The 133,753-nt window shown below is 44.7% G+C and overlaps 3 protein-coding genes across 3 annotated transcripts in view; all 3 read left to right on the top strand.

Annotated features, from left to right (window-relative positions):
- Positions 1–7,094, top strand: part of LOC122920760 (CD59 glycoprotein-like) — a 17,678-nt gene extending 10,584 nt beyond the window's left edge. The window contains exons 3-4 of the mRNA XM_044270476.1: positions 3,772–3,873; positions 6,319–7,094. Of these exons, the coding sequence (XP_044126411.1) occupies positions 3,772–3,873; positions 6,319–6,518 (302 nt within the window). The 3' untranslated portion in view covers positions 6,519–7,094. The remainder of the gene's footprint in view (positions 1–3,771; positions 3,874–6,318) is intronic.
- A 15,705-nt stretch (positions 7,095–22,799) lies between these two features.
- On the top strand, positions 22,800–38,524 carry LOC122920987 (guanylyl cyclase-activating protein 2-like). The gene is made up of 4 exons (XM_044270851.1): positions 22,800–22,994; positions 23,893–24,042; positions 33,034–33,142; positions 38,397–38,524. Exons 1-4 carry the CDS (start codon positions 22,800–22,802, stop codon positions 38,522–38,524), a joined length of 582 nt encoding a protein of 193 aa, XP_044126786.1.
- Positions 38,525–44,761: 6,237 nt separating this feature from the next.
- Positions 44,762–114,732, top strand: LOC122920785 (golgin subfamily B member 1-like). Its single transcript, XM_044270513.1, is given in 33 exon segments — positions 44,762–44,888; positions 52,122–52,181; positions 52,258–52,401; positions 53,426–53,572; positions 55,061–55,183; positions 57,161–57,325; positions 58,266–58,442; positions 59,429–59,551; positions 61,005–61,118; positions 63,681–63,990; positions 65,070–65,179; positions 65,350–65,467; positions 67,479–67,570; positions 68,504–68,654; positions 75,585–75,694; positions 77,349–77,469; positions 79,550–79,686; positions 79,926–79,967; positions 82,173–82,282; positions 82,405–82,573; positions 86,374–86,478; positions 88,956–89,023; positions 89,991–90,324; positions 90,326–99,958; positions 101,027–101,178; positions 102,836–102,974; positions 104,482–104,619; positions 104,621–104,635; positions 104,926–105,069; positions 106,188–106,285; positions 106,692–106,826; positions 113,514–113,625; positions 113,870–114,732. Coding segments are annotated over 32 exon segments (13,740 nt in total). The 5' UTR covers positions 44,762–44,888; positions 52,122–52,136; the 3' UTR covers positions 114,029–114,732.
- The last annotated feature ends 19,021 nt before the right edge of the window (positions 114,733–133,753 follow it).

Here is a 133,753-nt window from a genome sequence, read left to right on the forward strand (position 1 = left end):
TCACAGAAGTAAAGTCTTAGCAGCTTTTGGTAGCAGGTTACCTTACTAACTCCACTGCTCAGCCATGCTGTCACGGTTCCTTCATTGTCAGTGAATAGAAGAGCTGAGAGACTTGGTGCCCGTGGGGTTAACTGACAGTCTCTGGATGTTGTTGTTGTTTGGTAATGACCACACTTCCTTGCAGGTGCAGCTTGTGCTCATTACTTAATTCCCGATTTAGTTTGGTCTCACCCCTTATACCACGGGGTTGATATTCTCTGCTTGGATTTGGAAGAGTTGGTGTGTGGAGTATTCCTGTTTTCCTGCTCATACATTTTCTTTAAGATAAGTTGTACTGCTCTTTGTATTTGGTTGTTCCCTTGTGCTGGTTGTTACCCTGCCTCAGGGAGACGCTGGTTCATTCACCTGGGAAGGAACCAGTTGTTTCTTTCCCTGTCACTACCTTTAGGGCATTTCAGGGCTCCTAGGCTTTAGGTTACGGTGTATGTATTTTCCTACCTTCAGGGTCTATACATGCTGATAGGAGTCAGGGCCAGCTTTAGGGGTTTCCTAGGAGGTGACCGTTCCCCTCTCCCTAGCCTTGAGGCCTAGTTCTTTGTCTTTCCCCCTTCTGTTGTTGTTCTGGTGTCCCTCCCCTCCCCTTTATTCGTGACACATGCAGACTCTTGGTTCTGTAGCTCTCTGCTCTGTCATTCTCCTTCTCTAATTCTGTAGATCATGCAGAGATCACAAGACATCTCTCTCTCTCTCTCTCTCTCTCTCTCTCTCTCTCTCTCTCTCCTCTCTCTCTCTCTCTCTCTCTCTCTCTCTCTCTCTCTCTCTCTCTCTCTCTCTCTCTCTCTCTCTCTCTCTCTCTCTCTCCTCATCTATACTTGCTTAAAGGGGTATTCCCATCTCAGAAAATGGGGGTATATCGCTAGGATATGCCCCTATTGTCTGAGAGTTGTGGGTCCCATCTCTGGGACCCGCACCTACATCGAGAACGGATCCCTAAAGGTTGTGGAGGGCGCACTGCACATGGACCTATAGAAATGAATGGGAGCGGTGGCCGCGCAAGTGCGGTGGGATTCCATTAACTTCTATGGGGAAAGCGCTTGGCGGTGACCAGACCCTAGAAAACCCGGGGTCCTCCCGCCACCACCTTCCCCACTCTGTTCTCGGTGTAGGTGAGGATCCCGGAGGTGGGACCCGCACCTATCAGACAATGGGGGCACATCCTAGTGATATGCCCCCATAGTCTAAGATTGGAATACCCCTTTATGGGTAAGGGCTCATTCAGATAACCGTATCCGTTTTTGCGTTCTGCAAATTGCGGTTTCCCAAAACACAGATATTGCATTTTGCAGAATGGAACGACCAGCCCTATGATAGAAATTGCCTATTCCAATTGCGGACAAGAATAGGACTATCTTTTTTGCGGGGCCCAAGGAACAGAAGTACAGATGTAGACGGCACACGGTGCGCTGTCCGCAGCATTTGCGGCCCCATTGAAATGAATGGGTCCACATCCATTCCTCAAAATTGCGGAAAAGATGCAAACACAAATATATATGGTCATCTGAATGAGGCCTAAGGGTGGGGTCAGCCCGCAACTATCCTCCTACAAGGACTGAGCCAGGATTATTAACCCTGACCGTGCCATCTATACACGGATATGCTGGGCACAATACATTACATAACAGTATATTATTATTGTTGGATTAAAATGTGCCAAATTTATAAAAGGTGCACACCCAATAAATTTGGTCCTTCTTAAGTAAAATTCGTGTCTGCTATGAGCAGGCATAGATTTGCTCCACAGTTTGACACTTTTTAGCTTTCAACCAAATCTGTAAAACCAATGGAGATCCTATCATGTTCACGTTAACCCCGTCCACTCTTCCCGCCACTGGAGCATGTGACTTTTTTAATACCACAAAATGGGTGCAAATCTCTTGATAAATTTCCCCCTTATGTTCTTATATTTTTCCAGGTTTCAGACGTTAAAATGTCAGGCAAGCTCTAGATGTGCAAAAATTCCAGGTAGAGGCTATTGTGTCCTTCATCAAACTACAGTTATCTAACAGAACCAGGGTCGGACTGGGTTTTCTTGGGCCCACCAGAGGAAATTATTCTTGGGGCCCAACCCCCATGTCCTCCATAAAGTCTTGATTCTAAGAAATAGACCTAGTAGAAATGTATTGGCTTCAAGAGGGACATTTACTAAATATGGCGTAAAATGCGCCAAAAAGAATGGCGTTTTGATTTGCTCCAAATATGAACTGTTTTCTCCAGTATTTTCACCATAAAGAATGTATCACGCCAGAAATGAGTTATAAATAGGGATGAGCAAATCGACTTCGGATGGTACTCTGTAATACTGTACAGAGTACAGGCTCCGTACAGTATTAGAATGTATTGGCTCCGATGAGCCAAAGTCACGCGAGACTTTGTGTAATAACTTCGGGAATTATCACTGTAAAAAGCCTTGGTACCGAACTCTGGTTCGGTTCCTAGTGGTACTTTTTGAACCGAACCAGAGTTTGGTACCAAGGTTTTATACAGTAATAATTCCCGAAGTTATTACACGAAGTCTCTGGCGACTTTGGCTCATCGGAGCCAATACATTCTAATACTGTACGGAGCGGGAACTCTTTTTGCCCTAGTTATAAATGACAAAGCGGGCGGGGACATCAAATTGGCGCATGTTGCGCCTTATTTATCATCCATATCCTGTTTTGTGTAAAAGGTCGTATTTATGGTATAAAGATGCGACTTTTTGTCAAAAAGTCGCATTTATGAAAAGTAAAACCAACTTGCCATGTGATCGGGATGATACAAATGAACTGAGGAACAGTAAGTTGACATTCAACAAGTCTGAGACAAAAGTCGCAATTTACCACTGGAAATGTTTCAAAAGTCGCAAGTGTGGTCTGGGCAGGAGTGGCTGAAACGGCACATTTCAGTTTAAAAAAGTCGCGTTTTAGTGCTATTGGCGTTAAAATGTCACAAATCGAGAGAAATAGGTGAACAATCAAGTGGAAATTTTAGAACGTCACATTTTACAAGTGGCGTGCGCCTTTTGATATGAGGTGAAACAAATCACCAGTTTTTTGATTTGTAACGTTAGTAATTTTTGGGCGCAAGTTACGCCATTATTGATAAATGTCCCCCCAATTGTTTTCCCCTGGACCTTTGCGGCCACCATGGTATCAGAACTTATGCCCACTAGAGGGTCCTCTGGTACTCTGGTGAGCCAGTCCGACACATAACGACACAGTGATGGCCAGTTCGCCTGCGAACACATTCGGGATGCCATCTTAAATCACAAGTCCGGCGATGCACAGGTGAGTCCTTACCTGTGCCTGCGCCGCGAGCCGGTCTGAAACAAATGCGGTCACCGGGAGTAGGCAGCTCCGAGAACAGCCACCGGGGGCCTTCATCGGGCTGTTCTCGGAACTGCCTGCTCCCGGTGAACGCATTTGTTTTAGACCGGCTCGCGGCGCAGGCACAGGTAAGGACTCTCCTGTGCATCGCCGGACTTGTGATTTAAGATGGCAGCCTGAATGTGTTCGCGGGCGAACACGGCGAACTGGCCATCACTGCTAACGACAGTAGTAATTCAATGTTCATTTTAGGATGCCTGCCAACCACTCCTTCCAGCCTGGGTGACTACCATTTGAAGTCCTACAGCTGCATGCTATGAAGTGGTCACTGGATATGATGGCTGCCGTACACAGGGTAGCCATCTGCTGACGTTCTGATATGTATGTTTTCTGCTTCTTTATACAGGCCAGGCTATAGAATGCTACAAGTGCAATACCTTTAGTTTCTCACAATGTGCAACTAAGGAAATCTGCTCCGCACCTAATGACGCTTGTGCAAGGATCACAGGTATATATATATATTCACCGCTTCGTGCCTTGTCAATACTTTTGTAATATGCAGTTTTTTTTCTCATAGATTCATATGAGGCACTCCGGCAGTATGAGCCCATAGAGTTCTATGTGTGCCTATAAGCAGGGGTGCACCTAGCCTTTCTGCTGCCTGAGGCGAAAACTGAAATGGCGCCCCTCCGTCCCCGATGCCAATTTTTTACCCTAACCCCTTCCCTTCAGCCCATGGCCCTTCGGCTGTCCCCCTCTTGCCCCTACCTGGTGCTGCCTGAGGCGATCACCTCACCTGGCTTCATTGGTGGTGCGCCCCTGCTTATAAGGGATCTGTACAACATGAATCCCTTTCCGAATGCCACTTGTAAGAACTACCAAGTCTCATAAGTACCGCATCCTGACTAACTACTCACCTCAGCTCATACTTGGGGGTTCTCCAGAATTGGAAAAACATGGCAGCTTTTTTCCAAAAAACAGCACAGCACCACCCCTGTCCATGGATTGTGTGCGTGGTATTGCAGCTCAGTTTCATTGCAGAGAGTGAGACAGAGCGGCATCACCTCACACAACCTGTAGGCTGGAGTGATGCTGTTTTTGGAAGAAAGCAGACATGTTTTTCTAATTCTGGACAATCCCTTTAAGTGCCACCATAGAAAATATTGTGGGGCTAATGTCAGGATGTTATCTGTGGTTGTGCCTGGGAGAGAAGAGAACTGCAAACTGCAGGAATGAGAAAGGGTTGGTATGTGGGGGTCTGTATCAGTTTAGGCAGTCTAGTCTGGGGCTTGTATTAAAGGGGTTCTCCGGGAATTATTTAAAATGGCCCCCAACAACCTGTCCTAGAATATAAGCAGGACTGGTTGCCTATGCTTACAGAGCTGCCTGGGGCTGGACCTCACGACACACTACACATTGCAGAGCGTTCCTGTCAGGCTGCTCAGCCAAGATGTCATATCGCAGGCAGGATCACATCATTACCATCTATTGTAGAGCAGTGTAGTGAGGCCCCTGCCCCCTCCCAGGCAGCTTTGCAAGTGGTGGCAACCAGTCCTTCTCATATTCTAGGACTGGTTGCTGACGGCCATCTGGTGTGGGGTCTGTATGAGTTTGCACCGTTTGGTCTGGAGTCTGTTTTTGTCTTAGGTCTGTATTATTTAGGTGGCCTGATTTTGGGTCTGTGTTTAGGGCGTCTGGTTTGGGGTGTTTATTGCGTGGGTCTAGGTCTGTGTTTGGGGGTTTGATCTTGGGTCTGTGTTTAGGTGGTCTGATCTAGGGTATGTATTCAGGGGTTCTGGTCTAGGGTCTCTATCGAGGGAGTCTAGGCATTTGTTTAGGGTGGTTTGGTCTAGGCCTGTATTTTGGAGGTCTAGTCCAGGATCAGTGCTGAGGGGGTCTTGGTCTGTGCACAGAGGGTCTGGTGTCTGTATTAGTTAAGGTGGTCTGGTCTAGGACCATGGGGTTTAGGTCTGTGTTTAGGTGTCTGATTGTCTGTATTAGGCTACATTCACACGAACGTATTTTGTTTCCGTGTCCGTTCTGTGTTTTGTTTTTTTTGTGGATTTGATGCGGACCCATTCATTTCAATGGGTCCGCAAAAAAATGCGGACAGCACACAGTGTGCTGTCCGCATCCATATGTCCGTTCCGTAGCCCCGCAAAAAATATAGAGCATGTCCTATTGTATTTTTTGATACAGGGATAGGCATTGTTAAAAATGGATCCGCCAAAAAAACGGATGCAACATGGATGTTACACGGACGTCATCCGTATTTTTTGCGGACCGTGTGAATTTAGCCTTAGTTTAGGGCGGGGATCAGCAACCCTCTGCACTCCAGCTGTTGTGAAACGACAATTCCCAGCATGCTCCATTCATTTCTATGAGAGTTATGAGAAGAGCAGAGCAAGTGTGCATGCTGGGAGTAGCAGTTTCACAACACCTAGCGTTCCGGAGGTTGCCTACCCATGATATAGGGCTGGGATCAGCAACCTTCGGCACGCCAGCTGCTCTGAAACTACAACTCCCAGCATGTACACTTCCTTGGCTATTCTTGTAACTCCCATAGAAGTGAAAGGAGGATTCTGGGAGTTGTAGTTTCAGAACAGCTGGAGTGTCGAAGGTTGCTGATCCCTGGTTTAGGGGGTCTGGTCTAGAGTCTGTTGAGGGGTTCTAGGTCTTTGTTTGGGGATCTGGTGTGGGGGTATCTATTTAGAGGGTTTTAGGACACTCATTTGGTGATGTGCCCTATATAGGCAGGTGGGGCATATGGCGTAAAAATGGGCTCTGAGGATCTCCCTGAGATCACTTCTCAATGCTGTACACCAGCCGTTCTGGGGGAAGGAATGGATGCATATAAAATGACTTTTTAAAAGTGAGTGTATCCCCAGAGTGAATGTATGATGGCTCTAGTTCCCGTATCTCACATTAACAATAGTCCTTTCTCCTTTTCCAGTTCCAGACGGCACCAGCACATATAGCTGCAGAGTTTACGACAAGTGCACTCATGCCATCGTCAGCCAGGAAACCGGCCTTCAAAACTTTCAGTTAAAGTGTTGTCAATCGAGCCTGTGTAACAGCAGCTTCATGTCTCATCCCAGCACTGTCCTGGTTCTGAGCCTGGCTGCGGTGCTGCTGCTGATGATGTCATCATGATCTCACCACCGTATGGTGCTGCTGCTGATGATGTCATCATGATCTCACCACCGTATGGTGCTGCTGCTGATGATGTCATCATGATCTCACCACCGTATCGCTTCGCTCATCTCTTTAAATGTCTCAGATAACCAAACCGAGGCTTAAGTATAAATGGCATAAAATTTCCAGCTTTCTACCGATAGCTAATATTTTAAAAAAATGAGATCTGATTGGTTGCTATGGGCGCTACTGCAATATAGTTTTTTTTTTTTTTTTTTTAGACTGCAAAGGTATATCTTTTGAAATAAAGGTTAGTGTCAGCATTTACTTTTTGATATATTCACTTTGCAAATCACCTATATGACCTGTCTTCTCCCGACCCTAAGGGAGCATTCACACGACCGTGTTGGTTTTGCGGTCCGCAAATCACGGATCTGTGTGTTCAGTATGTCTTCAGTTATGGCCCAGTTCACACGAACTTTTTTTTTTTTTGCGAGTGTACGGGCCGTTTTTTTTTTGTTCCGTATATGGAACCGTTCATTTCAATGGTTCTGCAAAAAAACCGAAATTTACTCCGTATGCATTCCGTTTCCGTATTTCCGTTTCGTTGAAAGATAGAACATGCCCGCAAATCACGTTCCGGGGCTTCATTCAAGTCAATGGGTCCGCAAAGAAAACGGAACACATACGGAAATGCATGCGTATGTCTTCCGTATCCATTCCGTTTTTTTCTGAACCATCTATTGAAAATGTTATGCCCAGCCTAATTTTTTTTCTATGTAATTACTGTATACTGTACATGGCATACGGAAAAACGGAACGGAAAAATGGAAAGGAAACAAACACAACGGAACTCAAAAACGGAACAACGGATCCGTGAAAAACGGACCGCAAAAAACTATAAAAGCCATACTTTCGTGTGAACTAGGCCTAAGTCCGAATAATACGGACGTGGTGCTTCCGTGTGTCATCCGTTTTTCACGGTCCGCAAAAAACTGAAATGGGGTTTCCTAGAATGCATACGGATGCATTTCCGTGTGCTATCCGTTTTTTACGGACCCAATGACTTTCTATGGGGCCACAGACCGCAATTTGCGGCCAAGTATAGGACATGTTCTAAAATAAAAGGAACGGACACACGGAACGGACAGCACACGGATGACGATGAAAGGCATTCCGCAACGGACGCAGAACAGACACGGAAGAAAAACACGGTCGTGTGAATGCTTTGCTCCCTAAGTCACAGCCCGTATTATAGTGCAGAGCTGCATCCCTACTTCTGCAGGCTCCGGAGCTGAAATCTCAGAGCATTACTTTATTTCAATGACATTAGATGGAGGGGCAATTTCCCAGTGCGATAGCAACAATTAATCTAACTCAATGTGACTGTGACGCCTACGGCAGGCATCGGTATGGTTCGCTGAGCCACGACCTAACCGAACTGTGAGCAGTCAAATAAAGATGTGGCTGAAAGGCATAGAAAAAGCTACAAAAAATTTGGAAATAATTACTAACAACCAATCAGATCCTTGCTTTCCTTGATGCAAGCGCTTTTCTATTGCTTCGTTTTATTTGGGTGCTATTTTGGGCTTGACGTATGCGTTTCAATATTAAGAAATTATTCACTGCAAACTAAACCGCTAAAACAAAGAGCATTGTTATTTCTGTTTTAGCACTTCTGTTTGCAGTAAATGGTTATTTTGGGCTTGGCAGAATAATAACCTATCAAAGTATTTGGTTGGAACTACGTGTTCATTTTGTTTATTAAAATGTTTAACTTTCTAGAAATATGGGCTTAGTGTCGACATCCTTGTTGTCATGAAACTATATTCATAAATAGTAGTATGGGAGTATTAGGCTTCAAATAGGCAGCCATAGAACCTGGACCCCCACAGGTCAAGTGAACTGATCTTAGATCGCCGTTGATCCCTGTCGTGATGTACGTTTGGTTAATTTAAATGCAGAGGGGTTGGGGTTTGGGTCTTGCAGCTTTAGTACGCTTTTTGCCCCATATATCCGTTTTAGATTTTAGCATTTTGTTACCCCGGTTCTGAACATCACTGCATCCTGGCAGGATGTCTACATACAGAACTTCCTGCTGGGTTTTCTAACCAATCTCTGCTCTGTAATGTTTTTTAGAGTTTGCTCTCCTGCCACACTGTTCCCTCTGCAGTAATCACAATCCCTTCACCTTCTCTGCCGACACCTTTGCCGACTAGCTGTTTGAAGAGACCGCGGTGCGCCACTGATCCCCGTGCGCCGATGAAAACATCTGGTGTCGGAGGGGGGGGGAGAGCAGCCAATGGCAGGCGGGGACAGGGACGAGCATCACGGGTGACCATGGGTGACCCGTGATGCTCGTCCCTGTCCCCGCCTGCCATTGGCTGCTCCCCCCCCCCCCCCCCTCCGACACCAGATGTTTTCATCGGCGCACGGGGAGAAGCAGCAGCGGCGGAGCGGGATAAGTATATTCCCTTTTGAGGGGCCGTTTATAGTATTGGATAACCCCTTTAAGAGCAGCAGGGCACACGTAGTACTTTATATTTCTAATATAGGCATAGGGGCCATGGCTGCAGTGGAGGGTTTTGCACATATACATGCTGTTCCTATTCTTTATTCTTATCCTAATTCTAGTGCCCTGTATTCGTATTCCCAGTGGGGGGGGGGTCGTCCATAGAAAGTGAGGCTTTACGTCATAGACCCTTTAATTAATCCTTCCTGTGAATTGATTGTTGCTGGGTTACTCCTTATGACGGAGCTGTAGGCAAACCGTGCTACGTATGGATATCTCCATAATAAAGCACCGATGGAGCATGCCTTGATTCATATGCACTTAGCTCAATGTGACTCTTGGTAAATATGGAGTTACGGTATGTGTCCATAGATTCCCATGGATGCCATATTTTGGTTTTATAATACTATTGTGCGCATGAGACCAAGTTCTGCGGGCTCTATCCTCCTCCTGTGTTCTCCTGGTGTGCACCATGTGTCCGAAGTTTGTAATGTGTCTCGGTTAGTTTGGATACTGTAAATTACACTGAAGATGAATTAATAAAGGCCAATTGTCTTGAAATAAACCAATTGTGTTAATGTATTTGATTATAAGACAGGTTCACAAAGAGTAACATTGGGGAAGGATGAGGATGAAAAGGTAGCATCGCATCCGGGCCCCAATGTAGCTGACTGTAACAAAGACCAGCACATGGACTCCAGAGGATTTAACCCTTTCGCTACCAGCTCCATACATGTACGGTGGTGGAGCGATGTGTAAACATGACGCCCACTCGCATGTGCAGTGGGCGCCATGGCCAGAGGGTCTCTGCTGTTTCTAACAGCAGAGACCTGCTGCTAAAAACTGCGACCGGCAATAATGTTGATCGAGGTCATTAAAGCCTTTAGATCAGGGATGCCCAAACTGCGGCCCTCCAGCTGTTCCAAAACTACAACTCCCAGCATGTCTGGACAGCCTACAGCTATTAGGGCATGCTGGGAGTTGTAGTTTTGCAACAGCTGAAGGGCCGCAGGTTGAGCATCCCTGCTTTAGATGCTGTGATCAAGTATGATCACTGCATCTAAACAGTGAAAAACCCAGAAGCGTGCGCTTCCAGGTTATTACCGGCATCCCCCTGCGACCAATGGGGATGCCAGCAATTGACTCTAATACGCTAGGTCTCTCTGAAAAGACCCAGCGTATTAGAGCTCCGATTATGTTGGCAAGCAATTCACATATTACCATGAGTCTGTATGGAGTGTGGTAATATTGAATAAAAAAAAAGAGTGAATGTTAAAAAAAAAAAGAGTTAAATATATATAAAAAAACATAAGTTACATTGCCCCCCCTTTCCTAAGAATAAAAAAATGGCCTATTCAGCATTTTTTCATCGCTTCTCTTTTACCCTGGAATCTGCCTTTGATGCAGCAAGAAAATCACTTCTTTGGTGAATACGTCTGCGGAGAGTCCAATGAGTCAAGTCCAGTGGTTATTGCAGAGACCAAGCTTGGAGTCTGGTTTTGATGCAGCAGTAAACTCACTTCTTCTGTGAATACATCTGACTGCAGGAAGTTTGGTGGGTGAGTGCAGAGACCAAGGCCGGAATCTGCCTCTTATTGAAGTGCAGGTCATCTGATCCTGACATGGTGGCCACCATGTCATTGACTGTTGATAAAGTCATCACCTCCAGCTATATCCCATATTCATTGTTGGGTTGGAACACAGGGAGACCATTGCTCTGGAACAGAGATCTGCAGATACAAAAAATATAACTGTTTATGACTGAACGTAGAGCAGTGGAATATTATATGTAAACAATTTAAAGGGAACCTGTCATGTGGATATTTGATTATAATCTAACTAATTATATACAATCATTAACTACTAAAAAGTACCTTAGGTGTATTCACTTACTGGTGTAACAGATGGTTACCTCATAATATACACACAAAGATGCCGCATGCTAATGAGCTGATTTGAGTCCAGCGTGATGTCAGTGAGTCCAGCGTTTTTATAATTCAGAGCTATAGCCACTCCCCTGCCCACCTGCTGCTGATTCATATGGAAAAAACTGTCAATCAGCAGCAGGTAGGCGGGAAGAGTCAGGAGCTCATGAATATTCAGGACTCATCATTATCAGCTGGAGCTTTTCAATACAAGTTGTTGGCAGATTGACTGGGTCAATTAAAGAAAGTGACCCAGCCTTTTGCTAAGAGAATCAGTCACTTATTTATGTTGCCCTTAGTTAGGACACCATAAAACTGGTGACAGGTTCCCTTTAATGATGGTCACTACTGGGCATTATATTCCTCTTAACTATATTACACTTTGATCCATAATACTGACACCGACATTTGTTATAGCTATCGATTTAGGGATTAAATGAAAATACCTTTAAATCATGTGCTGATTCATTTTCATATAACTCTATAGGACTGGGAGCTCACTTTTCATACATAGCTCCAAATCCCTGTTTTCTTTCATGCTGCCATAGTTAAAATTCCAGGATATTATTACTACATGATGAATGTGATCTACATATTACGGTCAATGACAGCTCCCCCTAGTGGAGGCTGCAGGTAGTCACATTTTATAATACTTGTAGAAAGGCGAGCAGGAGGCTGGATTATTAACTATTCAATGCCATCACTCCTGTGTCCCCAGAACATAGCTGCTATCACCACGAGTGCATTACACATTACATAGAAACATAGAAACATAGAATGTGTCGGCAGATAAGAACCATTTGGCCCATCTAGTCTGCCCAATATATCTGAATCCTATGAATAGCCCCGGCCCTATCTTATATGAAGGATAGCCTTATGCCTATCCCATGCATGCTTAAACTCCTTCACTGTATTTGCAGCTACCACTTCTGCAGGAAGGCTATTCCATGCATCCACTACCCTCTCAGTAAAGTAATACTTCCTTATATTACTTTTAAACCTTTGCCCCTCTAATTTAAAACTGTGTCCTCTTGTGGTAGTTTTTCTTCTTTTAAATATGCTCTCCTCCTTTACCGAGTTGATTCCCTTTATGTATTTAAAAGTTTCTATCATATCCCCTCGGTCTCTTCTTTCTTCCAAGCTAGACCCCAGTAAGTAATATCTTACCTTATTTAGGTGCAGCACTTTTTGGTGCTGAGGACCAATATTTCCTTGCAAGGGTCACTGGTGAAGATGGTTTATTCTGCACCTAATTTTGTCTCGGACCATCATTATACCAATAAAGATTTAGGGTCGTCTCATGGACACGGTCCCTGTCATTCCTTGGAAACAACTGCCTGATAATCAGATTTCTAGGACTGAGTTAAGATAAGAAATTAGGATACCCCTCTGATTATCGCTGGGTTCACACCTGAGCGTTTTACAGCGCGTTCCTACGCGCTGTAAAACGCACAACAGGCAAGAACCAATGATTCCCTATGGGAATGGTTCACACCTGGGCGTTTTACAGCGCGTACGATCGCGCTGTAAAATGCCCGACGCTCAAACAAGTACAGGAGCTTTTTTTGGCGTGTTTGACGCGCGTTTGGGCCATAGACTCTTTGGACAACACTGCTGTCAATCACCCAAACGCGCGTCAAACGCGCGTTTACTATTACAAAAAACGCGCATAAAAACGCGCGACAAAATCGCGCATAAAAACGCGCGTTTGCGAAACGCTTAGCTGTGAACCCAGCGTATAGGTAGAACTAGAAACACAGAAAAGCTATGGGGCCCAGAGGCTAAAGGGACAATGTTTGTGTTGTACCAAGTACTTATTACGCATACATATATTATCACACGAAAAGCCATTTTATTTTACTAGAAATATATAACTGCAAAAATTCAATGGTTACTTACCAGTGCCAACAAGTCTGTGGGCTTTGAACCAGTAAAGTACCGTCGGTCAGTGATGGTAATTTTGAGTTGGGTAGAGGCTGCAGCTTTAGTAACGTAGAGCATCCAGGTCTGTTTCAGTAATGTCAGGCCGATCTCTTGGTCCCTCACAGACTCGGCATGTCTTGAAAGACATGAATCCACTAATTCACCTTTTTGGGAATGCCTGTGATCCTGCAGGCGGTATATTAGATGGTCTCTCATCACGTTGTGCTGGAAGATCGCTGTGGGTTCACCGCCATCTGTCAGAAAAAAAAAGGCAAATGCTATGACAAATGCCCCACAGTCATAGGTGTTTCTCTGCTGGTTGGCACTGGAGCGACAGGCAAACATGGCGCCCGCTCGCACGACAGGGGGCGTCATGGCTGGCAGGAGACCTGGGGCTAACTACAGTAATTACCGGCAGTAATGCTGATCGCGGTAATTAAAGCCTTTAGATGTCGTGATCAAGTGAGATCACGACATCTAAATGCGGAAAAACCCGGTACCAGCAACCCCTGCGGCCAATGCATGATTGTTCAAAATAAAAAAAGCATTTTATATGCTCCATATATGAGCTTTAAAATCATTACAAAAAATATAAAAGTTTAAATCACCCCCATTTCCGAATAATAAAAAAATAAATACCTAAATAACAAAATATATAAACATCATCATAGGTTAATGACGGCGAATGGCACAATGGAAAAAAGGGTCAAAATGGCCCATTTGCCATTTTTTTCATTGCTTCTCTTACCCCAAAAAATGTAATAAAATGTGATCAAAAAGTCACACACACTCCAAAATGGTATCAATAAAATCTATGGATTGTCTCGCAAAAAAGTGGATATAACTATAAAAAGTTTTTTTTTTTAAGTTTAACCCCTTAGGGACACAGCCTTTTTACACCTTAGGACCAGGCCATTTTTTGCAAATCTGACCAGTGTCACTTTAAGTGATGATAACTTTAAAACGCTTTGACTTATCCAGGCCATTCTGAGATTGTTTTTTCGTCACATATTGTACTTCATGACACTGGTAAAAAAAAAGTTAAAAAAAAAAATTTTTTTGCATAAAAAAATGTCAAATTTACCAAAAATTGGGAAAAATTAGCCAATTTCAAAGTTTCAGTTTCTCTACTTCTGTAATACATAGTAATACCCCTAAAAATTGTGATGACTTTACATTCCCCATATGTCTACTTCATGTTTGAATTATTTTGGGAATGATATTTTATTTTTTGGGGATGTTACAAGGCTTAGAAATTTAGAAGCAAATCTTGAAATTTTTCTGAAATTTACAAAAACCCAATTTTTAGGGACCACTACAGCTCTGAAGTCACTTTGCGAGGCTTACATAATAGAAACCACCCAAAAATGACCCCATTCTATAAACTACACCCCTCAAGGTATTCAAAACTGATTTTACAAACTTTGTTAACCCTTTAGGTGTTGCACAAGAGTTATTGGCAAATGGGGATGAAATTTGAGAATTTCATTTTTTTGCCTAATTTTCCATTTTAACCCATTTTTTCCACTAACAAAGCAAGGGTTAACAGCCAAACAAGACTGTATCTTTATTGCCCTGACTCTGCCGTTTACAGAAACACCCCATATGTGGCCGTAAACTACTGTACGGCCACACAGCGGGGCGTAGAGTGAAAGGTGCGCCGTTTGGTTTTTGGAAGGCATGTTTTGCTGGACTGGTTTTTTGACACCATGTCCCATTTGAAGCCCCCCTGATGCACCCCTAGAGTAGAAACTCCATAAAAGTTACCCCATCTAAGAAACTACACCCCTCAAGGTATACAAAACTGATTTTACTAACTTTGTTAACCCTTTAGGTGTTGCACAAGATTTAATGGAAAATAGAGATACAATTTCAAAATTTAACTTTTTTGACAGATTTTCCATTTTAATATTTTTTTTCCAGTTACAAAGCAAGGGTTAACAGCCAAACAAAACTCATTATTTATGGCCCTGATTCTGTAGTTTACAGAAACACCCCATATGTGGTCGTAAACCGCTGTACGGTCACACGGCAGGGCGCAGAAGGAAAGGAATGCCATACGGTTTTTGGAAGGCAGATTTTGCTGGACTGGTTTTTTTGACACCATGTCCCATTTGAAGCCCCCTTGATGCACCCCTAGAGTAGAAACTCCAAAAAAGTGACCCCATTTTAGAAACTACGGGATAGGGTGGCAGTTTTGTTTGTACAAGTTTAGGGTACATATGATTTTTGGTTGCTCTATATTACACTTTTTGTGAGGCAAGGTAACAAGAAATTGCTTTTTTGGCACCGTTTTTTTTTTTGTTATTTACACCATTCATCTGACAGGTTAGATCATGTGGTAATTTTATAGAGCAGGTTGTCACGGACGCGGTGATACCCAATATGTATACCATTTTTTTTATTTATGTACGTTTTACACAATAATTTCATTTTTAAAACAAAAAAAATGTTTTAGTGTCTCCATAGTCTAAGAGCCATAGTTTTTTCAATTTTTGGGCGATTATCTTAAGTAGGGTCTCATTTTTTGTGGGATGAGATGACTGTTTGATTGGCACTATTTTGGGGTGCACATGACTTTTTGATTGCTTGCTATTACACTTTTTGTGACGGAAGATGACAAAAAATGGCATTTTTTACACCGTTTTTATTTTTATTTTTTTACGGTGGTCATCTGAGGGGTTAGGTCATGTGATATTTTTATAGAGCCGGTCAATACGGACGCGGCGATACCTAATATGTATACTTTTTTTTTATTTATGTAAGTTTTACACAATGATTTCATTTTTGAAACAAAAGAAATCATGTTTTAGTGTTTCCATAGTCTAAGAGCCATAACTTTTTCAGTTTTTGGGCGATTATCTTGGGTAGGGTATGATTTTTGCGGGATGAGATAACGGTTTGATTGTTACAATTTTGGCATAGATGCGACTTTTTTGATCACTTTTATTACCTTTTTTGGGAAGTAAGGTGGGCAAAATTCCAATTTCATCATAGTTTTTAATTTTTTATTTTTATGGCGTTCATCGTTCGGGTAAAGTAACATTACCGTTTTATAGATCAGGTCGTTACGGACGCGGCGATACCAAACGTGTAGGGAATTTTATTTTTTTCATTTTTAATCAGTGATAAATGTGTTTTTTGATTTTTACTTTATTTTCACTTTTTTCACTTTTTTTTTTGACCCAGACCCACTTGGTTCTTGAAGATCCAGTGGGTCTGATGTCTGCATAATACAGTACAGTACAATATATATTGTACTGTACTGTATTTTACTTACACTTTGTCTAAACAGATCTATGCTTTCAGCACAGATCTGTTCAGAACCATGGACAGCAGGAATGCCATACGGTTTTTGGAAGGCAGATTTTGCTGGACTGGTTTTTTTGACACCATGTCCCATTTGAAGCCCCCTTGATGCACCCCTAGAGTAGAAACTCCAAAAAAGTGACCCCATTTTAGAAACTACGGGATAGGGTGGCAGTTTTGTTGGTACAAGTTTAGGGTACATATGATTTTTGGTTGCTCTATATTACACTTTTTGTGAGGCAAGGTAACAAGAAATTGCTTTTTTGGCACCGTTTTTTTTTTTTTGTTATTTACACCATTCATCTGACAGGTTAGATCATGTGGTAATTTTATAGAGCAGGTTGTCACGGACGCGGTGATACCCAATATGTATACAATTTTTTTTATTTATGTACGTTTTACACAATAATTTCATTTTTAAAACAAAAAAAATGTTTTAGTGTCTCCATAGTCTAAGAGCCATAGTTTTTTCAATTTTTGGGCGATTATCTTAAGTAGGGTCTAATTTTTTGTGGGATGAGATGACGGTTTGATTGGCACTATTTTGGGGTGCACATGACTTTTTGATTGCTTGCTATTACACTTTTTGTGACGGAAGATGACAAAAAATTGCATTTTTTACACCGTTTTTATTTTTATTTTTTTACGATGGTCATCTGAGGGGTTAGGTCATGTGATATTTTTATAGAGCCGGTCAATACGGACGCGGCGATACCTAATATGTATACTTTTTTTTTATTTCTGTAAGTTTTACACAATGATTTCATTTTTGAAACAAAAGAAATCATGTTTTAGTGTTTCCATAGTCTAAGAGCCATAACTTTTTCAGTTTTTGGGCGATTATCTTGGGTAGGGTATGATTTTTGCGGGATGAGATAACGGTTTGATTGTTACAATTTTGGCATAGATGCGACTTTTTTGATCACTTTTATTACCTTTTTTGGGAAGTAAGGTGGGCAAAATTCCAATTTCATCATAGTTTTTAATTTTTTATTTTTATGGCGTTCATCGTTCGGGTAAAGTAACATTACCGTTTTATAGATCAGGTCGTTACGGACGCGGCGATACCAAACATGTGTAGGGAATTTTATTTTTTTCATTTTTAATCAGTGATAAATGTGTTTTTTGATTTTTACTTTATTTTCACTTTTTTCACTTTTTTTTTTTGACCCAGACCCACTTGGTTCTTGAAGATCCAGTGGGTCTGATGTCTGCATAATACAGTACAGTACAATATATATTGTACTGTACTGTATTTTACTTACACTTTGTCTGAACAGATCTATGCTTTCAGCACAGATCTGTTCAGAACCATGGACAGCAGGACGCCTGAGAAGGCGTCCTGTTGCCATGGGAACCTTCCCCGTCTGCTCAGTAGTGTTCAGAACTGCGCAGACGGGGAAGGGTAAGGACGGGGCTTGGGGGGCTGCCTGGAAGCTCTCTCCCTCTCCATTCAGGGGACTGCAAAGGCACAGCAGCCCCCCGATGGGAGAGGGAGGGAGCTCCCTGAGCTGTTAACCTTTTCCATACAGCGGTCCGTACGGAGTACGGACCGCTGTATGGAAAGGGTTAAACGGCTGACATCGCATCACCGATGTCAGCCGTTTATACCAGGGTGCCAGCAATGTGCTGGCACCCTGGTATACCCACTAGACGCCAACGATTACGCAATGGGAGGCGGGCGGGGGATCGCGATCCCGCCTACCGCACCGCCCGCCTCCCGCACCGCCCGCAACCCTCCCCCTGCACCTCCCACCGTGCTCAAATAACTCAGGGGTGCAGGGGGGAGGGATACTGGACAAAATTTTGAATCCTAAAGTTTCTGATCCCCGCGGTCAGGGACCGCGGGGATCATAAACTGCAGGAATCGCAGCAAACCGCAGGTCTGAATTGACCTGCGGTTTGCCGCGATCGCTGACATGGGGGGGTCACGGGACCCCCCCGCGCATTTAGCCTAGGTGCCTGCTCAATGATTTGAGCAGGCACCGGGTTCTGATCACTGCCAGCCGCACGGCAGTGATCGAAAATGCACAGGGCGTACATGTACGCCCTGTGTCCTTAAGTACCAGGGCACAAGGGCGTACCTGTACGCCCTGTGTCCTTAAGGGGTTAAATGTACTTTTACACTATTTAGACATACAAAACCTATACATATGGGGTACCGTTGTAATTGTACAGACCTAGAGAATAAAGGGCATGGGTCAGTTTTGCCAGAAATAAAACGCTGTGCAAACAAAACCGGTAAAACGGTGGAGGAATTGCATTTTATTTTCTTATTCCACCCCATTTGGATTAATTTTTTTTACTGCTTCCACTACATTGTATGCCATAATTAATGGTGGCATTGGAATGTACAACTTGTCCCGCAAAAAATAAGCCCTCATACAGCTATGTGAACGGAAATATAAAAAAGTTATGGCTCAAGGAAGATGGGGAAGAAAAATGAAAACGCAAAAACTAAAAAACCTCCGGTATCCTAAGGGCTACCTGTTACTTGTCCCCCATGCAGTCTGCATCTGTCCAAATAAAGCCCCTTTAAATGACTGTCAATCAGCACTTGTCATGGCCTCACATTGAGCCACGAAAAACCACCCTTATTTTTGTGTCTAGAAAATGTATTTAACGTTACAAAATGTCCTGTGAAAATCCGTACCCCTGTGCTCCTTAATAAGGCCCAGCTTCCAAAACTTCTCACCAAAGACATTCCCCCCCCCCCCCCCACACTCCTTGTCCAGCCAGGATAACAGGTGACAGAAATTCTTCAAGCCATAAATGATTAACTTTAGTTAACTTTTTGTAGAAAGTGTAATGTAAATCTTGTAGACTTTGTTCTTTGCAGTGTACTGTATATCACAAGTGTCATAACATGGTGAAGACACAAGTATCTCAAGGGGCTTCTACTGGATCCAGTTGCCTTACTTTTTCATGCTAATGCTGCCGTTGGGGGAAAGTTTAGAGTCCTCCATACACATTAGATGGTTGGCCTTGTCTTACTGAAATCGGTGGAATGTTATTTAGATATGTGTGTCCAGCTTCTCAATCATATTAGCACTTGGGCTGGCTCTTTACTTGCTTTCAGATGGTATCATGTTTTCTGGCTTTTCCAACCCCCAGACAGGCACTGACCTGCCAACACTTCAATAACATCAGCATTGTCCAAGTCTTAATGTCATGCAATAGAACCCATGCCCATGTCACTGGATAATTAGGTGTGAAAGTCTCGACCATATGAAATTTTGGCTTGTCCCAGAAGGTAGTCATTCTTCAAGATATCACTAAGTATAAGCCTTCATTTCATCACCGCTATGGTTCAGGACAACGCTCCATCAGACTCCTAGTGGCACATTGACTTGTTAAGACCTGTACAGTTACCGCATAAGTCGATGTGAACGCAGCCGCTGCTGAATGCTAAGATGAAATGTGATGTACGGTAATTAGAAGAAAACATGCCACTCCTTGTGTTTCAGAAACACCCACCTCGGGATGCATCAAGCGGGCCCACCCAACAAGTCAATTATGAAGAATTTCAGGACTAGTGTAGCCATCGACTAAAAGTAATGATCTTAATCTTTTGTGCTAAAGCAAAGCAACTTGAAACTTTTAGGCCCAAATGGAAAATTTGCAACAAAGCCCCCATCTAACATGTGTAATTTATAATACTGATGTCTTCTTATGAGGATTCTTTGGGCCCCCCCTAGGCACCACGGCTGGCTGCTATTGCCTATGCAGCTGTTTGCAATCCTATATTTTCTTCTATGGATTACAAAACAGTTCAGCCATTAGTGTAAGATAGAGCTCCACAGAAATCCTGAAATTTCACAGCCACTCATGTTGTAGTAGACCCCTTGCCCAGTGCACTGATTTCAATGGATGCAGGTGGGCCTCTGGGGCAGAGAGAGTCCTTTAGTCTTCCTAGCAGGTGCCTGTTTCCCTGTATTCTACAAACGTTCCATAATAAGGCATTTTATAATGGGTTGTCCAACTCAGATATCCCATTTCAAGGGATTGTCTCATCAGAGACAACCCCTTTTATACTGACGCTTCCAACCTCATCAATGGCTGATATTGTCAGTCTGTTTCTGGCCAGGCATTTCCACTGTTTGTGAATGGCTGTCTAGGTAATACATAGAGAGCTCAAGTCCACCAGAACGAGCTCTAGCTCCTGAAAGAGGGTCTTGAGTGGTCGAACCCCTCTCTATGATGTCCACCAGCCGTATGCCACTTGCATCCAACTTATTCTAAATATATACTTCCATTAAAATTTGAAGCCAACATGTATACATAAACCATGGCTACAATCTGTTCTTTGGAATTCTAGATTCATCAGAGTAATGGGCTAAGCTTATCAAATGCTGCCAAGTAGGTGAAGAAGATTAGCGATCCAAGGTTAATGAGCTGATTCTATCAAAGTAGTGTGTGTGTGACTTGTTCTCATAACAACTTAGGATGGATCATCATTCTGTAATTGGTGGGGGTCCAACTCCAAGGAAACCCTCTAACAAGCAAAATGAAGGGGCCATAGATCTTGCTGGTGCACCTTTGCCCCTTTGACTCAGTCCCAATCACATACAGTAGATGGCCCAAGACACTGAGGTCCATTCAAAATGGAAATACAAACCATCTTCTAAAATGTCACATAAAAAGGAGTCAGTAGGCCACATCTGAGGAGTCTGAGCTAGGTGCACGCGGACCCTTTTGGCACCACTCAATTACTGAAATTCTCCAAAAGGCCATTCAATAGCATTTATCATTACCCTATTATGTCACAGATTTACAGTTAATTGAAGCTCTCAGTGATGCCTAAGAGCTTCAGTCATTATTTATAGCACCTTTGTTCTTGAAATATGTGGTGGCCCAAGCTCGGAATCCAATGTCTTACAGCTATGACATGCCTGAAGGTCACTGGCTGGATTTCCCCTTTTAAAGGGCATCAGTCAGAAGATTAGTACCTATAAAACAGGCGGACCTGTTGCATGTGCACTTGGCAGCTGAAGGCAGGGACGTCGCTAAAGTGGAAACAGTGAAAGTGTCTGCAATGGCGCCTGAACTCAGAAGGGGCTCACCCCTGAACAGTATTATACAGTGACAGTATACGGTATATATAGTATCTACTTGTAGGAAATGGACAGAACAGCTGTTAGGCCTGGTCTGAGAGAGTGATCTTGACTAGCTACAGGAGTTGGGGGATGCACAAGACGAGAGGGTTACGAAGAAGTTGCTTGAGGGCCCCATTCAAAAATTTGCAGTGGGGCCCACTCATTTCTAGTTCCGCCACTGGATGAAGGCATCTGTGTTGGTCCCATGTTCATATGTGCCCGCATTGCTGAGACACATGATGTTTTAATATATGCAAATGAGCCTCTAGGAGCAACGGGGGCGTTACCATTACACCTAGAGGCTCCGCTCTCTCTGCAACGGCCGCGCCCTCTACACTTTGATTTACAGGGTTAGGCAGTGAAAATGTCAACACATTTACACTGTCTGGCTGTTAATAAAAGTCCAGAGCGTATTTTGCTTGACGACATGCATCACTGGATAATCATATGTTTTCAAAGTATCTCGACAAGCCATATACATTTCTAAGAAACTTCATTCCCCGACCACTTGAATCAGTTATTTACATTTCTAGAAGAACATATTTTTTCGAAGAGAAATCCATTTGTTATCTTATGGACGTCCCAACAGACTGAGAGGCTCATTGCAAAGCACTGGAATCCCAGTTCCCTCAAAACCACAGAATCTACCTCTCCAGAGGCCTCTACCTCTACATGACTGCCACAGTGAGTATTCAATAAATTATCCATATTTGTGGCATCATAATGTCAATACTTGAAAGACAACTCCACCAAATATATAAGCAAATCATCTATTGCAGTCGTGGCCAACCTACTGTATTATATGGGCTTCAGATGCCACCCTTGTCTCCAACCAATGGCCACACATTACATTCAATATCTTCTGTGGGATCGGTTCACCCAGGCTCGGCTTCACTCCCTACACTAACCAATGAACCTTGGGCATCCATGATCCTATATCACCTATATCTGGTTGTCCTTCTTTGGATCACTTTTAGTAGACACTAACTACCATATACTGGGAACACCTTCCAAGAGCTGACATTTTGGAGATGCTCCTATCCAGTTGTCTCTTGAGTCGCTCAGATCCTTACACTATTTCCGACTTCCAACCGAACAACCTGAAGAACTGACTCGCTTTCTGCCTAATACATCCCACCCTGTGACTGATACCGTTATATGATATAATCAATTATTTCTGTCCTGACAGATGTCTTTTTTACAAATGCCTTTTAAAGCCCATAAGCTTCCATCTTCATTCTGCCATCGGTAATAATAAAGTATCTGTAATCTCCTTGAGTTAAAAACATACTTACTACAAGGCAGTTGCTTTTTTTGGTCCTCGGATCACACAGGAAGATGAAGGGATTATTGGTAGGTAATGGAATGAAGCAGCCAATGTGCACATTAAACAGGATTTTCTCAGTTTGATTCAGACAATATAAGTGTAATGTACTTGGAGCCGTTGGCTTATTATAAAAGAATCCCAGCGGAGACCATGGCTGCCGGGAACAGCTGACCAACGGGGAAAAATTACTATTAGGAAATTCAAATAATGGGACAAAATCAGAGCAGCGCAAAGGATGAAATTGATGTAGTGGACCTGCAAGAAATGTATAAGAAATATGTCAGGGAGTGTCCTAGTGGGGCTTTGTATCTCCACGAGTTTAAACAATTTTTTGGCGTTTCGGCAAACAATGAAGCCTCACAGTTTGTGGATCGCATGTTCACTTCTTTTGATCGAAATGGGGTAAGTAAGCTGATAATTTCATGTGCGATGTGATTTTCTGTACACATTATTTGCCCCCCCTGATGGAATTCCTAAGTACAACTCTTGGATAAGTCATGAATATCAGATCGGTGGGGGTCCATCACTCCCACGATCAGCTGTTCTCAGCAGCCACCCGTGCCAGAAAAAAGCACAGTAGACAAAGCCGTAAGCCGAAGGCTCCATTCACTGTTTAGCGGTTGTGCCTGGTTTCCCTGGAATGGGAGCAGAGCTGCAGTAACCCGGCACGGCCACTACATAGTAGATGGAGCTGTGTAGTTCTGTTGCAGGAGCTACTAAAAACCGCTGGTTGGTGGGACCCCTGCCGATCAGATATACTGTAGATCCAAAGGATAGACCATCAGTCCTGGAAAACTCATCTATCTATAAAAACAGTGTCTGGAAAGGTACTGGAGAGGGTGTACATCTCGCCTAGTCTCTAGGTAAGATAAAGGAATTTGAGAAGGCTGGGTTGCCTCAGTGAATTGCAGTTTGCTGAGGACTTTTGTAAATTTGTTTACAGGGCTGGATTTTTAATGGAATGGCAGGTAGGATTGGTAGTGGGACCTGCTGTTCTCTCCCCACTCCAGTACACCACTTTCTCCTAGCCCATGACAGGCCAGGTGCAGCTGCTGGGACTCACTAGAAGTCAGAGCCTGAGAAGCTGGAAAAGCTGCAGTGCTGTCTGTCTATCTATCAATCTAATATTAGATTATAATATTTAATTCATAAAATAATTGTGGAAGTACTGACCTAGCAGAGGTCCACTCTATATATTATGAGTTATGAATGTAAGGCTTTCTGCTACACTGGCTATAAAGGAAATTCTAAGCTGTCCCCCTTGGTGAGATGTTCTATTACACATCCTCTTAATTTCCAGGACAACACAATAGACTTTCTGGAATATGTAGCCGCCCTGAATCTCGCTCTTCGTGGGAAACTGGAACATAAACTGAAGTGGTCGTTTAAAATATATGATAAGGACGGCAATGGCTGTGTGGATAAACAGGAGCTAAAGGAGATTATACAGGTAGGGAAGAAAATATCAACCTCCAAGTCAACTCCATGAATCCAGAAAGTCAAAAAAGTGACCTGAGCCACAGCTGAGAATAATTAAAGGGCATTTTTCATGATATAATTATAGGAAATATTCATGGGTTATGTTATAAAAGTCTGATTGTGGGGATTTGAATGCTGAGAATAGAAGACGGCCTGCGCCCTCTACACTTTGATTTACAGGGTTAGGCAGTGAAAATGTCAACACATTTACACTGTCTGGCTGTTAATAAAAGTTCAGAGCGTATTTTGCTTGACGACATGCATCACTGGATAATCATATGTTTTCAAAGTATCTCGACAAGCCATATACATTTCTAAGAAACTTCATTCCCCGACCACTTGAATCAGTTATTTACATTTCTAGAAGAACATATTTTTTCGAAGAGAAATCCATTTGTTATCTTATGGACGTCCCAACAGACTGAGAGGCTCATTGCAAAGCACTGGAATCCCAGTTCCCTCAAAACCACAGAATCTACCTCTCCAGAGGCCTCTACCTCTACATGACTGCCACAGTGAGTATTCAATAAATTATCCATATTTGTGGCATCATATATTATGAGTTATGAATGTAAGGCTTTCTGCTACACTGGCTATAAAGGAAATTCTAAGCTGTCCCCCTTGGTGAGATGTTCTATTACACATCCTCTTAATTTCCAGGACAACACAATAGACTTTCTGGAATATGTAGCCGCCCTGAATCTCGCTCTTCGTGGGAAACTGGAACATAAACTGAAGTGGTCGTTTAAAATATATGATAAGGACGGCAATGGCTGTGTGGATAAACAGGAGCTAAAGGAGATTATTTTTCATGATATAATTATAGGAAATATTCATGGGTTATGTTATAAAAGTCTGATTGTGGGGATTTGAATGCTGAGAATAGAAGACGGAGGGGGGCATCTACTATATCTGAGGGTGGACTGGCCATAGACCCTACAGGGATCTTCTGTCAGTTTGGACCCGGCTACAATATAGAGACACTTTTTCTATGGCCACTTTATGGTTCAATCTCTTTTTATTAAACAAGTTTCGAAATACATTTGACAGAGTGATATAAGTATGAAAACATTATGTCTCAACCAGTAAAGCTTGGCATAATGCAGTATCATAGGCATATGTAGCTGCTTAATATGATGAAATACCAAGAGCAGGTATAGTAGAGACAGTAATGTAACCTGAGTAGAAACATAAGCGTACGGCACTATTATTTGTTGTAAAGTGCAAAAGGTAGGTCATATAAACAATAATGCAAGTTATGTGAAGACAGACAAAAAACAGGGGAGGTATAGACATACTTACGGACTTACAAGGGAGACCGGACAGGTACACAAGGTTAGGATGGGTAAGAGTATATACCTTATTAAAGATACTGACCATCTAGATGACCTGTGAAGGAAGGCCATTGATCAGACAATCCGAAAAAATCAAGGACTTGCGGCACTGAATCCAAGGAGCCCAAGCCTGTGTGAAGGCAGATACTAGGTCATGATCTTCTGCTCGGAGTTCCTCCATGCAAACAAGGATATCGAGTGCAGATACCCAAGATAATCTCTGAAGACTTTCAGTTGATCTCCATCTACGGGGTATTATTTGTCTCATGGCCAAAACAAAGAGTGCTCCTCTCTTAATCTGTTGTATCCGGCCAGAAAAAACAGATAACAGGGCTACTGTAGGTGAGGGATGTATAGAAGACCAGTAAAGAGAATTATATAGGGTGAATACCTCTTGCCATAGAGGAGCCACCCCCGGGCAATCCCACCAGACGTGTAGCATTGTACCAACTGCCGCCGAACAACGCCAACGGGTGTCAGGCACCGAAGGATAAAACTGGTGGAGCTTCACCGGTGTCCTATACCACCGAGTCAGTATCTTGTAGTTAAGTTCCTGCAATCTACACGACACTGATGACTTAGGAGCAAATAATAGAGATCCACTCCAGTGCTCCACTGTAAGAGTGGCGCCCATTTCTTCCTCCCAAGTGGTAACAAACCTAGGGGTTGTTGGCGGGGCATTATTTGCCCCATCTCCAATCTCCCCAGTGTTTAGTAGATTATAAATAAGTGAGATCGCGTGTCCAGGCGCAAAATCCGCAAAACACAGTTTTTCGAAGCTTGATAGGGGGATGCATAACTGCGATGCAAGTGCCAGGAAGTTAATAAAGTTGCTATGTTGGAAATATAGAAACCAACATCCAGGGGAATGAGGTAGAAGATGCGATAAGTCATTGAGGGGGCGTAGGCCATTACTGTTGTGAAGGTCTATAACCCTTGTTAAATTCCCAGTTAGGGGTTGAAAGGTTAGGAGAGATTTGAGGCCCGGAGGTAAAGCTGGGTGGTCTGTCAGGACTGTGAGAGGACCTGGCGTTGTGATGCGAACTTGCCCCAAGTTTTTTGCCAGAGAAAGTATGAGTGGAGAAGGTTAAGGGTGAAGCATTTGGGTCTGTAAAGAGGATGAGATCCAAAAAATACCTGTGTGGCGCTGTTTCATGTTCTATCTCCACTCTATGGCCACTTTAAGTTTCCAGTCCGCCCCTAACTATATCCAGATTCCTTAATAAGGGAATGTGTGGGAAGGTGTGAATAGGACAGACAGCAAACAAAATGGGTTAGCCCACCATCCACAGGATAAGTGATAAATGTATAATCAGGGGTGACTGCGAGGACCACCACTATTTACAAGAACAGGGATTCTGATGCCCCCATTTAAATGGAGAAGTGGTCATGCATGCCCACTACTGCTACTGTCTATGGGACTGACGGAGATGGGCAAGCCCTGTACTAAGCCATTTTCATGATTGAATGGAGCAGTATGTCACATGTATGGCCACTGCTCCATTCATACAGGAGCCACGGGAACCCAACTTTGCACAATCAGTGGAGATCGCAGTGGTTGCACCCCCTGTGATTGTACATTTTAACACCAAACCTGTGATAAATTCAATTGGTGGGACAACTCATTTAATGTGTTTCTTTCCAATAATACTAAATAGGTGAAGCTTCCTTCCAAAAATTAAGATTCCCTTACGTCCTACCAGCAGCACAGATGGGGTTAACTGCCCCCCGTGGACTGGTAGGACCGGCGGAATTTTAATGAGCCCAAAGATTAAACCAATAAAAGAACTCCAGCTCCCTTAAAGGGAGGGGTTCATCCCCCAGCCCACCGTGTTTTTTTCTGTCCTCGCGGACAGGTGGACTGGCGAGTTCTCTCCTTTTTTCCCTGGTTTATTAGACAGGGGTTTTTGGGACCATGCTGACTTAGTTCTCGGTCCCTCTTTTACTTATCTGTGTGCGCTTATATTGCGCTCCTTGTAGCATGTGTTTTCCGTGCTCACAGGTCCTCCCACTCCCCTGCGATAGCCGGCAGCGTTCCTGTTGCTGGGCGCCGCCATGACCGGAAGTGACGCGGCTTGCCTCGGCGTCACTTCCGGTTTCCTCGGCGTCGGCGGCCGGGGTTATCCGGCCGTTCTTTTTCTCTTTTTCTGGCGCAGCAGGGATGAGTGTTATGTGGGGACATTTCCTTATAGGCTTATGCCTTTTTTTCCCCCCTTTTCTTTCCAAAGGGAGTTTGTTTGTAGCTGTGCTTAGGAGGAGGTTTTTAGCCTTGACTTTACCACTCCCCTGGGCGGAGCTATCCTATTTAAGCTCCCTGATTCCCTCAGTCGGTCTCTGGTTGCGCTGCTTTAACAAGCTAGCTCCAGAGTCTCCTGATTGGTGAGACATTGCCTCAGACTGCTCTTTCTCTCTTGCTCAGCTATTTTGTTCTCTCCTCTGGTTCGTGCTCAGGACACTGGAGGGGTTTTTTCTTATTCTCCATTTAATGATGTTTTAAATTCCTCTCCTTTTTGTTCCCTTTTTAGCTATGGCCTCTCCCGCAGAGCCCGATCAGCTTCGGAAATCAGCCACCAAGAGGAAACACCTGGCTTGCTATGACTGCAATACGCCTCTTGAGGACAGCTGCCCATTTTCCAGATGCAACAGCTGTCGTTCCGCCACTGCTACTGAGCCTTCCATGCAGGACATGTACCAGTGGGCTAAGACTTATGTCGACGACTCCATTAAAGGGGTCGTAAGTCTCCTTAATGAGAGACTACCTGTTCCCTCCCAAACACCAATGGAGGTGCCCCTCCCCACCGATAGGCCTATGCCCCTTTCTGTGGGGTCATCTTCCTCGGATGAGGAAGAGACGTCTTCGGGGTTCTTTCCACCGGAAAAGACCCAGAAGCTTCTAAGGTCCATCAGGTCGGGGGACCATGATGTTGACGTCGGGGAGTCTTCCGATCCCGCCTGCCGGACCCAGCGGGTCTTTAAGGCAGATGAGACCCTTCTCTCCGTGATGCGCACGGAGTGGAAAAAGCCTGAGAAAGGCCCAGTCCTTACTAGGAAGTTTAAGCTTATGTTTCCTATGGCTATACCCTTAGTGGAATCATGGGGTTCCATTCCTAAGGTGGACATGGCGATTGCCAAGTTGTCCAGGCGCACTCTGGTTCCTGCAGACGATGGGTCTAGCCTGCAGGACCCTCTAGACAGGAGGGCAGAGTGCACCCTCAGGAGAGGTTATTCAGCGGCCGCAGCCTCGGCCTCAACCTCTATTGCTGCCACAGAGGTCTCCTCCTTCCTCAGATCTAAGCTGAACCAAATTCAGACTGATGTTGACCAGAGTGTCTCTCGGGACGATATTCTTGCTGCCTTCAAGTCCGTCAACTTAGCGGTGGATTTCCTCTGTGACACAGCCCAACTCCAATTAAAATTGGCGGCCAAGACTATGGCTTTGGTGTCTGCCGCCAGGAGACCTCTGTGGCTCAAGCCTTGGAATGCGGATAACGCATCCAAATATAACCTCTGTGGGCTCCCCTTTGAACCTAGCCGTCTTTTCGGGTCTGAGCTAGACACTATTATGGAGGGTCTATCAGACAAGAAAGGGAAGAGCCTTCCCCAGCAGCCCTTTCGAGGCAGGGGAAGACAAGCCCGCGGAGGTCGCTCAGGACAGCAGGGACGTAAGGATTGGGGGGGACCGCCTAGAAAATTTTCCAGGCGTTCCCGCAAACCCAGGGAGGCAAAACCCTCCTGACTATGGGCCTCTCAGAGGCTCTTGGATAGACCCTGCTGTCCCTACCGTTACGCCTCTCGATTATCCCGTACCCCTCCCCCACCTCCCTGTGGGGGGGCGTCTTTTCTTTTTCAGTCACGTGTGGGCCCAGGAAATTCGAGACCCCTGGGTCCAAAATATAGTAACCACCGGCTATCTAATAGACCTTATTTCTCCCCCCCCCAGGAAGATTCATTGCTACACGCAGTTTTTTGCCAACCAGGCAGAGGGTCTTGGAAACCTATATCCAAGACTACCTTTCCAAGGGAGCCCTGGAGGAGGTACCGGCAGGGGAGAAGGGTTCAGGGATTTATTCCCCGGTATTTCTGGTACCCAAAAAAACGGGAGATCTTCGGATGATTATAGATTTGAGATTTCTCAATCGTTTCATAAAAAGGACCAGGTTCCGCATGGAAACCATAAGGTCAGTCAGCCACCTCCTCAACCCTGGGGATGTGATGGCTACTCTGGACCTCAAGGACGCTTACCTCCACATCCCGATCCACCCTTCCTCCCGGAAGTTTCTCAGGATCGCGGTCCAGATATCAGGTGTGTGAAAACATTTCCAGTTTGCCGCCCTTCCCTTCGGAATCTCTTCTGCCCCCCTGATCTTCACCAAGGTGGTAGTATCGGTAGTGGCAGCATTGAGACTCCAAGGTCTGACCATTGTCCCTTACCTGGACGACTGGCTTCTTCTAGCCTCTTCAGTCCCTCTACTTTCCCACCAACTTCATGTCGCAATATCCTTTCTGCTCCGCCTAGGCTGGATGGTCAACTGGTCGAAGTCGAACGTGAGCCCTTCGACTTCTATCCACTATCTAGGATTCATAGTCGACTCTTTACAGATGTCCCTCCGGTTGACACCAGAAAGAAGAATGCGGATTCAGGACCTAGCAAGGTTCCTCTACGTACCACGACGGGTCTCCATACGGACCCTCATGAAGATGGTGGGGCTCATGTCAGCGGCTGCAGATGCAGTCCCTTGGGCTTTATGGCACCTCCGACCCCTTCAATCGGAGGTCTTAAGCAAGTGGAACGGCAGCCCCAAGGGGCTAGATTCCCTGTGCTCCCTATCCAATCAATCCCGGAATTCCCTCAGATGGTGGTTTCATCTACCAGAAGGGAGGTCTATGACCCAACCAGCTTGGCTCATATTGACCACGGACGCGTCCCTTGTAGGCTGGGGCGCTCATCTAGACGGGTCCCCAGTTCGGGGGTCCTGGTCTCCTCAGGAGCGGCATCTTTCCTCAAATCTCCGCGAGATGCGTGCTATCCGGCTAGCCCTCCTTCACTTCGCCCCTCAAATTCGGGGCAAAGCAGTGAAAGTCCAGTCAGACAACATGACTGCCGTGCTTTATATAAACAAGCAAGGGGGCACAAGATCAGTACCCCTTCTCTTAGAGATTGGGGTAATTCTTCGGTGGGCAGAGCTGAACCTATCCCATCTATCCGCCACTCACATCAAAGGCTCCCTCAATGTCATCACGGACCGCCTAAGTCGTGGCCTACCGACCATGGAATGGTCATTACATCCGGAGATCTTCAAACAGTTAATCCTCAGGTGGGGGATGCCAGAGGTGGATCTCATGGCAACCAAGTTCAACGCCAAGGTACAGAGGTTCTGTTCCCTTTACAGGGAGGACAACCCCCTGGCGATAGATGCTCTGACAATACCGTGGAGGTTCAGGCTGGCGTACATCTTCCCTCCTTTTTCCATGATCCCGAGGGTATTGATGAAAATCCGTCAGGATCAGGCCTCGGTAATAGCCATCATACCGTTCTGGCCCAGGAGATCCTGGTTTACCCAGCTCATTCAGATGAGTCGGGGACAATATTGGAGACTCCCCCCGGAGCAGACCCTGGTGTCGTGGGACACGCATCTCTGCCCAGATCTGCACAGATTCAACCTGACAGCCTGGAGGTTGACCAGTCCCTTCCCAGAGTGGAAGGGCTCTCTGAGTCGGTCCTGAGAACTTTATCGCATTCCAGAGCAGAGTCTACCAGAAAGGCCTACTCTCGGATTATGAGGATCTTCGCCTCTTGGTGTAGCTCCAACCAGGTGGCGTCCGCAGATCCGCCCCTCGCAGCGATCTTACAGTTCCTCCAGGATGGGATAGACAGAGGTCTCTCCCCTTCTACCCTGAAGGTCCAAGTTTTTGCCATCTCGGCCTGTCTTAACAGACCATATTCTCGGGACCCTCTCATCAAACGCTTCCTTAAAGGAGCGGAAAGATTGAAGCCTACAATACTGAGACCCGTTCCTCAATGGGATTTGTCAGTTGTTCTTAAGGGGCTAGCATCTCCCCCCTTTGAACCCTTGGAGGAGGCAAGTTTTAAACTTTTAACTCTTAAGATGGTTTTTCTTCTGGCCATAACTTCGGCCAAAAGAGTCTCGGAGCTTCAAGCTTTCTCCGCATCTTACCCTTATACCATGTTTCTACAAGACAGGGTCCTTCTGAAATTTCTACCTTACTTCAGACCTAAGGTTTCTACCTTCCAAAATATTAATCAGGTAGTCTCTCTACCTGTATTGCTCTCTGCCTCCTCCTCTGATGCTCCAGTTCGACATCCACTGGACATAGCTAGATGCCTTCAAATCTATGTGGATAGATCTAAAGAATTCAGGTTGGATGAAAATCTCTTTATCCTGTTTGCCGGTAAGTCAAAAGGCCGGAAAGCGTCTAAGACGACTATTAGTCGCTGGATTAAGGAGGCCATTAGGGAAGCCTTTATTTCCCAAGCCTTAGATCCTCCGGAGTTTGTGAGGGCCCATTCTACAAGGGCCGTAGCTACCTCTGTTGCGGAAAGAAGTCTTCTCCCCTTAGAGTTGATCTGTAAGGCAGCCTCCTGGAGCTCTGAGTCTACCTTCATCTCCCATTATAGGATCGATGCTAGGATATCGGAGTTCTCGGCCTTTGGGCAGACAGTCCTTACTTCTGCCGAGCATGAGGGCCCTCCCTAGGGAATTCTTCTTGCTATCTCCCCATCTGTGCTGCTGGTAGGACGTAAGGGAATCGTTAATTTCTAACGATAATTTGTTTTCCCTTAGTCCTAACAGCAGCACACAAATTTCCCGCCCTAAAGTACTTTTTTTCTTGTAACATACACGGTGGGCTGGGGGATGAACCCCTCCCTTTAAGGGAGCTGGAGTTCTTTTATTGGTTTAATCTTTGGGCTCATTAAAATTCCGCCGGTCCTACCAGTCCACGGGGGGCAGTTAACCCCATCTGTGCTGCTGTTAGGACTAAGGGAAAACAAATTATCGTTAGAAATTAACGATTTCTTTCTTATTTAATTTCTTCTTTGTCCTCATAAAGAAGGACTAGACCCTCTGCGTGCCCATGGGTTATATGGGGTACTGACAACCATAAAACTGCATCTAGGACTTAGAGTGCACATGTCCTATCTTTGCCAGCAACATGCGGATTGTGGACCCTTTGAAGTCAATGGGTCCGCATCACAATGCTGGGTGCACACAGCTGGCATCCGTGTTTTGTGGATCTGTGGTTTGTAGTCTGCAAAAGGACACTGTTGTATGAATGCACACCTTAAAATGCAGTTGCATGCAAAAAAAAGGAGTCCCACAACAAAGATTAAAATGGGTCCCCGATATGTTTCTGGGTTTTGCCACTGAATGGCCTGCTGTTTGTTTTTCCCTCCAGCCCCTTACCATCTCTGTTGGTAAAAATTTCCACCACCTTATTTGCTAACTGCAGTTTCTCTGCAAAAGGGGGAGTCCTGCTCAATTTCTTGTCACAAGTGGGATGGACCAACTGGGACTGGGGCCCATTTCTGCAAAAGCATGTCCTGTCTCTGTGGTATGCTTTCCCTGTGCATCCATGGCTGGAAGACCAACGTATGCCATTTATTTTAGTCTGTTTATAGTATTAAGAAGGACTGGACAAAGGAAGGAGATGCCCAACTGCTGAGCCCTGAGGACGTGTGCAATAGGATCTTCCATCTGGTGGACGAAAATGGAGATGGTGAGTGCAATATGGTGTGACCGCGGCACTGCAGATCACTGTCTGGGAAGCCAGTGCAAACTATTAACTGCATAAGGCTACATGCACACGACCGTATGTCTTTTGTGGTCCGCAAACTGCGGATCCGCAAAAAAAAGGCGTGACGTTCCGTATGGCATCCTTTTTATTAGCAGAGCCATTGTAATAATGCCTATCCTTGTCCGCAAACTAGAAAAAAATAGGACGTGCACTATTTTTTTTGTGGAGCAACGGAACGGACATACTGATGCGGACAGCACACGGTGTGCTGTCCGCGTTTTTTGCGGACCCATTGTGTCTGCATCCTATCCGCAAAAAAAACGGAACGGACACGGAAACAAAATACGGTCGTGTGCATGAGGCCATAAACCAAAGGTTAAACTGCGGCCTTACTGTAGGATTACACTGCCATCCCGTAGGTCATCATGATTTATTACCGTGGTATCTGTAAACATTTGCAGTCATTACACCTTGTGATGTGGTTCTGATAACAAAAATGTCTAAATACCTTTATCTGACTAAAGTCCTCACCTAGCTCCATAAAAGCCAATCATGTTCCTGTGACTCAAGATGTGAACGATCGGAGACGGTGACACCTACTATGTCTGCCTCTGGAATGTGAGAGGAATAAAGTTGGATTTCAGAAAGCACTAGAATGTTAAAGGGTTACATGAGATTAGAAATACAAAGCCTATATTCACTCTTTCCAGAAACGGCAGCACTCGTATCCATAGGCTGTGCCTGGTACTGCATCTCACTAGAATGGGGCTTTGCAGAAATACCAGGCACATCCCAAGCGCGGCGCTGTTTCTAGAAATAAAATGCTTACAACCCCATCAAGATGCCCATACAAACATAGCTGTCCACTAAAATGACCATTTACCAGCTCATCACCCATTCCCCCATTAACGTGCACGTTTGCAAATATGGTATATAAGTGTCCGCCAGACTTTTCTAGCACTTATCTATGAGAAAGGGGTTTCAGTGGCAGACACTGCAGAGCCAACTGGCAGGGCCCCAATGCATTAGATTGCTGGCAGATCCCATATACAACTGGCAGGGCCCCAATGCATTAGATTGCTGGCAGATCCCATATACAACTGGCAGGGCCCCAATTCATTAGATTGCTGGCAGATCTCATATACAACTGGCAGGGCCCCAATGCATTAGATTGCTGGCAGATCCCATATACAACTGGCAGGGCCCCAATTCATTAGATTGCTGGCAGATCTCATATACAACTGGCAGGGCCCCAATGCATTAGATTGCTGGCAGATCCCATATACAACTGGCAGGGCCCCAATGCATTAGATTGCTGGCAGATCTAATATACAACTGGCAGGGCCCCAATGCATTAGATTGCTGGCAGATTCCATATACAACTGGCAGGGCCCCAATGCATTAGATTGCTGGAAGATCCCATACAAAACTGGCAGGGCCCCCCAATGCATTAGATTGCTGGCAGATCCTATATACAACTGGCAGGGCCCCAATGCATTAGATTGCTGGCAGATCCCATATACAACTGATAGTGTCCAAATTTATTAGATTGCTGGCAGATCTGATATACAACTGGCAGGGCCCCAATGCAATAGATTGTTGGCAGATCTCATATACAACTGGCAGGGCCCCAATGCATTAGATTGCTGGCAGATCTCATATACAACTGGTAGGGCCCCAATGCATTAGATTGCTAGCAGATCCCATACACAACTGGCAGGGCCTCAATGCAATAGATTGCAGCAAAATCCGATATACAAATGGCAGGGCCCCAATGCATTAGATTACTAGCAGATCCGATACACAACTGGCAGGGCCCCAATACATTAGATTGCTGGCAGATCCCATACACAACTGGCACAGCCCCAATGCATTAGATTGCTGGCAGATCCCATATACAACTGGCAGGCCCCAATGCATTAGATTGCTGGCAAATCCGATATACAACTGGCAGGGCTCATATGCATTAGATTGCTGGCAGTTCTTATATACAACTGCGGGGCCCCAATGCATTAGATTGCTGGCAGATCCCATATACAACTGGCAGGGCGCCAATGCATTAGATTGCTGGCAGATCCCATAAACAACTAGCAGGGCCCCAATGCATTAGATTTCTGGCAGATCCCATATACAACTGACAGTGTCCAAATGTATTAGATTGCTGGCAGATTCCATATACAACTGGCAGGGTCCCAATGCAATAGATTGCTGGAAGATCCTATACAAAACTGTCAGGGGAGGGCTCATACCTGGAACCTCGGGCCCTACTAACCCTAGAGATCCCTGGTAATAATTTCAGGACTAGGAGACAATCTGTTCATCCACGACACAGATAACCCAGAGTCTCCAGCAGGCCTAGCAACAAGAAAGGAGCAGACAGTAGCATAAACCCGATTGGCAGGTTATCACCCAGCGCAAACAACACACACTGGAACAACAGCACTTACCTGCCACAACAACTGGATGAAACAACAACTGCTACTGACTAGTGGTTCCCCCTCCTGGAAACCCTGGAGCCAACTTCCGCAGGCAGGTGGTCAAAGCGGTTTCCCCTCCGAGGAACCCAGGAGCCCCCTCACCGGAGGCACAACACACAGGGAAACGCCTTGCATACATGCTGGATGAACAATACCAAAAGACCAGACATGAAACTACAACAAGATGTACACCACACCCTGAACATAAACCGACACCAAACATCAACACAGGTAAGGTAGGGAGCATGGAGGATACATAAGGGATGACAATCTATGCCCAACAAGGTGGCCCTCAAACTGGACAGATGGTAAGGTCCAGGATGGCAGCATAACTCCAGCTCCACACGAAGCTGAAGTCCCACTAACCTCAGGCTCCAAGCCCAAGTACTATAAGAGCCCACACCCAGCTCCAGCTTGCCCACATTGTAACCGCATACCCACCAGAATGGGAAGGAACAACAACCTTAAAGGGGAAGTGTGTAAACATGCTAAAAACTACACATTGCCACTGGCAACAAGCATGCCCGGCTAAAGTGTCACGGTTCACTACCACCAGACCATGACACAGCCGTGAGAGATTGCTGGCAGATCCCATATACAACTGTCAGGGCCCCAATGCAATAGATTGCAGGCAAATCCGAGTTACAACTAGCAGGGCCCCAATGCATTAGATTGCTGGCAGATCCCCAATGCAATAGATTGCTGGCAAATCTCATATACAACTGTCAGGGCCCCAATGCATTAGATTGCTGGCAGATCCCATATACAATTCACGGATAGAGTGGAGGCGCTAAAAGGAATAAACTTTATTAACACGTGATTAAAAACGGGGGAAATGTATCACGATTATTACAACTAACATAATTAAGAAAAAAATGGCACAACTACCCTGTTTCCCCGAAAATAAGACAGTGTCTTATATAAAAATGTTGCTCCCAAAGATGCGCTAGGTCTTATTTTCAGGGATGTCCTATTTTTCCATGACACAGGGGGATCAGAAGGGGGAATCAAAATGGCACAGGAGAATCAGAGGGGGGAATTACCATTTTAGTACCCCCTTCTGATCCTCTTATGTCATTTTGATTCCCCCCTCTGATCCTCCGGTGTCATTTTAAGTGATCCCCCTCCCCTGTGCCAGTGGACAGTGAATTATTTAGTCTCTCCCCCCTCCCACTTTCACCAGACATCCCACCCCTGTGTGTCCGTGCCGGCAGATTCCACACAATGTGCCCGACTTCTGCCCGGCACGACTCACTCACTGTCTAATTGTGAGTCAGCCAGACTCCGGCAGGGCGGAGCGGGCAGCAGCTTGTCCTGGCGGTGGCGCTGGCTCTCTGATTTAAAGAGACCTCGCACTGCCTGAACAGCTCTGGCTGCGCTGCAGCCAATCAGTGAGCTGCCAGTCAGGAGGAGTCAGACGCATTACGGTAGCTTCGGGGGCCTTATATTCCGAGGGGCCTTATTATCAAGTCCTTTTTTCAGGGGATGTCTTATTTTCGGAGAAACACGGGTAAGCAGTATTGCCTGCAATACCAACTGGGACTGGTAGTTCAGATTAGATAATTGGTGCGAATATACAAGGAAGCTGGGTAGGTGGTATAAACCAGGTCTGAGAAGCCCGGTGGCCAGTAACTCACAGTAGCTGGAACATAACCAGCCGTAGAGGACTGACCATATACCAAAATGCCAGGATATCCGGTCAATTAATACTGATAACCAACCCAGCAAAAAAGGCTCTCAAAAGACCTAACCACCTGCCCCGGCGATACTAGAACTCCCACATACAGCGTCTAAAAAAGCTTGACGCGTTTCATCAAAAGACTCATCAGGAGTGAGATCAAAGAGCACGTGGTGGGGTGATAGTAACAAACACTGCCACACTGGTGTTCTGTGACAGCATGTACCGGCACTATGGCGGGCCGTTCAGGGCCCCAATGCAATAGATTGCAGGCAAATCCCATATACAACTGACAAGGTTCAAATTTATTAGATTGTTGGCAGATCCAATATACAACTGGCAGGGCCCCAATGCAATAGATTGCAGGCAAATCCGATATACAACTGGCAGGGCCCCAATGCAATAGATTGCAGGCAAATCCGATATACAACTGGCAGGGCCCCAATGCAATAGATTGCAGGCAAATCCGATATACAACTGGCAGGGCCCCAATGCAATAGATTGCAGGCAAATCCGATATACAACTGGCAGGGCCCCAATGCAATAGATTGCAGGCAAATCCGATATACAACTGGCAGGGCCCCAATGCATTAGATTGCTGGCAGATCCCATATACAACTGGCAGGGCCCCAATGCAATAGATTGCAGGCAAATCCGATATACAACTGGCAGGGCCCCAATACCCGTAGGCGGTCTGAAGAAGCGCAACTTCCGCGCGAAACGGCCGTCACCGCTGATGCGCACAGTGGCCATCCCGCTCCCCAGCCTGCGCAGCATGTTATCAAGCAAGCAATAAAGCTTTAAGAAGATTTCGTGACCTTGGTGAGTGCCGCGTTCTTTATCTTCAGTGTCCATTTTGCCCCAATGCATTAGATCGCTGGAGGATCCCATATAAAACTGTCAGGGCCCCAATGCATTAGACTGTTGGCAGATCCCATACACAAAAAAAAATTTAAGGTCTACGGTAGTGATACCAATCTGGATGTCTGTGTACACGACCCGGTCCAGGTCCACCTCAGGTAGCTATATGAACCCAAATGTAGGGTTTACTAATATTTTATTTTTTCCTGTTTTCTTCCAGGTCAACTTACCCTGCAGGAGTTTTTAGAAGGAGCGAAAAAAGACAGATGGGTATCAAAGATGCTACAACTGGACACCAATCCCTGTACCTGGATTATGGATCAGAGAAGAAAGAGTGCATTATTCTAGACAGGACAAGGTGTCCTTGTGTTACGCATTTCACTATTTTTCCAGTACATGTTCCCTGGTACTGTGCTTACATATATCGACATGTGAATGACTGAATTTCTGAATTAACAATTACTAATGTGAATTTTAAAAAATTGCATTCTGCCTTCCTTCTCTTAGTAAGGTCTCATTCAGATTACTGTAATGGAGAAGATGTAGAGCCATTGGTTCGTGTTCACCAGCATCTCCCTGCTTCTTCTTGGTGGGCAGGGCTCTCCACTTTCTGCTTGCTGTCCTGTGACCTGTAGGGTACACGTGCGCCCTCTCTGGCTCCTAAAGGGCTAGCGCGCATATCTTAATCAGTTCCAATCTGAGTGTGCTGAGCAAAATGATTTCTTCTAGCTTGCCTAGTCCCCGTTAAAATGTGTTTAGCGCCGTCTGATCTTTTGTGGCTGACCTCTGCCTGTGTACTGTGTTTTACCTGTTCCGCATGTCCTGACCTCCTCCTGCTTATTGTACTGACCCTGTGGTGCTTATCCGAACCCTTAACCTGTTTACCGGATTGAATAAACTCTGCCTGTCCTAACCACGACTCGTACACCCACTATGATTCTGCCTGTTCCCTATGGTGCCACACAGCGGTGTCTTTTAATCAGCCTGGGTCAGCTGTCACTGAACAGAGACTAGTCCAAGAGGTAGCAGCCCGGTGGTTCCCCTGCAGAGAAGATAAGATCCCTGTATAGGGCCCTTAGATAATGCCCTTAAGGGTAGCCCTAAGCCAAATCCATTCAGTGCATCCACACCTGCTGGGCTACAGAATCATTAGCATAAAGATTTTTGCCTCAAGACCAGGAGCCCTGGAGGTTCAAGTGGGCCTGAAGTTGGATCACCAGAGAACACTAGTTCGGTTCACTTGACATCCCGGAAGTCAAGAGCTTGAAGCCATAATGCAGACGTTACAACTGAGCTGCATTGTGATTGTCTGAACGAGGCCTAAGTCAGTACAAATGTTATTCTAAGCTACACCTCAAGATTTCATGCACTTGTGTCCCATTATCCATGGTTTGGTCTAGGTGGACATAACACAAGACATTCTCATAGCAAACAATGCACTTGGATGTGATTAAAATAAGATTCAATTAGTCCTGCTTGGAAAGACAGGAGCTACAATTAGGATTTGCAACTGGGCGAATCTCATTAGGAGACAGAACTAGGCCAGTCAATCAGTCTGTACCTCCTTTAGTTAATTGGTTGTAGGGGAAATCTAGTATTACCTGGCCGCCATTCCAATGGGGGCTTCTACGACTTTTTATATATCTTAATGAAACAAACATAGCTGTAACTAAAAGTTGATATAGGTCATCGAGTCATACAGCTGGGTGGTCCATCTGGTTGATTGAAACAAATCCTTAAAATCACCCTGGATGCGCCTACCAAAAGCAGAACACCCACCCTGATAAGGGTGATCCCATTGTCTTCGGAATACCTAAAACTATATCCATTGGGGTGTACCAAACTACTTAGGGACAGTAGTGGACTACCGATACCTAGGAATACCTAGCAGGGTTGGAGTCTTGCTATACTAATCTCCCAGGAGATACCAGAGGAGGCAGGGACCAGAAGCATATCCTGTGGCATATCGAAGAATGGAAAACCCTTTTAAGACGTCCTCAGTTTCAGAATTTAAGCCTCAGTAGGTTGTATCATGCTTCAGGACCAGTTTCTTGCTTAGACGTGTGTCTACTGCCCCTCTGTAGGTTCACCAATAACCATTTCTAGTTTAGCACAAGTGCGGGTCAGATAAAGGCTGTCAAAAAATCATGATCTTAATGTGTGCTCTGGTCAGCAAGACATTGCTGGCTTTTAGATATCTGTGGAGAACCTCTTTAGAATGAAGGAACTGTATCCAAAAATCAAGCCGCCTAGAAATGTGATTGTCCCAAGGTCCAACCGAGTGGGGTAACTAGAAATGACGGGGCCCACAGCAAATTTGTATATGGGCCTTCCCCTCCCCAGAAACTTCTTTGCATCCCCCAACTCACGTGCAACCCCCACTCTTGTGGCTAGTCAAGATGGAGCTCTCAGATGAGGCCCGGCAGCCGCTCAGTTGATTTCCTACAGTGCAACTGTATAATACTGTTGAGGAGGCCCTGACAATAAAATCTTTTAGTCCTCCTCCTGGGTGGGCCCCTTCTGAGTTCGGGCCCCTAAGCAGCCTCTTCCCCTATAGCTACACCCCTGCGTCTGCCGACAACTTTGAAATGTGTATGGCCGCCCGTACTTTTAGCTTTTTTTGTACTACTTTTTTTTCCACATGGTCATTACTTTGGTTTCTAATAACAGTGTTTTTGTTATTTTGTTAGATATCCTGTAATTTTAATGATAAGTTAGACGCAACATGGCCTTCACTATTTATCCTCCTACGTGCGGTGGGGGAGTTTCATGGAGAGTATATCTACTTTCTCTCCTGAATTTCTGGAGGACATGCACTACTGACGAAGGTAGTTTTTTTTTTCCCAGAAGACAAAGATTTGTGATGGCACTGCACCATCTAGTGTTGTAAACGCAAATCTTCACACCGCAATGTGGTACCGTATGTAAAAAAAATGCAATTGTGGTTCCAAATAACTCCACATTTCACATTAGCCAAAGTCTCAGGAACAAGCTCTACGTGGAATAGCGGCACATCTCAGACAGTTCACAGACTAGTCTGATGATGGTTTCAATGTATGTTTTCTCTTGGATCCACTTCCAATTCTAGAAAATAAAAAATAAAAATAAAACTGGACTAGGCCCTTTATTGTCTAACAAGTCATATTTTGACATATTTTAAAAGTGAGACACTAACAAATGCCCCTCCCGTATGCCGAGCCCCTCACACTGATTCTACTTACCCGGCTTTCCGCGTCGCTCCTGGTCCCCGCACCACTGCTGCTGCTTCTCTCCGTGCGCGGGTAAAAACATCCGGTGTCGGGGGGAGCCTCCCTAGCATCCTGGGTGACACTAGGGAGGCTCGTCCCCGTCACCGCCTGCCATTGGCTGCCTCCCCCACCTTCCCCGACACCAGATGTTTTCATCCGCGCACAGGGAGAAGCGGCGGCGGTGCGGGGACCAGGAGCGGTGCAGGGAGCCAGGTAAGTAGAATCAGTGTGAGGGGCTCGGCATATGGGGGACATTTTTATAGTGTTGGATAACCCCTTTAACTGTAGTAAAGTGATTTGTATAAACCAAGAAGTGGCGCCAAATATTAGACATAGTGGCCAGAGCGAAAACTGCAGGATTTTTGGTTTTAGTTTAAATATAAAAAGTGACATGGAAAATTAAAAATAACATTATAAAAAATAATTAAAAAATATGTTAAACATAAAAAAAGTGATTTAAACAGCAGGTCATTTTCTCATACATGACACATTCCCTTTAAGTACAAGGCAAGTGGATAAGTTTTTTTTTGTTTCTTTTTTTTTTTTTTAATCTCACCCATGTCAAGCTCTCGTCGTGGAAAGAGCATGGATTTCTTGTGGATTTTTCCCATTGAACTAAATGGGACAGAGGAAATCCACAATTAAATGCCAGTGCTGCTGACTGTGCTATGGATTACCGTGCGGATCCACAGGAAAAATTGAATTCTTTCCTTTTTCACTACTACGGGACACTCAGCAGCAATCCACAGCAAATTTCACATGGATTTGTCTAGTAAATTATGCTGTGAATTTTTGTCTATTTTTTAGCATCAACCCTTGTGGACCTGCTGTAGGACCATGTTCACACGGTGAATTTTCTATGTGGATTTAGTAGCTTTTTCACCCCCGAAATCTGCGCTAAATTAGTTCTCAATCCGCCTCCAATTGTTTTCAATGGGAAATCCGTGCCGATGTTTTTCTTTTCATGCATTGACCTGTATAACGGGTAAAAAAGCATGTCCACTCTTGGTGTGGATTCCAGGTGGAAATTCCTATTGACATCGATGAGAGGCCTAAAAACCACATAAACGTCCGCATGATAAGGCTCCATTCACACATCTGCAATTCCATTCCGCATTTTACGGAACGGAATTGCAGAATTTACTGTAGCCATAACATCTTCGGAGAGCCGTAGTTGGTACTCGAGCTGGCACCATTATGATGGTATGGTAAGATAGATAAGATAAGATGCCTTTATTGTCACTGTACAATACAATGTAATACAATGTACAATACAATGAAATGTTGTTTGGAGCAATCCTAGATGCCATGGACAGGGGAACAAGAACTGACATTTAAACTAAAACATTACACTTGAAAAAAAACAAAAACATTGCACTAGAAGGCATTACTATTCACAGCATATATATATAGCAAGAGCAAAGTAGGAAGTGCTTGTGAGTATATACACACTGATCAGACACCACTGCAGACAAGAGGTCATCATGGGGTCATGAATGCAGCAGTCACTTCAGTCTGTGGTAGTTTCTATCCTAGGTAGCTGGCACGGTTATGGTGACACTGTAGCCTGGCACTGCAATGGTGTATTGTAGTTGGCACTGTTATGGTGGTACTCTAGCTGGCACTGTTATGGTGGCACTTTCATGTTGGTACTGCAGTTGGCACTGTTATGGTGGTACTCTAGCAGGTACTATTATGGTGGTAGCATAGTTGGCATTGTTATGGTGGTACTCTAGCTGGCACTGCAATGGTGTATTGTAGTTGGCACTGTTATGGTGGTACTCTAGCTGGCACTGTTATGGTGGCACTTTCATGTTGGTACTGCAGTTGGCACTGTTATGGTGGTACTCTAGCAGGTACTATTATGGTGGTAGCATAGTTGGCACTGTTATGGTGGTACTGTAGTTGGCACTGTTATGGTGGTACTCTAGCAGGTACTATTATGGTGGTACTCTAGCTGGCACTGTTATGGCAGTACTGTAGCTGGCACTGTTATGATGGTACTGTAGCTGGCACTGTTATGGCGGTACTGTAGCTGGCAGTGTTATAGCGGTATTGTAGCTGGCAGTGTTATGGCGGTATTGTAGCTGGCACTGTTATGGCGGTATTGTAGCTGGCAGTGTTATAGCGGTATTGTAGCTGGCAGTGTTATGGCGGTATTGTAGCTGGCACTGTTATGGCGGTATTGTAGCTGGCACTGTTATGGCGGTATTGTAGCTGGCAGTGTTATGGCGGTATTGTAGCTGGCAGTGTTATGGCGGTATTGTAGCTGGCACTGTTATGGCGGTATTGTAGCTGGCACTGTTATGGCGGTATTGTAGCTGGCAGTGTTATAGCGGTATTGTAGCTGGCACTGTTATGGCGGTATTGTAGCTGGCACTGTTATGGCGGTATTGTAGCTGGCAGTGTTATGGCGGTATTGTAGCTGGCAGTGTTATGGCGGTATTGTAGCTGGCAGTGTTATGGCGGTATTGTAGCTGGCAGTGTTATGGCGGTACTGTAGCTGGCAGTGCTATGGCGGTACTGTAGCTGGCAGTGTTATGGCGGTACTGTAGCTGGCAGTGTTATGGCGGTACTCTAGCTGGCAGTGTTATGGCGGTACTGTAGCTGGCACTGTTATGGCGGTACTGTAGCTGGCACTGTTATGGCGGTATTGTAGCTGGCACTGTTATGGTAGTACTGTAGCTGGCAGTGTTATGGCGGTCCTGTAGCTGGCAGTGTTATGGCGGTATTGTAGCTGGCATTGTTATGGTTGTACTCTAGCTGGCAGTGTTATGGCGGTACTGTAGCTGGCACTGTTATGGTGGTACTCTAGCTGGCAGTGTTATGGCGGTACTGTAGCTGGCAGTGTTATGGCGGTACTGTAGCTGGCAGTGTTATGGCGGTACTGTAGCTGGCAGTGTTATGGCGGTATTGTAGCTGGCACTGTTATGGTGGTACTGTAGCTGGCAGTGTTATGGCGGTACTGTAGCTGGCAGTGTTATGGCGGTATTGTAGCTGGCAGTGTTATGGCGGTACTGTAGCTGGCACTGTTATGGTGGTACTCTAGCTGGTGCTATTATGATCAGACTACTGCACCCAAAAATGGGGGGGAAAAATATTTGTCCCTTCAGCACATGACAGGGGCCGCAGCCTCAGGTTCTGAGCACAGTCACTTCCTTCTAAGCTCCTCCCACCTGGGACACCAGACACATAGGAGGATCTATCATCATCACCATAACAACTGAAGAGAACTAGTTGTTCGACGCCATCTTGGATTCTGGAAGCCAGCACCTTCCATGGCACCAGCAGAGCTGGGCAGGCACCGAAGTGTGACGTCACCACTCAGCTGTGCTGGAGATTATCCTATTCCAAGATGGCCGCCGAGCCTAGCTGCAGCTGAGAGGACGAGCGGGTGTACTGGGAAGCAGAGAGCCGGGGATAACGTGTCATAATGGCTTTACCGTGAGGATCCCGGGGCCGAGGTGAGGAAGGAGAATGACGGTCGGGAGCGGATAGTAACTTCCGCCTGTGCAGGTGCAGTAGGCCCTAGGGGGTTGTGTTGTATGGGGTGTGAGGTGTTCTCCTCCCCTCCCCCTGTCAGCACGTCACCCCTCTCTGACAGGACACTTGGAGCTGTCTTTATGTTGTCAAACTACAAGTCCCAGCATACCTTACCAGCAAAGTCACTGTGAGGCAGGCTGGGACTTGTAGTTCTTTTCACATGATGTCATCCAGATTGGGCTATTACCTCGAAGCGCGTTCATTTTTCTTTTTATCATCCAGTCTGAGTGATCAAACTGATTCATATAACTTTTTTTTATATATTTTTATTAGTGGTTGCACATTATCATAAAATGTCCCCTCGTTCAAGAAATGTGACAATAAGAGGGTCCCGTTGACATTGTGCGGTATTATCGCAGCCCAGAGCCTCAGCTATACCAGTGAGGGAACAAGTGCCAATAAATCCCCCAGCTATATATATATATAACGTCATGTGACCTGATGCCGCAAGCGCAGAGGGTGAAATGTTAATATGATCTAGTCATGTGATGTCTCTGATGCTATTGGTGGAGTGAAGTGGTCATGTGACCTAGTCACATGATGGCTCTGATGCCGTTGGTGTGAAATGATCATGTGATCTAGTCATGTTATTTCTCTGACGCCATTGGTGCTGAAACGGTCATGTGATGTCTCTGATGCCATTGTTGGTGTGAAATGATCATGTGATCTAGTCATGTTATTTCTCTGACGCCATTGGTGGGGTTAAACGGTCATGTGATGTCTCTGATGCCATTGATGGGCTGAAACAGTCATGTGATGTCTCTGACGCCATTGATGGGCTGAAACAGTCATGTGATGTCTCTGACGCCATTGGTGGGGTGAAATGGTCATGTGATGTGTCTGACGCCATTGGTGGGGTGAAAGGGTCATGTGATGTGTCTGACGCCATTGGTGGGGTGGGGTGGGGTGAAATGGTCATGTGAGGTCTGACGCCATTGGTGGGGTGAAATGGTCATGTGAGTTAGTCAGGTGATGGCTCTGACACATCTGGAGGGGTGAAGTGGTCACATGACTGCTGCCATGTTTGACGCTGCTTCATCCACCATGTGCCATAAACATTTCCTCAGTGGAGGTGACATAGATGTGTCTAGAACTCACCTTAAGGCCTCTTGCACCACGCCTGTATGGCTTTTTCAGTATTTTGCGGTCCGCAAAAAAACGGATCCGCAAAAAATATGGATGACGTCCGTGTGCATTGCGTTTTTTGCGGAACGGAACAGCTGGCCCCTGATAGAACAGTACTATCCTTGTCTGTTATGCGGACAATAATAGGACATGTTCTATCTTTGAATGGAACGGAAAAACCGAAGGCATGCGGAGTACCTTCTGTTTTTTTTTTTGTGGATCCATTGAAATTAATGGTTCCGTATACGGATCTTAAAAAACTGAACGTAAACGGGGAAAAAAAAAAACGTTTGTGTGCAAGAGGCCTTAATCTAAGGTCCAGTAATCCGGAAATTTCCTCAAAGGACTGGATACACGATCTGTTACGTGCCAGGTACTGAGGCCCGTTCTCTTCCTGTCTGATAATCCAGAATATTTAATAATTCAGCGCCCCTCAGATCCTTGTCCCCCTCCCTGTAAGGCATTCCAGACACCATAGAGGGGGTCGATACCCCCCCATGATCTAGATTACATGAGGATTAAAGGAATCTGACGTATGAAGTAAAATCCTTTGCTTTTGGCCTCAGTGGGATCAGACCGTCCCAAAAGTCTACAAGGCTGGATTCACACAGGTTTCTACTGGTGCTTTTTTAGCACTTTTTTATTCATTTTTTTTGCTGAAAACGTCAGCTGAAAGTCTATGGGAAACGCACAGGACACACAAGCCTTTCTTTGCCTGCCGCATTTTTCCCCCCAGATTTTTTGGGGCTTTTTTGTCGCTAGTATTTTTCTTTTTAAAAACTCAGCTTGCTGAAGCAGCGGAGAAGAAGAAGCCAAGAAAAAGAAAAACTCAGTCTGCAAAAAAAAGCTGGGGTTTTCATAGCTTTTTTTATTTTTTTTTTAGAATTAAAAAACGTTCCAGAATAAATTTGCCCATGGAGGAATCCTTAGTACACGATATTGTAGTTGATGTCGATTTCAATGCGGTTTCCCCCCAAAAATCGCCATGTGTTACTTGTGAATTTGCCCCAGGGTCTCGCTCCTTACACTGCAAAGTCTGCACCGAAAATCTGCATCAACAATTTACACGCTGCAGAGTATCAATCTCCATGAGGAAAATCTCTGCACAGCCTAGATAAAAACCCGCGCCGTGCGCATGTGGCCTTAAAGAGGTTAGCGTATACGGGGCGTGTGATTCCTAATGAATAAAATCATACTCCCCTACCCACCTCCATGCCGCTCGGTGATCATCCCGTTCACTTCCGACCGGGGTCGATGACTCGCTGCTGCAGCCAGTGGTCCTCCGACTGCTGAGATCAGTCATTGGCTGCGGCCAGAAGTGAACAGACCAGGGGGACCACAAGATCACCGAACGGAGCCAGGGGGCTGGAACGGAGCAGGTGAGTATGGTTTATTTATTTATTACGCTTCGGGGGGCTAGCTAAAAAACAACCAAGGGGAAATACTGGTAGAATAGAGAACCTGCAATACGAAAAAAAAAAAGAAAAGTGAAATTTTGGATTATTCTGCAATTCTGTGCTGGAAATAAGTGCCGGATTATCGGGCACCGCGTTAAGAGTCATTTCACTGTACGTCGCCCAGGTGAAGGCGCTGGTGGACGCAGGACCGCCGTCCACCATGATAACAGAGTCTCATTAATTTAGCTCTGACTGTTTCTATTTCCACCGCTCGCTCGCTCTCCCTTTGTTGCCTCCTCCATCCGGCTGGCACGGCAGCTGCACAGTAATCCGCGGCCCTCACGCCTCCATTCAGCTGTCACTGTGGGGGAGACGACGACGCAGCAGCAGACAAGTGCATGAGGCCGCAAACAGGGATGGGGCCATGTGGCTGCTTGAGCTCAAGACAGGAGGATGTTAATAGCGTCACTGTCTCTTTAAATGATAACAGATAACATTAAAAGGAATACATTTTTCTGGCAATAATGGCCAAGGAATAACGAGAGAAAAATCAGCCTGTTTCAGAACAGCGCCACCCCTGGTCACAGGTTGTATTACAGCTCAGTTCCATTCACATCTGTGCAGCTGGGTTGCAATACCAGATACAACCTGGGAGCAGTTGTAGCGCTATTTCTGGAAGATAGACAAGAAGTTTTAAAGGGGTATTCCCATCACAGACAATGGGGGCATATCGCTAGGATATGCCCCCATTGTCTGATACGTGCAGGTCCCACCTCTGGGACCCGCACCTACAATGAGAACAGAGCTGGGAAATGAACGGAGGGCGTAGCCACCCTCTATTCATTTCTATGGGGCTGCCGAAAATAGACGAGCACTGGCTCGGCTATTTCAGTCTGCCCCTATAGAAATGAATGGGAGCAGGGGCCGCGTGTGCGCTCCCATTCACTTCTATGGGATGGGAGCAGTGCACGGTGGGGTCCTCCAGCCACAGCTCTCCATGCTCCGTTCTTGATATAGGTGCGGGTCCCTAGCGATGTGCCCCCATTGTCTGTGATGGGAATACCCCTTTGTGCAACCTTACCCTTAAAGGGGTTGTCCAAGATTTTGATATGGATGGGCTTATCCTCAGGATAGATTATCAACATCAAATCAGTGTGTGTGTGTGTGTGTGTGTGTGGGGGGGGGGTCCAACTCCCTGTACCCTCGCCGATCAGCTTTTTGAAGAGACCGAAGTGACGCGGCCTCTTTCTAGGTCGGTGAAGTCACATTCATCAGTGACATGTCCTAGGCGCAGCTCAATGCCATTCAAGTGAAGCTGCAATACCAAGGATAGCCACTATAAGAGACGGCGCTGTGCTTGGTAAGCTGCGAGCTGTGGGGGTGCTGGAGATGGACCTCACCAATCTGATAATGATGACCTATCATGAGGATAGATCATCAATATTAAACACCCGGACAACCCCTTTAACTGGGTTTTCCAGGAAGATATTAAAAAGAAAGAAAGAAAGGGATAAAGACAATCATCACTCACCGATCCGATCCCCCGTCGCTGCGGTCCTCGCTGCTCTTTGCTTTCTAGTTCTGGCTCGACCCAGGAAATCACTTAGAATGGCTGCTCAATTGGCCCACAGCTGTGTCTCCCAATCGCCTCCCATACACATGCATGCTCAGCTTGGCAGAGCATGCATGTGTTCTGCATGGGAAGATGGGAGTAAGCGTCCTAGCTCCCTGAGAACTAAAGGATTGGGCATGTTGAAATTCTGCATGCCTGATCCTTCTCTCTCTGGACATGCGCTATCAGGGGAGAGTCGGGAGGCCCCCATATACACTAGATGGTTGGCCGATCCCACCTAAATTGGCAGTTTTGGCGACATTTACTACGGGCTTTTGTGAGGCATTTTATGATGCCAGTTGATTTCGGTAGGCACTGGTGGTCCTCTAGATCAGTAGCACCGGCTAAGGCGGCTTTCACATTAGCGTTTTTTTGCGGATCCGTAATGAATCTGCAAAAACGCTTCCGTTACAATAATACAACCGCATGCATCCGTCATGAACGGTTCCGGTTGTATTAAGTCTTCTATAGACTATTGAAAGTCAATGGGAGACGGATCCGTTTTCTATTGTGTCCGTTTGGCTCAGTTTCGTCAGGCGGACAACAAAATGCTGCAGCCATGCAAGTGTGCATCTTGGGAGTTGTAGTTTTACCACAGCTGGAGTGTCGGAGGTTAGCCATTACAGACCTAGACCCTACACTACAGAATAGAATGCATTAGGACCTATCTTAAAGGGGTCCTCATGCAATAAGCATTGACGTGATATGTTATCAGGGAGTCCAACCTCTCCGACCTCCACCTCTGTCTACCAGTGCTACTTTAAAGGGATTGTCAACATCTTCTTTAAGAACAATCACAGGATCGGCTGTCATATGGCTACACCTGTTCTCTGTCTGACAATATATCGCCCTTAGTTGACCTCGCGTTTCGGCAGGAGATGCAAGTGAAGACGTCATGATTGTCCTCAGTGATGACTGTCACTTTAAATTTGAGCATGACACATATAAACCGACTTCTCATTGCAGATATTAGCGTCCTGGAAATATGAGCGCTGCTTCCTGCAGATAGCTGACACAACCGGTTTGGTAGCTTTCTTAAAGGGATTTTCTCCAGGCATTTGATTCCTTATGGTGCAGTTTCCTGTGATGAGGGTGAAGATGTCTATGTTCATGATGATGAACGCCGCCCTGCCCCTTATTCTTGTCACAGCTTGTGTATGCCTAGGAGCTGAGGGCAGGGAAAGGTGGTTCTTTGCATCTGTGGACTAATATTGTGTTTTATGAATTTGTATTGTCCTATTTGCTAAAATATAGATCCTGTGAAGAGGGGTGCTCCAGTAAGGATCCTCATCTCTGAGCTTCTCTCGCTCTGGAGGACCAGTCCTGTTCTTTATCCATTGATTTGAATGTGTAATATTAATTTCACCTGTGGAGGTGCTGCAGTTAAATTCAGCACTTGCTGCTACTTTTCCAGGATTACTGCTGATCGCTGGGGATCTGAGCAGGGGGGCATTCATTTTCAGGAAAGCCTTCTAATAAGTAGAGATGATGCCCTTTAAGGCTAGGGCCACACGGCGACATGTATGTCGCTTGACATTTATTGTAATGATAGTCTATGGTGTCGCACTGTGACATGCAACATGCTGTGACACGACAGTTACAAAAATCCAAGTTGCGACACTATCATTACCAAAAATGTGTAGCCCTAGCTTAAAGGGTTGTGCAAAGAACAGCTCAGCAATTGGTAAATTTTACTCCGGCATTTTTGTATTTGTGTGTGGGAGGGGTGTAGACAATACTTTTGGCCCTGCCAACAATTTGCGCCTGCTGGGGGAAAGATGGCTCTGCCGGCGCCTGCTGGGGGAAAGATGGCTCTGCCGGCGCCTGCTGGGGGAAAGATGGCTCTGCCGGCGCCTGCTGGGGGAAAGATGGCTCTGCCGGCGCCTGCTGGGGGAAAGATGGCTCTGCCGGCGCCTGCTGGGGGAAAGATGGCTCTGCCGGCGCCTGCTGGGGGAAAGATGGCTCTGCCGGCGCCTGCTGGGGGAAAGATGGCTCTGCCGGCGCCTGCTGGGGGAAAGATGGCTCTGCCGGCGCCTGCTGGGGGAAAGATGGCTCTGCCGGCGCCTGCTGGGGGAAAGATGGCTCTGCCGGCGCCTGCTGGGGGAAAGATGGCTCTGCCGGCGCCTGCTGGGGGAAAGATGGCTCTGCCGGCGCCTGCTGGGGGAAAGATGGCTCTGCCGGCGCCTGCTGGGGGAAAGATGGCTCTGCCGGCGCCTGCTGGGGGAAAGATGGCTCTGCCGGCGCCTGCTGGGGGAAAGATGGCTCTGCCGGCGCCTGCTGGGGGAAAGATGGCTCTGCCGGCGGCTGCTGGGGGAAAGATGGCTCTGCCGGCGCCTGCTGGGGGAAAGATGGCTCTGCCGGCGGCTGCTGGTGAGTGCACTGCCGGCGGCTGCTGGGGGAAAGATGGCTCTGCCGGCGGCTGCTGGGGGAAAGATGGCTCTGCCGGCGGCTGCTGGGGGAAAGATGGCTCTGCCGGCGGCTGCTGGGGGATAGATGGCTCTGCCGGCGGCTGCTGGGGGAAAGATGGCTCTGCCGGCGGCTGCTGGGGGAAAGATGGCTCTGCCGGCGCCTGCTGGTGAGTGCACTGCTGTGAGTTTTGGGGAGGAAAAGGACTGCAGGCAAGAGAGAGGGAACACTGCTATGATTGTTATGAGCAAGGACAATATCTATCTCACATCCCAGCTGCTCCGCTCTCCAAATACAACCCTGACATGTGAGCGCCTGGGTTGGCATCTGCAAACTAGAACAAGCCATATACGTTGCGGTCTCCTCTGACCTGTCCATACACATGCACACTCGGCACAGCATGTTTATTTCGTATGGAAGGAGGAGAAGAACCCCTGCCAAACTCTTTTGCTGGCAAAACCAAAGATCGGGCACATCAAAATCCAGCATGCTTGATGCTTCTTTCCCCTAACATTGAGTATACCCACATAAACATTAGATTGTTGGCAGATCCTAATGAGAAAACCTAATGTGCATACAACTGATAGATGTAACACGATGTGCTTGCTTTACAGAGCCCACCTGACACCATGTGGAACTGGTATTCTGGGGACGAGTCCCAGTCGTCAGGCACAGTAAGTCCTTGACTTGTGTCTGTTTTCTGCACTTCCTATTGGAGAGATATGGTCTGACTGTATCTTGTCTCCACAGTCGCCTGCAAACCAGACCGCTGGCACCATGTCAGTGGCAGACCTGACGGAGCAGTTGGCACAGACTCAGAAGCTGGTGGCGCAGCTGAAAGATCTGATCAGAGAGAAGGACAATGAACTGCGCAAGAAGGACCAAGATCTCAAGGTCTGTGTGCACAGGAAATTGTGACCGGGGTGGGGAGGTTGTAACGATTGCAAATATAGCAATCATGGGGCATATTTATTAAGACCGGTGTTTTAGACACCGGTCTTAATAACCACGTGCGCTGGCAGTGGATTGCCAAAGTTACGTTGAGGCGCCACCACCGATTCTGAATGTAAGACAGCTTCCTTGCTGTCTGCCCGGCCTCTTCCCCGCCCACGCCACACCCCCAATTTTTAGACCTGGCATGAGCGGGGAAGAAGTCGCAGATTCTGCCGCAGCATGACATGCAACAGGATCTGCGCCAGATATACGCCACAAAAGTGGTGTATATCTGTTCATAAATGACCCCCTATGTGCTGTGACGGTGAATGGATTTTAAAGCTATCTGAAGACCAGTGCTCAGCAACCTCCAGCTTGGTGAAACTGCAACTCCCAGCATGCACCATTCACTTCTGTGAGAGTTCTGAGAACATCCAAGCAGTTGTGCATGCTGGGAGTCGTAGTTGCTGATCTCCGCTGTACATAGTCTATTTCAGTTGGCTGATCCGAATTGAGAGAAATAAGATTCTGCAAGGTTCTGGGCACATTTTCACTTGTCCGTTCCTTTGTTTTTTTTTGAGGTGAGAGATACCAGTGGTGTCTCACAACTGAGTATCTGCTCCTCCATTAAAAAAACATTTGCACTTTTGCAGGGATGGCCAACTTGAGGCTCTTCGGGAGTTGCAAAACTACAACTCCCAGCATGCCCACACTGCTTACAGCTATGAGCCTACAGCAGGGCATGGTGGGAGTTGTAGTTTTACAACAGCTGGAGAGCCACAGGTTGGCCATAATTGGCATATGGCATTCAGAATGAAGCTTGTATGTTAATAGAGGGGTGAGAGCTATTGCCCTAATGGGCAGCAGGACACTTTCCTTCCTATCTAGGGTCACAGAAATGAGTTAGGAGATGGGCAGAGGTCTTGATCATGTTCTCACTTTACTATTGTGCCATTCATTGACTGAGGACCTCTTGACTTTGCAGGAAGAGAAAGAATCTTCAGAATCCAAAATCTCGAAAGCGAAGCTCCAAAACAAGGCCAAGATTGCATCATTAACCTCTCAGCTGGAGGAGCTGAAGAAGCAGCTAGCGTCATCCGGTGCTCAGGTGAAGAAACCTGAGAGCAAGAAGGTAAATGTTTGCTTCAAGCTCTTCACGTGCTGTGGAACCTGAAGTCCAATTCGGTGCCGTTTCATCATTTGCAGTGCTGGATTAGAGGCATGGAGGTGCAGGGTGTGACCCATGTAAGCTGGTGGAGGAAAGTTAAAAGTTATAAGAATGCAACTTTATTTTGTCTGGTAACTTTATTTTGCAGCTCTGAAGCATGCTATTTTTTTCTCCGGAGTTAGTACACAACTCGGGCATTGGTTATGCCACCAGTGTCAGATAGGGTCCCAGATGTGGGACTTGCACCTATATGTAGAACGGAGCCCCAGAAAGAATGAGAGCACACCACACTTGTGCATTTAGAAAAAGACAGCAAATGTAAATGTGTTCTCTGGCTTTACAAAATATTTGGGCTAGCTTTGGGATTGGCCATCAATATCTGATTGGTTGACAGAGAAGGGTGTCATGCTGTCTGTTGTGGGTGGGAAACTCCACACTGAACACAGGAGGGAAGGGGAACAGTAACTGGGCCTGGAAACTAGGGAAGAAATAAGTCACCTCCTAGTCAGCCCTAATCCGGGCCCTGACTACCTATCAATATGAATAGACCTTGAAGGTAGGAATATTCATATGCAGGATACCTAGGCCCTGATTTCCCTATAATGCCCTGGAATAAGTATAAGAGCCAGAGACAACCCATTCCTCCCCAGATGGACAAATAGGAAATCTCTGTCTCAGGCCCAGATACAACAACAGGGAAAATAACAAATACAAACAAACGTGACACTTAACGTCTATAGAGATGGAAGAACAGGAACTCCAGAGACGACCTCACACCAGCTCAGCAAACCCCAAATGAAGCTATCTACCGCATAGTCAGAAGGGTGGGGTCACACTATAAAGGTTAGAAGTGATGACCACTGAGCAACAGCTGAGAAAAGGGATGTGGTCATTAACCCTATCAACACTGAATAAAGAGAAATCAAGGAGGCTGTCCTCCACGCTCAGCCAGTCTCTGTGATCTCCTGACACGAGTCACCTGAGGGACCGATTACAGACTGTTACAGCTTCATTTCATTCAAGGGAATGGGGTGAGCTTCAATACCAGGGAAACCTGGAGAACAGTGAAGGGGATACTGTTCTCAGTGGAGGATAATGATCGCTGGGGGTGCTGAGAGTTGGAACTCTACTGTTCAGATATTAATGGCCTCTCCTAAGGTAGGCAGCAGATTTTTGTAGAGCTGGAGAATGGACAGCATAGGGAGAGAGGGATGGGATTTTAGTACAGAATTATATTTCTAAAGTAAGAGAGCTTAATTAGAAGAAGTTTTATCCTGCAAACCCCTAAAATTGTTTTATCTACTGCTTTGTTCTGGATGTAATCTATTGTTTTCTGTTATCAGCCATTTTAGACTGGAGGGCGACTTTTGTGTTGTTCAGTGGCATTACTGACAGTCCAGAAAAATGTCCGCTACTTTAATTACTTTTTTTTTTTTTTTTTTCTTATTTCAGGGATCTGGGGATGTCGACCAAGAGAACGCTTCTGCAAACCGAGGCAAAATTCTGGTGCTAAGGAAACGAGTGGAAGAATTGGAGTCACAGCTAGCGCTTAAAAATAAAGAGCTCAAGAAAAAGGTACCATGAAATAATGTGAGGGAGGGTCACTGTGTATTATATGTGTTCATCCTGAGGGTAAATCCCGGCTTCTGAGGCTATAATGCTCCTTTGTTTGCATTGAATGGGAAAGACTTCCACAGAGCCTTAATAAAAGTTTGTTCATTTTGGGTGAAAAGTTCTGCAATTTTCTAATGTTTTCTTACATCTGTTTATCTACAGTCCAGTATCTCTACCTGCTATTAAACAGGTGGCATATTGCTAGGATAGGTGTGGGTCACACCTCTGGGACCCGCTCCTATCTCCAGAACGTGGGCCCCCGAAGTGAACAAAGAGCATAACATGCAAGCGCAGGCATCCTCCATTCATTTCTGAGACTGCTGAAAAAAGGAGAGCGCTGGCTTGGCTACCTACGGCCGTCCCATAGAAGTGAATGGAGTCGTAGCCGCACTCACACTCTGCTATTTTCAGAATTTCCATAGAAGTGAATGGCGAGCACACCACACAATTTCAGGGGTTCGTTCTGGAGATAGGTAAGGGTCCCTTCTCTGAGACCCATACCTATCTGACTTTGATAGCATATCCTAGTATATGTCATTAAAGTTCCAGATAACACAACTCCTTTCATGAATAAAATCATTTTTCTCTACATCCGGATATGACTGCCAATATTATGACGGTCATTATTGAGCCTTATTCTAAAGTGTCATCCTCGAATAATGGCTGCACGAGAGATTGTACAGCCATGGATCGTATGAGAGCTATGTAGCCAGCCGAGCTGTCATTGCCTCCATTGGTCCCAGCGGTCACGTGATCACTGAGGGACAGGTCACATGACCAGTACAGCCCTGGCAGATGTCAAGACTGTTATGGCAGCTCCTGTTATAGGGAAAATAAGTAATATAAAAAAAAAAGTAAATCAAAATCTATAAAGCAATCATGTCCATAAAAGGTCTTTTCTGGCCTTTTGGGGGAAAGCATCATGAAAAATAAAATGAAAGTAAGAAAGAAATAATAACTGAATGCACACCAATGATATACAAGGCCTGCCCCAACACAGGGAAAAATAAACACAATTAAGAAAAAATATTAGTAATTGTGTTTAACCTATAGATGCAAAAAATAAAAATTCTACTGGTCAGTGTGAATATTAAGGCTCTGATCACATCTGTGTTGTGGCTTCCATTTATAACGGAGGCCACAATACTGTGACGGATCTGTATCATTGCAGACACAAGCATGGCATGTGTCGGTTCCTTCATAGTTCCTCGTGTGAATGAGGCTCCATTGCAAATGTAAATGTTGGCCTAAAAACCTGCTCCTGATCTCCTCCTGCACACAGTCTGTTAGACTGTATCAGTCTGGACAATCCCTCTGAACCCCTACACGGATGCAGTACATGCACACGTTGTCACAAACTGCAACGCTTTGAAAGTAGGACTTAGTTCTAATCCTTTGAAAAAAAAACCGGAGGTTTCCATTACCTGACAGCAAGCAGGGAAAATCAAAATGGTTCATGATTATGTTCACACAGGGCAAATTTGTTCCATACATTTTGGCTAAAAATCCTTTGCATACATATTAATAGGGTTGTTCATACATGGATTTTTACAAAGCCCCATTGAGATATATGGGCCAGGGAACATACCCCAGAGCAGTGGGTGTCACTCTGTGCACTAAAATATCTATAACTTGTCCTATCAGTTACTCTCTGATTCCATCTCTGCCTGCTGAAAAGTCGTCCATAATGATGACCCTTTAGGTGACGGTGACAGCCTCTTAGACCTTGTCCTTGTGTTAACCGCAGCTACTATTTGCTATATAGCAGTACTAGCTGAACCTGAGCTGGGCTACCTCTATGCGCTTTAAACATGTGGCCAGTATATTATAGATGTAATATTTGCGGACCACTGCTGCTGACGTGTTTTCTAGCAGTACTGTGGTATGTTCATGATGGCTGCTTCATTTCTGAACTCTCTTGGCTGTTTTGCTTCCCAGGAGGAGGACCTGGAGGCTCAGAGGCTGCGCGGCTCTGAACTGGATGTCATGCTTGCAGCAAAAGAGGAGAAATTGGCTAAAAAAGAGGCTTATATTAGAGATCTGCAAATGTCTGCTGCATCAAACGCCCCAGTAGAGACGACAAGTGCTGGACCGGATGCTAAGGTATCGCTACGATCTGGTATTGTTATTAGCGGTCTCAGTTTCTGCAGCTACCGAACCGCGGTGGCTGTCACATTGCTTGAATATAAATTATCATCCACATCAACTAAGTCTGTCAAATGATATTCCAAATCTTGGCAAAATGATGGCATACAGCTAGGTGGGTCAGACCTCTAGTACACATACAATCCTGAGAATGATGGAGCTGCAGCGCATGTTATGGTCTGCATCATCCTGGACCTGCCCTGCACAGAGCTTCTCCTGGCTGCGCAGGGAACAACAGTGAAGAGAATGCAGGTCCTAAAATAGCCCTGAAACCCGTTCCTTCTCAGTAACGAAGACCCCTGCCAGTCACAAAGTGATGGCACATCCTAGTTATTTACCATTGGTGTGTGTGATTGGAATTATCCTTTAAAGGCTATGTACACCTTTGGGGGCAATTTATTTTTTATTATTGCATTGTACTTATTTTGAGCTAAAAATCATTTTTTCAATTTATTAAAAATATGAAATCCTTTTTCTTGTACATAGCTGAGATGATGTAGTAGCAGCCTCTGGATTTTCTGTCTTTTCCGTCAACTGGGGAGCAGACAGGCTCCTTATCTCTGCTCGCTAACATTATAAACACTCATTATAACTCAATCCTTATCTTACTGATAAGAATGTGGCTTAAATAAGTGTTTATGACCTCTTAGTAGTTTAGAGATAAGGGTTATTAGATGGCTGGCACAAAGTAAAAGTATCAGTTAAACAGTTAGAAAAACATTTAACCCTTTGTGATAGAATGGCGCAATATTTTTAATAAAGGCCAATTGAAAATATGATTTTTAGGCAAAAATGAGTAAAATGCAATCATAAACCAAAATTGCCTCTGAAGGTGTACATGGCCTTTAACCTATGAAAATTTATGTGAATTGTGATTTGAAATTTTTTGTTGACCTAGATAACGGCAAATGAATCAACCCAGGAGCTTCAGGTTTTAATCCAGAATCTGACTAGGAAAGTAGAGCAGAGCGAGGAGAAGTATAGTCTACTTCAAGAGCAGACAGAAAGCCTGAAAGCCTTTCTGAACAAAGAGAAGAGCGTTTTCCAGGAGAAAGAAGCCATGTATATGGAAAATGTGAGTTGTTCCAGGCCTGTGCTTCTATACAACTCTGGTGGGTCATAATATGCGCTTATGTCTTTGTGTGTCTCCTCCTTTCCTTACCAATCACTTCTTGTTAGAGGGTTCTTTCAAGAATAATCTGATCACAAGGTGTGTGGCTGCTGGAACCCTCTGCAATCATCTGTGATCGGCATGAAAATCGTTCGACTAGTGTTGGCTCATCATTAGGATAACCCATCAATGTCAGCTCTGGGACCCACCCTTATCTCCAGTGCCCCTGAAGTGAAGGAGAGCACGCCTCACATGTGTGGCCACCCTTCGTTCACCACTGTGGGAGTTCTAAAAAAATAGCTGTGCACTAGCTAAGCTATTTCTGGCAGTCCCACAGCGGTGAATGGAGCAGTGGTCTCGTCTACATGGTGCGCTCTACTTTCCACACTATGGGACTTTCAAAGACAGCCAAGCACGCACGCTCGCTCGCTCGGTTATTTTTGCAACTTCCATAGAGATGAATAGAGAGCACGCCATGCATTCGTGGTGTGCTCTCCTTCACTTTGCGGGCTGAGATGAGCCAGCCCCTTTAATTATCCTGTAGCGCCACCACAGGAGAAATGAAACATTACATGATGCCCATTGAAATCATTGGGCTGTATGTGAAATGTAAGGATGTGTCAGGGCCAGCAGACAGAGCGTGAGATGCTCTTAGTAGCTGATCTCCAATTCTGATAATTTAAAGGGGGATTGTAAGAAACTTGCGAATGGGCATGAAATGGTACAAAATAAATAATATAGCTAGTACTTGCCTGTTAAATTACGGGCTGTACAATGTCATGGGCACCATGCCTATGCACGTTGTAGGGTATTTTGACGCAAAAACTGATGTAATTGAATAGGAATGCAGCACATCTGTGCTCATGTATTTCTACCGCCATACGTATGCTTTCAACTATTTACAAACCGTGTATTGCAGTCTTTCTGTTAAGTTATTGTCCTGTTTCCAGATACGAGTTTATCAGAATATAATTTTGGAAAAAGACAAGGAAATGAAACTGCTGTCAGAGAAACATGACCAGGAGCTTTTTAAGATTGCAGCCAAATCCGATTCCACTGCTGAGCTCCATCAGGTAGGTTCAACCAAGCGCAAACATTTACTTGTTGACAATGGTATTGCAGGGAAGGTGAGGGCTTGACCTCCGCTTTTTCACTGCTGCCACTCTGTGGCTGCACCCCCCTGCTCCCATCATCTGTTAGAGGGGTGCTGCCACCTCATAAATTTTTCCTCAAACTGTGTACCATGGTCTAAAATATCAAAATGCTTCCCTGTTCCCCCTTTCTGTTCACCTGGCTACAGTGATGAAGTTTTGAAATGACATTTGACCGCTGCAGCCAATCAATGGCCACAGTGGTGACCTAAATGATTAGCCGCAGCAGTCGCATATCGATACGCTGCTTCATTGCTAGAGCCTGGTAAACAGAGATTGGCAGGGAACGAGGAAGCATCAGCACGGGAGCGGCAGGGGATTGTAAAGTGAGTATTTACTCCTTTTGTTATTTTAAACCGTTATAAACTGTAAAAAAAATATAAAGTGGTTAGACAAACTTTTAAAAGTGTGTCTATTACATAAAAATAATTACAGTCACTCCTAAGGCATCTCTAGATGTACATTTGGTGAATTGTAGACAGTCTAACGGTATCTGTACACATTAGGCTACTTTTAGACTGGGATCAGCAAAAACACTTCCGTTACTGATAACACAACCGTCTGCATCTGTTATGAACGGATCCGGTTGTATTATCTTTAACATAGCAAGGACGGATCCGTCATGAACACCATTGAAAGTCAATGGGGGACGGATCCGTTTTCTGTTGAGTCAGAGAAAACGGATCCGTCCCCATTGACTTGCATTGTGCTCCGCATCCCATGATGGAAAGAAAGTTTGCTACGGTTTGCTCTCCAGTATGGGAACGCAACGGAATACATTTTGGAGCATTCCGCTCTGTTCAGTTCCATTTTGTCCCCATTGACAATGAATAGGGCCAAAATGAAACTTGAAAAGAGCAATGCGAATGTGAAAGTAGCCTTAGATGAATGTAGGCCGAACCCAGTGGCCATGTAATGTGTATGGGGCTTTACAGACTCTCTTCTGATGGAAGAAGTCTGGGAAGGAAAAGAAACAGGTGTTTGGATTTTAACATGCCGAATCTTTGTGTTCTAAGGGATGATAAGGCAGACCCCTCTGGCATTAGCTCTCTCTCCATTCATAGCACACGCACGCTCAACAGAGCCACACTAACCCACCTTTCCCTCTGCTGGTTTCTGGAAATACACATTTTTTCCATGCTTGCTGAGTGGGTGGTGTAATGTCAGATCTCTGCCGTGTGCTCTGACCTCGTGCTTCTTTCATTCCGTCTTCCCCTTGTTCTCTTTCACTACAACTTTGAGGCATACAAACTGTAGCTGTATGGAAGGCAGGGAGAGGGGAACTACAGGCTGCAGGATGGTGGGGAAAATGAAAAATGTGAAGAATAATGAATTATTCACAAAAAAACATAATCTTGACCTGCAACATTTACAGCTGCTCAAGGCCCTGAAGCAGAAACTTCACGAGGATGAAGAGGTCTTATCAGGAAAGAACCAAGTGATTGATGTTTTACAGAAGGAGCTGGATAATAAAGATCTGCAGATTTCTGTAAGTAATTAAGTACAAATTATTTACTGTTATCTGGTTACGAGCATATTCATAGATTTACCTTTTGAGTAAGGCTATTTTCACACTTGTGGCAGTGTGATCCGGCGGGCAGTTCCGTTGTGGGAACTGCCCGCCAGATCCGCCGATCTGGATGTGACTGAAAGCATTTGTGGATTTATGGATGCGGATCTGTCTCACAAATGCATTGCAAGAACGGATCCGTCTTTCCGCTTGTCATGCGAACAGACGGATCCGTCTTGTATCTTTTTTCACATTTTACGTAAGGACGGATCCGGCATTCAGGCAAGTCTTTAGTTTTTTTCGCCGGAGATAAAACCGTAGTATGCTATGGTTTTCTCTTTTGCCTGATCAGTCAAAATGACTGAACTGAAGACATCCTGATGCATCCTGAACGGATTTCTCTCCATTCAGAATGCATGGGGATATGCCTGATCAGTTCTTTTCCGGTATAGAGCCCCTGTGACGGAACTCTATGCCGGAAAAGAAAAACGCTAGTGTGAAAGTACCCTAAATAGCTCTAGGAGTATGACAACTTGGAGGTGTTGCCCACACAATTCTCAAGAGCGTAGATGCAACACACAACATACATATCCTGCCATTGTGTACATACAGCTTCTATGCAGACCTATGAGTCTCCATGGTTACAGACTACAAAAACCCAGTGTAGTCTGATCCTGCAGACAAGAAAGAGCAGAGGGAAGGGAGTAACACAGTTGCTGACTAAGCACAGGGTTTCCTGGCTTAAGCTATTGACATCTTTATAGCAGCTGTAACGGTAGGAGATTTTTAAGACTATTTGTAAAAGTTACTTAAAGTGCCAAGATAGAAATGTATTCCTTTTCGCACTGTCCAGTCAGTGGGGGGTCCAACTGCTGGAACTCACACCCTTTATAAAAGCTGGGGTCCTGTGCCCCTATGCAAATGAAGTGGGAAGTCAAGCATGTGTATTTCCAGCTGCCACTGAGCATGAATGGGGTAGCAGCAGACATGCTCGATTTGACGCTTCATACAGGGGACATGGGACCTCCGTTTTCAAGATCGATGGAGGTAGGGGAGAAACTTCTATCTTGGCACAACCCCTTTGAGTACCATTTTTCACCGGCTGATGATCAGAGGACCGATTACACTTTGAACCTGGTCATTGTCATCAATCAATGAACAATCAAGCAAGCAAACCCTCATGTAGTTTAAGTAGGCGTTAAAATCATTACTATAAAGCTATGCAAAGAAACCACAATTTTCCCTATGCAGCACGATCATTGTTCCATGTAAATGGAGCTAAACGAGAGCTGATCAGCATATTGTCAATCAGCGTGCTTTACCAGCAGAAAATCTGGCCGTGTGAATGGCCTCTAAGACCTAGTTCACATGTCAGTGTTTTGGACATTGATTTCTATCAGGGATTGTGAGCCAAAGCTAAGAGTTTAAAGGGGTTGTGTCACTTCAGCAAGTGGTAATTATCATGTAGAGAAAGTTAATAATAAGGCACTTCCTTATGTATTATAATTGTCCATATTGCCTCCTTTCCTGGCTGGATTCATTTTCTCCATCACATTTCATGCTGCTTGTTTCCATGGTTACGACCGCCCTGTAATCCTTTAGTGGTGGTCGTGCTTGCACACTATATAGGAAAAAGTGCCAGCTTCTCTGGTGGCCTGGACCATGGGAGCTCACTGGTGCTTTTTTTTCTATAGTGTGCAAGCACGGCCACCGCTGCTGAATTGCAAGGTGGTCGTAACCCCTGTAAACAAGCCGTGTATAATGTGCTGAAAAAATGAATCCAGCCAGCAAAGGAGGCAATATGGAGAATCACAATACATTAGTAAGTGCCTTGTACTAATTTTCTCTACATAATAAATACCACTTGCTAAAGTTAGACAACCCCTGTAAGGCATAATGGAAAGCTCTGCTTCTGTTCTGTGTTTTTGACCCTGGTTTTGGCTCACAATCACTGATGGAAATCACTGATTAAACACTGACAAAACGCTATGTGAGCTAGGCCTGATTTTATTTATTTTTTTCTTCTTTTAATTATACAGTAGACAAATAAAAATGCAAATGTAGAAGGACTTATAGTTACTTATGGGTATGTAGTTTTCTGTGTAGAGTTTTTTTTTGAGGGGTCATTCACCCACCCCCAGTTCCCCTAAATGTCCTAAAAGCAGCAAATAGCTCCTACACTCACCAGGTAATGCTCTGCGCTTTTCAGCTTTGCAGATCCAGTTCTCCCCACTGTTAGCAGGACTGCAGTGATGACATGATATCCACCCCACAAGACCGCTGCAGCCAGTCATTGTCCTCCATGGTATATAGCACAAGACTGCTGAGGCCAGTAATTTGACAGCAGCGATAATGTTGGGTAGACAGCTACGTCGACAATGCTCCCATCTAAATACAGATTAATGGTGAGGGCCAGAGCGGCTGCACTGGAAACAGAGGGGGGTTAAGTGATGCTTTTGGGATCTTCTTAATTTTAGCATATTTAATGGCATTGGGGAACTTTTTGAATAAGTCAGACAACCCACTTAACTCTTATTGCAGGAAATGGCAGAGAAATGCAGGCTTCTCCAGTCTGAGAAACAGAATTTGCATTCTAAGCTGGATGCGGAGAAGCATGTAATGAGAGCACAGCTTAAAGACATGATGGAGAAACATGAGACCGAAATGCGATCGCTCTCTCTCCGGCATAGCGCAGCCATGCAGGAAACGAAAGAGAAACACAAGGGGGAGATGCAGGAGAAATTTCAGACTATACAACAGCTTCAGAGCCAGCTTCAAGGCCTGGCGAGCCCAGGAGACGTCAGGGACACATCTGCCACAACTACAGACTCTGCGGTTATGAAATTACAAGGTAACAGAGTAAACTTAGTGTTACGCTTTGTCATCCTTCTGAAATACTGTGAAATTCCTCCAATCTGGCCCCCGATGGTCCTGAAATCCAGGTAATATTGAATGTGACAAGACTAGTAACGTGTTGGAAAATGACCTGATTGTCTGGTGTGAGTCATTGTCCTCTGTGGTTCTCGGGGCTCAATACCTTGTGCTTTAATGCATATTTATGTTCCAAGGGGTTCCACAGGATAGAAGGAGAAGCAGAGCATTGACAGCAGAAAAAGACCGCATGGTCCACCTAGTCTGCCCTTATAGGGGATAACTGTTAGATTGGAGCGGCTGGTTGGGCATGCGTGCGGTCACTCCATTCATTTCTTTGGGAGTTGCGGAGATAGCCGTGTGCTGTAATCGGCTATTTCCATAAATCTCATAGAAAAAAATGGAGAGTGTATGCCCAACCAGCCATTCCATTCATTGTGGGGGGTCTCGACAGGATACAGGGTCCCCGTTCTCGTCATCAGTGTGGGTCCCAGCAGTAGAACTCCCACCAATCTAATATGTATTCCCTATAAAGGCAGACTAGTTGGACCATGTGGTCTTTTTCTGCTGTCAAGCCTCTATATTTTTTTTTTCCTTCTATCCCGTGTTACCTAGGTACAGCTTTCTAGGCAGAATTTTACAGCAAGTCTATTTCACCTACCGTATTACTTTTTATATGGTGCTTAGGGCCTATAGAGCCATTACCCAGCTGCCATCTTATATTCAAGTAAAATACAACTCTACTGGGTTTTCCCATAAAAAAAACCATTTATCACCGGTCCCAGCACGCAGACCCTCAGCAATCCCGAGAACTGGGGTCCCACCAGTGTGAACAGTGCAGTAGTGCCCCTGGATGACCACTGCTCCATTCACTGCCTATGAGCCTGCAGAGTACAGTGCTCCACTATCTCCGGCGACCTCATAGAAGCGAATGGAGCGGGGGGTCAGACATACACATTACCCATCCATGGTGCTAAATGTTCTGTATGGGAAAGCCTTTATTGCTTGCACATACTGTTCACATTATTGCTTATAATGCAATTTTTTTCCCCCCTTTAGATGAAGTGAAGTTGAAAACCGAAGAGGCAAGTAAATCCGAAGCCAAATTCCTTAAAATGAAGGCATGGTCAAAATCTAAAATCAGGCAGCTGGAAGAAGAACTAAAAATTGTACAAGTACCGCTATCTTATGGCCTGTCTACATTTCTTCTCTCACTTGTGCCTGGTTCTGTACATAACGACTGTCCTCTAATCTCCATCCTCCGTCTCACATTACTTCCTGGAGATCAGCGCATCCGCTTACATCTTCTTTCCTTGTTTTGCATTGTTTTCTTTCATAGTCTGAAACAAAGAACCAGGAGCTGTCTGCCTTAACCGTGCGCGTCTATGCCCTGGAAGAGGAGAAGAAGGCTCTGGAGATGAAGCTGGAATCTGTCGCAGATTTGCAGTCATTTAATGGTAAAAGTCATTGTGACAATGTCATGTATTTGTCTTAGGTTTGCTGAAGGTTTATGTGGCCTCTTGTATCAAAACCACCTCTGAAGAAAGTCACCTTGTTGTCCACAGCAACCCATTCATCCTTGTAATGCAGTTTAGGAAAATGGAAACAACTCTGATTACTTTTGGCTGCTTCTTTGTAATAGATTTGATACGGGAACGCCATTGTGTAATCAGTACAGCATGCATCCCCTAGTCATGTCCAATCCTCTCATATACCCCTCTAGAGTTGTCAGGATACTGAATCAAAGGAGTTGATGAATTGTGGCTGAAGCTAAAACATCATTCTCTGATGTCATCCAGCAAGAGATATTGTAATTCTGCAGAACCCACAGACCTGCTGCACACATTCCCCTCCCCAAAAACTTTTTGGATGGGGCTATGTTTCCCCATTCCTTGCGAAAAGGCAGTGCTTATAGGGGTTGTCCAGTTTTCAGAAGGAAACCGGGCAACCCTCAGGATCCGCCTGCACTAATGAAGTGGTGCCTGAAAGATCCTGCTCCACCGCTTCAGTTCTCAATCTGCTTAGTGACGTCACATTGGCAAAATTTGACCGCTGCAGCCAATCACTCGCTTCAGCGGTGCACCCGACTATGCCAGCGATTGGCTGAAGCGGTCGCGTGTTGTTGATGTGACATCACCACTGCACCCGAGTAAACAGAGTCCGGCCGGATGAAACCCTTTCAAGTTTTTACTTTTAACAAACATAAATAATACCCTAAACAGGTCCAGAATAAAAGTATAGTAAGACAAAATACAAATATATAAAAATCTGTATTGCTGACAAATATTAGAGAGAAACAAATATTTTAAAGCAATACTGATTTATTTTATATATTTGTATTTTGTGTTACTATGGATTAATCAATGATGTCATACTTTTATTCTGGACCTGTCTGTTCTGTTGTTGACTATATATTTATGAATAAGGGTCCATACTGTAATTATTGTGGGCATATGTAGGTGATAATATAAATAAAACCCTATCCTATTATAGCTCCATACCCATATATTTTCTGAAAGTAGTCACCTGGCCCATCCTCAATATGGCGCCCAGCACTTTACAATCCTGGGCTTATTCCTGCAACATTGCATCAGAGAGTAAGGTTTTGTAGGGGGAAAAAAATAAAATAAAGAAAATGAACAGTTCATATTTGTGGCTACAAGTTTGACCCAAAGAGACACTTGTGATACAAAGTGCGTATTAGAGTAATTTTAGGGGAGTGTAACTGCTTATCATGTCACTGTCAATCAGAGAGCACATATCCTCGTTGAAGGGGTTTTTCTAAGGTATAGATACTGGTGGCTTATCCTAAGGATAGGTCATCAATATCAGATCGATGGTAACCGCTGACAGCCGTCACAGATAAGCTGATTGCAGAGGCCGCCCCACTGGAACTACCACAGAGAAGGGAGCCGGAAGCACAGCTCCATTCTCTGTGTAGTGTCCGTGCCGGGTTTCTGCAGTTTAGCTCCCCTACATGTGAATAAAAACTCCACGCACCACTACACAGAGAACAGAGCTGTGCTTCTGCCTCTGTTCTCTGTTTTAGTTTGGGGTCAGTGGAAGCCGTGAACAGCTGATCAGTGGTGTGCTGGGTGTTGGACCTCCACTGATCTGATACCTATAAACTCTGAACTTGATGGACTTATGTCTTTTTTTAATCGTATAACTATGTAACTCGGAAAACCCCTTTAATTAGTGACCCCCACTGAACTGATATCTAAAAACCCGGAAAACCCCTTTAATTTCCAAATATTGAACCTAGAATGTTGATGTCATTTGAAAGTTCAGATTCTTAGTTAGAATTAGATACCTTCTCTCTAGCCCTTAGATTCTAGGTGCTGCAGGCATTTAAGGTAATTTTGCATATGACCTTGGCAGTGAAGGGGTTAATTATCTTGAAAGTGTATCTTCACTTTGTCTAAGCTTGGCAAATTTATTTTATAATTTTTTTTTTTTTTTTGTTAGAACAACTGCTGACCAAGCTTGTCGTGTATGAAGAGCAGCAAAGGATACTGCAGGCGGATCTGGAACAGGTTGCTAAGAGAGCAGACTCGCAGGTGAGCTGCACACACACTCCTCTCCACTATTTCTGCACTGTGTTATGTGCTGATACCATCGAGTTAGATGTGAAGCTCTACACCAGGGCTGGGTAGCGAGCTCTGTTTGGGAGTCACAGTAAATGGTTAAAAGCGTAAGCTGCAAAAATTATTAGATCAGCCAAAGCATTGCAAATACCGATGGAACACTCACAGCATTATTAGGCCAATACACATTAGATGAACGCTGGCCGAACCTGCTAATTCTGGCAGGACCAGCTATGTATCTGATGTGTATGGGGGTGTCCTCAATATCAGGGAAAAGACTTGGACGGTTGGATTGTAACTTGCCTGATCTTATTTTCAAGGGAGATATGCCTCCACCGGAGATGTCCGGCAGTGGGCCATTCTCCTCTCCTTATTTAAAATACATGCATGCCACTTGCGGGAATCGCGGTCCGTGTGAGAGAGGGATCATGCGGTCTAGAATCCAGATGCGCATGGCAATATCATGATTGATAATGCTGTGTGCCTCTGCGTGACCTTTCTGTAACGGAATCATACTGACAGCTTTATGTCAGTATGATTGCACTACAGAAAGGTCAGACCGAGGCACACAGCATTATCAGTCATGATGTTGCCATGCGCTTCTGTATTCTAGACCGCACGATCCCTCTTTCACACGGACCGTGATTCCCGCAAGTGGCACGCTTGTGTGAAAGAGGCCTTGGAGTCGGAGCACCTCCTTCATCAGGCTAGTCCTGCATGTTTGCATGTAAAACAGAGTGGACTGCAGACATACTTCATGGATTCAGTTAGAGGTTCCTGGCGAGTTCAAGGATGCAGGATACAGGGAGCATCTGTCTAACAAACCATTACTGAACAGTTCATGTCATGATTTTATGATGCCTTGTCGATTGCTCTCTACACATGACCTTTGTGCAATGGTTTCAGACCAGTGAGTCCGGAAGCATGGACGAGCTGCAGAACCCTCTCCTGGAATGGAATGAGATGAGCCAGGAGATGGACATGACCCCGGATCAGGAGAGAGAAGACACATCGGTTATGGTCTTGAGGATGGCGCAAATAGAAGAGGAGAGAGAAGGTAATTTCTCCTATTACCATCACCAGATAAACTGTCATTGTCTAGGTGCAGTGTCTGGCACAGTGCCCCCGACTGTCTATTATCTAGGGTTAGCTTGGTGTTGGGTATCAAGTTTAAAATGAGTCAGCCATCCACAAGTAGCTGTGAAGGATTAACTTGCTGATGTACAAAGTGAGTGAGCGCCCTTGAATATCAATTTGCCTTTAAATCTAAATACGTCTAAAATTAAGTGCTGATTAATTGCATAGTGTTAAATGAAAGCTAGGGGGCGCTTATCAGCTTCCAGCATACAATACATATGTTGAGCTTGATACTAATAAACCTGTATGCATTAAGCTCCCCCTAGTGGTGGCTGCAGGCAAAAACAATCCTGTCATTTAACAGGTCTGTGCAGGTGATTTGGAGCTCTGTATCAGAACGGTGGAGCTCCAACCCCTCTAAAGATGTATTATAAATTGAATCAACATTTTGAGCCTAAAAACAACATGGTGGATACAAGTGTTTGGGCAGCTGTGGTCTCCAAATTGATCCAGGTTTCACCAAGTTCTATTTGGCTTGGTATGCTTTTCAGGGACACGTTTTCTTCTGTGTCTCTTAAAGGTACTCATTGCAATGAGATGCCCTGGTTGCCCACCACGCCTCCTCCTGAAACTATTAAAGGGGTTATCCAGAAGGAAAATATAACAGCCAAGGTGTCTAAAATGTAAAAAGATTAGACTTTATATACTTTATTGCTTAATGGTCCACCAGTCTTCCACGGTCAGCTTCGACACCTCTGCTTCTAGCTTGGTCTCGACACAGGAGAGCGCCTTCTAACTCCCTCCTGTGTCAGGGATATCCTTGTGGGGGGGCTCATTTCAGAAGCTTAGCCAGGCCCTATTTTTCCGTCTGTGCATCGGCCATGATGGAGAAGATTGAAATGATCCAAGGAGCCAGCCCCCCGCACACACAGCACCAGTGAATGGAAACGCTCTCCGGTGCCGAGACTAAGCTGGACGTGGAAGCGCCAAGACCGGGGACCTGGACCTTTGAACAAAGTCCATTAGTATCTCCAGTGGTTTAACACCATGGAAATGATTACCGTATTTTTTTCCTGCTGGACAACCCGACTCTTCTCTAATCTTGTTACTATGAGAGTGTGAGTGACAATCACTTTTTGCTCTTGTACCAACCGCTTTATTTTGATCATTTCCATGTTTGCTGCTGCAAAATGGGATTTGGCTTTGATTTTTCCTGAAAATTTTGTCCAATTTTAACGCACCAATTATTATCATAATTCTTTGGTGGTCGGGACTGCACATTAAAGGTCTAATCGGTGGGCGGTATTCACTATTCACAGTAACATCCACCAAACCGGTTATATGGGGATTATTACACCCTCCTTGGTAATTCGTAATCTCTCGCTTAAGAAAATCTTCAGTGGCGATAGGAGGAGAATTTTACACTTGGGAGCCACTAGAAAGAGCGACACTAGTGAATCCTTATTTTCAGTGAGTGCCATGTAATGGGATTGTGTCAGGAAGGCAACCCCATCTCTAAAAGTATCTGCAATAGGACCTATGAGTGTTGTAAAGGGTTTTTCATACGGGACCCCTATGAGCTAGAGCTGAAGGCCACTGAGAAGGGGGCAGGTTTAGTCACCCATTAATACGTTTTCTAGTGGCTGTGCATGATATTGCATCTTGGTCCCATAAACAGGACTGGGCTGCATTTACTAAGCACAGCCCATGTAATAAGGGTCCATTCACACGTCCGTAGAATGGGCCCGGATCTGCGGAACAAATCGGATCCGCAATACACTACTGACGTGTGAATGGACCCTAAGAGAGAGGACACACTGGAGTCCCGATCACCCCCTGCAACCCCACTCATAAGGGGTTGTAAGGGCTGGGAATGGATGCAGCACCACTCATATCACTAATATAGGCAACATCCGTCCACCGGGGGAAAGATGGCTTCTCCCACCCCTTACAACCTTTTCATCAGCTGTTCGGTGGGAGCGCCTTGAGTTACAACCCCATTGCACTGGTATTAATGGTCTATCTTAAAGGAGTAGTCCACTCTCTTACAGTTGATGGCCTACTCTAAGGATAAACCATCACTATCTGATTGGCGGGGGTCCGACACCCCACAGCTCTTCCTTTCTGCAGTAGCTCTGGCTTGCACTTCGGTGGAAGCAGCGCTGCAGTAGCACGAGCTATGTATGTAAAGCTGCTGCAGAACAGCTGATAGGGCAGGGGTTTATGGGGTCAGACCCCTACCAGTCAGATAGTAAGCGATCACTTGTAAAGGAGTGAATAACCCCTTTAAGGATAGGCCGTCCTGGACCCATTTAGATCACATTTCGGTTGTGTAATAATGCCTTAAAGGGGTTGGCCCATCTGGGACATATCGCTAGGGTATGCCATCAATGTCAGGTGTGGATCCCACCTCCTATCTAGATAACAGGGGGCTGAAAAAAAAGGAGAGCACACCGCACATGCACAATGTACTCTCCAGTCATCGCTATGCGAGTTCAAAAAATTACTTGTCCTTTTTAGTAATTCCCATAGTGGTGAATGGAGAGCACACTGTGCAAGTGCAGCCACCTCTCCATTCACCGCTATGGGACTGCCAGCTCTTTTTGGATCTCCCATAACAGTGAACAGAGGGTGGCCGTGCATGCACAGTGGGCTCTCTGTTTATTTTTGGGGTCCTGTTCTGCAGATGGAAGCAGGTCCCAGAGGTGGGACTTGCACCTATTTGACATTAATGGCATATACTAGCCATACGCTATCAGTGTATCCCTTTTAATTTTTCCCACTTGGGGTCCACGTCGTCAGCTCTCCCCAAACTGAATCTAGCTGAGGACTGTCTAATAAACCCCCTCACTATGATACCCCTTGTCTGTAGAGAGAGCTCAGTGCAGGCTTGTTGCTTTTCCAGTGTGGGCTGAGCATCACTCCATGTTCTTTCTTTGTTTTTTCTCCACCGTACAATGAGCTCCAGCGCTCAGCACTCCTTCCCTTCACTCCTCCACCTCACACTGTGATTTGATCAGCCACCAAGAACATAGTTTCCCATCAGTTTTGTGCATGCAGGTTCCTCTGTGTCGGTTAGAGCCGTACTGCTGTCTCGTTCCACCCTGAGCCTTATCTGGTGGTGGAAACAGTCAGCAGTATGGCGCTAGCTGTGTTTAGTTTTCAGTCTGGTTTCCATATTTATTTCTTTTTTTTAACATCATAACCAGTTTTATACTTTTTGATTTCATTTTTTTTGCCTTAGTTCTGATTTAACCAACTCACCCTCCTTGTCTGTGCTTGATTGTCTGCTAATCTTATGAAAGTGCAGGCTGGCTTTTCATGGAATGAGCAAATTTCGGATAATATTCCCAATGATGTCACCATACCTTAGAGCAGGGATCAGCACCCCCTGACACTCCAGCTGTCCTGAAACTACAACTCCCAGAATCCTCCTTTCACTTCTGTAGGAGTTACAAGAACAGTCAAGAATATGTGCATGCTGGGAGTTGTAGTTTCACAGAAGCTGGAGTGCCGAAGGTTGCTGATCCCTGCCTTAGAGCAAGGATGCCTTGGCTTTCAGCTGATGCAAAACTACAAGTCCCTGCATGCCCTGACAGCCTACAGCTATTGGCCTACAGCAGGGCATGATGAGAGTTGTAGCTTCACAGCAGCTGGAGTACCAACGGTTGCCGATCCCTGCCTTAGAGCAAGGATGCCTAACCTGCGGTCCTTTAGCTGATGCAAAACTACAAGTCCCAGCTTGCCCGGACAGCCTACAGCAGGGCATGTTGAGAGTTGTAGTTTTACAACAGCTGAAGGGCCGCTGGTTGAGCATCCCAGGAAATCTGTCCAGACCCCGCACCCTCCTCACAGTATATCAAGCACAGCTCCGTGCATTGTATAGTGGCTGTGCTTGGTATTGCAGCTCAGTCCCATTCACTTGAATGGAAATGAGATGCAGAAATGTCACGTGACATCACAGGAGGAGGAATAGGCTGCTTCGCTCTCCTCGCGGCCCCTTCCAACAGCCTATCGGCAGTTCCGAGGAGGACAGATTTAAAGTGATTTTCCGGATCCACCTTAATTAATCCTAACTTGCCTGCAGCACGTTTCCAATATACTTACTGTCTCAAAGCGGGATGGATTGGCCTCTCTGGAATTCAAACACATGAAGCGTCTTTCTTCGGAAATTCGTCATCCGTTGACGTCACATCCATCAGTCATAATGCCAGGTTTCCTGTCTGGTCTATGGACGGGCAAGTCACTTCCACAGCCCAGGAATGGGGGAGGTCCTTTGGTTGGGACCAGAATTAGTCGTCTCCCTGGCGCATGCGTAAACTTCTGAAGGCTCCTCATCTGTGCATGTGCCAAGGAGGCGAATAGATCAGGTCCTGTCCACAGCACCTCCCCCACCCTGGACTATGGAAGTGAAGTGTCCGTCCGAAGACCAGACTGGAAGCCTGGTGTTCAGACGTGTCTCGGCAGGTGTAGGGTTTCCAAAGAGAGCGGTGTCATCTACTGGTTTCCAGAGCCAATACACATAACTTCGAGTCGGATTGTATATTGGAACCTTTCTTCTGTAGCCAAGTAAAGGTGGGTTAATGGGCACCTCTGGGATTTGAAAAAAAATACTCTTTAACGTTAATTTTATTATCCACCTTTCATTATCGTGTCATTTTCAGGTCCAAAATTCTGTGCTGATAATTTAATATATCTTTATAGGGGGTTAAAACTTAGTTTTTCGGATACAGAGCTCCAAATCCTGTGCAGAGATAGTGTTGAAATGCTGAATTCAGAAGTCGCCACTGGGGGGAGCTGAAGAGCTTTTTTTTTTTTTTATATATATATATATATATATATATATATATATATATATATATATATATATATATTTATAGTTTATATTTTTTTTTAACCTATGTACAAGTATATGCAGTGAACTCCAAAGCTCCCCCTAGTGGCTGCTGCAGGCGGACAGAGTTTTATCATTTAACTCTGACTGTGTTGGGGATTTTGAGCTCTGTTCACTATAAAAGATATATTAAGACACTGATTCTTGCACAATTTCAGGTCCATCCTGATTTAAAGGGTGTGTCCAATGTCAGACTATAGCACACAAATCTCTTGGTGACCTCATTGGTTCCCATTTAATTAATGGGCTGGATTTTTTTTGCGTTCAGCCTCCAAGACGGCTTTTCTGTGCTGCATATAGGTGACATGCGCACTTAAACATGTGCTGATATGAGAGTCAGTAATTGGCAGTGAATCTCCAGTATCATCTGTGACTAGTTTCAGAATTGATCAAACCAAACTCTGGAGCTTGTGGACTAAATTAGACTTTTTATAGAGATTGAAAAGCCGACTGATTCTTTCTTCTGGTTAAAGCAAATGTGAGACTTTTCTGATAACTGAGTTCAGCGGGGGTTTAATACACCGGAGCTGCACTCCCTATTCTGCTGGTGCAGTCACTGTGTACATACATTACATTACTTATCCTGTACTGATCCTGAGTTACATCCTGTATTATACTCCAGAGCTGCACTCACTATTCTGCTGGTGCAGTCACTGTGTACATACATTACATTACTTATCCTGTACTGATCCTGACTAACATCCTGTATTATACTCCAGAGCTGCACTCACTATTCTGCTGGTGGAGGGAATGACTGTGTACATACGTTACTTATCCTATACTGATCCTGAGTTACATCGTGTATTATACTCCAGAGCTGCACTCACCATTCTGCTGGTGCAGTCACTGTGTACATACATTACAATACTTATCCTGTACTGATCCTGAGTTACAGCCTGTATTATACTTCAGAGCTGCACTCACTATTCTGCTGGTGGAGTCACTGTGTACATACATTATTTATCCTGTACTGATCCTGAGTTACATCCTGTATTATACTCCAGAGCTGCACTCACTATTCTGCTGGTGGAGTCACTGTGTACATACATTACATCCTTTATTACACTCCAGCTTTGTAAGCATCAAATGCTGAGAGATTTCAACTCTAAAACTGCCAATCTGCACTGCGCCTCTGGACTATAATACAGTACAGGATAAGTAATGTATGTACACAGTGACTCCACCAGCAGAATAGTGAGTGCAGCTCTGGAGTATAATACAGGATGTAAGATAAGTAATGCACGTAGAAAGGACGCTTTTCCTATAGATTGTTTAACCTGTTCAGAAGTGGACAAAGCCTTTATTGGCACTGCTTTGTGAACTGATTTGTGCACACAGTGGAATTACAATGACCAGGGACCAGACCCCCTCGTTCCTGATATCCGGACAGGCCCTTGTTGTCGGCAGCAGGATCCCTTCTGGACTCGGTCAGGCGGTCTCACTTCTGCTTCATCCGTTATCTTTCACTTCTCTTTGCATGATAACAATCACTGGATGAAATGAGCATTATGTCAGATGGCAAAACCGATGGGAATGTGCTGCTCACAAGTGTACAATTATCTGCTCTGAAGTTGTGTCTCATCTTCTGTGTGACTTTACGTGATCCATTTATAAACCGCTCACAATAGAATCCAATTGCTAATGAGTAATTTCCCTGGTTTGATGCATTGTGTCTCGTTTTTGTGACTTCCTCAGAATTAACAGATATTGTTTTCTGCACTAAACCGAGTTGCTTTCATTTATGTACTCCGCTGCATAATGATATGTATTGATTTTGCCTCCCTTTAAATTGACGGAGGCGGCTAACCTGCACGATGTAACACTTCATAACACAAACCCCATGCAGGTTTCGGGAACGGTTTGGTCAATCATAGTCTTTTGGCGTGTTTTTTTTTTTGTGTGTAGATGGGGGAGGGGGTGACAGGTTAAATGTGGTGGAGCTTTGATGTAAATTGCTTTCCTGTGGCACAAAACTGATTGAGGATGACTGGTTCTTTCCTGGCTGCTCCGATCCAGCCATGGACTCAGGGCAGGTGGAACTGGAGGAAGAGCTGAGCGCAGCTCGAGGACAGGGGAAACTGAGGACGGCGCGGAGGAAAGGCAGCAGCGGGTCCTCCAAAATACAGGTTAGTGGACGACTGACCAAACACGCTTATGTAGTCTTGTGTCTGCAGGCCGCCCTGGAGCCCTAAAGGGAAGTAGTTATGTATGAATACACTGAGCAGTGTCCATGTATATGTCAGTTACGTGATCACAGACCGTGGGGATGAGAGGAGGACACCCAAGAAAGGCAGCACTGATTGGATTAGGGTTGTCTCGATACCAAAATTTGGATTCGATTTCGATACCATAAAAAAGTATTGCGATAGTCGATACCATTCGATACCACGCAGAAATAAAATAAAACACAAAAAAGCCTTTTGATTAGATATTGATTTGATAAGATGGAGATACTGGGCTGCTCAGCCTAGTATCGAAAAAATTATAATCCTGGTAACGAATCAATACTGGTATCAAAGTATCGATTGGGTATTGAATTTTCGATACTCAAGACAACCCTAGATTGGATAGAGTGAGACTGTGCAGGTACACCCCCCCCAATAGCAATTCATTCATAACTTCTAGTAGAAATAATAAAGGAACGGCACAACATAGAGCCGTAAGGAATAGATGCTTCCAGAATTGCTATTACATGGGGGATGCATGGAGCTATTAAAACAGGCATGTCAGGAGCGGTGAGAGGTCTTCTTTAAAGTCCTACATTACCTGATGGCCTCTGGTCCCACTCTCTGCACTTTTGGGGAAGTAGCATTTCCTTTACCTTGGCCGCTGGAGGGAAAACGTAGTATTACGTGGTGGCCATTGAAAAAGGTGGCCGACCTTGTAATAAAAGGATGGCCCGAGTGCACCAGAATGGGAGCTGCCCGTACATTCTGGCTTATAGAAGTGGTTCCCGAATGGCCATCCATATGCCTTAATGGGGAGCTTGTGTCATCATGACATTGCAGGAAATTTACTGGTATACACCAGGCACAATCCCTTGCAGGGCTAGGTCAGCTGAATACCCTTCACTTAGTGATTCATTTATTTCACCATAGAGAAAAAGTAATCTATATACAAATGAGCAGTTAAGTGCACTAAGGGCGGACCCAAGCTCCTGTGAGCACCTTGGCTCCTCATGCTTCTTCTGCCAGCCCTTCCTTTTCCTTTTTGATTGACAGGTCCATGATCCTGCATTTTAATCTTGCCTGGACCTGTCAATCAAGAAGACAAGGGAGGGGCAGGCAGAGGAAGCAGGAGGAGCAAGGGGGCACAGAGTGGCTTGGGCCCGCCCTCAGTGCACTTAACTGCTCATTTGCATATAGAGTAAACATGCTTTTATCCAGTTATGCCCAAATATAACCGTTTGAACCATCGTTAAGCCTTAGGCTAGTTTCACACTAGCGCTAAAATTATCCCTCAGGCTGTTTCAGTACCTTTCCCTGTCAGAGCCCATTGACGATACGGGGTTTCGGCATCATTGACGAGATTTGGCCGGACAAAAACTGCAGCGCCGGGTCCCATTATAGTCAGTGGGGCCTGGAGGTCCTCTGGCCCCCTTCCCCCAGGTTATGCTGGGCGCGATGAGCTTTGGCAGGCTGTTCCTCTACCAGAACAGCGTGCCTGAACAGATCAGCGCTTGTGTGAAACCAGGCTTATTCCATTTTCTACTGGTTTATACTGGGACAAACAACCGTTATATTTACACAAGCCTGATCTACCAATTTACATTTCGATCAGGATGAATTCAGCTTTGGAAGCAGGAGCTTTGAAGACCAAAACCTCACTACGGAAAGCGGTGAAATAGTCGAGGGCGAGAACATGGGAGGTTGGTGGCCTGAATACGGTTCTTCAGACTCAGGTGTGACCCCACTAGACAGTTTATTAACCCCTTCTCTGACCCGCCTGGCAGACAAGGGGTGGAGCATGCACTGCATCACATTTTATTTAAATTTTTTGTGCCACAGTTTTTATTTTTGTGTGCGCTGACTTGTTGGTTCCTAACACGTTAAACGTTTTTTTTTTTTTTGTGATTATTTTAATCATTTATTTGTTTCTTTTTCATTTTGAGGCATGTGCAAGCTGGATGAACTGCCTAGTTTGGCGCTTGGGTTTTGTGCCACGTTTGGTATTATGCCGTCTTTGTATGTTTGTTGAAGCTTTTATGTTTTACGCTACTTTAAATTGGACCAGACACGTCTGTTGTAGTTCCCTGCTACTTGCATTCCCCATGTAATAACAATTCTGGAGCATCTATTGTTATGACTTTATGATGTGGCATTCCTCTATTATTCCTGCTGGAAGTTATCAATGAATTACTAGCAGTCTTTCTGAGTGTTAGCAGTTGGCGGGGGGGGGGGGGGGGGGTCCCCCTGCACAGTCTGCCCCTGCACAGTCTGCCCCTGCACAGTCTGCCCCTGCACAGTCTGCCCCTGCACAGTCTGCCCCTGCACAGTCTGCCATCAGCAGCACTGATTGGATAGTATCAGACTGTGCCATGACACACCCTCCACTGGTGACACCCGTCTGGACCCTCACTGCAAACTGCTAGTAATTCATTTATAACTTTAGCAGGAATGATAAAGGAATGGTTTAACAGAGTCATAAAAATAGATGCTCCAGAATTGTTATTACATAGGGGAAAGCAAGTATTTACTAAAACATACATGTCAGGAGAGGGGACGGTTCCTCTTTAAGGGGTTGTGTCATCATGACAGCCCTGGTCTATATGCACTATAGACATATGGCAGTCATGGGGAGCCGTCCTATTCAGAGCAGAATGTTGGTGCAGATGGGGGGGCTTTTGCTCGGACAGGACTTGGCCCATCCATGTATTACATGGATGTTCAATCCTGTAAATTGCCAGCATGTATGTAACGGTACGTTGTATGGCCAGCAGGAGCTACCCAGTTTTGCATTGCACATAACTGCGCTCACTGGCTCATTGCAGTCTCCCCATTGCTGTCACTCGTCAGAAGTTAGCCTCACAGCCCAATTACACCTAGTCTATAGTCGGCCTCCCCCCAGCCAGCTTCCATGTACCCATAGTCACCTCTTTATACAAGGGGTTTGAATTGTAAAGGCCTTGAAACCGACAACCCCTGGAGTCCTAAACTGTGCCCCTGAAAATAAAAAGACCCCAAAACACTCAACAGTCCTCAGTCCAGCCTGCCAATTCAGGACCAGAAAGCGTATCGGTCCCATGACCATTGCAGCAAATCGCAGGCCTCTGTGGTCACAGCAGCTTGAATGTCAGAGCCACGGTGTAACATTTAACCCGCTGTGAATGCTGAGGCTTGCGATTGGCCGCTGGGGTCACGGGACTAAGCCGTGCCATGGTCCTGCAGGTACCAGAAGAGGCCGGAAAGGCGCAGCAGCAGGACTGCAGACAGGTGAGTGTTTATTTGTTAGTTTTTTTGTTCAGGGGCGCAGATTAGAACCCCTGGAGGGTTGTCGGTTCCAAGGCCAGACAAACCCTTTAAGATATATTTTGTGTCCCTTTTAAGAAAGCTTGACAATTTAAAATAAATTGCTGCAAATTTTCATTTATAAAAAAAAAAAAACAATATAAATTGGTTTATATTTATTTCTCAAAGCTTGTCTCCGTGTTGGCTTGCAACGCAAAATAGAAAATGCAGGAAATTTCTTTGATCTGGTAACCAGTAGTTTAGAAATTCGGCATCCAGTGCCCCACCTTCATCCAGGACCTGGAAGATACTGTCCTGTTAGATTACATTGGTTTATTATCTTCTCTTTCACACTATTCACCTCCGTCTAATACTTGCACATTCTTTCATGAGCCCACTAATGCTGGTTTAAAGGAATTTTTTCTGCAAAAGCTCTTGCTGTCTGCCATAACGTTCAATATAATCCAATAAATATGATTACAATAGTGTTTTATGCATTTTGGCTATCTGTCTGATATCTTGTGTAACATACAGGGTTGGGATTACGAGCGGTTGTGCAAGAGCTGGAGATGGAAAGAAATCAGCTGCAGGAGCAGATAATGACCCTCGAAGAGCGATGTCAGGAGCTGGAAGACCGGTTACAGCTCCAGCTTCGCATTGAATCCTTACAGGTTGGTCTTTCCTATCCTCCAAGTTCCACCGAGCACATGGGTGTTTGCAGGACACAATGGGCATGTTGCATATTCATGATAGCCTGGCGTATTAATCGGCCTGCTCCACATCACTGCGTACTGAGCACCGAATGAATGTCATTGTCCATGTCTCTTAGAAGATGTGATTATGTAGCACTAGATGACGATTCTGCATCTGCTTCGTTATATGGCTCTTGTAACCAAGCCTTTTAACACAGGTAACATTTGATGTAGATGAAGAGACGCCGTCCTTTCCCCAGGTGTGTGGTGCTTGTTGCAGGTCACTTGCGTGTGAGGTGTGAACCCGAGGATCTTAACACTGCTTTGGTGTGGCTGCGTCACTTATCATGTTTGCGTTGCTCCCTTTTACCTTTGCGTTTGAGGTGCCGCTAACCAGTAACACATTAGAATACAACCTAGCAGCAAATTACAGTACAATACATGTGGATGGGGGCTCGAAAACTCCACCTACATGTAGCAGGAAATATTCTGTGCCAAAAATGAGCATGCCACGGATTTGCAAATCCACTGCATGCTCATTATGTTGCAAAAATGCAGATTTTCACAATTTTAACCCCTTTAGTGTATAGGGCTGAAATTTATGCATCAAAATCTGCAGCTGGAAAATTCCACCAGTTACGTGAAAGTGGGGCACAGGCAGAGGATGACGTAAAATAGCAAAATAAGCATTACTTACCTTTTGATTAGCTGCTGCTGCTCCATCGCTGGTCTTTAATAATTTAGCGCTCAGGAGACTTTGACAACGTTTGGCAGCTGCTGCCAATCACTGGCCTCAACAGCTTACGGGCTCGTTCACAGAAAAGGTTTTTTGCGTTCCGTATACGGGCCGTTTTTTGCGTTCCGTGTACGGAACCATTCATTTCAATGGTTCCGCCAAAAAAACTAAATGTACTCCGTATGCATTCAGTTTCCGTTTTTTCCGTTCCGTTCAAAGATAGAACATGTCCTATTATTGCCCGCAAATCACATTCCGTGGCTCCATTCAAGTCAATGGGTCCGCAAAAAAAACGGAACACGTACGGAATGTACTCCCTATGTCTTCCATATCCGTTCCGTTTTTGCGGACCCATCTATTGAAAATGTTATGCCCAGCCCAATTTTTTTCTATGAAATTACTGTATACTGTATATGCCATACGGAAAAACGGAACGAAACCGGAAACGCTACTGAAACAAAAAAATACGGATATGTTAAAAACGTCCCGCAAAACACTGAAAAAGCCATACGGTTGTGTGAACGAGCCCTACCTCTGAGACAAGTGATTGGCTGCAGTGGTCACGCGTTGGGAATGTGGAGTCAGCACTGCAGCCGTGTCCTGCTGAAAACTTGAAATGGCGACGGTGGAGCAGTGGACAATTCAACGGGTAAATACTGCTTATTGTTAGTTTATGCCAACCGCTGCCTGCACCCCACTATTTCCTAATCCAAAACAGCCCCTTTAATAGAAGTTAAGAAGTTTGCTCAGGCTTCATGGCATTTTCCATGCAAGAGGCCACAACTTGGCATTTATGTGTTGCCAGTATTATCCCAATGGATCTGTCTGCAAAACAGAATGCAAGATGGCGGCATGATTTATATGGCCTTTCCCCAGGAGGAGGCATATGCTAAATGGCAATGTTATGCAATAGACTTTAAAAAGGTCCTAATAGATTCTTATTAAAGGGCCATAAACTGCTTACTGCTAGGATATGCCATCTCTTTCAGATACTGGGAATGAAGGGGCTGAATGCTCCTTTAGAGACTTGACCCCATCAAAGTTTGGCTGTGTGGCCCCATTCCCTTGAATGGTGTTGTGCTTAGTCCTGTGTCTGATCTGTGATCTGCTGTTTGAGAAGGCACCAATCAGATACTGATTACCTATCCTCAGGCTAGGACTCAGTATCTGATCTGTGGGGTCCAGGGCCCCGATGATCTGCTGTTTGCGAAGGCACCGCGCTCTGAGTAGCGCTGTAGCCTTCAGTCACATGGCTTAGGAGCTGCTCAGCCCCGTTGAAGTGAATGGGGTTGAGCTTCGATCCCAAACACAGCGCTATCAAATGGACGGTGCTATGCTTGGTAATCTGCGAGAAGTCCATGGCGCTATTGTGAGCACCAGTGCCTTCTCAAACAGCTGATCGGTGGGAGTCCCGGGTGTCGGACCCCCACCGATCAGATACCGAGGACCAGGTCACCAGTTCAACAATCCCAGAAAACCCCTTTAAGTAAGTGGATGAATCAGGTATAATCTTGCATTAGTCCCATTACACTAAAGTGAGACATGTGATTGGAGTTCTTAATTCTTCTTTATCACGCGAGTTCACAGCTCTGTATGGTTTTGTCTCACAGAGGTGACAGGTTTATGGGATGTTGGGACATATTTTTATTGTGGATTCTCACAGTTCCACAGATATGCCATCCCTTCATTTCTGTTTCATGGAGAAAACTCCCACTATCCTTTATTGCAGAGTGACAACGAGCGCTTCCAGACCCAGTTGGCCCAGATTCGCCAGCAGCAGAGTCAGGAGGCTGAAAAAAACCATGACCTCGTTTCCACCTTGAATGATCAACTAAAAGGGTATTGTGTCCTCCTACTTTTAAGGTGGTAGTAGATGTTTTAATACAGCAGTATAACAATCAATTGCATTTTGTATGACATTTTTGTATGTGTGCCACTAACTTGCAATATATATTTTATAGCCTGACGAACAGGAACGCATTTCTTGAAAATGCTATTGTGGAAAAGGAGCAAACTATTGTGGAAGTAACCGGGAAGCTGGAGAAGCTGAACAGAGTCTCCAAAACGCTGCAGGAAAAGGAGGCCCTGGTCAAAGAGCTGCATGAAAAACTGGATCAGTATGAACATCAGGTCAGCGAGTCATTCACTTCAGCTCGGTTCTCTGCTCAGTATGGCCACTGCTTACATTACCCGCATGCTATATGCTGTGGAACGCTGCTTTTTCATTTTTACTGTGCTTAGGGTACTTGCGTTTTTCTTTTTCGGCATTGAATTCCGTCCTAGGGGCTCAATATCGGAAAAGAACTGATCAGTTATATCCTTATGCATTTTGATGGAGAGCAATCCGTTCAGGATGTCTTCAGTTCAGTCATTTTGACTGATCAGGCAAAAGATAAAACCGCAGCATGCTACGGTTTTATCTCCAGCCAAAAAACCTGAAGAATTGCCTGAAAGCCGGATCCGGCATTTTTTTCCATAGGGATGTATTAGTGCTGGATCCGGCATTCAAAATACTGGAATGCCGGATCCGTCCTTCTGGTCTGCGCATGTGCAGACTGAAAAAAAAGGTGAAAAAAATAAATGCCGGATCCGTTTTGCCGGATGACACCGGAAAGACGGATCTGGCATTTCAATGCATTTTTCTGAATGATCAGGCATTTTTCAGACTGATCAGGATCCTGATCAGTCTTACAAATGCCATCAGTTGGCATACGTTTTGCTGGATCACTCTGCCGCAAGTGTGAAAGTAGCCTTAGCATAAGGCTTCATTCACACCTGGTCTATCAGACTGACATAATAGTGGCCCCACACACCACATTGAGTGCGTCATTTTACTAAATGATGCATTTTTGATGGAATCTGCGCCTGGACTGTGACACATACATGTGAACGTTGCCTTAAAATGCTACATCTTTCAAGCCCTTTGCCTTTACCCTCATTTGGACATCCACTGTGCATGATTAAGAGTGCAAGGGAAATGTGGCGGAGGCTCAGGAGCTGAACTGGTGCCAGGTGTGTCACACAGCCAACAACTGTTGACCACGATAGAAGAGAACCCAGATGCCGGTTATTTAATCCCTCCAATGCTGCGGTCAATGGCGGCGCCTGAGCGGTTAGAGAGAGGGATATGCTCCCTCTGTCCTCTGATTGCCCTCCTCCCCGCAACTAGATTTTGGGGTGCCTGCCATGTGGGTATAACTATTACACCCCAGGGCTCCAGATGGCGACCAAAATGGTCGCCAATGCGACTTAGAACTGCTAAATGGCGACAAGACTTTGTAGTCTTGTCGCCATTTGCGCCTAGACCCTCCGCTCGCTGCTCTGCCTCTAAGAAAAAAAAGGCTTTCATCCAGCAGACAGACGCACGCTGCAGACGTCTGCTGGGTGAAGCTCCGCCCCTCAGATTACCCGGCATAGAGGGTGGGCGTGGCTTGTGCTCCCGCTTCCAGCAGTCCGGCAAGTTTTGAAGTTGAGTCTGTGCTGTGACGCTGAGCTGCTGGAGACATTTCAACTAGGGCCGCACAGTCCACGGCTGATAACACGAGGCGAGTCACCCGTATGCAGATTTATTAGTGTGTTTTATAGGACTGGGTCCTTATGGGGTCACAAGGAGAAGGCAGAGATCCGTAAGAACAAGTATAAGCACCGGCTGTGCTGCTTTAACACTCGCTGTCCTGGTCTGCATAGCACTGCCGGGGTTGCATAGCATTATATTGATTTATGATGCTATGTAACCCTTAGAGGTCTGGAATGTACTGGATAACACTGACCTAATGCGGTCAGTGTTATCCAATACATTCCAGAACTGTAAGGGTTACATAGCATTATATTGATTTATGATGCTATGCGACCCCGGCAGTACAGAGCTCCTGCAGACAGACTCCGGTGTGAAACCAGCGCAATCCTATCAATGCACAGACTAGTAACCATTTCTGATCATAAATCATATAATCTATTCCCCTTATTTCACAAGACCAATATTCACTTCCACATAGGGAATAGCAATCGGATGTCAACCTTCCCGTCAGTCCGTGTTACTGCTGGCAGAATGATAAAACGGTGGGACTCCCCGGCCTAGGGGTTCGCTCAGCAGTCCCAAGGCACGCAGATTGACAAGGAGAGATTCCCGCCTATACTGCGCACGTTCTAGAAAAGGAGGGCGATGTCCGTGCACGGCTCCTTACTGACACGGGAATGATGGGCAGAGAGCCCTTAACTGCTCCTTTCTGTGCCAAAGGAGGGAAAATGGCACTGAAGCAGCCTATAAGGGGTTAAGCGCAGGCTAGTTCAGCTGCCAGAGGAGGTCCCCTAGCTTTCCTACATCTCTCCTTGCTGGCAGTGAATGGAAACCTTTAAGGTTGACATTCACAGACTGAATGTCCATGTCCAGCCACAGTTACACAGTGAGCAGCACTAGAATATGGCAATCTTTCCTCAAGAAACAGCAAACAAGAGGTTTTCATTCACTGACCGGCAAGCAGAGGGGTTGAGAATAAAGAGTAAAGCTCGTGAAGTATTATATTTTTATCTGTTATATTTTTTCTTAATGTAAAAAAAAAAAAAGCTGCCCTCCCCCCACCGTCATACTGGTCCCGTCAACACGTGATGCCCGCTGATGTGGTCACTGGTTGCAGTGGCGACTCTCAAGTGATTGGCCTTTTAAGGAGTGCAGTGGGGATAGTTTATTTGAACCCATTCTGTGTCACATATAGAAAAATACTGTTTTAAAACCCCTTAAAGAAAAATATTAAAATTACTCCTTAAAAGGTTTGGATACACTAATTTCTGGACCTCTGAGACTGGCAGGACCTTTGTTGGTGACCATACTTGCCTGATGCCCAGTGCGGGGTCCCGGCTCATCTGCTCCCCAGCCTTTGTTGCTTGTCTTGAGTCCCTTCATGAAAACCTCCTATTTGACGGCGTTACAGCCAATGACTGACCACTGCTTCCCGTGCATTATGTTAAATGGTCATGTGATGCAAGGGGAGCAGATCTCCACCATGGCCAGAGATTGTCTTGATGCCACTGCAGCCAAACATTTTCATGGGGAAACCCAAGACAAGAAGCGGAGGCCGGGAAGCGAATTAGCCGGGACCCAGCACCTAGGGATTACCAACATGAATCTGGCTAGTCTGACAGGTCATGGAAATGAGTGTACAACTCCTTAAACTGCGTGGGCTGTAGCTTAGAAAACCCCATGCTCCTAAGCATCCCAGCTATATTATATGTATTTTAAATTTGGCGACTAAAAATTTCATTTGGCTCCTAAATTTTTCAGGTTAGGAGCCAATGGCTCCTTGATATTTTTTTTTAGTCTGGAGCACTGCACCCTGTCAGAGGCAAGGTGTAATAGGATAATGGTAAAATCACTATACGCTGTGATACAGAAGTTTAAATGATCACAGGTTCAAGTTCTCTAAGCTAAGAAAGACCAATTATAAACCTTTATCCCATTTATTATATAAAAACCCTAAACATCAAAAAATTAGATATAATTGGTTTCACCACATTTTATTACAATAAGCACCGTAGGAAAAAAGAAATGTCCAAGGCAAGTATTGCTATTTTTTGGTCACCTCATCTCCCAGAAAAATTCAGGTGACTTAAGCGTGCAAGGGATTGCATATAGGGAGCAAATGTAATCTAATATTAATGTTCAGCTTTAGTCTGGCCGGCTCTAGGGGCCGAGCGGCAAGACTTTCTTCAGTTTTAGGTACTGCGGCAGTTTTGTGTCTTTGAGTGATAGGATTTCTCTTTGTATGGTCAAGGTCTATAGACATGATTCTCCAAATTTCACTTAGATGGTTGGAACGAGGACTGCTTGCGGTCTGGCTTTATAATATGTTGAGATTTATGGCAACTGAAGAACCACTTATTGAAATATTTTGAAAATGGATTTTCATGTTCTACCTTTCATGCTTCATTCCTAGCTCGAAGAAGTCACAAGGAGACAGCAGGCATCCGAGTCTGAGAACTCGGCCTTAAAAATGACCAACACTGAGCTCACTGAGAAGGTGTCTGCATTTAAAGACCGGGTAAGGAAGACTTGTCCATAGAGAAACTGCTGATTTGCGCTGATCGTGTGTGGTCCAACGTTCATCAGGCCACAGATAGAAGATCATGTGTAAAATTTGTGTTTGAATGTAATCCTTCTCCTCTGCTCATGGAAGAGGTGGATGGTATTTGCTGTTCATATGCCTGCATGATAATCTAGAACAGAGGTTATCACCCTGTGGTACATGTGCCGTAGTGGATACACACCTTTTCTCTTGTGGGCTCTCACCTAGAACATGGATATGTAGATATTTGAATTTGAGACCAAGTGGAAGGATTCAGCTCTGTATGGTCAACCTCTGTACAGGTCCTTCTCAAAGAATTAGCATATTGTGATAAAGTTCATTATTTTCTGTAATGTACTGATAAACATTAGACTTTCATTTATTTTAGATTCATTACACACCAACTGAAGTAGTTCAAGCCTTTTATTGTTTTAATATTGATGATTTTGGCATACAGCTCATGAAAACCCAAATTTCCTATCTAAAAAAATTAGCATATTTCATCCGACCAATAAAAGAAAAGTGTTTTTAATACAAAAAAAGTCAACCTTCAAATAATGATGTTCAGTTCTGCACTCAATACTTGGTCGGGAATCCTTTTGCAGAAATGACTGCTTCAATGCGGCGTGGCATGGAGGCAATCAGCCTGTGGCACTGCTGAGGTGTTATGGCGGCCCAGGAGGCTTCGATAGCGGCCTTAAGCTCACCCAGAGTGTTGGGTCTTGCGTCTCTCAACTTTCTCTTCCCAATATCCCACAGATTCTCTATGGGGTTCAGGTCAGGAGAGTTGGCAGGCCAATTGAGCACAGTAATACCATGGTCAGTAAACCATTTACCAGTGGTTTTGGCACTGTGAGCAGGTGCCAGGTCGTGCTGAAAAATTACATCTTCATCTCCATAAAGCTTTTCAGCAGATGGAAGCATGAAGTGCTCCAAAATCTCCTGATAGCGGCTGCATTGACCCTGCCCTTGATAAAACACAGTGGACCAACACCAGCAGCTGACATGGCACCCCAGACCATCACTGACTGTGGGTACTTGACACTGGACTTCAGGCATTTTGGCATTTCCCTCTCCCCAGTCTTCCTCCAGACTTTGGCACCTTGATTTCCGAATGACATGCAAAATTTGCTTTCATCCGAAAAAAGTACTTTGGACCACTGAGCAACAGTCCAGTGCTGCTTCTCTGTAGCCCAGGTCAGGCGCTTCTGCCGCTGTTTCTGGGGAATGCGGCACCTGTAGCCCATTTCCTGCACACGCCTGTACACGGTGGCTCTGGATGTTTCTACTCCAGACTCGGTCCACTGCTTCCGCAGGTCCCCCAAGGTCTGGAATCGGTCCTTCTCCACAATCTTCCTCAGGCTCCGGTCACCTCTTCTCGTTGTGCAGCGTTTTCTGCCACACTTTTTCCTTCCCACAGACTTCCCACTGAGGTGCCTTGATACAGCGCTCTGGGAACAGCCTATTCTGTCAGACATTTCTTTGTGTCTTACCCTCTTGCTTGAGGGGGTCAATGATGGCCTTCTGGACAGCAGTCAGGTCGGCAGTCTTACCCATGATTGCGGTTTTGAGTAATGAACCAGGCTGGGAGTTTTTAAAAGCCTCAGGATTCTTTTGCAGGTGTTTAGAGTTAATTAGTTGATTCAGATGATTAGGTTAATAGCTCGTTTAGAGAACCTTTTCATGATATGCTAAAAAAATTTAGATAGGAAATTTGGGTTTTCATGAGCTGTATGCCAAAATCATCAATATTAAAACAATAAAAGGCTTGAACTACTTCAGTTGTGTGTAATGAATCTAAAATATATGAAAGTCTAATGTTTATCAGTACATTACAGAAAATAATGAACTTTATCACAATATGCTAATTTTTTTAGAAGGACCTGTAGATCTCATGATTGAGGTTACTCATGGTATGGGCTGATGGAAGTATAAATGGTTGAATGTTATGGACTTAAAGGGGTTGTCTCACTTCAGCAACTAGCATTTATCATGTAGAGAAAGTTAATACAAGGCACTTACTAATGTATTGTGATTCTCCATATTGCTTCCTATGCTGGCTTGACTCATTTTTCCATCACTGCTCGTTTCCATGGTTGCGACCACCCTGTAATCCAGCAGCGGTGGTCGTGCTTGCACCCTATAGAAAAAAAGCACTTGCCTATGTGCGCTTCCCAGAGAGGCCGGTGCTTATTCCTATACTGTGTAAGCATGACCACCACTGATGGATTGCAGGGTGGTCATAGCTCCTGGATATGAGTAGTGTATAATGTGATGGAAAAATAAATTCAGCCAGCAAAGGAGGCAATATGGATAATAACAATACATTAGTAAGTGCCTTGTGATAACTTTCTCTATATGATAAATGCAACTTTCTGAAGTGACACAACCCCTTTAAGTCATTTTGCGGGTTTGTAATATTGATAGTATTCTGTTTCTGATGGTGTTTTTAGTTACTGCACTATCCTTCCCTATACCACTCTGTGTATTCCATCACCTCTAAGGACAAGCAGCCTGTCATGTATTTAATCTGGGCATATCATTCATCTGGGATGATACTTTATTACGTAGCAGTGATGACTGCTGTGCAGATTGTAAATACAATTATATCTAAAGCCATTAAACCATTACAAAGTTAAGTGTAGGTGTTACCATCTGAAATATCTGTATTGGGCTTCCAAGGTGACCTTAATCCATAGTGGATTCAATATAATATAGTTACTATAAGACTATTTCTAGTCTGGAGCAGTACAGATACTATAGCAATTTGATTATCATTTTTACTGACATGTCGATGACTTTGTGGCCTTAAAGGCCTTAAAATCTGAGACTGTTAGCCAATACATTTTGATCAAAACACATCTGTGCCCACCTACCCCCGCCAAGGTGGTCTCAGTTCAGGCGGATCTTACACTAAACCTGCCTATGCCGTTATGCATTTATGTTCAGGAGCGCAGACCCCGCACATATGGTGTGCTGCTCCTAGTTACCTCCATGTGCAGAAGCAACCAATGATAATCATTGTTATAGGAAGCCCAGGCAGCATGCTGAAGGTAGGGCTGGCTTGGTGCTGTGGCCACATCTCGCCACCTAAGCCCCCTGCCCCCATATCCATATTAGAGACAATTGCGGGAGGATAGAACATGGCAGATATTGATGGCCACCACAGAGGGATAGCTTGTGGGTAGGTATTTTGTGCTGCCTGTGATATTTGGTTCTGTGAGATGGTATTCTGTGCTGCACTATGGTATTGCTGACCCTGCCAACATATATTGGCCCCATCTACTTGTGTTGCCCCACCTTATGTCAATTAGGACCCACCTACAGAATTGGGGCCACTTTTAGTTTTTGTTTTTTTTCCAGGGCCTCTCTTTTTCCAGTCCTCCTGCTGTGTATCTTCATGGACGTTAGATTAGATTTAGATAAGAGAACAAATAATTTCATGCTCCCTTTAATTTTACTACGTTTGTCCTTTTTATCCTCTGCAGATATCAGCAGCAAGATTCGTTTTTGGAAAAACTCCAAGTTGACTTTGATCAGACAAATGACGAACTGGATCGACTAAACACGAGTCACCTAGAAAAGCAATCGCAGCTTCTTCATGACTTGCAGAGATCTGAGAGGGAGCTGGATGCTCTTAAGGAACTCTTAGAAGAAAAGGACAAAGAAATGTCCTCGCTCTCAGCAAGTCTGACAGAATATTCTGAGCAAGTTACCATTCTAAAAGAGACAATTGACTTTAAAGAGGAGCAGATGAGTGAAATGTCTAATGCACTTATAAAAATGGAGAGAGAGCTTCACCATTTGAAAGAGGCGCAAACCTTTGGATGTCCAGGAAAGTATCACCAAGATATCGTCTCTTTCTGAGCAGCTAAGCGAAATGGAGTCCGAGCTAAATAAAGCAAAACATCTCAATGAGAGTAAAATTAAAGAAGCGGAAGAGCTAATTAGCCAGATAAATGAGAATGACATAATAATCAAAAACCTTCGTTTGGAGATGCAAGCGCAGGCAGTAACTCACAATAATCACCTTACCGAATGTTCTGCACAGATTGCGTCGCTGAAAGAACAGATGAACGCATCTGTTGCAAAAGTTGATGAGACGGAAATGAAGTTAAGAAAGGAAGTTGAGAGCTTAAAATTACAGACTGAGGCAGATCACTCCAAAAAGGAGAAGCTTGCTTTATTGTTGGAAGAAAAGAGCATCCAGGAACAACATTTTCATAACGAGCTGAAGACCGCAAAAGAGCAATACAACAAATTAGTTTCTGAGTTGTCAAAAAAAGACGAGGAAATAAAGGAACTGTCAAATCAGCTCTCGGAGCACAAAGACCGATCCAGTACACTGGACAAAGAATTGAGTGGCAAGCAGGACGAATTGTCATCTTTGCAGCAAAATCTTGCAGCTCTAGCACAGAGTAAGGAGGAACTGGTGAAACATCTGCAAGAAAAGACAGAAGAATTTCAGACGCAAATAGATGTAAAAACAGAAATCATAAATAAGCTACATTCAGAAACGGAAGCACTTTCTGTGCAAATCAAAGACCTGGAAACCTCACTTGCAGATAAAGAGACTTCTCTGAAGTCTGTGACAAATTCCGTTGAGGAACTTGAAAGAAAAGTTAACGGCTTGGAGGACCAATATCGACACATTTCCAATGAAAAGGAGAATTTACTAACTCAACTTAGCCAAAAGGAATCAGAAATACATACTATGAGCCAGACCCTGCAAGAGATCCAGAAAAAGTTCTCAGAGAAAGAACAGGAGCTTTCAGATCTCCAGGAAGCAAAATCCAATCTCTTACGTGAGAAGGAGGACCTTTGTAAGGAAATTGACTTCATTTCAGCCCAGAGTGCACAGGATACCAATGCTACTACTGCTCGGCTAGAAGAAAAGACTAAGGAGTGTCTGAACCTAGAAAACCTTTTACGCAGAGAGCAAGAAGCCGTTCTTAATTTGCAGTCTCAGATTCAGTCTTTAGAGCAGGATTTGAAGGAGTCCAGGATGGTTGAGCAACAGAAAGAAGAGGCGCTAAAAGTTAGGACCTCCGACTATGACGGTACATGTGAACAGTTAAAACAAAAAGAGGCGAAAAATAAGGCATTGCAAAAACAAGTGGAAAAGTTGAGCCAAATAGTAAAGGGTAAAAAGAAGGTATTAGAAGATAAAGAAGCACTCCTTACTACACAGTCCGCTCAGATTGAGGAGATGAAAAGGAACTTGGATAAGCTACATGGTGAAGAACAAGCACTTACAGAGGTCAACCTAAAAGTCACAGAGAATTTAGAAAAATTAAATTCAGCTCTCAGCAAATTACAGCAGGATTATGACAATATTGTTGAGGAAAACACGAAAATGAGGGAGAAAGTAGATGTTGGTAGTAAGGAAATTGAAAGGTTAACCCACGAAAGAGAGTCCTTCGTGTTGTCTATATCAAATTTTGAAACTCGGCGAGATGCACTCCAGTCACAAGTAATGCAAAGTCAGTCAGTGGTAGACTCCTTAAATCAGCAGTTGAACATGTTAATGACGGAAAAGGAAAAGCTGAATTCTGATATTGAATTGCTTAAAACCACCTTGTCCAACAAGTCAGAAGAAGTCGGCCTTCTAAGCTCTCATTCATCGCAACAGGGCCATACTATCATGTCTTTGAAGGATCAGATTGATTTACTTCAAGTAGAGAAACGGGATCTGCTACGTAACGTTGAAGAAAAGGAAGCTCTTCTTCTCCAGAAGGAGGAACTTATCCAACAAACCGAAAAGAAGTTAGAAGGTGAAGGATACTATCTACAGACTATATCCACCCTTCAAAATGAACTGCAAAGTTCAGTTTCAGATTGTACTCAGCAGCAGCAAAGAATTGAGGAGCAGGAACAAAAACTGCAGAAGTTGCATCAACAGGTGCAGCTACTGAACAATAAAAACGAGGAAGCAGAGTTATTGAAAACTCAATTAGCAGAACATGTAGTGATCATTTCTGATCTCTATTCCCAGCTCAAAAACCTAAAGGATAATGTAGAAGAACTGAATGGGGCTTTAGCCAAAAAAGACGAATGTCTGAAAGAGAAGGTTGACTGCTACGCAAATCTGAAGGCTCAATTGTCTGAACTTCAAGACTCTTTAGACGAGCAGAGGAGGACCATCGAGACATTGCAGCATGAGAATGCTCAATATAAGACTGCTGTATCAGAAAAGGATTTGACCCTTAAAAATTCTTTATTGGAAGTTGAGGAATTAAAAGGAAAATGTCAAAGTAAGGACGAGCAGTGCAATGTGTTGATTAAACAGGTGACCACTTTGGAGGAAACTACTACAAAGCAGCTCTCTGACATTAACAAACTGACTGCTTCCTTGGAAGACAAGGAAACTTTACATTGTAGAAAGGAGGAATCCCTAAATGTTGAATTGGAGCAAAAGAGAAATTTAAATTCTGATCTTCAGAAAACTGTGGATGAGCTTAGTAATAAAGTTAAAGATCTTGAGCAAGCTCGCTTTGAAAAAGAAAACACTGTGCAAAATCTGCAGGAGAAATATGCTTCTCTGTATGAGCAAAATCAGGAGCTGGCAGAGTCTAACCGTCATAAGGAAGCCGAGATTTCTAAACTTCTGACTTCTGCCAGTGAAAAAGATGCTAAACTTCAGATGATGGAAAGCAATGTTCTAGCTTTTGCCAGTGAGGTTAATCTACTACGCAAAGAACTAGACAAAGGTAGTTCTAATGTCAAAAACATATCTGAGACATTGAAGCTAAAAGATGATATCATATCTCAGCATCAGAAAGCAGAAGAAGTTTTAAGGAATGATCTGCAATCCATAAAGTTAGAGTCCAAGGAGATTAGTACTCAGCTGCAAGCATTGACAGGAGAAAGAGAAGAGAATAGGGCACTCATTGAAACCCTACAGGATAGATGTACTTCGCAAAATCTATATATTGAAAATCTGAAGCAAGATGTGGACAATTTAAGATTATTGCAAGACCAGCATACTTCTGCACTTGACAAGCAACAGATATCCCAACAATTAGAATCTGCAGTTCAAGAAAAATTGCATCTCGAAAAAATTGTACAAACATTGCAGGTAGACCGAGACACCTCCCTGGTCACATTGCAGAATGAATTGATTCACAGAAACGCAGTTATAGAAAATCTTGAGCATCGAGTACAGGAAGCAAATTCACGTATTTCGTTGGACGCAGAAAGCCTGAACGTGTTGAAAGCCGGGAACATTGATCTTCAGAAGCAGGTTAGTGCTCAAGCTGAGGAAAATTATGCTTTGAAAGTACATATAGAAAATCTAAAGATCAATCTTAGTGAACTGCAGCAACAATCAGAAAAAGAGGTTGCACATGTAAATGAGGAAAATGGGAAGCTTAGAGAGCAGAATGAAAGTTTAGGCAATGACGTTAAAGTAAAGCAGGAGGCACTGCAAAGTTTGCTTAAAGATTTTCAGTTTGTCGATAACCAGCTATGTGCTTTGTGTGATGAAAATGTCTCAGAATGTGCTGAATTTGACCAACAGTATGGTTACAGAAGCAAGTTAGAGAAGTTATCTTCAATGCTATGTACAGCAATGGACTACAAGTCAAAAGTAGCAGAGTTAAAGGAAGTTCTTCAGGGAAAAGAGAGAGAAGTTGCGCAGAAGACTCAGTCTGTTTGCTTGTTTGAGAAAGAGAGAGACCTTTTGCTTAACGAGTTGCAGAAGGTTAAAGAACAAAAGCTTGATAATGAGTCATTAATGGAAGAACTTAAAACCGCTAAAGATACCTCTTCTCATGACCAAGGCATGTTACAAGAAAAAGAAAATGTTATTATAGAGTTGAACTCCCATATCTCAGTCTTGCAGGAAGAAATAAAGTTATCTAAAGAAGATCTGCAAAAAACCCATACGTTGCTGAGTGAAGAAAGAACGAAGATTATAGAGCTGATAGAAGATGTTAATAAGAAGGATTCTCTTGCCCGAGAACTTAATGTACAGCTGGGTCAGCAGAAAGAGTTAATAGCTACACTCAGTGGTCAAATAAAAGATAAAGATGCTTCTCTGATGCAGGTTATGGACTCTATGTCAAGCAAAATGGCGAAAGTTTCTGATGTAAAAAATAGCTTAAGTCTGGAACTTAACAGCTTGCAGTCTGAGAAAAGTTCTTGTCATTTGCAGATCTCCGAACTATCTGAAAAACTCGAGGCTTGTGAGAAAAAGTTACAGCTGTCGGAACAGATACTGGCTGATAAGGAGATTTATCTAAGTAAGTTGACCAGTGAGAAGGATCTCCAATCGGAAAAATTCTGTAAAGAAAGGGAGAACTTAAAGAGGAAACTTCAGGCAGCTTTAGTGATACGGAAAGATTTAATGCAAAAAATTGAGAAACTTGAACTAAGCAAACAAGATGAGGTAAGAGAAGAGCAGCTGAAGAACTCAGAACTTGGAAGAACTGTGGAGGATTTGAATGGCAAATTAGAATCTATAAGGATGGAGAACAAAGATCTGCAGTCATATGTGAAGATCGCTAAGCAAGAATTACTGGAGAAGGATACAAAAATAAGCAATCTTTGCAGTGCCCTAACCGAAAAGGAACAACACCTAGTACAGCTCCAGGATAATATCGCTGAATTGCAGCAAAGCTTCTCTGAGAAAGACAACACGTGCCAGGAATACTTAAGAATCTTTCAGGAAAAAGAACAAAATCTGCAGCAAACAAAAAATGCTCTCAAAGATAAATTGAAGGGTCTAGAAGAAGAAAATATACACTTGTTGGAAAATCTTGAAAACCTGAAAATATGTCTTGAAAATATACAAGGCCAGACAAGCTTTTCTATGTTACCTCTAGAATCATCCAATGTTGACCTAGAGTCGACTTCTGCCGAAGCTTCATTTTCACATGCTGAAAATACGATAGTTCATAATAATGTCCATGCATCCCTTTTGTGTAGCCAAGGAAGTTCTGGGAGTAAAGAGAAACATGGTGGGCTTTTACAAAGTCTCAGTAAAAGCATTAAAGAATTTGAGCTTCTACAGAAGGCACATTTAGACTTAAAACATTCCTATGACGCTCAATGCACAGAGTGTGAACAACATAAAGATCAAGTGCATAAACTGCAAGAACAAGTTCAGGCACAACAGGAACTGCTGTTCCAGAAGGAGTCTGATCTGACTAATAAAGAGCTGGAAGTAGAAGACCATAAAAAGCAGATTGAAGATATTTCACACCAGCTACAAGAACTAAAGGAGCATGAAAAGTTTTCTAAGGAGTTGACCACCAGTAACCAGGAGAAGGACGCAGCATTGCTGAGAGTAAACTCTGAACACGGGCAGTTGTTGAGCGAAATAGAGTTACTGAAGGCAGAGACACAAAAATTGTCCAACGATATTCAAAAATATCAAGAGCAAATGCACTCTCTGGAAAGTGTAGTGGCTTCTAAGTCGGTACAGTTAGAACATTGTGAAAATGAGATTACTTTGCTACAGAAAGAAGTAGAGGTAGCTCGAATGAAGATTGAAAATAACCAAGCAACCATTCAGCATTTAACCAATGAAAGGGATTCATACTTTGAAACTTGCCAAGTCAGTCAGTCAGAAGTGTCCAAACTGAAGCATAATCTTGAGCAAAAAGTTATTGAATTATTAGAAAAAGAAAAAGAGATAGCTGCATCTAAAGATACCCTTCAGTTAAACCTAAAGAGCTATGAAGAAGACATGGAAAGGATGCAAAGCCAATTGAAACAATATGAAAAAGAATCGGATAACCTGAAGGATGATTATAAACAGATTAAAAGAGAGCTTGAAGAATCAATGTCTAAACTGGAAAAAGCAGAAACCGAATTATCAGATTTTAGGGCAAAGTTAAGAGACTCGAAAAAAGATGAAATATTGATGGTACAATCAAGTACGCAACCTTTGCACAGCCATGGTCTAAACCAAGAGGTTCCTGAAACAAAACCAGCTTTTGATAGTCTTCAAGGAGAAAGTTGTGATCGTCCATTAACATGTAAACCTTGCTTTAAGAAACAGACCATAATTGAAGATCTTGAGAAGCAGATTATGAGCTCCAACAAGGTAATTGAGCAGCTTCATCAGGACCACGAGAAGAAAGTTTCAGAAGAAAGCAGCTCTAAAGAACAACTTCAGAGAAAGCTTCAGGCAGCTTTGGTATCACGTAAAGATTTGCTTAAGGAAAACAAAATGCTTAAACAAAATATTGAATCATTGACTCTGGAGACAGAAGAGCTAAAACGTTCAGTTACTGAAATTCGGGAAAATCAGCTGGCTGAGATTTCATTACTCACAGAGAAGAATAACGATCTTCTGTCTGAGAAAGAACGCCTTTTACTGGTCAACGAAAATCTTTCGGCAGCTTGTGAAAGCCTGAAATCTACAATGGAATCTATTGTTCAAGAAAAAGAAGCATTTTCTTTCCAGTTGAATTCTTTGAAGGATTCTCAGACTGTTGAATTGACCGGATGGAAAGCCAAGCATGGCGAATTGAATAAAGAGTATGAGTCCCTTCTTCAAGCGTATGAAAACATTAGTGATGAAATTGATAAGATGCGACATGTCATAGAAATAACAAAGAAAGAAAAAAACGATGTCCTATTAAAACATTATGACATTCAAGCTGAAAATCAAGACCTGGTAAAACAAATTGAGCACAGTGTTGCAGAGATGGACAGGCTTAGAACAACATTAGAGTCTAAAGAGATTGAAATACAAAAATTTAAATTAGAAACCGAGAAGCTTATGGATACGGTGAAGAAAGAGTCTCTCTCCGATGAAGTATCCAATGAAAACAGGAAACTTATTGAAGAAAATAGACATTTAAGAGAAGTATGTGAGAACCTGAAGACCACTCTAGATAGCAAAGAAAAGGAAAATAATAGTATATCTGTCATTAAACGGGCACTGGATAAGTTGCAAATGGACATGAGTATGTATAGATCTAACGTGGAAGTTAAAATATCCAATCTAAGTTTGGAAAACGAGACACTCTCTAGAACTGTTACAGAATTGGAAACAAAGGTTCAAGAGACAGAGCAGAGCTTAGAGAAGAATGAAATAGAAAGATTGAATATCCTAGAGAAACTGAACAGCTCTGACCAACAGCTTCAACAGGAAAAGACCATAGTTTTGAAATTAGAAGCTGATGTAAGTAGCATGGAACTAGACCGGATGAACTTGAATGAAAAAGTGAAAATTTTGGAAGATGACAAGGCCCTTCTTCTAGAGGAGATTGAAAATATACAGGAGCAATTTTGTAAAGTGAAAAATGAGAGGGAACAATTAGAGACAGAATTACTTAGAGTTGGAAAAAACAACAGCTTACTCTCCGACAAATTTAAGTCACTCCAGGCACAGACCCATATTCTAAGCCAGCAGGTAGAGTTTCTCAGGGCAGAGAAAAACACTATTGTCCGTGAAAAGGAAGAACACCAGTTGCATGTTCTACGGGATCTAGAAGAAAGGATTAAATATGCTCAAAATGATAGCCGAGGAACCAAGACCAAATCGAAAGAGTTACAAGAACTTCTGAAAGAGAAGCAACAGGAGATTAATCAGCTCCATCGTGATTCTATAAGATTTCAAGAGCTTATATTAGATCTTGACGGTGCTGTGAAGGAATCAAATAGCCAGAATGAAAATCTTAAAAAAGAACTTGACCATACATCTGCTCTGCTAAGCCAAGCAAGAAACGACATATTCATTCTGAAAAAGGAACTTGCAGACCTAAAGTGTAAGAACAGAGTGGAAAAAAATCACTTGCTGTCCTCCAATAACCTAGTTAATGAAGAGTCAAACAGGAAGTTCTCTTCACGTGTAAATGAAAGAAATGGTATTGAAGAAAATGAACCGATTTATCACTCCAAAGAAGTAGCTCTACAGAATATGAGTTCCGAAAAGGAGGTCTCTGAACACCCTACAGTTGTTGAATTCAAGGCACTAAAGGACATAATAACAGAAAATGAGCAGGAGATCCAACAACTTAAATTAGAGAGTGAAAAAGTTAGAATCGATATACAGAAACAGGTCACCATGTCCCAGCATATGAAACAAATCATCGACAACAAAGATAAGGAGATCTCGGTGTTAATCTCCTCCAAAGATGGAGAAATATCCAGCTACTTAGAACAAATACAGAGTGAGTATCGGAAACAAGCAGAAAATTATGAGCATCGTTTGTCCTCTGTTGAAGCTGAAAAGGCGAAAGTGAATTTGGAATATGAAAGGGTAGAAAAAAAGTATCAGAGTCTTAAATTGAAGTATGAAAAAGCAGTAAGTGACAAGGCTTTGATATCTGGTGAAATTGAGGCCTTTAGGAAATCAATGTCTTCATTGCAAACTGATCGAGATCAACTTAGTTCAGAATTACAAACTATCCATCAGCGCAATGAACGGGTCCTAAGTGAAAAAGACAACATCATCACCTCTGCTGTCAATGAAAATGGTAGCCTCAAAGAAGAACTTAGGAATGCTCTCAATAAAATGGATGACCTTAATGCAGAAAATGCCATGTTGGGAGCACAACTCATTCGCTATAGGGAAGATCTAAACCAGGTGCTGTCACTAAAAGATGAACAATTGAAGGAATTGCTAAAACAGAAGCTGGAGCTGATTAAAAACCTCGAGCAACAAAAATGTGATCTTGAGAAGCACTGTAGGGAAATACAAAGCATCAATGAGGCCTTACAAAATTCAGGTAAGGCAGTAGCACTGGAGAATCAAAAATTAATGTCAAAGGTTAAAGATCAAGAAGATCTTATTGCTGCCATCAATAAAGAAAAGATACTTTATGAATCCAGGAAGAGAAAGTATAAGGATGTTCAGGCGAAAACTGATGAGGATCTGATCAGTTTTGACCAAAATGATGGTGAGCTGGGTAGTCAAAATAATAGCGCAGAAGAAAGTGCCGAGGAAGCCTATTGGGGCCTTTTCCTTGAAAATAAACAGCTTAAATCTGAAAACGAGTCTTTTGGGAAAGCAATGGGCGCTCTACAGAATAACCGAGATTCCTTGATCGATGATTTCAAAGAGCTGCAATGGCGGTACGCATCAGAGCTAAAAGCTGAGAAGATCAGAGGAGATGATCTCGACAGACAAATAGATGGCTTTAAATCCCAGATTTATGGTATCCTCAAACACAATACCCTCCTTAATGAACATCTCACCATGGAAGACCAGATTACCGTGGACCAGCTCATTGCTGCAGTAGACTCTTTGTGCACTTCCTTAACAAACAAAAGTTTGGAGGTCACTGGCCTCTCTTCGGAGTGTGCCGCTTATGCTCAGCAGATCGATGCTTTCTCCAAAGCTATGGCAAGCTTACAGCATGATCGTGAGAGATTATTCCAGATGCTTAAGGAAGGAACCGCAGTAGAAAAGGCTAAAGAAGAAGGTGCTTCTGATAAAGAGGTCATCACTGAGCGTGAACCAAGCATGAATTTCTCGCAGCCAGACAGATTAACACAGGTATGTTTTATTGCTGGCCGTATGCATGCTCGTTTTATGTATTAATGGCTTATGTAACAGCCCGCATGAAATGTTGCATAATGATAAGGCAAAGGTAAAGCTGGTCACACATTAGATTAGTATAAGCCACCAACATGTGAATGATATGGGCATCAACGTGCCGGGTTGAACTATCAAATCAGGACAAAACGCTTTAAAAAAAAAAAAAAAAGCAGAAGAGTGGAAATCTACCATATTCAGTGACAGCTCCATACATGCATAGTTTCTACTGTTCTACTCAAAAAATCCAGGATGACCCAAGATCTTTTCAACATACTTTGGTTAAAGTGAAGAGGGGCGAAATAGTCAAACTGGCCGTTTCATGTAATGTATGGGCAGCTTTAGGCATTGCACTCAGAAGTGTGAAACTAGAAGTACATTTTCTAAAATGCTAATAAAACCAATTGTGGACCAATCATGATAGCAGATAATAGTTTCCAACATGTTGCAAAATCACTTTGTCACACATTTTTTGGTGGCCAATGATATCGCTACATGGATGCACCCTTACAGAGTCCATTATGAAGAGCGGACATGTAGGTGTTTGGAACCTTCCAATAGCTTCAGTGGCCTGCATCTTGTAGTTTTCCAGCTGCTGGGAAAACAATGCAAGAAGATCCTCTGTTTAAGGACCACTGTTAAAAGTTCTTGGAAAAGTCAAATCCCATATGGGTAGTATTCCTGTATGAACAGCATAATCATTTGGTCACAAGACTTTTACATACCTTAAACCTGTATAGAGAAATTATGGTGTTTTCTCATGTTTCAGCTTCAGACCTAGATCACACTTCAGAGATTTCCATTGGTGATTGTGAGCCAAAACCAGGTGCGGGTCAAAAACACAGAACAGTGGCCGATCTTTACAGTTATACCTTATGTCTGTGTAGCCTCCAGTTCATGTTTGGCTCGCCATCAGTGACCAACTCATAGAAGTGTGAACTAGGCCTCAGGCATAGTAATCACAGTTTGCATATTTTATGTGGCGGGACTTTCTTTGTACTCATTGAGACTTTGTGCCTGTTTTTGTAGGTGACAGAACTGATCAACAGTTCAGCATCAGAATCCCTCAAACTAAGGCAAAGGATTCAGGAGTTGGAGAAGTTATTGCTTGAAGCAAAATCTGTGCAGGACAAACTGGAGAAAGAGATCACTGGCTACCAGTATGAGCTGTCCGAGCTGAGGTACGTATCGGTTGTCTTTTTGTCCTGACCTTCTGCAGATAGTCACAAAGATATATCCCACTCCGATATCTTGTATGATTTTTCATAAAAGTGTGAAGTTGCTAGGTGCTCGTATGCCAGCGCTTGACAGCCTATAAACCATAACATTTTGAGGTTGTTTTCTGGAGCTTGCTGAAGGTAGCAGCCTTGGGTCTTCGGTCTCCCCAGGAACCTGTCTGACTGGCAAATATCCTACATTTTGGATGCCCGATGAACCTAGTGTATAAACCATAGACTGATGTACAAGTCCTGCCCTAAGGTGTGTACTGTTGATTAGGCGCAAGATGCACCCCGCTTGGTTCTCTTTCCTTGGGAGGTACCTCTTTGCATATTATTTTCCCATGAAGCATTGCTCCATAGTCTCCATACACAGCTGGTCTCCCTAAATGGGCTCTGCAGTTTGTTTAAACTGATGATCTATCCTCTGGATAGATCATCTGACCGGCGGGGTTTCTGACACCCGGGACCCCCGCCGATCAGCTGTTTGAGAAGGCAGCGGCGCTCCAGGAGTGCTGCAGCCTTCTCACTGTTTACCGCTGGCCCAGTGACGTCACGACTAGTATCAATTGGCCTGGGCGCGGCTAAGCTCCGTTCACTTGAATGGAGCTCAGCCCCACCTAGGCCAGTTGATACAAGTCGTGACGTCACTGGGCCAGCGGTAAACAGTGAGAAGGCTGCAGCACTCCTGGAGCGCCGCTGCCTTCTCAAACAGCTGATTGGCGGGGGTCCCGGGTGTCAGAAACCCCGCCGGTCAGATGCTGATGATCTATCCAGAGGATAGATCATAAGTTTAAACAAACTGCAGAGCCCATTTAGGGAGACCAGCTGTGTATGGAGACTTCTAGGCAATGCTTCATGGGAAAATAATATGCAAAGAGGTACCTCCCAAGGAAAGAGAACCAAGCGGGGTGCATCTTGCGCCTAATCAACAGTACACACCTTAGGGCGGGACTTGTACATCATTCTATGGTTTATACACTAGGTTCATCTGGTGTTGGACCCCTGCCGGTCAGATGCTGATGATCTATCCAGAGGATAGATCATCAGTTTAAACAAACTGCAGAACCCCTTTAAGGAAACCTGTACACTACCTAAGCTGCATCCAAGGCATCGTACTCGGCCAGCCATAATCCTACTCCGTACTGACATGGGGAAGGCACCCCTAATCAGCTGTCTGCTGATGGATATTTGGTTTGTCATGTCCCAAGGCTTGTTAAAAACTCAGATTTTGGCTTATAGGGAGACACTTTCACAAGGTGGCGCTAGCAAGATTGTTTTCTTTCCTTGGGAGATACCGCTTTGCGTATTATTTTACCATGGAGAATTGCCAATACGTCTCCATAACATGGACCTCTTCCAATAAGTCTCCATACACAGCTGGTCTCTTTAAGGAGACCTGGCACAATGCCTAAGCTGCACCCCCTTCCCCCACCCCCTGGGAAAACTTTGACTATAGGAATCCACTTTGAGGAACATTGTGGTATAATGAATGCACTGTTTGTTCACACAGTATACCTTTTAACTACCATCTCTTGTAATGGCCTCATTGACTTAATCGGAGCACCAAACTTTCTCTCTTTATTTTGCTGTATTTTACCTTCGCACTTTCTATCCCAAGATCTGAAAAAAATGTTCTTGTGGCTGAATCGCAAGCTCTTCGTCATCAGTTAAGCATAATCATAACCGAGAAAGAGCGACAGATTGGAGTACCTGCAGAAAATCCAGGAAACTGTAAAGCAGAGTGGAGAGAAGGTAAGGTTATATAAAGTGCTCTTTATGAAGTAACATTCTGGGAAAAACTGATATTGGGCAAAGCCTAACGTTGCGGCCACACAAAATCAGAGTGGGTCATAAAAGGAGAGAAAGTATAAAGGACAGATACCGCTCTACTTCTTTGTATTCACTCCTAGTTTGGGCTCCCAAAACTGCATGCAGAAACTTGACCGTGTGCTCATACCCTAAGGGGAGCAAGATATGACCAAGGAATTCTCTTTGATGTTCTTTAAAATCTGTGGACACTTTTTATTTATTTAATCTAAATGCATGTATTTTCGGCTGAAAAGCATTTTTGCACTAGGGTTTTATAAGACTTTTCACCTGTTACCTTCTGCAGGTTCTGTGTATCACGGTGCATATCAGGCTGCAGAATGCCATTCACTAGCAAATACATTAAAGGGGCTGCCTGACCGCTCAGTCTCTAGTCCCTCTCTGTCCTCTCTTGAACAATCTTCTAAGCTATTTCATGAACAAATCAGAGTTTTGTTTGGTCATAATAGAAGCTGCAGAAGTCGAACAGTGCAAAATTTGTAATTAAATGCTATTGCAAAAATGCTTTTCAGCCCAAAATACATGCATTTAAAGGGGTATTCACAGGATAGGTGATAACTATTAGATTAGTGGGGGTCCTATCACTGGGATTCCACCAATCATAAGAGCGGTAGCTCAAGCATTGTCACTGCCGCTCCATTCATCTCTACGGGAGTCCTGGAGACGGCCTAGTACAGTGCTTTACTATTTACAGCCTGCCCATTAGTGCCGGTGACAGACTCACTGCTGGGCGGGAGCTTCCACCTAGCAGTCCTTATGGAGAGCCCAGTATGTCACCGAAACTCCATTTAATTCCTTTGCCCTGTGCGATCCAGCGCAGGGCAAAGGAGAACTTCGGAGCATGTTAACTGGGGGCTGCCTGGGTGAAATTGTGGATATGTCTGGCTGAACCTGTTTAAGCAAAGAAAATGTCTCCCAGAAGTGTACTTACCTTTAAATCTTGGTGTTGTGATCTGTCCCCATCAGGCTCCGAACTAGCCATAACATGAGTGTTTCTTTTAATGTACACAATCTATAAGTAATACAAGGGCTCTGTTAAGTTCTGCTGCATCACTTAGGATGTGTTGGTTTCCATCTGTTACGTCGTCAGTCCTTAGAGCGGTATACTGGAGATTGATTTATTTACAAAGCCATGTCAATCATACTAAAGGGGAACCGTCGCTTTAAATAGACCACCTCTGGCCGGTCTGTGGCTAGCATTGAGGTTTTCCTCATTTTGGGACCATAATACTTACCAGAGAGCAATACATTGAACATATGGAGTATGGTGCCATTGGTCATTCAGTTTCAGCATCAATTAAAGGGATTGTCTCACCACAGACAACCCCTTTAATATCACCACTGGCCTCTAGACTCCCAGGGGTTATCCTTAGACTCAAATAATATTTTAGGCTTGCCAAGAGGAAAACTGTTCTGACTCCTGAATTATTTGTTCAGGGTGTGGAGAGAATGGCTCTGGTGGGGAGTCCTGTTGCTGCAGAGAAAGGAAATCTGGCTTTTGAAGATAAAGAACAGACAAAGCCTGAAATGCAGAGATACCTCCATGAAATACGACAGAGGGACCTGATAATACAAGCAGTTGAATACTAAGGTAAAAGTCTTTTTTTTTTTTTTTGCTCAAAGGCTGTAACTTTCCCGCCGCTTGGCAGTATGGCCCTAGTGGACGGCATGACTCATGCCCTACATGTATCATATATACTGCCCGGCCTCCTCACGGAACAGTGACAACCATGAGCGGCGGCTAGCTTCTTTGACTTGAACATGAGAAGAATAGCGCAGCAGTTGCAAGCAGTGTCATTCTTCTCCCTTATCGGTAGGTGCCTGCCTTCACAATAGGACGTGCCACACTGTTAAGTGACATTGATCCCGTTTTCTTTTTAGGCAATGGAATCTGCAGAGATGAATGCGGTTTTGTCTACTCAGCTCAAGACTGTATCGCATGGACTGAAAGATACTCAGCTCAGATACACTGAATTGCAAAATCAGTATTACAAGCTCCAGAGAGACCTACAGGTCACCAGCCAGGTGAGATCTTATTAAATAGTGTCTTCTAAACCCAAGTGCACACTCTCATCGGAAACCAAAAAAACAGGAATGAACATTTATTCATGCACTCTAGATCGCTTTGTCTTTGAATCTGGATCCTGATTTGGCAACGATGGGGAAGAAAAGCAAAAACTGCACCGTCTGGGCAAGTGCCACGTGCATTACATGGACATCCCATTAAAGGAGTTATCCGAGTAAAGATAATGATGACCTATTCTCAGGATAGATCATCATTATCACATCGGTGAGAGTCTAAATGCCAGGACACTGCCGATCAACTCTTTCATGGAGCCCTGCTGATTGATACGGGCTCCCAGCAGCTTTTTAGGCTCAGCGCCATACATCGTATAGCGGCTGTGCTTGGTTTGGCAGCTCAGCCCCATTGACTTGAATGGGGCTGAGCTGGAATTAGGCCATGTGACTGATGTATGGTGACATCACATGGCCTAGGGAATGGCGGCGGCTCTCACAGCCTCATCTGACAGCTGATCGGTGGGGGTCACAGGAGTCCAGAGGATAGGTCACCCGTAATATTTTCTGGATAACCCCTTTAAATTTGCAGGGCATGGTGAAATATCTGATTGTTGGGGTATCCCCTACAAATTAGTCATCAGCATTTTATCTGAAGATCTTTTTAACAAAAAGGGATTGTCCAAAGTGGACAACAGAAGCAGGATCCATTGCACGGAGCCTCAGCCACAGATTACATCACACCGGAAAAATAGCTATGGACACCTGACGGAACTGGAAGGACCCCATTATGTCAGCAAAGTCCGTCAGTTTCCAATAAGGTTTCTGTTGTTTTGATGGGGAAAAATGCTATTTTAACAATCAACTATGACCGAATCCACAATGGAGACTCCGACACAGATGTGAACGGTGCCCATGGGTGTTCTATTCTTGTGGGGCTTCTTTTTGTGTCAGTTGTAACTTTGCTCTTGAGCATGACGTAGGAATCGCTGTGTCCATATTCTATGGTGAGTTACAAGCTCTTTTCTATAGCGCTATAGATAAATGTACAAGAAATGTCTATTGACTTCCATCCGTCTCGGCCCCTTTTATCTCCTGCATTGCTAACTCCTACCCGTTTCTTGCAGACTGACATCTTGACTGAGGTTCCCCCCGGAGCTCCCCAGGAGAGAGCAAACGTTCTGGTGGAAATGGACAATGCCGAACTGGCTGACCTGAGAAGAAGGTTGGTTAATGTTCTCGTCTGCTCTCCGGAGACCCTTTCTGTTATGTATAGAGCTATAGCAATCTGTTCGCTGTCCTTGAGAAGAATGATATTCTGTCAGAAGACTCTTGATTTTTATACCTTTAGTGCAGGAGAAACGTGTTCAGATGCTGGGAGCGATCATCCTGCTCTCGGGAGATTCCGGCAGAAGAAATATTTTTCATTTAGACATGCTGTAACGCCGGAATAAACCAGGGGATGCATCAGATAATAGCCATGTCCTGTGGGTTGACGAATGATGACATTTGTTAGACAATCATCTCGGATTTCTGAACAAGATAGTATTGAACGGGGGACATGTCAGTCCTGTGGATTGCGTAACAATGGCAGCCGTTTAGTCTTGTGCTTTGGTTTCCCTTCTATTTAGGCTGGCAGAGGCTGAACTCCGTCACGATGCTACACAACAAGAACTCTCCGTGGTGTCTGACAGGCTGGCAGAGGAGAAGGCACAGAGGGAGGCTGCGGAGGAGGCACTGCATCTCACAGAGCAACAGAATAAGAGGTTTGGGTTTTTCAGTCTGATTTCTACCTGGAGTACAGGACACGCTTTTGCAATCCATTTTTTGTTGTTGCTCTGGAGCATCTAAAAAGGAGAAAGAAGCAACTCTTGCACATCGCCCTGGTTAAAAATATACTGCCGTTATGTGTATACAGCTCCTGCGCAGATGTGTGGCTTCATGGTTACAAGCAGCAAACAAACTGGTGACATCTGATCCGGTAGTCAGATGTGACTACACACAAGATTTGCTTGTGGTCTGTAATCATGGAGACTTGTAGGGCTGCATACATAAACCATTAGGATTTTACTCAATACTGTTTGCAAAGTAGATTTTGATTTTTATTTTATTTTTTTTATGCATTGGAGCAATACAAAATTGGTGGTGGCAAGTATACATCCCCTTTACATTGTAGGTGGCTTTTCACCTACATATCGGTGAACTGTGAAGACTGCTATACCTTTATATATAGAGGGGGTGGGCGGGTTATTCCCACCTTAGACATTTATGGCATTATCCTGTAGACTTGCCTTAAATATCTGTCTGATAGATGCCAGTCCCTCTTTTGCGACCCACACATCTACACAATGGGGTCCCCTCTCCTGTTTGTTGAAGCAGCTGCCTTGGAGGGGGGGCGTTGGTGGCCTGCATGCATGCCTGTGACTATCACCATTCTCCTCTATGGGAGTGACAGAAACAGCCGAGGAGGCTATACATGTAGATATGTGGTCTCTGAATGATGGAAATTACTACGGGTGGCTCAGGGTCAGTATAGAGCAAGGATGCCCAACATCCAGCCCTCCAGGTGTTGCAAAACTACAACTACAACATGGCTGGACATCCTACAGCTAGTAGGGCATGCTGGGAGTTGTAGTTTTGCAACAGCTGGAGGGCTGCAGGTTGAGCATCCCTGGTATAGAGAATCTAAGCATTATTTCTGATGGAAATCCTCTATAAAAGGGGTTGCATGAGATTAGAAAAACATCTACTTTCTTTCAGAAACGCTGCCTCTTTGACCTATAGGCCGTGTCTGAAAATACAACCTAGTCAGAAGAAAAAAGCAGCCATGGTTTTCTAATATCACACAACCCCTTTATTCTGTAGTTCTACGGCTATTTGAGTCATAGGTTTGCAGGTAAATTTTTCTCGTTTTCATGACTCCATCGTAGGATTGTTTGTTAGATCACATAGAGATCATGGACGTAATTGTGTCACAGCCTACGTCAGCCGATGGAGTATAATGTCCTACATCTTGGGGGGGGGGGGGATTTTTTTTTCCCTTAAAGTGATTGTCAGACAGTTGAAGAAATTATTTTTGCTGCAGAAAATGTTCTAAAAAAGAAAAAAATGACTCGCCTATTAAATCCTTTGCCGCTCAAGTGCTGATGCTCCACTGATCCCAGTTGGTCTTTGTTCATTTGGAGCAACAACCTACCTCTAATCACATGACTGAGACAGCCAATCACCTGCCTCAGCAGTCACGTGTCGTACATGCTAACATCACCGCTGAGTGGCTGCAGCAGGCACATAGGTGTACGCTAGTTCAAAGCTCCATGAAAATAAAGAGTGGCGAGGCCATTGGAGCATCATTTCTGGAGAGGCAGGGATTTACCATTTATTTATATTATTTCATGACAATTCTTTAATCTACTTTTAATTTCTTGACCTTTTCCTTACCACTATATGCATCAGCGGTAGGGTCTTTAAAGATGATGCCTGTGCCGGGTATCTGCTCTTTTGCAGACAGTTAACCCCTCATAGGATCTAAGGCAGCGTTTACCGGGAACACTGCACTCCCAGGACCCAAATGGCTTCCCTGCACGGAGATCTGGGAAGCTGGATCTTCTTTGTAATAGGCTAGGTCTCTCTGAAGCTTTAAAGACTATTATAGCTGTAGTTCTTATGGAGGCCTGCAGGTGGCAGGGCTCCATAGAAACATAGCAAACCTCCCATACACTGCGATGATAATTCATTGAAGTGAATAGAAGAAGCAATCGCATATTCAGGACCCCTAAGGGGACTTAAAAAAAGGTGAAAAAAAAGTAGTAAAAAAGTTTTTACAAATATTTTAAAACATTCAAATGATCCCTTTCTCCGGCAAAAAACGAGCTCCTGCACAAGATGATCGGCGGAAAAATAAAATAAATATGGCGTTCATAAAATTACCAATGTCCGTAATGTGCTGATCTACCCTGTCAGATGAATGTTGTAAAAAAACAAAAACGGTGCCATTTTTTGGTTACCTTTCCTCACAAAAAACTTAAACAAACACAGAGCGACTGAAAATCATACGTACCCCAAAATAGTACCCATAAAACTGTCACCTTATCCCATAAGTTTCCAAAATGGGGTCACTTTTGGGAGTTTCTACTCTAGGGGTGCATCAGGGGGGCTTCAAATGGAACATGGTGTCTAAAAACCAGTCCAGCAAAATTTGCCTGGCAAAAACCATACGGCGTGGTTTACAACCACGTATGGGGCGTTTCTGTAAACCGCAGGATCAGGGTAATAAATATTGAGTTTTGTTTGGCTGTTAACCCTTGATGTGTTAAAGAAAAAAATGGATTAAAATGGAAAATTTGCCAAAAAAGTTAAATTTTCCTTTAATTCTTGTGGAACACCTAAAGGGTTAACAAAGTTTGTAAAATCAGTTTTGAGTAACTTGAGGGGTGTAGTTTCTACATTGGGGTCATTTATGGGGGGTTTCTACTATGTAAGCCCCACAAAGTGACTTCAGAACTGAACTGGTCCTTAAAAAGTGGGTTTTTTTAAATGTTATTAAAAATTTTAAGAATTGATTCTAAGCCTTCTAACGTCCTAAAAAAATAAAATGACATTTACAAAATTATGCAAACATAAAGTAGACATATGGGGAATGTTAAGTAATAAATATTTTATGAGGTATCACTTTGTTTTAAAAGCAGAGAATTAGAAATTTAGAAAATTGCTAAGTTTTCAAAATTTAGGGTAAATTTGGGATTTCTCGTTAATGTCATTGGGGGACAGCACCATAGGTATATGCCCAGCTACCACTAGATGTCAAAAGGTTGGCTCCGCCCAGGTGGGCTATACCCTCTCCACAGCCACTAGGCTAATCAGTTTTTAGTCTAGTGCCGTAGGAGGCAGACATGACCTGCTCTGTTTGCAGGTCTTGCTGCTTTTCATTTTTATTTTATTCTTATTTCCTTTCTTCTGCAGGTCTCGGCCTGCTGCAGGATGGAGCTCCATAGTGGATTTCCACTTTAGTTGCACCCCCTGCGGGCGCGTACTTGTAGTGCCTACGCCGGTCACCCAGTCCCCCATTACTGCATCCGCAGTGGCATGCCGGCAATCCCAAGTAAGTGTTGATTTTGCCGAAGGGGTGACCCTACAGCGCCTGAAGACGCCAGACGGTAAGTATTCTCCCCTGCGACCCTGCCCCAGGGGGTCCCCCGGGTTAACCCCCCTTTTCTGGCCAGGGGATGGGATTCATTTTACTTGGGGGCCTGCTTAGGTCCCTCCTTCCCCCCTTGGTTATCCTTCTCCTCCATGGCCACCCATGCCTCTCCCGGCTTTTCCCTCTAATTTAGTCCCCGGCTTCTGCCGGGACTAGGCCGCATCTTCCCCGGCCTGTCCTCGGGCCCCTGGTGCTCCTTTTGCCCCTTTTTTCCCCTCCCTGAGCGTCACTCCTCCTCAGGAGCCCCCATCACCAGTTTTTTTTTTTCCGTTCCGGAGGGCCCCTCGGCTTATGGGAGGAGTTCTCTTCCCCTCCTATCCCAGCCAAGCGCGGGCTTTAACCCTGTGGGGGGAGGTGTTCAATTAACCTCTTTTTCAAGAAGAAAGAGCATCCATCTTCACAGCAATCCTCCTTGCACGCTGCTGCAGCACCTCTTCGGGGACATAGTACCTGGAGTCCGGTAGGACAGCCTCTGGCTGGCTGTTTTTCTTTTTTTCAGACTCCCTATCAGCCCCCATGTCCTCTTCCAGAGAGGAGACTCATTCCCAGCCCCCGCTTCTGGTCGCCATGTATTTTAAGTGCGCCCGTTGCGATAAAAAGTTGCCATGCGGTCAGCTCTCTCTGTTTTTGCGCAGTAGGCCCTTCATGTCTCTCATGCTGAATGGGCCTCTTCCCTGTCCCACGTCATAGGGAACTTTGTACCACTCTCACAATCCATAGTGGAGTCGCTGGACCGTTTGCCTGTCCAAATTGCGGCCGCCTCTGCCCCTCCCAGGGACTCCTCAGCGGACGGGGCACGCTCACATTCAGACACCAGGTCCCACAAACGAACTTGGGTTGTCACAACTATGTCCCGCTCCTTGGGTCACCCCAGGACAGGTCTGAGGCTGGTGACGTATTCTCCCCTGCCGCATCTTCCACCTTCCCGGGGGACACCTCTGCACCGATTCTGACTCTGAACAGAGCATCAGGCGGTCTTCCACCATACAGAATCTCTCTGGGTGGTCAAAGACAAATGTCCACTGAGGAACCTCTACTCTTCAGGGTTGGTACCCACTTTAGTGGATGTTCAGATGGTTGTAGTATGTACCTGGTAACCATATGTCCCCCCCCCCCCCCTTCTTGGGCGGAGTAGAGTTGCAATTGTTAGATCCAGTATATGGCTGGCTTGTTCAGATCTGACACCCGGTGCAATACCTCCTGAACCAAGCCCTCTGCGTGCACCAGGTCTCCTCATTGCCCCTGTACTTGGCATGATTTTTACTTTATTAGTTCCTCCTTAGGCTGTTTGGAGTCCTCTCCCTTCTACTCCAATATCTCCCAGACGTATGTCTCCGCTTGTATTATCAGGGCCTGCGACCGTTTCCCTTTTCCCTGAGACTTCATTTGGCCAGCGATATCTCTGGTCTTACATTTCACATCGATTTTTTTAGTTCGTTTTTCGGAGACTCTATCCTATCCTGGCCATTACCCAAGTCCCCCTCCTCCCCCAGGGGTTAGCTGCTTTCTCTAGCAGGATGGGGTTTCCATCGGGTGTTTCTCTTTGCCCACCTGCCTTGCTGCGGAAGGAGGCTTGCTCCCTTCCCATGGTTTCCCCTCTACCCTGGCCTTTACAGGAGGTTGGCCACAGACAGGCCATGTTTTTGATCTGAGACAAGTTAGTTTTTTTTTTTTCCTTGCTGGGTCCTCTTTCTGGTTGGGTTCCTTTGCTTCCAGGCCTTATAGAAGCTCCTTCCTTTTGACAAGGGGCGGTCCCCACAGTGTCTTTTAGCTTGTTTCCAGGAAGTTTTCTTCTTGGTTAAGGACTGCTCCGTCCTTTTTCAAGGCATTTTTTCTCCTGCCAGGTACTGGTACCCTCATAGTCTAATTTTCTTGTTGGGTCTGTCCTCTTATGGATTCTCCTCCTGGAGCATCCTTCCATATGCAGAGCGCTAGGTCATTGCCAACAGACGTTGCTGGGCTACTCTCCTGTTTCTTTAGGAGGGGCTCTGTTTTGTTTTTCCAGATCCTTCCTCGTGCTCCTTAGTGCGCACTTGTTCAACTCTTGGTTCTTGCGCAGGACATCTGCCTTGCTCCCTATCCCACCTCGGGAGGAGCCGGGTGTTTCCCTTGTTTTTTCTTGGCCTTTTTCCCCAGGCACTTGTCCTTGGGATCCTGACAGTCTCCTATATTTTTTTCCTTTGGAACCATTTCATGCTATTGCCTCTCCTGGTTCGGTTGGGTCACAGGGTTTTCCAGAACCTGTGCATCCAACTTTCTGCATGAGATTTCCTTCCCACCCTCGGGGACTGCTTTGGGACGTCCCATGGTGCTGTGTCCCCCAATTACATTAACTGAGAAAATTGGATTTTTGTACTTACCATAAACTCACTTTCTCGTTCAATTCATTGGGGGACACAGATCCCACCCTTTGTTTTCACTTCTTTTCCTGTCACCGGGCTGCTGTTCTCGTTTCCTTTCCCGGTCCAGGACATGTTGGTTCTTTGCTTTTGTTTCTCTCTCCTACTGCTATTGGTACAAACTGATTATCCTAGTGTCTGTGGAGAGGGTATAGACCACCTGGGCGGAGACAACCTAGTGGTAGCTGGGCATATACCCATGGTGCTGTGTCCCCAATGAATTGAACGAGAAAGGGATTTTACGGTAAGTACAAAAATCCCAATTTTTTTTTTCATAAATAAAAGGGGAAATATATTGACTCAAATTCATGAAGTACAATATGTCATGAGAAAACAATCTCAGAATGGCCTGGATAAATAAGTGTTCTAAAGTTATCACCACATAAAGTGACATGTGTCAGATTTGTAAAAACTGGCCTGGGCAGGAGGGTGAAAACTGGCCCAGGTTAAAGGGGTTGTCCACTTTTTCCTGTCCCACCAGAACTGCAAGCTATTCGGTTTTATGAGAATTCAGGCTGCCATTTACTCCGGCCTGTACGGTGCTGTAGCTACAGACTGTCCTAAAACAGTGGGATGGAGGAAAAGCCACCATTTGAAGTCCCAATTTCTTCCTTGTTCTATCCCTGACGTGTAAAGATGAAGTGGCCCCTATAGCGATATTACAATATGGAGGTCACATTTATGAAATGGTCTACCAACATAACCTTTTACTGTTCTTCTCTCTTTTTTTTTTTTTTCCTCTGTTTTATCTGTACTAAACATTCTGCATTTCATAAATTGTTTGCAATCGCCTTCTAATTATCCAGAACTGGCACAGCCGTCGTCATTTACAAATATGTTGTGTCTGCCGGTTTTAGGCTCGAAGCAAAGTCCTCTTCCAGAGACTATGAGTTCTCTCTCCAGATGGATTCAGACGACGAACGGGAAGCCTTAATTATTGATCCTACTCAGAATCTAGCTGTTAGAACAGTAAGTGTCTATCCAGTGACATACACAAAAGAGGGGGGCCCTTGCCAAGCTCATACTGGGGCCCACCTTCCGGTGCTGGGTTTTGCTACCCTCAAATTTGTTGCTTTCTTCACGGTTCCATGACCTGTGGACCAGTTCTCAACTCCCTTGCTTTCTAATATTGCAGTCCTTAATATCTCACCACCCATTTGCCAAGTGATGGGCCCCATCAGTTTAAGGAACCATCCACTTACTTTTCTTGCAGATCAAGAGCTGTAACGTGGCTGTCCGGAGATGGCTGCACGGTCGAAGTCTTTACTGCTCGAAGCTGCTGACCTCCAAATCGAAATCTCGCTACTTGCTCTTCGCCTACCTGTTAGGACTGCACGTCCTCATCTTAATGTGCCTGACCGGGGCGCTATAGCCGAGGAGATATCTCTGAGCAACGTACTTTTCCGTTAACTCTTTCTTTGGAGAGGACAAGTCAGGAGCATCACCAAGCAGCAGATAGACGTGAATATTCCACCTTGGCTGGAACCATGGGTGACATGAAAGTGGTGTGTGGAGGAGCGAGTGAGAGGTGGAAGATGCTAGATATACTGTACATGGGGTTATTGTGCAGTAGACATAACATGAGGTCCCCAGGGATCTTGCAAATCGAACCAGGCCCTAAAAATCTGATTATTTTGTCCAGACCAGTCCATGCATAAGACTATGTACCTCTGAGAATCCTACTACTGACAGAGCCCCAGAAGTAACCAGGCCGACTGAGACTTGAAAGATAACTGTGACACTAAATGCAAAATATGGGACTAGTATAGTCCTGCATCCATTAGGAGATTTGGGGGCAGGTAACAGTCCCCATGTCATCTGCAGCTGCTTGCGCTCATCACTAGGCCAACGTTAATATCTGTGGACTCATATGTGAAAATAAGAACCACCTGACACTAACATGGATTTGGGCAGAAATCCAGGAAACCTGATCATGGGCTGCATTATACAAGCTAATGGGGCGGTAAGAGGTCTGCTGTTTTTGCTCCTGAAACAGCACCACTGGCTTTGTCTGATAGTGTAGTCCTATTCCCGATCTATACCTAATACTGGACTACGTACCAGGATGGTGCTGCATCTGGAGGAAAAAAAGACCACTTTTTTTTTTTTTTTTTTAAGGAACTCCTTTAAAGGAATGTCCGAATAGACTGCAATGCTTAGTGCAGGGCCAGCGGGGGTGGAGCATGACTCAGGTAGGTTCTGTGCTCCTCCCCATCAGGCCCTGCACTAGGCATAACAGTACTTGTTTTGCTTGCAGTGTTCCTTTAAGATACTTTCCGCACATAAGGACACGGCTGAGTAGATCGCACTACTGACTAGTATATACAGGGTGAGGCCCCCCCCCCTCTCATTACATTGCTGCTGATAAATCTGCACTGGCCGCTGTTGTGTACATATACGTAGACCTGCCACTGCTGTGTGTAACCTATACTGTATATTTTGGTTGTCATGTAATATAAGTATATAAGATATATTTGCTAAAAAGAAGAGAAAAGTAAGTTCTTACTGTATATAAGGTGCTGCTCCCAGATGATCTATTGAGATTCAAGACTTGAATTGCTGTACATTGGGGTTCTTTTCTATAGAGATGTTATTTTATCAGTTTGGGCTGTTTAGGATTGTTCTCCGCTTCTTGGTGTGTGGAAGGGAAGCTCAAGTGCAATAAATGAATGCAATACAAAAGGTTTGCGTCTTATAAGTGGTGTTGGACTGGGGCACCGAGGGTCCACCAGTAGAGAAGACTCGAGGGCCACTCGGGTACAAAAGTTACCAGTTAATTTATCCATCCACCTTCTTCTCCACCCCCACCCACCCCCGGTAGATTCGGGCCCCAGCTAATATTTTTACCTTTCCAGCAGCGTGTGTGGCTGGCTGATTGAGTCCGCAGGAGACAGGCCACGTCTTCTTCCCAGCATGCACTGGGAGGGACCTGACGGGGGACACACAGCATCAGCCAGCGCGCTGATGATGTGTGCACGCAAGGCCCTAGCCAGTACAGCGCGGTGCAGAGTCTGGAGGCCACGGAGCAGTGAGTGAGAAGCTTCTTAAATTCACTACTGCTCCGTGGTCATCTATCGTAATATAGCTAAAATCTATATCGTTGCCCGAATTTATGACGATAATATCATATATCATTTATATCATCCACCCCTACTGCGAACTAGTGTTAAGGTAATAGAGTTTCGGATCATAGATCCAAAGTCAATTTGTTCAAACACCTTTTAATGCTGTACAGAAATCTGTCTCCGTACAGCATTAAAATGAAGTGTTTGAACGAATTGACTTCGGATCTATGATCCAAAGCTTGATTCGTTCAAGCCTACTCCTAACCCATCCAGAGGATAGGTCATTAGTATAAAAATCTCGGAGAACCCTTTTAAATGCAACTACACTTCAAATGAAGGTTAATAATATGACTTTATTAAATATAACAAAAGTCTGTACATTTAGCAGTAGAATGTCCTTTTGCAAATTAAGTATGTACAAAGGATAAAGAAAGCGACGCATCAGCTGGGAAGCCCTTTCGGGAAAGCACCAGTTCCTATGCATGGCGTCCCCTCGTAGGAGAGTTTCAAACCACCCTCTGAAAGGGTGCAACTTTTATACGCACATGAGCTCCATCATTGTCAATGTGTACGTGTTATCTGCTATCACCCCAGACCTTGGAGCAGCCAATTCTCAGATCCACAATGAATCGGAGTCCAAAACAACCTTGACAAAGTAGGCAGATAAGGCTACATTCTCACGGCCCTAGTGTTTTGCAGATACGCAATACACGGATACCGGCCCATGTGTATTCCACAATTTGCAGACCGCACACGGCCGCTGCTACCATAGACAATTTCTATTCTTGTCAGCAATTGTGGACAAGAATAGGACATGTTCGGACCTACAAAATGGCAGAACGGATGCGGACTCCTTCCTACAGTCGTGTGAATGTAGCCTAAAGCCTCACTCCCTTCCACAAGCAATTCCAAACAAATCTTCAGTGCGTTCACAGGTCATGATGGTTCAAATACAAAATGGAGTCCACATGATTAATCGTCACACTTTAAACCCTCATTAATCACAGGAACAGGGGTCACCGGTGTGAATTCAGAGTTCATGCACAGCTCAGAGCCCTCTGTTCCTGTGATTGCACAGCTCAGAGCCCTCTGTTCCTGTGATTGGTCCCAGTAATTATAATGGTAAGGATTTGCTCTGGATTTTCTTCTGCAGATTACCCACCAAAATTGAAGTAAAATATAATGCATATGTAAGGACGTTAACATCCCTGTTCACCTGCTGCAGAAAAACTCCAGCCTGGAGGAGAAGGATGCTAAGTATTTTAAAATCTGCAGCATGCTCTTTCATCGTCCGGACCGCCACAGGTTTCTTTTTGGGTCAGAAACCGGAAACACTTATTAGTAAGTGAATAGTTTTAGATCATTGCACAACCCCCTTAACTGGGAATGTCCAGAACACTTGGATGGCGCATTCTTTTCACGTCTTAAAGCCACGGATCCACTAATCCTGGGTCCCAATATGGCCGTGCTGCTTCTCAGTTGTGTATCCATAGTCCAGGACACTGCCTGCTTGTCCAGCACTGGTCATTCTAAGAGCAGCATTAAGTGTTTTGGAGCATCAATATACAGTGTGTACCAGGTAGCCTGAGAAACGTCACTCCCATCTTGGCTGGCAGAAGAGGGGCCCAGGAATCGGCGGATCCACTGCTCTAAAGAAGAAAAGGTCGCCTTCTAAGGCCTCTTTCAGACAGACGTTGCGGGAAAATGTGCGGGTGCGTTGCGGGAACACCCGCGACTTTTCCGCGCGAGTGCAAAACATTGTAATGCGTTTTGCACTCGCGTGAGAAAAATCGCGCATGTTTGGTACCCGAACTTCTTCACAGAAGTTCGGGCTTGGGTTAGGTGTTCTGTAGATTGTATTATTTTCCCTTATAACATGATTATAAGGTAAAATAATAGCATTCTGGATACAGAATGCATAGTAAAATAGCGCTGGAGGGGTTAAAAAAATAATAATTGAACTCACCTTAGTCCGCAGGCCCCATAGAAATGAATGGGGTTGTGTGAAAATCGCAAGCAAGTGCGGATGCGGTGCGATTTTCATGCACGGTTGCTAGGAGACGATCGGGATGGAGACCCGATCATTATTATTTTCCCTTATAACATGATTATAAGGGAAAATAATAGCATTCTGAATACATAAAAATAATAATAATTTAACTCACCTTAATCCACTTGCTCACGTAGCCGGCATCTCTTCTGTCTGCAGCAACAGGACCTGTGGTGACGTCACTCCGGTCATCACATGGTCCATCACATGATCTTTTACCATGGTGATGGATCATGTGATGACTGGAGTGACGTCACTACAGGTCCTGTTGCTGCACAGAAGACAGACAGAAGAGATGCCGGCTACGCGAGCAAGTGGATTAAGGCGAGTTAAATAATATTTTTTTTTTTTTTTTTTTTAACCCCTCCAGCGCTATTTTACTATGCATTCTGTATTCAGAATGCTATTATTTTCCCTTATAATCTACAGAACAACGATCCCAAACATGCGCGATTTTTCCTCATGCGCGTGCAAAACGCATTACAATGTTTTGCACTTGCGCTGAAAAATCGCGCGTGTTCCCGCAACGCCCGTCTGAAAGAGGCCTTAGTGTTCTGTCCAGTCCCTAGCTAATTAATAATATGCATTGTCCATAGGTGCACACAAGTGTAATACATGCTTCCCACAATTGTCCTGCAGCCCATGTAATGGCATCAAGACTGCAGAAGTGGATGTCGCCTGTAACAGTCGCCGTTCCCAAGTCCTAGCTATGAATCCTGGTACTCCTAAAACCCCAGGGCTTGAATAAAGCAGAATTATGTAACAACGGGATGATGGGGGGAAGGTACACAACAATTACAGAATATTAAAGGGAGTCTTTCACTTAGATTCACCCTATTAACCTAATAACAGTGTTATGTCCACGGCATCCCCCCTATTAAAACTGTGCTTACCGTTTGTTCCTTGCTATCATCGTTCTGCAGAAAAACACTTTTAATCCACATGCAAATGAGTCTGTGAAGCTGGGTCATTTTCATACGAAGCGCAGATGAACGCGATATCGGCGCGTGCGCATTGAATGAGCACAGTCGGGCCAGGGCATCACAGTTTACCGTGTGCATGCGCGTGATTACAGACGGGAGGAGGGAGGTTAGAGCAGAGACTAAGGGCGGGCAGACGTGGCGGAGGGGGAGTGGTTTCGTATGAAAATGACCCAGGGGCCTGGGCATCGGCCGTTGTAACGCCGCCCCTGGGCACCTTCACAGACTCATTTGCATGTGGATTAAAAGTCTTATTCTGCAGAACGATGATGGCAAGGAACTAACGGTAAGCACAGTTTTAATAGGGGGGATGCCGTGGACATAACACTGTTATTAGGGTGAATCTGCGTGACAGACTCCCTTTAAATTCACTGATGACAGAAAGGTGGATGAGCGATGAATGCAACCTAGCAGAAACTGACCCTGAACTGCTAATTCTAACACGACAGTAAGAAAATCAAAACCGCAGGAAGCTGAACTCGCAACAAACACAGCGATACAGAGAACAATAAGAACCAAAAACCCAGGATGCACTTGCGCAAAGTCAGTGGTCAACAATTCATGACTTCTGAGCTTACCCCCAACGAGGAGTTATTTTAAGCTGGCAGTTCAGGCGGCGTGTCCTTTTTTGCTGCAGCTCTCCATCACAGCTCAGGGGATGTGTCCTTTCTGCTGCAGCTCTCTCCCTGTAAAGGCACATAAACCTATTTTTTTCCGTGTCCATTCCGGATGTTTTTGGAACCATTCACTTCAATGGGGCCGCAAAGAACGGAAATGACGCCTTGTGCAGTCCGTGTCAACATGGCCGTTCCACAAAAAAAAAAAATAGAACATCTCCTATTTTTTTCTGCGTTACGGACAAGGATAAGTTTGTTCTATTAGGGGCCAGCTGTTCCGCAAAATGCACAATGCACCCGGCTGGTATCCGTGTTTTGTGGATCTGCAATTTGTGGACCACAAAGCATCCAAAGCTCGTGTGCATAGGCCCTAACTTTCACAGCTTCTAACAGTAGATCCAGCTGCTGGCAGTTTAAGGATTGAACTGAGCGTGTGTGACCACCACAGTGATCATGTTGAGGTGGACAGAGAAAATGAGGAAAAGAGCAAACAGCAGGTGGCGCTATACAGATGCATTTTATGAAATAACTCGACGGCTATTCAGCATTTTTTTTTGCAGCTACAAAAGTATTCAGATCCAGGCGCTGTTTTGAATAATGTAAAATATTTTTCATGGGACAAAGCCTTTAACCCAATTCACTGAACCTCCCCACATTTAATAGGAGGCCCTTGTTCATGGGACCACAGGGTCTGTACAGATGCAGCAGGGTGAACAGTCACAGTCATAACATGATAACTAGATGTGATAACTCACCAAGTGAACTCTGCTACATCTGGACTAGCTGGATGGTAACACATGCAAATCCATCTATTTGATGCCCGAGGAACAGGCGCCCTTTGTGCCATCAGGAGGACATCTCGCTGCCCCTTCTCTGCTCTATTGTACATCCGTGCTGCGGTCTAATTCCGGCATCTCTTTAGCTATAAAGTGACGATCCTGTCAGGAATTACGGAGCACACATTGTCCTGTCTCGACTCCATTTATTACCCCCCCCCCCCCGGCTGGCGGGACATTTTGGAGTGCATATATGCCGCCATATTGTCATGACGTGTAATGAGCGGAGCCTGGAGGGTTGTGACAGATGCAGAATAGAAGCCGCCACATGAAAAGTCCGACGAGGATTTTAACAACAGCTGAGGTGTTTTAACCCATTGAGGGCCACCTGGCCGCTCTCTACCGAAACAGGATTACAAAGCAGGGTACATTCACACTGGCGTTATTCTTTTCCGGCATAGAGTTCCGTCCTAGGGGCTCAACACCGGAAAAGAACTGATCAGTTTTATCCTAATGCATTTTGAATGGAGAGAAATCCGAACAGGATGTTTTCAGTTCAGTCTTTTTGCCTTTTCAGGATGGAGATAATACCGCAGCACGCTACGATTTTATCTCCGTCCACAATTCCAGAACACTTGTTAGAATTTTTTCCTATTGACATGCATTAAATGCCAGATCCGGCCCAAAAAGTGTTCCAGCAAAACCGATCAGTTTTTGCGATCTGCGCATGCTCAGACCGCAAAAAATGTGAAAAAAATAAACGCTGAATCCGTTTTTTCCAGATGACACCGGAGAGACGGATCCGGCATTTCGATGCATTTGTCAGACAGATCAGGATCAGTTTGCATTTGATTTGACGGATCTGGCAGGCAGTTCCTTAAAGGGGGTATTCAAGTTATTCCCTATCCTGTGGACAGGGGATAACTATCATATCGGTGGGGGTCCTACATGAAGCGTGGTCCCATACCCTATGGAGCCCCCCTGAAATGTCAGCTGTACTCAGCAACCTCCAGAACTCCCATAGAAATGAATGGAGCAGCGTCGCACATTTCCGACCAGTCGCTCCGTCCATTTTAGGGGGTCTCCATGGAGAATGGAGACCCCGTTCTCGTGTTCAGTGTGGGTCGCAGTGGTAGAACCCCCACTGAGATGATAGTGATCCCTTATCCTATGGATAGGGGAGAACTTGTTATAACCGGGATACCCCTAGGCCACGTCCACCTTCACACATTTTTTCTCAATGCATATGAAAAATGGAGAAACTTTGCAAAAAGTGCCTATTAAAACATTCCTACGCTTTACTTTCTTCAGCTCCTATGCAAACCGATGCGTCTCCATGGTAACAGGCAACCAACAAACCCTGTATAGTCTGATCCTGCAGCCTTCTTCCTTTCCTCCGTCCTCTCCGTATTCTACTAACTCTACGTAAAAAAAGAAAGAAGGTACGAGACCGCACGAACGCCGGGCTGCCATACACTGAATTGCATTGCCGTCTGTTACCATGGAGACATATAGCTTGCATTGGAGCTGCATGAACAAGACGCTAGGGAATGTTTTATTCAGTAGTTGTGCCCTGTCGCGCGACATGTCGTCGTGTAGACCTAGCCTAAGTGTGCATAGAGAGATGGCCGTCAGTCACTGGTAGCATCTCCTCCCTGTACCTTCACAGGAGGTGGAAAAAGCAAAAAGATATAAATGTATAAATTACAGGTTTTACTCAATCTTTATATCAATCTGCTCGGCTCCTGTATAACATGGTGCTGTCAGATTGCATTGCAGTTCAAGGTCCTAGGCTACTTTCACACTTGCGGCAGAGTGATCCGGCAAGCAGTTCCGTCGGCAAAACGTATGCCAACTGATGGCATTTGTAATGAGGCTACTTTCACACTGGCGTTTTGCATTCCGTTTCAGGGATCTCACAAACCATTCAAAACGGATCAGTTCAGCCCCAATGCATTCTGGAGGGATCGGTTTGCCTCCATTCCGCTCTGGATGCGGACACCAAAACAAAGCTTGCAGCGTTTTGGTGTCCGCATAGCGATGCGGAGCCAAACGGATCCGTCCTGACTTACAATGCAAGTCAATGGGGACGGATCTGTTTTCAATGACAATATGGTGCAGTTGAAAACCGATCCGTCCCCCCCATTGACTTTCAACGTAAGTCAGGACGGATCCGTTTTGACTTAGACTTTTATTTAAAAGAATAATGCAAACGGATCTGTCATGAACGGATACAAGCGTTTGCATTATAGGTGCGGATCCGTCTGCGCAGATACCAGACGGATCCGCACCCAACGCAGGTGTGAAAGTAGCCTAAGACTGATCAGGATCCTGACCAGTCTGAAAAATGCATTGAAATGGCGGATCCGTCTTTCCAGTTCCATACGGAAAAATTGATCCAGCATTTATTTTTTTGAATACCGGATCTGGCACTAATACATTCCTATGGGAAAAAAATGCCGGATCCGGCATTCAGGCAAGTTTTCAGTTTTTTGGCCCGGAGATAAAACCGTAGCATGCTGCGGTTTTATCTTTTCTGATCAGTAAAAAAGACTGAACTGAAGATATCCTGATGCATCCTGAACGGACTGCTCTCCATTCAGAATGCATTGGGTTAAAATTGATCAGTTCTTTTCCGGTACAGAGCCCCTAGGACAGATAAACGCAAGTGTGAAAGTGCCAAGTGGTAAATAGGTTGAAAGGGGGACATGCAGGGAGGGGTGCCATTTGAGTACCCCTGCTCTGGCATATGGTCAGCGTAAGGGGCCACAGTCATCAGGAACAGCACTGCTCATCCTTAAAGGGGCTGTCCAAAATTATAAAATCATGTCCACTTTCTTAAAAAAAAAAAACACAGCTCCACATCTGCCTACAGGCTGTGTGCGGTATTGCAGCTATGCTTTAGGTCAGTGAATGCAGGATCAGCATGGTGCTGTCTTTAGTTTTAGCAGCCATGTTTCAGAGAGCCCATTTAACCCCTTCATTTCTAGGTTGCCCGTTCTCCAGTGCATTTTCTCATTAGACTACGCAAAGCTTCATTGCTATGCACAAGGTGGCGTTCCACGAGGAAGACATAAGCCGCGCTGTGACCTATTCATTTGTCAGCCACTGACATGAAACCAATTGCCTAAATGCAAAATATCGGATTTCTCCATTTGGAAAATGTCAACCGGTGAAACGATCAACGAGAAACTGTTTCCATGTTCACAGGGTCTGGGGCAGGCAATTACAGGGCGGAGCGGCCCCTTCTCTCTGGTTGGTTTTCGTCCAGACAGTTCTGTGCATTAGGCTACTTTCACACTTGCGGCAGAGGATTCCGGCAACGGAACTGCCTGCGGATCCGGCAATCTGGACGCAAACGGATGCATTTGTCAGACGGATCCATCTCATAAATGCATTTGCAATACCGGATCAGTCTTTCCTGTTGTCATCTGGAAAAACAGAGCCAGTATTTATTTATTTTCACAGATTTAATGGTCTGCGCATGCGCGGACGGAAAGAACGGATCCGTTTTGCCGGAACACTTAATGCCGGATCGGGCACTAATACACTACAATGGAAATTAATGCCGGATCCGGCATTCCGGCAAGTGTTCAGGATTTTTGGCCAGAAAATGCTGTGGTATTTTCTCCGGCCAAAAAACGTAAGAGGGACTGAACTGATGCATCCTGAGCGGATTGCTCTCCATTCAGTTTTTTTCCCGGTATTGAGCCCCTAGGACGGAACTCCATCCCGGAAAACAAAAACAATAGTGTGAGAGTACCCTTAACTATATGCTACTACTGACCATGCTCAAAATGACAGTCATATTGGAAAAACGTTGTACAATGAACCCACCCTGTCCTTTTGTGGAAAGGATCAGACCCCCCCGATGAAGCAGCAATACAATCGGAGTCTAAAAATAAAAATAACTGTTTCAAGAAACAGCTCCACCCTTATCTAAAGGCTGTGTCTGGTATTGCAGCTCAGGCACATTTATTTGAAAATGACTGAGAAAGACTGAGCCGTCATACCAGAGACCACCCATCCGCAAGGGAGGAGCCGTTCATGAAATAAAGAAGACTTTGTTTTCTAATCTCACACTGTATAAAACTCTATTAAGGTGGAGCCCAGTCGTGCACCATGCATGGCGGGGTAATGTTTTCACCCCGGGCAGCACCCGTCCTCCTAATCCGTTGCACCAGGTAACCTACAGTCTAATACCAACACCAAAAGTGGCTCCAAATTACTATCAAATATATAAAAAGTGACAGATATATATAATAGAAATGACACCATATTTGTAACAAATGTAACTCATTTATCAACAGCAGAGAATTCTTAATTCTCCCCTCCAGGAAACTGTACCAGGTTTCAACTGTATTTAACCATTCCTTGCCCAGTCTGTGTGTGTGTCACCTGTTCTCTCCCCCACTTGGCACCTGTGATTCTTGGACTGAATGTACAGAATGAAGGTCGGATGAGCACTTGTATATTGCAGGTGGACAGTTAGGCTCCATTCACATTACATCTAGGGGCTGCATTTGCCATCTAGGCTTGGATTAAAAAAAATAAAAAAAAGGATCTAAGCAGATCCCGTGACGTATCTATTGATTTATATGAGACAATCAAGTTGCGGCAAAAATGGCTACACTGCAAAGACAGGAATACATTCTGGGAGGTTTCAGCTATGAAAAGAAGTATAATACAGGGTGTAACTCAGGATCAGTACAGGATAAGTAATGTATGTACACAGTGACTGCACCAGCAGAATAGTGAGTGCAGCTCTGGAGTATAATACAGGATGTAACTCAGGATCAGTACAGGATAAGTAATGTATGTACACAGTGACTGCACCAGCAGAATAGTGAGTGCAGCTCTGGAGTATAATACAGGATGTAACTCAGGATCAGTACAGGATAAGTAATGTATGTACACAGTGACTGCACCAGCAGAATAGTGAGTGCAGCTCTGGAGTATAATACAGGATGTAACTCAGGATCAGTACAGGATAAGTAATGTATGTACACAGTGACTGCACCAGCAGAATAGTGAGTGCAGCTCTGGAGTATAATACAGGATGTAACTCAGGATCAGTACAGGATAAGTAATGTATGTACACAGTGACTGCACCAGCAGAATAGTGAGTGCAGCTCTGGAGTATAATACAGGATGTAACTCAGGATCAGTACAGGATAAGTAATGTATGTACACAGTGACTGCACCAGCAGAATAGTGAGTGCAGCTCTGGAGTATAATACAGGATGTAACTCAGGATCAGTACAGGATAAGTAATGTATGTACACAGTGACTGCACCAGCAGAATAGTGAGTGCAGCTCTGGAGTATAATACAGGATGTAACTCAGGATCAGTACAGGATAAGTAATGTATGTACACAGTGACTGCACCAGCAGAATAGTGAGTGCAGCTCTGGAGTATAATACAGGATGTAACTCAGGATCAGTACAGGATAAGTAATGTAATGTACACAGTGACTGCACCAGCAGAATAGTGAGTGCAGCTCTGGAGTATAATACAGGATGTAACTCAGGATCAGTACAGGATAAGTAATGTATGTACACAGTGACTGCACCAGCAGAATAGTGAGTGCAGCTCTGGAGTATAATACAGGATGTAACTCAGGATCAGTACAGGATAAGTAATGTATGTACACAGTGACTGCACCAGCAGAATAGTGAGTGCAGCTCTGGAGTATAATACAGGATGTAACTCAGGATCAGTACAGGATAAGTAATGTATGTACACAGTGACTGCACCAGCAGAATAGTGAGTGCAGCTCTGGAGTATAATACAGGATGTAACTCAGGATCAGTACAGGATAAGTAATGTATGTACACAGTGACTGCACCAGCAGAATAGTGAGTGCAGCTCTGGAGTATAATACAGGATGTAACTCAGGATCAGTACAGGATAAGTAATGTATGTACACAGTGACTGCACCAGCAGAATAGTGAGTGCAGCTCTGGAGTATAATACAGGATGTAACTCAGGATCAGTACAGGATAAGTAATGTATGTACACAGTGACTGCACCAGCAGAATAGTGAGTGCAGCTCTGGAGTATAATACAGGATGTAACTCAGGATCAGTACAGGATAAGTAATGTATGTACACAGTGACTGCACCAGCAGAATAGTGAGTGCAGCTCTGGAGTATAATACAGGATGTAACTCAGGATCAGTACAGGATAAGTAATGTATGTACACAGTGACTGCACCAGCAGAATAGTGAGTGCAGCTCTGGAGTATAATACAGGATGTAACTCAGGATCAGTACAGGATAAGTAATGTATGTACACAGTGACTGCACCAGCAGAATAGTGAGTGCAGCTCTGGAGTATAATACAGGATGTAACTCAGGATCAGTACAGGATAAGTAATGTATGTACACAGTGACTGCACCAGCAGAATAGTGAGTGCAGCTCTGGAGTATAATACAGGATGTAACTCAGGATCAGTACAGGATAAGTAATGTATGTACACAGTGACTGCACCAGCAGAATAGTGAGTGCAGCTCTGGAGTATAATACAGGATGTAACTCAGGATCAGTACAGGATAAGTAATGTATGTACACAGTGACTGCACCAGCAGAATAGTGAGTGCAGCTCTGGAGTATAATACAGGATGTAACTCAGGATCAGTACAGGATAAGTAATGTATGTACACAGTGACTGCACCAGCAGAATAGTGAGTGCAGCTCTGGAGTATAATACAGGATGTAACTCAGGATCAGTACAGGATAAGTAATGTATGTACACAGTGACTGCACCAGCAGAATAGTGAGTGCAGCTCTGGAGTATAATACAGGATGTAACTCAGGATCAGTACAGGATAAGTAATGTATGTACACAGTGACTGCACCAGCAGAATAGTGAGTGCAGCTCTGGAGTATAATACAGGATGTAACTCAGGATCAGTACAGGATAAGTAATGTATGTACACAGTGACTGCACCAGCAGAATAGTGAGTGCAGCTCTGGAGTATAATACAGGATGTAACTCAGGATCAGTACAGGATAAGTAATGTATGTACACAGTGACTGCACCAGCAGAATAGTGAGTGCAGCTCTGGAGTATAATACAGGATGTAACTCAGGATCAGTACAGGATAAGTAATGTATGTACACAGTGACTGCACCAGCAGAATAGTGAGTGCAGCTCTGGAGTATAATACAGGATGTAACTCAGGATCAGTACAGGATAAGTAATGTATGTACACAGTGACTGCACCAGCAGAATAGTGAGTGCAGCTCTGGAGTATAATACAGGATGTAACTCAGGATCAGTACAGGATAAGTAATGTATGTACACAGTGACTGCACCAGCAGAATAGTGAGTGCAGCTCTGGAGTATAATACAGGATGTAACTCAGGATCAGTACAGGATAAGTAATGTATGTACACAGTGACTGCACCAGCAGAATAGTGAGTGCAGCTCTGGAGTATAATACAGGATGTAACTCAGGATCAGTACAGGATAAGTAATGTATGTACACAGTGACTGCACCAGCAGAATAGTGAGTGCAGCTCTGGAGTATAATACAGGATGTAACTCAGGATCAGTACAGGATAAGTAATGTATGTACACAGTGACTGCACCAGCAGAATAGTGAGTGCAGCTCTGGAGTATAATACAGGATGTAACTCAGGATCAGTACAGGATAAGTAATGTATGTACACAGTGACTGCACCAGCAGAATAGTGAGTGCAGCTCTGGAGTATAATACAGGATGTAACTCAGGATCAGTACAGGATAAGTAATGTATGTACACAGTGACTGCACCAGCAGAATAGTGAGTGCAGCTCTGGAGTATAATACAGGATGTAACTCAGGATCAGTACAGGATAAGTAATGTATGTACACAGTGACTGCACCAGCAGAATAGTGAGTGCAGCTCTGGAGTATAATACAGGATGTAACTCAGGATAAGTACAGGATAAGTAATGTATGTACACAGTGACTGCACCAGCAGAATAGTGAGTGCAGCTCTGGAGTATAATACAGGATGTAACTCAGGATAAGTAATCTATGTACACAGTGACTGCACCAGCAGAATAGTGAGTGCAGCTCTGGAGTATAATACAGGGTGTAACTCAGGATCAGTACAGGATAAGTAATGTATGTACACAGTGACTGCACCAGCAGAATAGTGAGTGCAGCTCTGGAGTATAATACAGGATGTAACTCAGGATAAGTAAATGTATGTACACAGTGACTGCAGCAGCAGAATAGTGAGTGCAGCTCTGGAGTATAATACAGGATGTAACTCAGGATAAGTAAATGTATGTACACACTGACTGCACCAGCAGAATGGTGAGTGCAGCTCTGGAGTATAATACAGGATGTAACTCAGGATAAGTAAATGTATGTACACAGTGACTGCAGCAGCAGAATAGTGAGTGCAGCTCTGGAGTATAATACAGGATGTAACTCAGGATAAGTAAATGTATGTACACACTGACTGCACCAGCAGAATGGTGAGTGCAGCTCTGGAGTATAATACAGGATGTAACTCAGGATAAGTAAATGTATGTACACAGTGACTGCAGCAGCAGAATAGTGAGTGCAGCTCTGGAGTATAATACAGGATGTAACTCAGGATAAGTAATGTATGTACACAGTGACTGCACCAGCAGAATAGTGAGTGCAGCTCTGGAGTATAATACAGGATGTAACTCCGGATAAGTAATGTATGTACACAGTGACTGCAGCAGCTCACTGTACAGATGTACTCCAATTGCAGTTCCAGCTTTCATCGTTGTGCACTGAATGTACTGCAGGGCAGAATATATGAGTATTATGGAAATAGCAGATAATAATGAACTGGTTCATACTGATTAGGTGTCACAGTGAATCTATCCATTCGTTACATACCGTACATTTATCCCTCTATTTGACTGGTATCTTATATACCGACGTCTGGTTCCTCACCTTAGCCACAACTTTAATTACACAAAACAAAAACCAAATTATCTTTATGCTCCAATATGAAATTTCTCAGTAGACGGATATGGGAATGATGTTCCACAATTGGCTCTGCTCCATGTTCCTACCCAGCGCTCTGCTTTTAACACCACAGGGGAAGCTCGAATATTGATCATGAAAGATTCAACAATTTCTTACTACAATTGCCAGCGTATGTTGCTCAACCCTTTCCACCCCCAAGTGCCTGAATTATTAAGCAAGTCCTTCTGAAGTGCAAGGCATTTTCATTAGAAAGCAGAGAATGAGAAAAGCCTTTACATAGTCTTTAATTTTTTAACCCTTAATTATGTGCAGATTTCCTCAGGTCGCTGGACGCATACCGGTCTTAAAGGGAAAGTGTTGAAGATAGACCATCTATATAAAAATCCTGCAAAACCCCTTTAAAATCTTTTAAAAAACGTTTAAAATCAAGTATCTATTTCTTAAGGTCCCCTGATACAAAAAGCTGATTGCCTCAAGTCACCACTAGAGGGAGCTTACGGCATGCTGTGTTATTATTGAGTTATGTGTATTAACAGTAGGGATATTAGCTCCCTCTGGTGGTGGCTGCAGGTAGTCAGCATGTTGTCTAGGCAGGGAGTTTGGGCTCTGCACAGAATTTAGAACATTGCAGAGTCAACTACATGGAAAGGGAGGAACTGTAGTGCCGGGTGGACGACATTCAGCTTCTGCGCCGTTGGATTAGTGCACGCATACTGTTGTCTTTTTGCAACCTCCTTGGTGATAGATTGCTGTTGAAACAAGTGACGAGAAGTCGTAGGAGGACGACCATCAGAAGCAATCCTTCTGCTGATGTTGTCAAGCCCTGACTGCTGGAGAGGGGGTGCGGATCTGTGGAGGCTGTAACACTAACTGAATAGCACGGTTTTCCCACGCCAATTTATGGTGACGCTCCATGTGTTGACGCAGCACCCTGGCCACACCTCACCTTCCTCGCATACATCCTGAATGCCGCCACAATAACGTCCCCCAGCGACTTAGTGAAAAATTACCACACTGGCGAGTATAGCATTTTCCCTTCACCTCTGCGTGAAGCCTGCCTGCCGCTGCTTTTATGAACCCGTGCACTGCCAGGTAGTCTCCCCGAGTAGCCGATGGCGTACCTCTCCCACATTTGGCTCTAGATTTCCCACTGCTTCCACCCTGCTGCTGTCTCACGGCCACACTACCACCCTCACCCCCTGATGATAACGATGCCCCCTCTTCATCCGGCTCCTACATGCGATTGGCTCCATCATCCTCTACATCTGTTTGGTTGTCACTTGACTCATCCTCACCTGTCTCTTGTGCATGTCCTTAACCTCTCGCAACATGTGCTCCCCGTCATTGGTAGTTGCACGCCTAAAGGAGTCCACAGTCTTGGATGGTCTGTAACTGCTGACTGTCCCCACAAAGGCCATCCTCACTGAAAAGCAGAGCCGGCAGCTATCATTACTTGCAGAAGGAGCAGCAAAAGCAGGAGGCAGGTTCAGGACAGGCGAGGGCGCAGAGGCAGTTCCTGGGCCATGCCAACTAATTGTGGTGTCAGAGGAACCCACTGATTCCTGGCTGTGTGTATCTGTTGGCACTTGAGCTGATGTTGAAAAGCGAGTCAACCATTCCAGTACAGCTGGATTGTTGCTGCGGCTGCCGTTACCACCACCCCTTCTCTTGCTTGTACTTCTGCCAGCTACAGCAACATTTTTTCCACTGCCCGTTCCTTTGGAGTAAGTCTATGTGTAAAATGACCGATTAACCAAGCATGTGGCAGCAGTTAAACCAGAAGCACGCGGCGATATATTAGACTACCTTTTAATACTGAGGGACAGTAAGTCTACATATAACCTGGGGCAGCATGGTGGCTCAGTGGTTAGCCTCTCCCAGTGTTTGTGTGGGTTTCCTCCAGATCTCCGGTTTCCTCAGACACACTACAAAGCACTGCGGAATATGTCAGCGCTATATAAGTGCATAAAATAAATAATACTAAAAAAAATTGTTTATCAAATTTTTCCTAAACTTCAAATCAAATTCCACTTCAGATGCTTCAATTCGCTCAACACTACTGAATATAGTCATAAAATGTGCTTTCTTCATTCCTCGTCACCGGCAGGACCTCACCGTTCATGGGTACCACCTGTTACTGAAGTCATCGCCCTGCACAACCCTCCCCAGTCTAAGTAATGGATATTGAACTCATGACATTCTAAGAAGCAGCCGCAGAGGAGGAATCAATCGCTCCTGCCTGGTACAATCCCATAAGCAGCGGGATGTGAGCTCTGGACGCTGAGGTGTAGGCTGCACCGCCGCCAGGTCACTGATTCCATTTATGGCGTCGCTTGTTTTTCTCAGCACTCTGCCACTTTCTGGGAAAAAGCTAATAATTTATCAAAACTTCTTTGATTTTTCAAGTCTTACATAACGCAGTGACCTGCATTCCAATTGGCCGTTAGCAATTAGTCATTAGTTGGCACATATGCTGTGAGCCAGAAATCCAAGTGGGCTCTCGAACTTGTGGACAGGAATCTCCCGCATGGCATCCATCCAGTTTGGGTTTGTTTTTCCAGGGTCACTGGGAAGTAAACTTACTGCAGAATGACAAACTTATACTTGGAGGTTTTGGAAAACTGATGCTTGACTTTCTAGAACATTAACTTGGAGGTTCCAGAATATTAGCAGTTGGTGTTCTAGAACACTGCTACTTTACTTTCTAGAATGTTGACTGTATTATCAGTTGAACTTCTAGAATACGGATACTTGGTGCTTTACAACATTGACACTTGAGGATTCTAGAACATAGACATGTGCTTTTACAATATTCACAGTTGGGCGTTCTAGAATGCTGATACTTGACTTTCTAGATCATCGAATATATTGTCGGTTGCTTTTCTAGAATATAGACACTTGAAGCTCTATAAACACAGACACTTGAGGATTCTAGAACACCAACATCTGCTTCTACAATATTTGCAGTTGGGCATTCCAGAACACAGCTATTTGACGTTCTAGAACACAGATCATTTGCATTGTACAATATTGACAGGTGGAGAGCGTTGATACTTGGAGCTCTAGTATAATGACATTTGCAGACTCTAGCAAGTTCTGGAACTGCTTGGGGGGGGATTCTAGAACATTGACACTAGGGATTCTAGAACATAGGCACATTGACACTGTGTGAACAAGGGCACAGTGAGATTTGGACTCTGGACAATGGATCACTGAAACCCACAATTCTAGACCAATGAGGCTACTTTCACATTTGCGTTCGGGGCTCCGCTTGTGAGTTCCGTTTGAAGGCTCTCACAAGCGGCCCTGAACGGATCCGTCCAGCCCTAATGCATTCTGAGTGGACGCGGATCCGCTCAGAATGAATCAGTCTGGCAGCGTTTGGGCTCCGCTCCGCTCAGCAGGCGGACACCTGAACGCTGCTTGCAGCGTTCGGGTGTCCGCCTGGCCGTGCGGAGACAAACGGATCCGTCCAGAGTTACAATGTAAGTCAATGGGGGCGGATCCGTTTAAAGTTGACACAGTATGGCTCAATTTTCAAACGGATCCGTCCCCCATTGACTTTCAATGTAAAGTCTGGACGGATCCGTCTGCGGCTACTTTCACACTTAGAATTTTTTTTACAATATAATGCAGACGGATCCGCTCTGAACGCAAGTGTGAAAGTAGCCTGAGATATTAAGGAAGGTATTGTCCATAGCATCCAATCATGGCACAGCTTTCATATTCAAGTTCAGGATATGGAATAATAGCAGTGCTGTGATTGGTTGATATGGGCAACAGCTTTCCTTTTAGACTGTCAATAGAAGGGTGCCCTCTAGTTATCACCCTAATATATTAGCCAGAGTAAAGAAAACACCTATGGAGAACCCAGTACTTCTTTATATTACAGACACAGTCCATTGTTTTCACTGTGTAATGCTACATTTCCAGAGACCTCCCAGACTGGCGCCGTAGAAGACCCTGGCAACGAAGTTTAAATGTCTATGGCAGGGCTGGCCAACCGGCGGCTCTCCAGCTGTTGCAAAACTACAACTCCCAGCATGCCCAGTCTGCCTACAGCTATCAGCCTACAGCAGGGAATGGTGGGAGTTGTAGTTTTACAACAGCTGGAGAGCCGCAGGTTGGCCAGCCCTGGTCTATGGTGTCGAGACCAGACTCAGCCTCAACATGATAATGCACACTGAGAGGGGGTCTGCATTCCACAAGGGGGACGTGACCACAAAACAAGCGTAGTCTACAAAAAGGGGCATGTCAATGTCTGGAAAAAATTTGGTGGCACACTTCCCGCTCTCACACCTTCTGGAAGCCAGTTTATAAAAGTTGGCAAACAGAAAAGGCTGACTGCATGAGGTCCCAACAGGATGACACCCTGCAATTAGCTTATAATAGGGCATACTTCTAACAAAAGCAGATTGCTTAAAGTAGAGGAGCCCTATTAGGGTCACCATTGTGTTGTAGGGCAGACCTGGACTTACAGCTCCATGCAATTCATTAAAGAGGTTCTGTCTCTCCATTGGTCGATAGGAATTACCCAAAAAGTCAAGTGCTGGGAGCTGGCGAGCGGAGGGCACCAGACCGCCATCCTTTTAACAGGCGAGGGTTTTATAGACTTGCACCTATCCTTTGGATATGCCAGAAAA

The sequence above is a fragment of the Bufo gargarizans genome, chromosome 10 (assembly GCF_014858855.1).
Source record: "Bufo gargarizans isolate SCDJY-AF-19 chromosome 10, ASM1485885v1, whole genome shotgun sequence".
In the NCBI taxonomy this organism is placed as follows: Eukaryota; Metazoa; Chordata; class Amphibia; order Anura; family Bufonidae; genus Bufo; species Bufo gargarizans.

Coding starts and splice junctions, on each gene's coding strand:
- LOC122920987 (XM_044270851.1), top strand. CDS start 22,800: ATGGGACAAAATCAGAGCAGCGCAAAGGATGAAATTGATGTAGTGGAC. Junction 24,043..33,033: donor AGCTAAAGGAGATTATACAG/GTAGGGAAGAAA, acceptor CATTTATTTTAG/TCTGTTTATAGTATTAAGAA. Junction 33,143..38,396: donor GGTGGACGAAAATGGAGATG/GTGAGTGCAATA, acceptor GTTTTCTTCCAG/GTCAACTTACCCTGCAGGAG.